This window comes from Mus caroli, unplaced genomic scaffold, assembly GCF_978045245.1.
Source record: "Mus caroli unplaced genomic scaffold, Mus_caroli_1 scaffold_5, whole genome shotgun sequence".
In the NCBI taxonomy this organism is placed as follows: domain Eukaryota; kingdom Metazoa; phylum Chordata; class Mammalia; order Rodentia; family Muridae; genus Mus; species Mus caroli.
Window position 1 is genome coordinate 95,368,709 of NW_028227260.1, and position 142,769 is coordinate 95,511,477.

General features: G+C 44.7%; 5 protein-coding genes, 1 long non-coding RNA gene and 3 pseudogenes across 8 annotated transcripts; 4 read left to right on the plus strand and 5 right to left on the minus strand.

Annotated features, from left to right (window-relative positions):
* Window positions 1-10,464: 10,464 nt before the first annotated feature.
* Window positions 10,465-21,391, minus strand: LOC110286236 (nucleoside diphosphate kinase B pseudogene; annotated as a pseudogene).
* Window positions 21,392-23,744: 2,353 nt separating this feature from the next.
* Window positions 23,745-30,099, minus strand: LOC110286235 (putative PWWP domain-containing DNA repair factor 4). The gene is made up of 4 exons (XM_085837697.1): window positions 30,032-30,099; window positions 29,650-29,738; window positions 28,207-28,372; window positions 23,745-26,262 (listed from the first exon to the last, which is right to left on the minus strand). The coding sequence occupies exon 4, from the start codon at window positions 26,076-26,078 to the stop codon at window positions 23,901-23,903; it is 2,178 nt and encodes a 725-aa protein (XP_085693823.1). The 5' UTR covers window positions 26,079-26,262; window positions 28,207-28,372; window positions 29,650-29,738; window positions 30,032-30,099; the 3' UTR covers window positions 23,745-23,900.
* Window positions 30,100-37,043: 6,944 nt separating this feature from the next.
* Window positions 37,044-44,232, plus strand: LOC147004699 (X-linked lymphocyte-regulated protein 5C-like; annotated as a pseudogene).
* Window positions 44,233-57,187: 12,955 nt separating this feature from the next.
* Window positions 57,188-65,216, plus strand: LOC147004700 (X-linked lymphocyte-regulated protein 3A-like). Of its 2 annotated transcripts, none has more exons than XM_085837698.1 (8): window positions 57,188-57,293; window positions 58,033-58,102; window positions 59,049-59,083; window positions 60,471-60,588; window positions 61,414-61,513; window positions 62,881-62,979; window positions 64,940-65,035; window positions 65,150-65,216. In XM_085837698.1, the coding sequence occupies exons 1-8, from the start codon at window positions 57,188-57,190 to the stop codon at window positions 65,204-65,206; spliced, it is 681 nt and encodes a 226-aa protein (XP_085693824.1). In that variant the 3' UTR covers window positions 65,207-65,216. The 2 variants fall into 2 exon arrangements, with proteins under 2 accessions (XP_085693824.1, XP_085693825.1); XM_085837699.1 differs by having other exon boundaries at window positions 57,188-57,278.
* Window positions 65,217-71,127: 5,911 nt separating this feature from the next.
* On the minus strand, window positions 71,128-71,510 carry LOC147004701 (histone H2A-Bbd type 2/3-like; annotated as a pseudogene).
* A 13,556-nt stretch (window positions 71,511-85,066) lies between these two features.
* On the plus strand, window positions 85,067-93,113 carry LOC147004702 (X-linked lymphocyte-regulated protein 3A-like). Of its 2 annotated transcripts, none has more exons than XM_085837700.1 (8): window positions 85,067-85,172; window positions 85,916-85,985; window positions 86,912-86,946; window positions 88,370-88,487; window positions 89,313-89,412; window positions 90,779-90,877; window positions 92,837-92,932; window positions 93,047-93,113. In XM_085837700.1, the coding sequence occupies exons 1-8, from the start codon at window positions 85,067-85,069 to the stop codon at window positions 93,101-93,103; spliced, it is 681 nt and encodes a 226-aa protein (XP_085693826.1). In that variant the 3' UTR covers window positions 93,104-93,113. The 2 variants fall into 2 exon arrangements, with proteins under 2 accessions (XP_085693826.1, XP_085693827.1); XM_085837701.1 differs by having other exon boundaries at window positions 85,067-85,157.
* Window positions 93,114-114,698: 21,585 nt separating this feature from the next.
* Window positions 114,699-117,328, plus strand: LOC147004703 (uncharacterized). The gene is made up of 3 exons (XR_015047099.1): window positions 114,699-114,821; window positions 115,510-115,578; window positions 117,222-117,328. It is a non-coding gene; the product is annotated as an uncharacterized LOC147004703 (long non-coding RNA).
* A 9,125-nt stretch (window positions 117,329-126,453) lies between these two features.
* LOC147004704 (40-kDa huntingtin-associated protein) lies at window positions 126,454-128,165 on the minus strand. Its single transcript, XM_085838157.1, has one exon. The coding sequence runs from the start codon at window positions 127,926-127,928 to the stop codon at window positions 126,783-126,785; it is 1,146 nt and encodes a 381-aa protein (XP_085694283.1). The 5' UTR covers window positions 127,929-128,165; the 3' UTR covers window positions 126,454-126,782.
* A 5,996-nt stretch (window positions 128,166-134,161) lies between these two features.
* On the minus strand, window positions 134,162-141,339 carry LOC110288710 (X-linked lymphocyte-regulated protein 3A-like). The gene is made up of 7 exons (XM_085837703.1): window positions 141,243-141,339; window positions 140,487-140,555; window positions 138,676-138,793; window positions 137,731-137,830; window positions 136,444-136,542; window positions 134,538-134,633; window positions 134,162-134,383 (listed from the first exon to the last, which is right to left on the minus strand). The coding sequence occupies exons 1-7, from the start codon at window positions 141,337-141,339 to the stop codon at window positions 134,315-134,317; spliced, it is 648 nt and encodes a 215-aa protein (XP_085693829.1). The 3' UTR covers window positions 134,162-134,314.
* Between the last annotated feature and the right edge of the window lie 1,430 nt (window positions 141,340-142,769).

Here is a 142,769-nt window from a genome sequence, read left to right on the forward strand (position 1 = left end):
GTTAATTACAACAGCAATGAGTTTTCTGCTATGTAAAATAATATATTGAAAAGTTCCAGGGATTAGAACACAGACACCTTTGAAGGTATGCTGTAAGTATCATCCTACTGACCACAAAGTGCTTCCTGCAGTGGAAACCAGAATGGTAAGTAAGCCTTTAGGTGGTAGTATTAATTATTTCTTTTAGGTAAGGGCCATGGTTTTCAAAAATCAGCATTTTGCCTTACACTTGTAATGTTTCTTGAAAAGTGTGATCTTGTATCAAACTAGATTCTCCTATTTCTTTTTTCCCATGATTTTTCTTTTGTTTGTCTGTTTATTTTTCCCCTTGACTTTTATTAGCATATTTATTGTGGAAAGCAATAGCCTCCATTATAACATTTTCACATATGTATATAATATTCTTTGATTGCAACCCCCGACTCCCATTTTCTTCTCCTGTTCCCACCTCCACAGACTTGACTCTGTTGTAAAATAATTTCCAAAACTTATACACCTTGACAATGGAGCAAAACCTCTAAAGGATGGGCAGGAATGAGCCCCAATGTATCTTTGTTCAGCCCCTTCAGTTCCTTTGCTGCACTCACGGCCTCACACCTACGCCTACTCAACACCTGCTGCAGATTCAGCCTCTCCAGTTGCTACCGCAAACACTAAGCTTTAAGGTTGATTACCACCATTCTGATTTAAGGTAGGTGTTTTCACTTGAGTCATCCCTCCCTTTGATACTCAGAGATAGTAAGTCTCCATCTTACTTTTTGAGACAAGATCTTAGATTGCACCCAAAGTTTACCAATTAGCTAGATTGGCTATGTAGCATTTCCCCTGGACATTTCTACTTCTGCTTCTCAGTACTGGGATTACAGGATCACACCACAGTGCTCAGCTTTGAAAATGCTGGAGATCTGCAGTCAGGTCTACATGCTTGTTAAGTAAGCCCTCATTAGTTATCAAAATATATACGGTACATTGTTGCTATCTATAGTCACCTTCCTGTGCAGTAGCACACCAAAATTCTTGCTAACCATAGCCACTGATCAGCCTTACCCACACTTCCTTCTTATATTTTTTTCAGTTCTTCCATTCACTGTAGAACTACCCAGAATACTGTCTTCAAACTGACTCCCTCTCTCCATTTTTCCTTAACATATATTTTTTGTAATATAACTTATACAACCCAAAATTATACAACTTAATAACATCAAAAAATAACATAATCCAGGCAGTTTTAGGCATATTTGCTATGCTAAGATTGGCTGTGAACTCCTAATCCTCCTGCCTCTGCCTCCCAAGTATAGCCATTACAGGTATGTACAACAAGCCCATAGCCAATATCAAATTAAATGGAGAGAAAAATTAAAGCAATTCAAGTGATAATTGTTATAATGCCTTTATTGTGTTTATGTATGCACCTTGTATCCCTGATCTCTCCAAGACTTTTAACATGAAGGGGTGTTGGATTTTGTCAAAGGCTCTTTCAGAATCCAATCAGATGATCATGTGATTTTTTTCTTTCAGTTTGTTTATATGGTGTATTATATTGATGAATTTTCATACATTGAACCACCCCACACCCCTGTATCCCTGGCATGAAGCCTACTCAATCATGGTGGATGACATATTTAATGTGCACTCGAATTCAGTTTGTGAGTGTTTTATTAAATGTTTTTGTATCAATATTCATGAGAGAGATTGGTCTGAAATTTTCATTCTTTGTTGAGTCTTTGTATGGTATAGGTATCAGGGTGACTGTGGCCTCATAGAATGAGTTTGGCTGTGTTCCTTCTGTCTCTGTTTTGTGGAATAGTTTGAGAAGTTTTGGAATTAGCTCTTCTTTGAAAGTCTGGTAGAATTCTATGCTAAAACCATCTGGCCCTGGGACTTTATTGTTGTTGGGAGACTTTTAATGACTGCTTCTATTTCCTTAGGGGTTATGGGACTATTTACATGGTTTCCATGAACTTGATTTAACTTTGGCTATTGGTGTCTTTCTAGAAAATACAAAACATCCAGGAATGGGACACTATGAGAAGGCCAAACCTAGGAATAGAAGAAGAAGATTCCTATCTCAAAGGCCCAGAAAATACCTTCAAGAAAATCATAGAAGAAAATTTCCCTAACCTAAATAAAGAGATGCCTATAAATATAGAAGCTTACAAAACACAAAATGGAGTGGACAAAAAAGAGAAAATCCTCCCCCACATAATAATCAAAACACTAAATTTATAGGACAAAGGAAAATATTAAAAGCTGCAGGGGGTTGGGGGGGGGAAAGGCCAAGTAACATATAAAGGCAGACCTATCAGAATTACCCAACTTCTCAATAGTTACTGCAAAGCCAGAAGGGCCTGGGCAGATGTCTTGCAGATTCTAAGACATCACAGATGTCAGCTTAGAAGATATTATACCATGCAAAATGTTCAATCACCATAGATGGAAAAAAAAAACCAAGCTATTCCATGACAAAACCACATTTAAACAATAACTTTTCACTAATCCACCTCTACAGAGGATACTAGAAGGAAAACTCTGACAGGGGAAGGGTAACTCCACCCAAGAAAACACAAGAAATAGATAATTCCATACCAGCAAAATCAAAAGAAGTAACACACACACACACACACACACACACAGTACCACCACCATCAAAATAACAGGAACAAATAATCATTGATCAGTAATATCAACATCAGTGGTTTCAATTCTCCAATATAAGACACAGGCTAACAGAGTAGATGCATAACTAGGATCCATCATTCTGCTTCATTCAAGAAATACACCTCAGCAACAAAGATAGCCATTACCTCAGATTAAAGGACTGGAAAAAAGGTTTTCCAACCAAATGGAAGCAAGAAGCAAGCCGGAGTAGCCATTCTAATAGCCAATAAAATAGACTTTCAACTAAAAGTTATCAAATGACATGGGAAAGGACATTTCATTCTCATCAAAGGGAAAATCCACCAAGGGGACGTCTCAATTCTGAACATGTATGCCCCAAATGCAAGGGCACCCACATTCATAAAAGAAACTTTACTAAAGCTTAAATCACACATCACACCCCACACATTAATAGTGGGAAACTTCTACACCACACTCTCACCAATGAACAAGTCATTGAGACAGAAGCTAAACATAGAAATAATGAAACTAACGGAGGTTATTAATCAAATGGACTTAACAGATAATCTGTAGAACATTTCCCACATTTCACCCAAACACAAAAGAATATACCTTCTCAACACCTCATGCACGGAACCTTCTCCAAAACTTACCTTATAGTTGGTAACAAAGCAAGCCTCAACAGATACAAGAAGATTGAAATAGTCCCATGAATCTTATCAAATTACATGGATTAAAGCTGGACTTCAACAACAACAGAAACAGTAGAAAACCTACATACTCATGGAAACTGAACAACTCTCTAATCAATGATCACTGGGTCACGGAAGAAATAAAGAAAGAAATTAAAAACTTTCTAGAATTCATCATACCCAAACTTATGGAACACAATGAAAGCAGTACTAAGAGGATAATTTATAGCACTAAGTGCCTTAATAAAGAAACTGGAGAGATCCTACACTAGCAACTAAACAGCACACCTGAAAGCTCTAGAACAAAAAGAAGCAAGCACCCCAAAGAAGAGTAGAAGGCAGAAAATAATCAAAACCAAGGCTGAAATCAATTAGAAACAAAGAGAACAATACAAAAAATCAACGAAACTAAGAGTTGTTATTTGAGAAAATCAACAAGGTAGGCAAACCCATAGTCAACCTAACTAAAAGGCAGAGAGACAGTACCCAAATAAACAAAATCAGAGATGAAAATGGAGATATAACAACAGACACCGAGGAAATCCAAAGAATCATTAGGTCTTATTTCAAAAGCCTGTACTCTACAAAATTGGAAAACCTAAATGAAATGGATGATTTTCTAGATAAATACCAATTATACACATTATTATATTTCATTAACTGAGTTGTAGTTCTTTAGCTGAGATAGCTATCTCCTAAGACCTCTGAACTAGCCATTGTTGGGAGCTGGAGAAATGGTTCAATAGTCAAAATCATTTACTACTTTTGTAGAGGACTGTTACATTGTAGAGGACCGTTACATTGTGGCTCACTGTAACTCTAGTTCTATGAGATCCAATTCTGCTTTTCTGAACTTCACAGGCACCAGGCACACATTTGATAAACATAGATACATGCAGATAAAACATTCATATGACATGCATAAAATATACAAAACTAAAAAAAAAACAGTTATCTTTGGGTTTTGCTTATCTTTTGTTTCTTTTTACTTTTTTCTTGTTTGTTTCTACTTTTTTTTTGATGTTTTTTTTTTCCTCCTGATCTGAAACCATCTTCCCCAGGGAACCCTTGCTGAGTTTTCCTTCAAAACCTTTTTTTTTTTTTTAATGTGGGGAATATAATTTCTAGAACAATCTGGGTGTTTCAGAAGTTCTTTGCTGCTGCATTCATTACTTCTTTTAGAGTTCTATCATGTCCAGTTCTAGAAATCACACACACACTGGAAAGATTAAGCTGTCTCATAGCCCTTAGAGTATAACTTACATAAAACTTACAACAATAATAAATAATAATAACAAAGGTAATCTTCCACCACAGTAATGAAAAGATGATATAAATAGTGTTTGCACATCTGGCCTTTTCTTGCTTTTTATTCATTGTGGGATGTGTTGTATAGAGCTACCCTGAGGAACATACTGTAAACTTCCTCATTAGCCTTGGATTTGTTCATTCAAGGAAACATAGTTTCCCAGTCTCCTTCCAGTCATTCTGTTCACTTGAAGCTTATTCTTGTACAGGTTCCCAAGAAAGGTGTCATGGCAACACCATTCTGCAAGTCATTGCATGTCCATGAGGCTTTGCTGCATTCACACTCTGCAAGTCATTGCATGTCCATGAGGCTTTGTTGCATTCACATTCTGCAAGTCATTGCATGTCCATGAGGCTTTGTTGCATTCACACTCTGAAGGAGAGCTTGGTTGGATTTGAAATCATTTGCTATGACTCCCCGACCACCTTTTAAAATTTCATTCTGTCCAAGAGCATTGCTTTTGGACACTTTAAGGGGAATTTAATTTTCTTTTTATTATACCCTTAACCTCTTTGACTACATAGCCAGACTTGTTTTCCTTTAAAGTTCAATAATTTCACTAAAATACAATTTGGTTTTGCTTGTTCTGAACTAGTTTTCTTAGGTAACTTTTGTTTCTTTTCTGTTTGTGGTTTTGAAAGCACAGGAAATGTTCATTGAATTAAGCATTTTCATGTTTGTCCTTTTCATTTGCTTTATTTATTTATTTTTTTATCTTGGCGATAGGTACTATTTACAGCATAGTTTTATATTTGTCCTCTCTCTCAAGTCCTCTTCCTCTCTTTGCCATTTCATTTTAAATGTTGACCTGGTTTCTTCATCTATTTCAGCTTTAAAAATGTGTATAAGAGTTTGCCTGTATGTATGCCCAGTGCATATGGAGTCCAGAAGAGCAGGTTGGGTTCCTCAGAACTGGAGTTACAGATAGCTGTGAGCTGCCCTGTAGGTGCTGGGACTCAAACTAGGGTCTTTGGCAGAGCAACATGTACTTTTAACCACCAAGCCATCTCTCCAAACCTCTGCTTCTCTTGAGGCATTATAAGTTGTGTTTAGGCATTTCATTAGGGTTTTATTGCTGTGAACAGACACCATGACAAAGGTAATTCGTTTTTTAAACATTTTTTTATTTATGTAAGTACACTGTAGCTGTCTCCAGACACACCAGAAGAGAGTATCAGATCCTATTACCGATGGTTGTGAGCCACCATGTGGTTGTTGGGAATTGAACTCAGGACCTCTGGAAGAGCAGTCAGTGCTCTTGTCCACTGAGCCATCTCTCCAGGCCGACAAAGGCAATTCTTAAAAGGATAACATTTAATTGGGGCTGGCTTACAGGTTCAGAGGTTTAGTCCATTATCATCAAGGCAGGAAGCATGGTAGCATCCAGCCAGACATGGTGCTGGAGGAGCTGAGAGTTCTACATCTTAATCTGCAGTCAGCAAAGAGGAAACTGTCACATTGAGCATAGTTAGTGCATATATGAGACTTCAAAGCACCCACAGTGACACACTTTCTCCAACAAGGCCACACCTACTCCAACCAGACCACACCTTATAAGAGCACCACCCGCCATGGGACAAGCATTCAAACACATGAGTCTATCAGGGTCAAACTTATTCAAACCACCATAGTAACTTATAGGTCTTTTAAATTTAGTCTTATTTACTGAAAAAATTAAAAACCTTAAATTTTCACCTATAATTACTTTCTAAATCAATTGCCCCATTCCTGTGATTTTATAATTCTGATTTGTGTTGTTCCTTCATGTCTTGGATTATCCTCCCTTGGTACTGATAATTGAACCTAAAGCCTTGCACATGCTAAGCAAGTACTGTACCACTGGGTTGCATATCTAGTCATTTCTCTTTTTTTAATTGTATATTTAATTTATTTACATTTCAAATGTTATCTCCTTTCCTGGTCTCCCTTCTGCAAACCCCCCATCCTATCACCCCTTACCCTGTTTCTATGAGGGTGCTCCCCCACCCACCCACTCCCACATCCCCACCCTAGCATTCCTCTACACTGGGCCATTAAGCCTTCACAAAACCAAGGGCCTCCCTTCCCATTGATGCCAGATAAGCCCCCTCAGCTCCTTCAGTCCTTCCCCTAACTCCTCCAACGGGGGTCCCTGTGCTCAGTCCAATGGTTGGCTACGAACATCTGCCTCTGTATCAGGCTCCTGTCAGCAAGCACTTCTTGGCATCCACAATAGTGTCTGGGTTTGGTGTTTGTATGTGGGAGGATCCCAAGGTGGGACAGTCTCTAGATGGCCTTTCCTTCAGTCTTTGTTTCACTTTTTGTCTCTGTATTTCCTTTAGACAGGAGCAATTCTGGGTTAAAATTTTGGAGAAGAGTGGGTGGCCCCATCCTTCAACTGGGGAGGGGGCATGCCTAACCTCTGGATATGGTCTCAAAAGGTACTCCCTTACCTTTGTGGGAGTATTTCAGCTAATGTCATCCCCATGAGGTTCTGGAATGCTCTTGCTTTCCTGGCATCTGGGACTTTCTGGTTTCTACCCCCAGTTTCCCATCCCCCATTGCTCCACACCTTTGTTTAATTTCCTGGCCCTCTGCACATCTCCCCCTGTCTCCTCCCATACCTGATTCTTCCTCTCTTTTCCCCCTGCCCCTCCTCTCTTCTTCCTAAGTCCCTCCCACCCTCTACTTCCCTTGATTATATTGTTCCCCCTTCTAAGTAGGACTGAAGCATCCACTCTTTGGTCTTCCTTCCTCTTGAGCTTCATGTGGTCCATGAGTTGTAGCATGGATATTCCATGCTCTTTGCTTAATACCCACTTATCAGTGTGTACATACCATGTGTGTTCTTTTATAACTGATTTGCCTCACTCAGGATGATATTTTCTAGATCTATCCATTTGTCTGCAAATTTCATAAATTCATTCTTTTTAATACCTGAGTAGTACTCCATTGTGTAAATGTACCACATATTCTGAATCCATTCCTCTGTTGAGGGACATCTGAGTTCTTTCCAGCTTCTGACTATTATAAATAAGGCTACTTTGAACATAGTGGAGCATGTGTCCTTATTACATGTTGAAGCATCTTCTGGGTGTATGACCAGGAGTAGTATACCTGAGAGGGTCCTCAGGTAGTACTATCTCCAATTTTCTGAGGAACCACCAAACTGATTTCCAGAGTGGTTGTACAAGCTTGCAATCCCACCAGCATTAGAGGAGTGTTCCTCTTTCTCCACATCCTCACCAGCATCTTCTGTCACCTGAGTTTTTGATCTTAGCCATTCTGACATGTGAGGTGGAATCTCAAAGTCTTTTTGATTTTCATTTCCCTGATGACTAAGGATGTTAAACATTTTTAAGGTGATTAGAATGGCTAATCCAGCTTGTTCCTTGGGACCATTTGCTTGGAAAATTGTTACTCTTAGGTTGTGTCTGTCTTTGTCACTGAGGCGTGTTTCCGGTATGCAGCAAAATGCTAGGTACTATTTACATATTAGTCTATGTCTTTTTTGTCCAGGAGAATTGAGTACATTGATGTTAAAAGACATTAAGAAGTAGTGATTGTTGCTCCCTGGTGTTTTTTTTTTTGTTGTTGTTGTTGTTAGAGGTGAAATTATGTTTGTGTGACTATCTTCTTTTGAATTTGTTGAAAGATTACTTTCTTGCTTTTTCTAGGGTGTAGTTTCCCTCCTTGGGTTGGAGATTTCCATCTATTTGCTTGGTAGGGCTGGATTTGTGGAAAGAATTTGTGTAAATTTGGTTTTGTCATAGAATATTTTGGTTCTCCATCTATGGTAATTGAGAATTTTGCTGGATGTAGTAGCTTGGCTGGCTTTTGTGTTCTCTTGGGGTCTGTATGACATCTGCCCAGGATCTTTTAGCTTTCATAGTATCTGGTGAGAAGTCTGGTATAATTGTGATAGGTCTGCATTTATATGTTACTTGATCTTTTTCCCTTACTGCTTTTAATATCCTTATATCCTTTTTGTTTTGTGCATTTGGTGTTTTGACTATTATGTGATGGGAGGAATTTTTTTCTGGTCTAGTCTATTTGGAGTTCTGTAGGCTTCTTATATGTTTACAGGTATCTCTTTCATTAGGTTAGGGAAGTTTTCTTCTTTAATTTTGTTGAAGATATTTACTGGCCCTTTATTTTGGGAATCTTCACTCTCTTCTATACCTATTATGTTTAGGTTTGATCTTCTCATTGTGTCCTGGATTTCCTGGATGTTTTGGGTTAGGAGCTTTTTGCATTTTGTATTTTCTTTGACGGTTGTGCCAATGTTTTCTTATGGTATCTTCTGCACCTGAGATTCTCTCTTCTATCTCTTGTATTTTGTTGGTGATGCTTGAATCTATGACTCCTGATCTCTTTCCTAGGTTTTCTAACTCCAGGGTTGTCTCCCTTTGTGATTTCTTTGTTTCTATTTCCATTTTTAGATCCTGGATGGTTTGTTCAATTCCTTCACCTGTTTGTTGTGTTTTCCTGTAATTCTTTAAGGGATTTTTATGATTCCTCTTTAAGGACTTCTAGCTGTTTACTTGTGTTCTCTTGTGTTTCTTTCTTTTTAAAATTTTTTTATTAGATATTTTCATTATATACATTTCAAATGCTATCCAGAAAGTTCCCTATACCCTCCCTCCGCCCTGCTCCCCTACCCACCCACTCCCACTTCTTGGCCCTGGCATTCCCCTGTACTGGGGCATATAGAGTTTGCAATACCAAGGGGCCTCTCTTCCCAGTGATGGCCAACTGGGCCATCTTCTGCTACATATGCAGCTAGAGATACGAGCTCTGGGGGGTACTGGTTAGTTCATATTTTTGTTCCACTTATAGGGTTGCAGACCCCTTCAGCTCCTTGGGTGCTTTCTCTAGCTTCTCCATTGGGGACCCTGTGTCTCTTGTATTTCTTTAAGGGAGTTATTTATGTCCTTCTTAAAGTCCTCTATCATCATCATGAGATGTGATTTTTAAATTAGAGTCTGGCTTTTCTGGTGCTTTGGGGTATCCAGGGCTTACTGTGGTGGGAGAACTGGTTTCTGATGATGCCAAATAGTCTTGGTTTCTCTTCCTTAGGTTCTTGCCCTTGCCTCTCACCATCTGGTTATCTCTGGTGTTAGCAGGTCTTGCTGTCTCTGACTATGGCCTGTGTGTCAGTATTCCTGGGAGACTAGTTCTCTCTGGGAGGAATTTGGGTATGGAGAGTTGTGGCACAGGGTCAGCTCTGCAGAGCAGATGGAAACCTGAAGGATCCTGTCCCTGGTAATTCCTTGGTTCCTGTGTCCTGAGGGCTCTAGGCAAGTCCCCCAGAGCAGAAGTGGTGGTCTTATCTGTGCTCACAGGTATCTAGCCATTTCTTACTGATACATATTGTATTTTGAGCAAATTCTCCCCTTTCTTACCCTACCTATTCACTTAGTTTTCCTAGACAATTTTGCTTCTACTTTGTCTAAAAATTCTCTCTCTCTCTCTCTCTCTGTATGTGTGTGTATGTGTATTTATTCTTTGCCTTTTTTTTCTTCTCCCAAAGAACATAGACTAGCCAGGTTGTTGGATCTCAGTAGCTTATTTTCTTCAAAGCTAAGAATAACATACATCATTTGGTTGGTTGTATATCTTTTCTGTCTACTTTCAGGCAAGTCTGCCTTACTGCTCCTTCCTATGTTTCTACCCTTCTCTGTTCTATATACATTTTCTTCCTCAATCTTTTCCTAGTCCACTATTCACAATGTATTACTTAAGGTTTGTTTTCATTGTGGTTGTTTTTTCATTTGGCTCAACACAAAGTAACCAAAAAATGACACATCTGCTTAGTGGAGTATACCCATGAATAATGCTGGAAAGGACCTTGTTTATCCACATCTACTCATAGTTCCAGTCATGGGCACAAGACTTGTATTCAATTGGTTCTTCAGGCTTAAACCATACAGTGATTTTTTTTCTCATCATTTTTTTTTCTGAATTGTTGACAAATTGGATGTAGAAATCCCCTTTAATGGTGCCTGTTTTAGAATCAGCAGGATTGGTCTTACTCAACATCAGTTGGCCAGGCTTTATCACACTGAGCTCCTCCCATGGCCTCCACAAACCCTAAATTCTTAGCCTGGGAAAGAAAGGATTGTTTTTCAGGTCATTGTAGTGCTGCTGTTTCAGGTGCTGGTCAGAAGCCCAAAGGCGCTTCATGGCCATTATGAGGAATCCCTTCTGTTTGAAACCTTTGATGATCTTGTCCACTAGCCTGTGTTGTATGCTTTCTGACTTGATGGCAATGAAGGTGTGCTTGAGGTTAGCAATGGTCTGAAAGCTAGTGTGTTGGCCTGTGGTAGCTTTGAGGAGAGACTGGAGCCATCAGTGAACCAGAGAGGTAAGTGGAGAAAGGGTGGGAGGCATGGGCACAGTGATTATTTTTATTAGGCTATGACTATAATTTTAATTTTTGAGAAATAGTTTCATTTTTGCCTCAGCAAGCTTTGAATGTGTGATCCTCCTGACTGAGCCTCCAGAGTATTTGAGATTACATATGTTCGATGAGCACACACGACTTGGATTATTTTTTCAATGACTTTACCCTAGTTTAAAATGAGGGAGTCTAGGAAGGTGTTTTTCTGATTTTATTCCTTTCCCCTGTTAGTGCTTTGGATAAGATTTGTCTTTGATTATCTTCTGTTAGTTCATTTTCATATGACGTGAAACTTGTTTTCCTATTTTTAGGGAAGAATCGTACAGCACAGGCTGATTATCTCTGCTCACATATGTGGAGCGCCCTCTTCTGTTGACTTTGTGAATCCTCCAATGCTGGTATCTTGTTTTGAGTTCTTTGTGTACTTTTTTTTAAGAGTAACCATATTTATTTCAAATTTTGTACCAATATGCATAGATTTTTACCAATGAGAAACTCAAATCTGTAACAATATATAAATTCTCTATCAATGCAAGAAATTATAACTTCAAATTTGCAAAAAATACAAAGATTCCTACTAATGTAATTTTATTGCTACTTTGTGTACTTTTTATCATCTCCTTTGTGGGGGATGTTCTTGCTTCTTGGTCACTATGTTCATCTCTTTGCATCTTTATGCTATCCCTTGCACATATCCTCAGTGAAATCTCCCTCAGTCCTCCTGAAAGAAACATTTGAGAATCCATTGAGCTAAGTTCTTCTCACCCCTTTTAGACCTACTGAGTGTTGACAGGCCCCCAGGTTATCAGGAGTGTGGGTTGTTCTTAGCTGCTGCTTCTGTGTGTATGAGTCTCTGCAGTCTCCAGGGATATCTTCTATTCCTTATGATTCCTGGGTTCTTTCCCTTGCTTGTTCCCAGGCTTGCCACTGAAGATTAGTACACAGAAATCAGATTTTCTAATCTAATTTCATCAGAAAACAGAATCATGGTGTCTACAGATTGATTTTTTAGGCTTCCAAATTTGCTTTGTTTTTGTCCCTGAATCAGTCCTTCTGCCTCGAGTCATCCCTGAGAAAGGACAGACATAACTTCCCCTTCAAAGTCAGGCCCTGATTCTTTGTGATGTGGACTTAGTTTGGGGGTCATCAATTGACTGGAAACTGCTGGCTGTCAGAATATCTGCTGTACTTCCTGGCTTATCTTCTGTACTATTTGTTTTATTGGGTCTTTTTTTTTTAAATATTTTTATTACATATTTTCCTCAATTACGTTTCCAATGCTATCCCAAAAGTCCCCCATAGCGCCCCCCCACTTCCCTATCCACCCATTCCCATTCTTTTGGCCCTGGCATTCCCCTATATTGGGGCATATAAAGTTTGCAAGTCCAATGGGCCTCTCTTTCCATTGATGGCTGACTAGGCCATCTTTCGATACATATGCAGCTAGAGACAAGAGCTCCGGGGTTCTAGTTAGTACATCATGTTGTTCCAACAATAGGGTTGCAGATCCCTTTAGCTCCTTGGGTACTTACTCTAGCTTCTCCATTGGGAGCCCTGTGATACATCCAATAGCTGACTGTGAACATCCACTCCTGTGTTTGCTAGGCCCCAGCATCGTCTCACAAGAGACAGCTATATTTTTATTGGGTCTTTTTGTCTTTTTTTTTTTTTTTTTTTTTTTTTTTTGGTCTCAGTACTAGTTAAGTAAAGGATACCAGGCTGCCTTACTCAGGCCACATCCTCACCCTTCTCCAACCTACAGGCCACCAACCTTCTCTAATCTACACTAAGATGGACTTAACTTCCAAGTGAAGCTCAGGATTCAATTTTAAAAATACACAAGTCTTAATGTATGTAAAAAATATCCAAGTTCCAGTGCACTGTCTCCTTTTTGTTTCACACTTCTGCCCTCTTCTTACTTGGACTCCTCTGGAGAAAGCTGATGAGGCTGGGAGCTATTAGTTCACTCCCTTTACCTCCCCAAACTACAGCGTTGTTTTTTTCTGTACTCTGGTAAATTATTTACATACAGTATCTTTTTTATTTTTAACTTACATTACCCTTTGAGTTTATTTCAAGTATGTGAAATATATAGGCAGTTCTTCCTGATTCATAGATAAAGAAGTAGAGATAAAAAGAGGCAAACGGGCTGGCGAAATGGTTCAGCAGGTAAGAGCACTGACTGCTCTTCCGAAGGTCCTGAGTTCAAATCCCAGCAACCACATGGTGCCTCACAACTATCCGTAATGAGATCTGACACCCTCTTCTGGTGTGTCTGAAGACAGCTACAGTGTACTAAATTATAATAATAAATAAATATTTTTTTAAAAAAGAGGCAAATAGTAGATTAAACTATTCAGTTAGATACATTTCTAATGGAATACAGTCCTCCAAATTTGTTAAATACCTGTTCGCATTTATAAAGTTAAAGAAGCTTTCTTGATGAGTTTGTTGTTGATGGCAACCAAGTCCAATTTCAAGTAATGGTATCTAAAGCCAGGAGATTGATATGATTTAGCAGAGCAATTCTCAAACTTGAAGTTTCATCAGAATGAAAAGAAAAGGGGTTCCGGGACTCCGCCAAAAAGTAGTCTGTACAGGTGAGAGTGAGCACACAGAAGTGGACAGCTTCTGGGACAGCGCCCTTTTCGGGCTCCAGACATCCGACCACCTTCCAGTCCACTGCAGCACCAGGGTTCCTGGCCCGGGGAGTCTCCGGACACCCGCAAGGATGCACACAGGATCCCCCACGGGATCCTAAGACCTCAGTGAGTGGAACACAGCGTCTGGTCCAATCCAATCACGGAGGACCTGAGACTGCATTAACTAGGGAAGCAGATAACTCGGCCTGATTAGGGGCACAAGTCCCTTCTGGTCCACTCCAGCACTGGGGTTCCTTGCACACAGAGTTTCTGGACACCCCCAAGTTCCTCACAGGACCCTCCACGGGATCTTAAGACCTCTGGTGAGTGGAACACAACTTCTGCCAGGAGGCAGGTTCGAACACCAGATATCTGGGCACCTTCCCTGCAAGAGGAGAGCTTGCCTGCAGAGAGTACTCTGACCACTGAAATTAAGGATAGAGCTAGTCTCCCAGGTCTGCTGATAGAGGCTAACATAATCACCTGAGGAACAAGCTCTAACCAGAGACAACAATAACAACTAGCTCCAGAGATTACCAGATGGTGAAAGGCAAACGTAAGAATCCTACTAACAGAAATCAAGACCACTCACCATCATCAGAACTCAGCACTCCCACCCCATCTAGTCCTGGGCACACCAACACAACCGAAAAGCTAGACCTGGATTTAAAAGCATATCTCATGATGATGGTAGAGGACATCAAGAAGGACTTTAATAACTCACTTAAAGAAATACAGGAGAACACTGCTAAAGAGTTACAAGTCCTTAAAGAAAAACAGGAAAACACAACCAAACAGATAGAAGTCCTTAAAGAAAAACAGGAAAACACATCCAAACAGGTGACGGAAATGAACAAAACTATACTAGACCTAAAAGGGGAAGTAGACACAATAAAGAAAACCCAAAATGAGGGAACGCTGGAGATAAAAACCCTAGGAAAGAAATCTGGAACCATAGATGCGAACATCAGCAACAGAATACAAGAGATGGAAGAGAGAATTTCAGGTGCAGAAGATTCCATAGAGAACATCTGCACAACAATCAAAGAAAATACAAAACGCAAAAGGATCCTAACTCAAAACATCCAGGAAATACAGGACACAATGAGAAGACCAAACCTACAGATAATAGGAGTTGATGAGAATGAAGATTTTCAACTTAAAGGGCCAGCAAATATCTTCAACAAAATTATAGAAGAAAACTTCCCAAACCTAAAGAAAGAGATGCCCATGAACATACAAGAAGCCTACAAAACTCCAAATAGACTGGACCAGAAAAGAAATTCCTCCCCACACATAATAATCAGAACAACAAATGCACTAAATAAAGATAGAACATTAAAAGCAGTAAGGGAGAAATGTCAAGTTACATATAAAGGCAGGCCTATCAGAATTACACCAGACTTTTCACCAGAGACTATGAAAGCCAGAAGATCCCGGGCAGATGTTATACAGACACTAAGAGAACACAAATGCCAGCCCAGGCTACTATACCCGGCCAAACTCTCAATTACCATAGATGGAGAAACCAAAGTATTCCACGACAAAACCAAATTCACACATTATCTTTTCACGAATTCAGCCCTTCAAAGGATAACAACAACAACAACTACAACAACAAAAAAAACCCAATACAAGGACAGAAACCATGCCCTAGAAAAAGCAAGAAAGTAATCCCTCAACAAACCAAAAAGAAGACAGCCACAAGAACAGAATGCCAACTCTAACAACAAAAATAAAAGGAAGCAACAATTACTTTTCCTTAATATCTCTTAATATCAATGGACTCAATTCCCCAATAAAAAGACATAGACTAACAGACTGGCTACACAAACATGACCCAACATTCTGCTGCTTACAGGAAACCCATCTCAGGGAAAAAGACAGACACTACTTCAGAGTGAAAAGCTGGAAAACAATTTTCCAAGCAAATGGTCTGAAGAAACAAGCTGGAGTAGCCATTCTAATATCGAATAAAATCGACTTCCAACCCAAAGTTATCAAAAAAGACAAGGAGGGACACTTCATACTCATCAAAGGTAAAATCCTCCAAGAGGAACTCTCAATTCTGAATATCTATGCTCCAAATGCAAGGGCAGCCACATTCATTAAAGACACTTTAGTAAAGCTCAAAGCACACATTGCACCTCACACAATAATAGTGGGAGACTTCAACACACCACTTTCATCAATGGACAGATCGTGGAAACAGAAACTAAACAGGGAGGGACACAGTGAAACTAACAGAAGTTATGAAACAAATGGACTTAGCAGATATCTACAGAACATTTTATCCTAAAACAAAAGGATATACCTTCTTCTCAGCACCTCACGGGACCTTCTCCAAAATTGACCATATAATTGGTCACAAAACAGGTCTCAACAGACACAAAAATATTGAAATTGTCCCATGCATCCTATCAGACCACCATGGACTAAGGCTGATCTACAATAGCAACTTAAAAATGGAAAGCCAACATTCACGTGGAAACTGAACAACACTCTTCTCAATGATACCTTGGTCAAGGAAGGAATAAAGAAAGAAATTAAAGACTTTTTAGAGTTTAATGAAAATGAAGCCACAACATACCCAAACCTATGGGACACAATGAAAGAATTTCTAAGAGGGAAACTCATAGCTCTGAGTGCCTCCAAAAAGAAACTGGAGAGAGCACACACTAGCAGCTTGACAACACATCTAAATGCTCTAGAAAAAAAAAAAGGACGAAAATTCATCCAAGAGGAGTAGATTGCAGGAAATAATCAAACTCAGGGGTGAAATCAACCAAGTGGAAACAAGAAGAACTATTCAAAGAATTAACCAAAAACGGAGTTGGTTCTTCGAGAAGATCAACAAGATAGATAAACCCTTAGCTAGACTCACTAGAGGGCACAGGGACAACATCCTAATTAACAAAATCAGAAATGAAAAGGGAGACATAACAACAGATCCTGAAGAAATCCAAAAAACCATCAGATCCTTCTACAAAAGGCTATACTCAACAAAACTGGAAAACCTGGACGAAATGGACAAATTTCTAGACAGATACCAGGTACCAAAGTTAAATCAGGATCAAGTTAACGGTCTAAACAGTCCCATATCCCCTAAAGAAATAGAAGCAGTCATTAATAGTCTCCCAACCAAAAAAGCCCAGGACCAGATGGGTTTAGTGCAGAGTTCTACCAGACCTTCAAAGAAGATCTAATTCCAGTTCTGCACAAACTATTCCATAAAATAGAAGTAGAGGGAACTCTACCCAACTCATTCTATGAAGCCACAATTACTCTGATACCTAAACCACAGAAAGATCCAACAAAGATAGAGAACTTCAGACCAATTTCCCTTATGAATATAGATGCAAAAATACTCAATAAAATTCTCACTAACAGAATCCAAGAACACACTAAAGCAATCATCCATCCTGACCAAGTAGGTTTTATTCCAGGGATGCAGGGATGGTTTAATATACAGAAATCCATCAATGTAATCCATTATATAAACAAACTCAAAGACAAAAACCACACGATCATCTAGTTAGATGTGGAAAAAGCATTCGACAAGATCCAACACCCATTCATGATAAAAGTCTTGGAAAGATCAGGAATTCAAGGCCCATACCTAAACATGATAAAAGCAATCTACAGCAAACCAGTAGCCAACATCAAAGTAAATGGTGAGAAGCTTGAAGCAATCCCATTAAAATCAGGGACTAGACAAGGCTGCCCACTCTCTCCCTACCTATTCAACATAGTACTTGAAGTCCTAGCCAGAGCAATTTGACAACAAAAGGAGATCAAGGGGATACAAATTGGAAAAGATGAAGTCAAAATATCACTTTTTGCAGATGATATGATAGTATATATAAGTGATCCTAAAAATTCCACCTCAGAACTCCTAAACATGATAAACAGCTTTGGTGAAGTAGCTGGATATAAAATTAACTCAAACAAGTCAATGGCCTTTCTCTACACAAAGAATAAACAGGGTGAGAAAGAAATTAGGGAAACAACACCCTTCTCAATAGTCACAAATAATATAAAATATCTTGGCGTGACTCTAACTAAGAAAGTGAAAGATCTGTATGATAAAAACTTCAAGTCTCTGAAGAAAGAAATTAAAGAAGATCTCAGAAGATGGAAAGATCTCCCATGCTCATGGATTGGCAGGATCAACATTGTAAAGATGGCTATCTTGCCAAAAGCAATCTACAGGTTCAAAGCAATCCCCATCAAAATTCCAACTCAATTCTTCAACGAATTAGAAAGAGCAATCTCCAAATTCATCTGGAATAACAAAAAACCCAGGATAGCACAAACTCTTCTCAAGGATAAAAGTACCTCTGGTGGAATCACCATGCCTGACCTAAAGCTTTACAACAGAGCAATTGTGATAAAAAAAAAACAAACAAACAAAAAAAAACTGCATGGTACTGGTATAGTGACAGACAAGTAGACCAATGGAATAGAATTGAAGACCCAGAAATGAACCCACACACCTATGGTCACTTGATCTTCGACAAGGGAGCTAAAACCATCCAGTGGAAGAAAGACAGCATTTTCAACAAATGGTGCTGGCACAACTGGTGGTTATCATGTAGAAGAATGCGAATTGATCCATTCCTATCTCCTTGTACTAAGGTCAAATCTAAGTGGATCAAGGAACTTCACATAAAACCAGAGACACTGAAACTTATAGAGGAGAAAGTGGGGAAAAGCCTCGAAGATATGGGCACAGGGGAAAAATTCCTGAATAGAACAGCAATGGCTTGTGCTGTAAGATCAAGGATTGACAAATGGGATCTCATGAAACTGCAAAGCTTCTGCAAGGCAAAAGACACCGTCAATAACACAAAAAGGCCACCAACAGATTGGGAAAGTATCTTTACCTATCCTAAATCAGATAGGGGACTAATATCCAATATATATAAAGAACTCAAGAAGGTGGACTCCAGAAAATCAAATAACCCCATTAAAAAATGGGGCTCAGAGCTAAACAAAGAATTCTCACCTGAGGAATACCGAATGGCTGAGAAACACCTGAAAAAATGTTCAACATCCTTAATCATCAGGGAAATGCAAATCAAAACAACCCTGAGATTCCATCTCACACCAGTCAGAATGGCTAAGATCAAAATTTCAGGTGACAGCAGATGCTGGCGAGGATGTGGAGAAAGAGGAATACTCCTCCATTGTTGGTGGCATTGCAAGCTTATACAACCACTCTGGAAATCAGTCTGGCGGTTCCTCAGAAAATTGGACATAGTACTACCAAAGGATCCCGCAATACCTCTCCTGGACATATATCCAGAAGATGTCCCAGCCGGTAAGAAGGACACATGCTCCACTATGTTCATAGCAGCCTTATTTATAATACCCAATAGCTGGAAAGAACCCAGATGCCCCTCAATAGAGGAATGGATACAAAAAATGTGGTACATTTACACAATGGAGTACTACTCAGCTATTAAAAAGAATGAATTTATGAAATTCCTAGGCAAATGGATGGACCTGGAGGGCATCATCCTGAGTGAGGTAACCCAATCACAAAAGAACTCACATGATATGTACTCACTAATAAGTGGATATTAGCCCAGAAACTTAGTATACCCAAGATATAAGAGAAAATTTGTAAAACACATGTAAATGAAGAAGAACTAAGACCAAAGTGTGGACACTTTGCCCCTTCTTAGAATTGGAAACAACTACCCATGGAAGGAGTTACAGAGACAAAGTTTGGAGGTGAGACAAAAGGATGGACTGCCATATCCAGGGATCCATCCCATAATTAGCCTCCAAACGATGACACCATTGCATACACTAGCAAGATTTTGCTGAAAGGACCCAGATATAGCTGTCTCTTGTGAGACTATGTCAGGGCCTAGCAAACACAGAAGTGGATGCTCACAGTCAGCTATTGGATGGATCACAGGGCCCCCAATGGAGGAGCTAGAGAAGGTACCCAAGGAGCTAAAGGGAACTGCAACCCCATAGGTGGAACATTATTATGAACTAACCAGTACCCCAGAGCTCTTGACTCTAGCTGCATATGTATCAAAAGATGGCCTAGTCGGCCATCACTAGAAAGAGAGGCCCATCGGACATGCAAACTTTATATGCCCCAGTACAGGGGAACGCCAGGCCCAAAAAATGGGAATGGGTGGGTAGGGAAGTAGGGGGGAGGGTATGGGGGACTTTTGGGATAGCATTGGAAATGTCATTGAGGAAAATACGTAATAAAAAAATATTAAAAAAAAAAGAAAAGGATTGTGAAAATATGGTCTTCTGGGTTCCTCTCTTTAGAGATCCTTTTCAGCAGGTCAAGATCTTTCTCACAATGTTCCTGGGAAATGTTGATACTGCAGGTTCCACCCTCCTGGGTCTGAATGTAGCTGGGAACAGAAGGCACATTAAGTTCAGATTTCAATGTTAGGAGCATGAAAAGGAGCAGTTAGAAGTAGATAGGAAAACAAGAGCAGGGTGATAGAGTATTACAATCACTGGTTGAGATTAGAAGAAAAAACGTGTGGAAAGTTTGCAGACAGGACACCATGAAGGGGTAAAGTGGACCAGAAGAAGGGGAGTCAGACTGATGGTCAGTTTCAAGGAATGAAGGACTTGAGATGAGCAGCAACTTGTCTAAAAGAGAACTAGTCACATGATTTTGTTGGAATCTGGCCACACATGATGCAAGGAGTGAACCCAGTTGTTTCAGGACAGAGAACAAAGGGTTTGTGGGAGTTTTGATGGGGCTGAGAATGTATTAGAAAATCAAGTGTGTGCAGAAAGGAGAGAAGGGATGGTCAGAGAGTGTGGTCCTTCGAATAGGAATGTCCCCCATAGATTCATGTGTTTGAATGGTGGGCCCATGGGGTGAGGCAGCATCTGGAGGTGTGGTCTTGCTGGAGTAGGTGTGGCCTTGTGGAAAAAAGTGTGTCACTGTGGGGGGTGGGGTGGGCTTTGAGGTCTCCTATGCTCAAGCTCTGCCCAATATGGGATCTAGCTTCCTCCTTGCTGCAAGCAGATCAAGAAGTAGAACTCAGTGTCAGCAGCATGTCTGCCTGCCTGTTGCCATGTTTCTTGCCAATGCACTAACCTCTGAAACTGTAAGCCAGCCCCAGTGAAATGTTTCCCTTTATAAGATTGCTGTGGTCATAGTGTCTCTTCACAACCAAATTAAGACAGGGCATAAGATCATGTTACCCATGATTTACCATTTTTGGCTGCCATATCTGAGTGTCCCAAGCATCATCCACGGGCCCAGCTCACATAGGTGACAGACTGTTCTAGACTTATGTCAGTTCTCAGACATGGCTGGTGGTCAGTGCTGTGCTGGCCAATGTTGGGTTTCTCATACCCTGACTCACATGTGGGACACCCATTTAACACTGAATGACAATTAAGATGTCCAGCTTCTACTGAAAATGGAGATAAAGAGGGAGGTGGAGATCAGATCTGTTTAGCTAAGGTAAAACAGAGCAAGGTCCATAATACCAGTTGTTGCTAATAAGAAGTGAAAAGTTAGCTATGAGAGTGGATGACAGAGGTTGAAGTTCTGGAAAATCATTGAGGAGTTGAGAAAAAGAAGGAGTGGAGGGTTCAGGTCCATTCTGGATTGCATAGGGTTTGAGGACTCCAGAGTCTCAAGAAGCCAAGACTGAAGTAGTGGTGGAAAAGACAAAGGACAGGAGATAACAGGCTAAGAAGCAGATTAGTGCGGCCCTCAGGAAACTTACCTGTTCTTGTCCATGCCAGGCACTCAGAATATGAAAAATGGCAACAAGTTCACTTGCAAAATGTGAAGGATAAATTGTCTTCTAAATCTTGAAGAGGATGCTGTACATAGGGAAAATGGTGCTGTTGGGGCACATAGGCCCATGCATGGCAGATGGTAAGAAGGGAGGGTTTTGTGGTCAGAACATATGCACAATGGGGCAGTTAGAGTCATAGGAGATGCTGAATATTCAGTTGAGAATATGTCTGACATGTAGCCTCTTGACTATTGCACAAGATGGTGCTTGGGTATATAGAACACAATTACTTTAGGTGTGGCCTTCTCTTGCAAAAGCCATTAACAGACTGGAATTATTAATTCCTAACCTAGGCAGACTCGAAAGCAGAAAGAAAGGTGTTGTCAGTGCTTTATATATTTTTAAAAGAAGGCTTGAGTTATACTGCGTTGGTAGCTTTTACTGAGAGACAGCTCACAGCACAGAGGGAAATTTAGTTCAATTTAAAATTCTTCTATACATTGTTAATATTTAGGGTGTGTACATGGTTATCTTTAACTGGTTGTACACAATGCTACTAATGCATGTCAGGGCTGCTTCTCATCAGCACAAATGTACTAAATGCGACAGTGAGATGACATCAGGTTCCTTCCACATTTATTTTCCACAAAGTGTTTTAGACAAGGTCTCTCACTAAACCAGGCACTTGCTGGTTAGGAAGACCCTTGTTCTTGTTTCTATAGATTGACTACTAAGAGTACAATCATCTTCACCATGCTTGGCTATGTACACATGTAAGAACCCAATGTGTGCATAAAGGAAAGCCGATAATTAGCATCAGAACCGAACATTAACCATTCCCCCAATTCAACAGGAGGGGGAGAAGTATTGTAAATTCGGACACTCAGGCTGGAGAACACATAGATGTTTCACAGGCATTCAGCAGAGGACAACTGGAGAGTGGACTCACGTACTTATAAAGATGTACTTCAGAATTCATAGAAGAAAGAACTTAGTGCCCTATCAACAAAATATGACAAACATAAAGATCAAAAGAGGAGAAAACAGGACCTTCTGGGAGGCATGTCAGTGCTGCTTCTCATCAGTACACCCCAGGTGTAGTGACTCCAAAGAAAGGCAGGCCTTTTCCCTTTCCTGCAAACACCAGAAGTCTCTGATCTCAGAAATGTGAAAAAAGCTGAGATACCAATGCCTGGTGCAGGACTGTAGACAGTCACCGCACAAGGTCAACAAATCTCTCTCTCTCTCTCTCTCTCTCTCTCTCTCTCTCTCTCTCTCTCTCTCTCTCTCTCTCTCTCTCTCTCTCTCCCTCTCAGAGTATGAAGTCTCTGGCATGTGGAGGATGGCTGAGAATGTAAAGTGCTTCTTGCATGGGGTGAAAACCTGAGCTCATTACCCAGTACTCACACAAAAGGGGGAAAAAGGTATGCAGACAGGCATGTAAATCTCAGCACTGGGGTAACAAAGACAGGAGGATCAAAAGAGCTGCCTGGCAAGCCATAATTCTAGAAAAATCAGCGAGCAACAGGTTCAGTCAGAAATCCTGTCTCAAAAACTAGAGAGAATAACTGAAGAAGATACCAGATCTTGACCTATGACTCCCGCACACTTGTGCTCGCACACAATTGTACCTAAATAAGGAGAGATATACAGAGAGACAGGGAGAGAGAAAAACAGACACACACATACACAGATACACAAACAGTTGGGGGAGTGATAGACAGAGAGACAGATACACACACACAGGAGAGAGAGAGACAGAGAGACAGACACACAGACAGACATACACACACACGAGAGAGAGAGAGAGAGAGAGAGAGAGAGAGAGAGAGAGAGAGAGAGAGAGAGAGAGAGAGATTGAAAAGCACAATAGACTGTTTTCTTGAGTTTTTGTTGCCTCTTGTTCTTTGCATTGTTGTTGTTCCAGGGTCACAATATTTCCAACCCCTTCTGTGGCTTCAAAGCACAGCCTCAAAACACACATCTGTTTCTCTCCCTCGGCATGAGTGAGTGAAGGAGGAAGTAATGGAGAAAAGAGTGGAGCCCAGCCCCATCCACAGCAGCACCCTAGAGAGAAAGAAGATCGGAGAGGGGGACAGTGCCAGAGACCCAGTGTCATCAGGAACCTGGTGTGCTGTCTAGGTGCATGGGGTCCGTGCAGAGAGGCAGCAGCCTGTGCTTTAGCTCGCCAACACTCCACACAGGGCTAATGACTTTCCAGAGAGGCACCCCCACGGGACTTGTGCATGTTGGGGCACAGGCAAAAGAGAGCCAAAAGGCCAGGCCTGGACTGAAGCTTACAGGATCAGTAGAGCAGACTTAGACATCTACACTGTCAAGCACGAACGTGAACATTTATTTCGAGGGCGTAAAGAAACACTTAGTGAGGAGCTTTGACAGCAGCCATTGTGTGCCCCCACGGTCTCCCAGATGTTCCAGTTTGGAGGCGCTTCCTGTCTCCTGTCTTGGGAGCCTCAGGGGTGACAGCTGAAAGGAGGTCGATCCCTTCTACGGAGTGGGCACAGGAGGGTCCCTGGCAGCCCGAATCCTGGCTGCTGACCTCTTCCTGGCCGCCTTTAAGATGGTCTTGTCGAATAGCTCTTTCTCACGGTAGTGCACGGGTGGGCCTCGCAGGTACTTCTCTTCTGCCTCCTTGTAGCTGAGCTCATCCAGGGCAGCGATGGAGCAGATGATGGCTTCTGGAAAAAGAACTTCCATGGTAAACCGCACTTTGTCTCCTCTTGCCAGCGAGAGCAGGGCCTCGTCTGCTTCCTTGGCCACTTCTTGCAAATGTCTGGCCACCAGATGCAGCTGGTCCTCGTCCTCCAGGTAGGTCTCAATGCAGAAGACTTCCCTCTTTGATTTCCAAAGATCGTCCAGCCACCTGGACCGTTTTCTGCCCTTCACAATGTCCAGCAGGTGCTGGTCGGCCCCCTTTTTCTTCACGATGAAGTCCACGAGCTTCTGGTTGGCTCTGTCCCAAGCGGCCCTCATGCGGTCAGGCAGGAGTTTCTTGTAGGGCCCCTTCCCACCCAGAGCGGTCTCCTCCTCCCAGTCTTCCAAGTCTGCATAGCTCACCTTGGGGAAATCGATGTGCAGGTCGCCCTCCTGGACGGCTCTCCTTAGCGGGTAACTGGCTTGGGTGGTGTAATAGTCCATGAAGGAGCCCAGGAAGGAGCCACAGGCGAGGCCCTCTCTGTAGTGGTTGATCACTGAGAAGCACCAGTTGATGCCCTGGGTGTACAGTCTGCTGGCTCTCCTCACAAGTGATACTTTCTCCCCACAGTCCAGGTGCTTCAACTTGCGGAGAGGGACTCGGATACCCCTGCGCTCAAACTGCATGTTGCCCTCGATCAACAGCACCCTCGCCATCTTGTCGTTTTTGCTGACACTCTTGACCACCGCTGGCCAGAAAGGAAGGTCCTGAAATTTGAACCAGACCAGCGTTCCTCGCTCGATGGTGCTGGGCTCCTGGGCAGAAGCCACGTTGGTGGCTTTGGCATCTTTTTGAACTCGGGCCCCTCTCCTCTTGAACCTGGTGTTGGTCACCTTTGAGAGTACTTGGGATTCCCATTTTGGGAGCCCGCACAGTGAACACAGCACATGGGTCATCTTTTTTCGACTAGCTATGCGGAGTGACCTGCGTAGCCTTAGGACTGGAGGCGTGCTGGCTGCAGATGCCCCCTTTGAGTCTGGCTTCCGGGTCCCCGGGCCAGGATGGGTCTTGTTCTCTGAGAGGGCGGTCTTCCTTTGGGCTCCAGTTGCCCGGATCTCTAGGCCAGCACCCCGAACTCGTTGTTTGAGAGCTTTGGGTGATCTAGAGATGTGCCTCGGTGGTCCAGAGGCAGCCTGCTGCTCATTTTTAGCCCGGGAACCCTCCCTGGAGGCTGGGGCGCTCAAAGACCTGAGCTTGGATGTGCCTGGCTTTCTCTTCCCTGGATTACCGCCAGCTTTTCCCAAGGGTGTCTTCGAGTAACTTGGCCACAATCTGGTGCCTCTTAACACATCCCCTTGGGTTTCAGAGCGCAAGAGGCCTATAGTAGTGTGGGCCTGGGCTTCCCCCACTAGCACTGCAGGCACATTCTGCGAGCCCATCATCGCAGGACACGGATCAGGGCGGAACCGCTTGCCAGGTCTCCTCTGGGAGAGCCCTTGGCCTTTCTGGTTGCGCCCTTGGAGGCACAGGTGCAGGTGCAGGTGCAGGCGCATGCGCAGGTGCAGGTGCAGGCGCTGCCACAGGCTCAGGGGCAGACGCTGCCACAGGCTCAGACGCAGGCGCTTGCCTAGGCTGGAGCTGCTGGAGCTGGCCTGCTCTTTTGGAACCTTTGGAGCCAAGGTGCTGCTTTTTCGGCCACCTGCTCTTCCTCCTTGAAACAAGCTGCTTCCCTCACCCAGAACATCCAGGGCCACCTTGAGGGCTCTCCTGGATGCCCTGGTCTGCCCTGGCGAGCCCCTGCCCCGTGACTCCTTTCCTGCCAAGGAGGCGATGCTTATGATTTCAGACTTGCCTAGGGGCCTCACCTTGGAGCTCCTCACTGTCATCTTTTCACCCACAGGCAATATTTGGACCTCCAGGAAGGGCGCCCCTCTCCTCTTACTATTGGCTGAGGTCCTGGGTCTGGACAACACCCTTGCAGGCCACAGCTGGCCCTTCCAGCCACAGAGTACATACTCTGCAGAGTCCATGGCGACTGGACTCTGGGGTTGTGCTGATCAGGACAGGGTGACTCCTTTGGTTGTTCTGGGCACTGGTGTGACTGCCAGCCGGTCCTCTCTGGCTCTGCTCTCCTGCCTGTGGCACTGCTCTCCCTCCAGAATCTGGTAGAGAAGTTTGAACAACTGAAGTCGCTCAGGGTGGTGTGCGCTTATCCTGTAAGGTGGGAGAGGGAAGCAGAGCTGCATTAGGAAGGAGATCGCCTTTAGTGGACAAGGAAGCAGCACCTCAGTGAGGCAAGGCATGAGAAATCAAGGGAGCTCACAGAGTCTGTTCTACAGAAGGGAGGATGTGGGAGAAGGTATGGAAGGTTCCAGAGCATCTGTGGGAGACAGTCACAACAATTTTGTTCCTCGACCTGAGGCTGGGGTGGCCAACATCCTCCCAGAAAGGTGGGCGTCTTTACAAGGCTTGTGTGTTTTCTTGCCCACCCAGTCAGTGTCTTGGGGCTCACTGGGATTCCCTTCGGGTGGGGGAACCAGCCTCACTGTTTTCTTTTCTAGGGAGGTAGCCCTGTGCTGCCGACACCAGGAGCCCTTGGACAGCTAGTGAACTTGCCTTCCAGGTCAGTGTGTTAGCAGGTTAAAGAGCAATGGGGCTGAGGAAATGTTCATGGTGATTTGCAAGTAAGGGTGGCTGCTGTCATAGCTGCTGGCCTCCTCCTGTCCCAGTCCCCAACCCCCACCCCCACCCCTGTGGCGCCAATCTTTTGGTTCAGAGCTCTTGTTCCCAACTCCAGCCTGGACCTCACTGTGGGATCAAGTGTTCGCAGGGCACACCTGGGGAGAGCCCCAAAGAGAAAGCACTTCATTGTGGAGAAATGCTTACTAATTGGCAGACTCAGCAGTATCAGGTGGAGCTCAACAGAATAAGCCAGTGCCTCTGTTGGAATTGTGCACCCGCATGCTGCAACCTCAAGTCTGCAGGAGACCCTGCACATTCCTATCTGCCTGTGATGGGCACTGTTCTAACAAGAGACTCCAGACCACAGAACTCTCTTGCACACGAGCTCTGTGGCCTAATCTTAATCCACACGGTCTTAAACACATAGGAAATTTATGGCCTGGATGGTACCTTGCCCATCCCTAAGTCCAGTGGTGTCCACACTCATCTGTAGCATAGCTCTTCTGTTCATGTTCCCCCATACTCTGCCACTCAACAGAGTTCCTCCTCCCCAGCCATCTCAGTGGAATCTCATTACGTTCTTCTCCTTGGCCCATCTCTCTCTCTCTCTCTCTCTCTCTCTCTCTCTCTCTGTGTGTGTGTGTGTGTGTGTGTGTATTTGTGTGAGTGTGTGTGTGTGATGTGTCTGTTTGGTTTGTGTTTTTGTGTGTGTCTGTTTGGTGTGTTGTGTTTTGTGTGTTGTGTTTTATGTGTTTGTGTATGTGTGATGTGTGTGTTTTGTGTGTGTGTGTGTTGTGTCTGGTTTGTATGGGGGTGTGAAGGGCAGGTTGGCTACTGTGTTACTGACTGCCTCTGCCTTGAACCAGTCAGTTTCCTATCAGCAGTGTGTATGTCACTCATGCCTGTGTGAAACAAATTCCTCATCTGTTTGATCCTCAAAAGAGGCCCACTGTGCTTGCTGATAGATACGGACTACAACACAGAGGAAGGATCAGGATGGGCTCACATGCCACCGCTGCTCACCGCTGCTCACTGCTGTTTATGCCAGGCAGCAAGCGATCCAGGGCCCCAGCAAGCACAGTGAGGCAGAGCACTGGTGGACTCTGGCCTCCTGAAACAGCTTCCTAAGGACGCTGCTCTTCTTGTGAACTCCTGTTACCCCATGTCCCTTCCATGAGCATGGGCCAACGGAGCTCATCACGGGACTCCAGACCTTATCTGTAGGAATTTCCAACCATACAGAAATATGGGGGCGGGGAGGACAGATGATATTCTCGTGATCCCCTCGGTCCTTCCCTTCCCTCCCTCTGTATCCACAAACACCTGCTGGTACACTCTAGCTCCCAATTCACTCCACAAACGTGCAGTGTCCCTTCTGTTGTATTCCCACCCATGTCTTACTGACTTCAAATCCGAGTTCATGATGCCTAAAGTGGCCTCCTACATAAAGCAGTCTAGGAATGTCTCAGGGCACACCTTCTGGATGATGCAATAGCACATGTGTACTGTGGAGGTATGGAGTTCAACTTAGGGATCACAGACGACAGTGGCGCTTCATCCTAGGAGGCTCTGTCATCTCCTGGGGTTGTTTTCCTCTGATCCAGCCCCCTTGGAGTCCTGGGCCTCGTCACACGGATATCTCCTGAGGACACAGAGGAAAACATGAACGCTTCAGTTACTTTTAGGCTGCCTTCTGCTGGACTTTCCTTGTGCATGCTTTCCAGCGAGGCTAAATGAACCCCCATCAAGTCCAACCATGCCTCTCCACCATCCAGGCACCATGCCTCGAGCATATGAGTGTCCACCCACCCCTCACAGGGTACCCTTGGAAACCACGGATGACCGAGGCACACCTATAGAGTACATGACGCCTTCTACCCTTCTCAGGCTTGCACATGCTTCTGCTTCCCTCAAGTGGGGCATTCTCAGCCCCACATACTTCTAATTTCAGTTAGGAAGCATACCTGGGAATACCAAGTATGTGTTCAAGCCCACAAACCAGGGCATCCGTGCAGCATCTGTAACTCAGTCATAAAGACATGTGTCTGCACTCATATCAGGCCACGCTCTCCCCAGCGTGTATTCCATCTGTGCATGCCTACTGCTCCTGGGTACATAAAAGTCCTTATGCTTCCTACATCCTGGTTAGATGTTAGCAGTATCACCACCTGCCTCCACCGTTTCCAGGTGCCGCCTCCGGTGCACTACTTTCAAAAGGTTCTCCGAAATTTCTGTGAGAGTTGCCTTTCTGGTGGAAAGGGCACACTATCTTCCCCAGGGGCACACAGAGAAGTTTGGGGGGGGAGTGGAATCCTGAAATCTCTGTCTCAACCCACACTTTGGCCCTGGGACCAAAGGCCTTCTATCAAGAACTTGCACACATTCCCTCTGTGCGGTGTCTTTCCACATTTTCTCCAGATGGGAACAATGGCTTCCCTCCCTGCAGTAAGACAGACAGGCGGGGGGACAGTCTGATGAGAGGGTGCAAGAAGAGTACAAGGCCTATTGCTCTCACACAGGGGGCGGGGGTGGGCAGAGATACACAGGGTGATCCAGATGTGCTGGTGGGTCAGAGAGCAGCCCCTGCCACAAACCGTGTAAAACCCAGCTGATGCTCCACCCAACTGTGTGAGGTGAGCAAGATAAAGACTCAGTCAGACACAGACGCAAACTAATTACCTGCCGAGGGAACAGACTCTGCCCCTTTCTTGGGGGTTCATGCCACACTGATCTTTATCTCCTTCTGTCTAACTGAGAGTAGTGGTCAGTTTAGAGACAGCTGTCTTTGGGAGGCATTTTTTACTTCCTGTGTCAGGCAGGCCTCCGGGCCAAGAGAGTGTCCTCACCACTGGGCTTCAACCATTCTCCAAGGGAACTGCAGGTTTCCCCCACCCACACTCAACCCCCAGCCCCGTTTACCTCCTCCTCAAATGCCTCCCAGCTTCTCTCTCAGACAACAGGAGCAGCAACTATCCAGGGTAAGGTGCTGTCACACAAACAGGGTCATCCTGTCAAGAAGAGTACATGTGACAATCATTGTCAAACAGAGAGGAGGTGTCCATTTACAATAGCAAACTATGCTCTCAGGGCCTGAAAAGATAAAGCTAGCAGCAAAGAAGTGTCACCTGAGGACAAAGAGACAGGGCTGAGTGAGCAGCCAGTCCTTGGGGCTTCTCTTCAAACAGTCATAGTGAGAGAACCTCCCCTGTCCGGGGTGGGGGTGGGGTAGAGCAAACACACTCCCAAGGCACACTCGCAGACTCAGCTCTCACACACATACAGGTTGGCTGCTGGCACCTACCTACATGCCTTGCGCGTCTGTCTAGTTAGTCATTCCACCTCTCCAGCCTGTGAGTGTCCTTCACAAATGTATCTGTAACCAGGAAAGAATGGCTTGTCCCTGTTGTCATGGCAACCACAGTGTCATCAGAAAACATTCTCTCCCAGTAGCCAGTTCTCTGAGGAAATCAGGAAGTACTAATCCACCCACCCAGGAGGCTGACTGTTCACTTACATCCCTGTCACCTGGTTCTCCCACCACCCCCTGCAGCTGCACACATGAGAGTAAGTAAGGGTGCACACAGTACAAAAGATGATACTGCCATTCCAGGGTGCCAGGCCTTTGACTTGACCACAGAGGGTCTGAGACAAGGCAAGAAAAGCGATCACAGGTTCCATCCTGCCTTCTAAAATAATAAGACCAGGGCCCACGTCTGAGAAGGCCTCCTTTTCTCCTGCCAGAATTCTAAAGGCATGCACATTGTTTGTTTCTCCTGATGCAAATAAGCTTTCCAGGTCACTTGGGGCAGAAAACATGGAGGACCATGGACCTGCACAGGATAGAAAGCAGTACAGGAGGAGTGCACGTGGCAGCAGCAACAAACCAACCAAACAAACAAAACAACCCTACCCTGCATCTCAATGAGGAAGGGGAGAAAGCCAGCCTCAAATGGCAGGAGGCTTTGGAAACCTCAAAGCACTCTGCAACCCACCCCCCAGTGACACATTTTCTCTAGCAGTGCCACACCTCCCAAACAAACCCAAAATGGCACCATCTACTAGGAAGCAAGAATTCAAATGCCCCAGGCTGCAGAAGATATTTCATTCAAACCACTACCACCACCACCCATGTGCATACACACACATACACAGAGAGAGGGGGGAGGGAGGGGAGGGGAGGGGAGGGGAGGGGGGAGGGGGAGAGAGAGAGGGAGTGGACAGAGAGGGAGAGGGAGTGGGAGAGACAGAGAGGGAGAGACAGAGAGGGAGAGGGAAAGATGGAGAGGGAGAGGGAGAGGGGGAGAGGGAGTGGGAGTGGGAGAGGGAGAGGGAGAGGAGAGGGAGAGCTAGAGGGAGGGGGACAGGGGGGAGGGGTGGAGAGGGGGAGGGAGGAGAGGGGGGAGAGGAGGGAGAGAGGGAGGGAGAGGGAGAGGGGAGAGGGAGAGAGAAGGAGAGGGAGAGGGAGGGGGAGGAGAGGGTAATACATGCATACCCCCACCCTCATCCACAGGCATAGAGGAAACTGTTCCACTAAGCTGTCCCAAGGCATGCCTGCCACTCTAGGCAGCCATGCCCTCATCCAGTGAGATGTTTTCTCACCAGATTAGATGACACCTGTTTGGACACACAGTTCTTCGGGGTTCTTCTACTCTGCTCATGGCTCATACATGGATCCTTACACAAAGTGACTTTTGTTGAAGCGATTTCACTGAAAATGCTTCTCATGTCCATAAAGAGACAATGCATTTCCTTCTGAGGGCTTGGATAATATCCTGCTGTGTGGATGTAGAGTGCTTGGCCCATGTCTTCCTCGTGCTGGGTTAAATCGGGACTTTCCCACTGTGATTTCTTCTGTCTTGAGCTTTGCCATGCCAATATTCACTTGGATGCCTCTATATGGGGAAGCGGCACTTACCTAGAGGTGGCGTGACCCTGTGATGGGCTGATGCAGCATTTCCCATTTTGTTGAACACAAAGGTCCTCCCCACAGTAGATAAAACATTGAAAATTCTCACAGCAACAGGGCCTTCACAGTTATTCTTAATTCCCTTCCTAAATAGTCAAGTGGCGGCTGGCTGGATTTAACTGCTGTCCTTGTATGTTGCCTGCATCCCCTAAGGCCTGACTTCATGGAACGTGCATTCTGAGCCCCCACACACAGATGTGCATGCACAGATGATGTGGCGGTGAAGTGTGGTCGACATAGATCCACGGCCCTTGGAGGAAGACAGAAGGACCATGAAGTGTCAGAGCCGGAGCTGAATAATACTGTGATAGCCAGGAGTCTCACTTGTACTGTAGATAACACAAAGCTCTGGAAGGCGATCAGAAAGGGGGTCCGTGAGTACTGCAGTCCTAAAGAGGCTGGTCAGGAGTCTGTACCGTGGGCATGGGACGAGGGGCCTCCTGTTCCTGCCCCTTGTGTACTTTTGCAGTCGTCACTGGCCAACCGGGTCCTCCGGAGAAGCAGCCACAAGTGACACTTAGACAGGAGGGGCTTACTGTGGCCCAGTGTGCAGGCACAGCCACAGACACCCGTCCAGCATGCACATCATCTTCAAGTCTCAAGTTACAGTCGTGTGATTGTTTGGTGGGAGTCAGTTCATCCAGTCTCACGCATGACGTGGAGCTTTCAGTTGTGCATACACAAACTGGGAAGTCGCCTAGGAAAGGCCGGAAGTACCTTTCTGCCTCTCTGGAGAGGCTAGCATCCCTTACTTTCTGCGTGTGAGGACTAACCCTGGAAAAGGAGGGTGTTGTGTGATTGTTGCAAAGGATGTCTGTATAGGTGAGCAACTAGTTATTAGGGCCAATGAGGTGACGCCAGGGGCCTCAAGCCCACACTGGAGTGGACAAAGCCCAGAGGGCCACCCTTGGAAAGCTTTGTCAAGGTGCTAGGGACTCTAAGGAGTGTGTGCATGTAGGAGAGCATGTCTGCCCCTGCAGGGACAAGGAACCTTCCACATGACCCTTTCGGTACCCTTTGTGTACTCTCGCGATTCTGCACAGGTCCACGCTTCCTGCTGTCTTGCAGGAACACTTCATGGTCCTACTGTCCCGGTCCTCACCCAAGGGCTGCGGACCCATATTGACCATGCTTCATCATCACATCATGTGATGCGCACACATGAAGCTTGGGGGCTCAGAACACAAGTTCCATGAAGTCAGACTTTAAGGGTGACTGGAAACAGGGAGCGGAGGTGTTCCTGACACATTAGGCTCTTCCTAGGTGAGTTCCGGTTTATGCATGCACAACTGAAAGCTCCAAGTCAGTCATGCGAGATTACAGGGCATGCCAGCTATGGCAGAGGTGCACATTGGCCAGGTTCACGCAGGGCAGACATGGTTTTCCACAGGGAAAGAGGAAGTGAGGAGTACTTGGAACCACCCTGGAGGAGAAAGAGGGTCTTAGAGATTGTGGTGAGCTACATGTGTCCCTGTAGGTGAAGTGATAACATATGGAGAGCCAGGAGAGTGCTGACTGAGGTCAAGTTCCAGAGCCTGAATTCCACAGTGGAGTGGAGGAGTGGAGGACGTGGGGAAGGGTGGTGTGGGAAAGCTTTGATACAAGGAAGCAGGTACTGAGAAGGGTGGGCAGGACAGCCCGTGTGCTTGCAGAAGGACTAGGGATCTGCCACATGGCCCTGTCTGAAGTCCTTGGGCACAGGAGACATTTATCCAGGTCCACACTACCACAGTTGGGCCTACTCAGGTAGATATATGGGTGTTTCAGGTCCTCCCAGGACTCAAGGACACCTTTTCCTGTCCATGCACACATGCGCGGTTGCCGGTGGGCCTGTTATGGTCTGATTCCCCCATGCCCAGAATGGCTGTAGCCCTTTTGCCCCATGCCTGCCAGCTATTTCATATTGTGGCTTTAACATGCCTGTCAGTCATTGACACGGAGAAGCGACTCGGCTCAGAGCAAGGACAGGCTGGCCACATAGCCAGATTTGTTCTGGATGTTCTGGATGAGATCCACTAACCTTAAGAAATTCCACAAAGCTTTATGTAGGCCCCATCAAATCAAAGGTCAATATGAACTGTTATGTGAAAAATCTTGAGTCAGAGCTGACCACCAGGCGGCACTTCCTGCACCTGCATATGAACTCATTGTGGGTTTTGTGTGCTTTCTTTTCCTTTATGAGCTGACAGAAAAACATATCCGTTGTCATAGTTCAGACAATCCTGAGTTATGTCCCTGGTCTGACCAGCACTGTGGTGTGCTTTCTGTAAACTATTCTTACTGAACTGAGGTCAGTGGTTCACGTGGTTTGTGTGCCGCTTCTTGAACTCCAACATGCCTAACCAAGGACAAGGACTGGACAGGAGGACGCATCTGCCCATGCTTGTCTGCAGAGGGTGAATACTCTCTGAAAATGAGGGCCAACCAGCTGTGACCACCCTCCAGGGGAAGCAGGGCTCTGGACAACCGTGGCGAGGTGTGTGTCTTCTAGGTGAGTGAGCAGATATTAGGACCCAGGATAGCCTCCGCGAGGTAATGTCTGGTGCCCGAATTCCACAGCGAGGGGCCCAGGCCCCCGGAGGACGGTCTAACAATGTCCTCTGAGGGTCACAGTGACTGAGTGAACCCGGCAGCAGGGCTGCACGGGGAAAGACTTGGGACCTTCTGCATGGGTCTCTCTGGGGTCTTTGGGTACTGCACAAGTTCTCTGGGTCCGCGTGTCTACAGTTGGGCTATTTGAAAACAGTGTGGGTTCTTCGGGTCCCTTGAAAACCTTAAGACAGCGGATTTTTTTGTGGACATACGTGTAACTCCAAGTCACACATGCATGATTGCTGGGCGCGCCTCTTTTTGGAACCAAGTAGGCGAGTCTCAAGCATGTGCACACATTTTCCATCCTGGCACAGCACTTCTGGAAGTGACTTTGCACTGGCTGTGGCCTCCCTCGAGGGTAAGAGGGGTTCAGTGGGACTGTGGTGGTGGGGGGTGCAATTCCCTAGGTGGGCGACAAGGCATCTCGAGACTTAAGGTAAAGCCCTTCCGGAAGCATCATCCCCCTCCCCGGCATGGCTTGGCCCGGCCCACCCTCGAGATTAAGAGGGGTTCTGTGGGACTGGGGGGCGGTGTGCAATTCCCTGGCTGAGGAACAAAGTATCGCGAGACCCAAGGTAAAACCCTTCCGGAAGTGATGTCCAATGACCGTGCCCACCCGCGAGGGTGAGTGGGCTTTGTGGGAACTTCGGAGGTTTAGTTCCCTAGCTGAGCGGCCAGATATCGCCAGGAGAGCCCAAGGGTAGGAGGGTAGGATGGTTAGGACGGGTGGAGGGGAGGAGGGGAGGAGGGTGGGGTGGATTGTAGGAGGTGTAATTACATATCTGAGTGACAAGGTATCACAGCAGTGAAGGGAAACCCCTTCCGGAATTGACTTGGAATGTGTCAGCCTTCTCTCGAGGGTCAAAGGGGTGTGGGGGGCGGAGAGGGATGGAAGAGGGGTATGTCCTTAGCAGAGCGACAAGGTATCTATCATAGCCTCCCATGGGAGGTAACCCTTCCTTACGTGATGGCAGAGCACTGCGAGCAGTCTCCAGGGAAATGGATTGGCAGCAGGGGGATGGGGGATTGTAGGAGATTTAATTCCCCAGCTGAGTGAGGAGATATCTCAAGACCCAAGGTAGCCCCTCCCAGAAGTAACATGCAATGTCCTCACCCACTCTGGAGGGTAAAGGGTTTGGTTTGGGGGATTTTAGGAGGTGTACTTCCCTAGGGTGTCGGGATATCGGGGACCCTCAGCAGTCACTTCTGCAAGTGACTTCTCCCTGGCTGGTATCAAGGTTGACACAGACTGCCTTGGGGAGGTTCTTCCCAGCTGAGACACAAGGTATCGAGAGACCTCTGATAGAATCCTTCCAGGAAGGATGTCTCCTTAGCTTTTACTACTCTCGAGGGGAAGAGGGTCTTCCCGGGAACTGCTTTGAGGCTATTTCCCATCCTTAGTGCCTCTGCATCCCGAGACACATGGTGATACACTTCTGAAAGTGGCATCTCACCAGCTGTGAGGACCCTCGAGTGCAAGAGGAGGTGGGAGAGGGGTGGGAGTTGCTGTGAGGCTGAGGCCAGTGAGACGGGGTCCCCCAAATCCCAGTCATCCAGTCACCACTGAGAACATCTTAGAGTCTGGAAAGCAGGAACTGCACAAGCCAGTGATGAGCCCAGGGCCAGGGCCAGGGGGAGGGTGAACTCTGCATCAGCTTGGGGGTGAGTATCCTTGTCCAAAGGTCAGAGGGTCCTTGTGCAGGAGACTTAGAAGGCAAGGACTCTATATGACGAAGGCTTCCCCCTCCCACAGCCCTTCCTGATGAGAAAATCTCTGCTTGTCCACACTGTTTATTAACTGTTCATTGTGGAAGATGGGTGCATGCGACTCACTCAGGGTGGACCAGAGATTAAATACATCTCGCAGGAAGGAATGTCCATGAAGGGAAGCTTATTGGCTAAACCCTCTGGGGCCTGTCCATTTGGATACCTCGTTAGCATGGAGCCCTGGGTGTTTTGGGCTATGTGACTAGTGCTCACGATATCCACATGGGACGTTGTGGTCACGGGTTCCAGTACAGGAACCCGGTGGACGCCTCCCACTCTCCTACATGAGAATTTACAGGGGCTTCTGTATCTGCTCAGCCTTCCCAGTTTTTGTCTGGTGACACAGCTCCACATGTCCCACAGGGCTCTACTGACTGACAGACAAAACTAAGGATGAGGGTCTGGTGGGGGTGGGGGAGGGAGGGGAGAGATAAATGTAAAAGTCAGGGGGATTTGGGTGTGACCTGACCACACAGGTGGCACAGACCACCAGGCTATTAACAAAATCCACTCCCAGCCTTCTGGGTGGAAGAGAGACATGCATATACATCCCTTCTGTTGAAGAGACAAGCCTGCCTGTATGCTTTACACCCCTGGTTTCTATATTCCTTGTCTGTGAGCACAGAGACTTCATGCCCTCCACAGGCTGTGTGTCATCTTAGGTGAGTGCATCGGGGAATCCCTGCATTTGCCTCTGGTGTATTCTTTTGGGTCCTGGAGGCTTGGGTCCCTGAGTTTCTTCAGAAGCATCTAGACTGAGAGTGGTTAGGAATTTCACCTGACTGCGCAGCAGGGCTCAACCATTGCTTGCCAGGGCACGGCTCCAGTGATTTCAGTGGCCACTGGTGGATTGGTGTTTGTGACTAGACACCAACATTGGATCTAGGGGTCTAGTCCAGCTTGTCCTAACCTGGTGACAAGAAACCAGGAGAAAGAGCTGAGACCAAGGGCTACTGGGTTGTGGAGAGCTCTGCGTTCAGCCAGAAAAATGGGACAGGATGTGATTGGACCTGGCAGGATATTGATGTCACACTCCCACCTCCTCTTTGCTCCAGCACACGTGGCCACATCCTGTGGAGTCCTGGTCCCTGTTTTCATTTAGGGTCATGAAATTCAGTGTCTTTACTTTCAGGAGTCCTGTCTGACCCAGGAAGGTTCCAGCCATGTCAGACAAGGAACAGAAGGCCATGAAGAAAATTGGCAAGCACCAGAGAGTCGATAAGACCCTCCCATCAGATGACTCCAAGAACTCAGATGCAGTCAACCCTGGTAACAACTGATATGGGGCTTATGGGGCTGGGCCCAACCGTGGGGATGCTCTACTACTTGGCACACAGAACATGGGGCCTGATACTCATCAGGCCATTCCATGGTATTGCAGCTGGGTGGGCATGGAGGACAGGATGGGGTGGTGGGGAAATCAGACTCTGGCCTCTGATTCTCAAGCATGCTCTAGGTTTCCATCCCACGTGACATTCTCAGCCCCTGGCAGAGACAGATACAAAGCTCACAGAGACCAACATGCCTCTGAAGAAGCCCAGGGGTCACAGGGAATTTTCTTGTAAGGCTTGAACAGGTCCATGTACCTGCTGTCCCTAGACTAGGGCCAAGCCCAGTTTCACCTGTGGAGGGGGAGGGGTGTGAGTTCCTGGAAGACTGCTTCTAAACCTTTGTGTTGGATCTGGGCTCAACCAACTCTCGAGTGGAGCTGTTTCCCATGCAGGATGATGAGAGCAACATGCTTCATTTGCAAAGGTTTTTCCTTCCCCCTCCATGCAGCAGACAAACCAGCAGTTGGTACCAGTGGGATGGGCAGCCATTCTTCAGGATCAGACATGCAAGAGGCCAGGTGATGTCTTCAAGGGTTAGCCTTCCCCATGTGAAGTAGTTTCAGTGTGGTTGTATGCAGATATAGAAATCAAAAAGTTCCCTCTCCCAGGAAGTGGATCTAAGTGGCGGGCGTGGGCGGGTGGGGGGCGGGTGGTGGCGGGATCTGCTATTCAGTGGAATAGGCCAGCATCAGAGAGACTACTGCTGCCTGTTGTCTCTCCTCTGAGGATCCTGGATTACACGTAGGTCCATAAAATGATACAACCTGAACTCAGAGGGGAGAGTGTCAAGAGGTAGGCGATACCCAGTTGAGGGGAAGGTTTGCAGGGGTTGAGGGGAGGTGGTTCGAGGCATACTCTGGGGGTGGCACACGGTCACCTGGCAGAAAAGTTGAGGAGACACTATCTGGGTGATGTAGGAGGAATAGCTGCAGGAGGGATTTGAGGAAGGAGGAGAGTGAGTGTGGCTGGAGTGCAGGACACTTGGGTGAATACGCCTTTATGAAACCCTGTGCTGCACTGTGAAAGGATCCCGGTGAACGTTTAATATAAAATCCCCTACTTCTGTGCAGCTGCCTGCAGTTGGGCAGGGAACACCTGGGTTGCGATTTCCCTTGAGTTGCTCAAACCCAGCCTGGGGCGGGTTTCCTGGGGATACTGTAGGCTTTCAGTCACTTGTGCTCCAGGAAGTAACCCTTAGCTGTGAGCCCATATGTATCTATCTGCAAAGGACGCTTTGGCTCAGTACGAAAACAAGGACAAAGGAATAAAATTATTGACCCAGAGAGGAAAACCTGACTTTACCCCGCATGAGCTCTAGCCTGTGCAAAACGGCACGCCTCTCTCCTTTCCCTTCAAAGCAAACTTAGGATGCTTGTCCTCAATTAAGAATTCTGTGGTGTTTTTCCCACAGGGAGCCTGTTCAGAAGAAGATGCAGGATTTCAAAGGTAGGTTTGAGCAGACCTTGTTAGTCCCAGAACTTTCTATCCAACCCCTCGATTTCCGTACACTGAGAATGTGGTCACTGAGAGACAGCACAGCTCTGGAACAGTTCTGTGGCTCAGAGGATATTTCCGAAGAGTAAGTTGTCCTTTGGCCTTCGGGGGTTACCTTTATCTTAACTTTTAAGATGCTGATGTGAGCAGGGGAAAGGTTGTAGCTGTCGCCCAGGCTGTGGGGAGAAATTTCTGCTTCCTGCTCCCTGCATCGCTGGAGAGTGTCACTAGAGATGATGGGCGAGCAGATAAATCTCTGCTCTTTAACTCACTGCAGGAGTGGTATGTCAGATTTCAACAGCTGGCTTTCAAGTTCTGAAGCCAGTCATTTTTTTCTGGCTTTCCAAAGTTGCTCTCCTCCAGGAACCCCTGCGAAAGGAAAGCTGGTAAAATAGCCTTTAGTCTGTAGACATTTAGGAACCTGTCAGGGAACTCTGAAGGCAGCACTGGGAAGAAAAGTGAGATAGATTGTATTGTGCACATTGTGCATGCCACACTAGCTTGTTTTCTGTAGTCCACGGTAACAGCGTCAGTTTGCAACATGCCCCTCCAACCGAGGCAGGTTTTATTCACTTGTATAGGTGGACCCAGACAGCATTACTAGAGAGCCATCATCAATTCTTAGCCAGAGTGTAGAGTCAGCTCATACAAGCAAGGAAGTCTGACAGCATTGCTCTTTCTGGTGGCAGAGGAACTGCTTGGGTTTTGATATGTCCAGAAAATTGTTTGTCAGTGGCATTCTTTAGTCAAGCAGGATGCCCTCTGCCTGTATTCCTAGCACTTAGGGAGTAGAGACAGAATCAGGAACTTGAGATTGGCCTCAGTTACATAGCAAGTTTGAGACCAGCTTAGGCTACAAGAGAACCTGTCTTTAAAAAAATAAAAAATAAAAAAGACAACGGATGCAGATGCATAGTTATTCATGCTGTCCTGTAGGTGGTGTGTCTGGGATGAACCAAACTGTTCTTCTTCCACTGTATATTTGACTTAAAGTGATGCCTTTCCCTTCTCACACAGGTGATGATGGTACCGGATTTCTTATGGAAAAGAGGAAGCAGTTTGAAAAGGATGTAAATGCCTCTTTCCAACGCCTGAATGAAAAACCTCCAGCGTATTTTGGAAGTTCAGCAGAAGTCAAGGTAACATTCTGAGCACCCGTAGACAGCCTTTACTCTTCTTCCTGAGTCACCCTGTCTGCCATCTTGGTCATGCACAGAACTGAATAGCTGATGGGATCTCTGGAGCACTGCCTTTTTCTTTATGACCTGGTCCTATTCCTAGCCAATGGGACCCCCCCCCCTTTATGGAACTCAGATGGGTCAGCGGCAAGACTGTCAAGACAGCCATTTCTCCCCTCTTAGATAACAGAAGGCCAGTCCTCTACGGTCTACAAAACTGTCCCTATTACGAGATATCACCAGAGTTCACTGTTGTAAGTCCCACGCGTGGAAAGTGTTCTCTGCACACTTTCTGTCTGTAAAACACTGTAGGGTATGTTGCCTTCAGGACATGGACTCAGGCTCTCATAATTTATAGGTTACTCCATAAGGGGAAGGGAAGATGAGTCTAATTTTAAGCCAGAAGTGTGATCTTGGGAGAGGTCTGCACAAATGCATCCTCAGTGTTGGAGAGGGAAGACATGTGAAACGATGCCTCTGGTAGCAGCTTAAGACAAAGTTCTCCTGGAATGAGAGTCACATTTCTGACTCTCATAAATCAGTGTAATTCATGCCCCATTTCTCTTTTGCTCCTAGCTCCTGTTTCAAAATTATGAGTGCTTGTCATTGGCTTACCCTCACCCAGTGTGACCATGCTATGTAATCGGTACTGTGTTTTACAGGCAACAGCTTAAGTCTCTGTACTGTGAAAGTTTTGGGTCCGTTTACCAGAATTGGCTGCATGAGATGGACAGCACAAGGGACCGAGAAGAGTACTTCAGTGTGAGTGGCAGTCTCAGCTAGCAACAGATCCTCTGCTGTGTCAGTTTCCCTAGTGGCAGGGCTTCCTACAGCAGGTCTGGAGGGAAGGGACAGGACATGAGCTCTGGGAGACCAGGAGGGTGGTTGATGTGGAGGGGAGAGTCTGGCCATTCTCCGTGACTTGGTTTATTTTTGTTTCCCTTCTGTGGGAAGATGACAAGGCTAATGATGGGTTAGGAGCCTGCATGGTACAGGCGTGAGGGGATGAGCAGGTACTGTCTGTAGAGTGCAGGAGGAGATATGGGATTGTATCCTGAGAGAGGACCCTTCAGGATCTAAACAGTGCTGATGCCAAAGAGTAGGAGGGACCCAAGTAGCCTTATGAAGACACAGTGATCAGGGATGTTGAGTGAGAGCAGTTCATTGGGCTGTGGAGGGGCAGGTGGAGACTTAGCTGCCAGTGTGGTTGGCGTTCAGACCGGCCCTGTCCCAGAGGAGAAGAGGGAAAGGTTCCCATGCAGTGATGGACCTGCGATGGTGACTGAGACACCTTTAGCCTGGAGATGAGAATGGTCTTTGGGGGGCAGGTAACTGGACTCAGTGCTGTCTCTGGGGGCTCTTTCTTCCTGGTGGAGGACAGAGATTTCCCCTGGGGATTCTGACTGAGGGAGATGGAGACAGATTCCAGTCTGGCGGTGAGGAGCGTGTTCTCCAAGACCCACTGATTGGGATGCAGCCATAGTCCTAAGGCTTGCTCATTTTGAAAACTCAGGAAAATCATTAACTTGTCTGCCTCAGTTTCCTAGAAGTAAAGTCAGACTGGTGGAGAAACCCTGCCTTCTAGACCTGTATATTGAATGGTTTCAGCTCTTGAAATCTTTGTTGCTGGGGAATGCTCGACAGCAGGAGCTGATAATATGGTTGCTATTCGTCTGCTCTGTCCTTATTTGGTTGATACTGTAGTTCATGGGGTGTCACAATGTAGGGAGTCACTGACTGATGAGGGAGGTTCAGGTGAAAAACTCCTTTGGACAGATGTGTTGTTCCCTTGGAAGATAATCTACCTGCCCATTGAGTTTGATGAGAAGATTAATCCTTTAAAAACCTGGGCCACAAGAGACCTCAATTTTTTACTTTATTTTGTTGAGGTGGAAGTCTACAGATTAGATGGATCTTAGATTAATTTCAAAATGAGTAGTTCTTTCATGGGAATTTTGCCCAGATGGGACAGAATGTCTCCCTCTGTGACAGGTCAGACGTTGTCATGTTGTTTTTGGTATTGAAGGTCATGTCTTCAACCCTGATCATGAATGATAAAACCCACAAAACAGCACAGGAAGCAACTGCTGTAAGCAGCTGGGTTGGATGTTCAGTTTTGCTGACATTTTATCGTTGATTTCCTCTATTTCAGTTTATAACCCAGCAGCAAATGAAGATTTTACAGGCGGCTATAGAGGACCATGCAACCAAGCTTGAAAATGCTAAAGATATGTGTGACACATTTCTGAAGGTCTAGTAGATTGAACTTGAGAACAGAGCACATCTTTATGTCACACTATGTGTCTCTAAAAGCAGGAGAAGGAATAAATGGCCCTTTCTCAGTTTGTGGGAAAAGTAATTTCACATTCTCATGGGAATATTTTCCCCCACATGTAGGAAAAAAACTAGGTTTTGTTTAGCCTGGGAAAGTGATGATTTTTAGTGGGAGAGTGTTGTAGCATGGGAGCTGCTGACTGGGAATTTGCTCTCTTGGTCTCCCTCTGCTGCTTCTCTCAAGCTTCTGCACTTCCCTAGACCTCGGCGCTGAGGAGTTGTTGTCCTAAAACAGGGCCTTTCCCTCTTCCATATTTCCCAGTGGCCTTCCTTCTTAATTCTCCCTCTTTGCTCTGTCCACTGCAAACACCCCTCCTCTAAAACTCCCCTGGCTGCTTCTGTCTTGTCTTCCCCCCTCGCCATGCACCAGCTTCCCCTGAAGCGACTCCTGTTGCCCTGTCCATGCTGTGCCTCTGCTCTTGGCCCAGATATAGATCTCCGTGCCTTGTCTTCCCTATGGAAGTCCTATGTTTTCACCACTGGAAGTTGCCATGGGTGTCCTCTTCAGTCACATAGCCAGCAGGCTCCCCTACCACACCCGTTTTCAGCCAGCATACATGTCGTATGCTCTTAAACTCCTCTGGGCCCTGACAATAGAGCAGAGAATGGACGGGCATTTTGTGGTGTATGGACAGGTGACACAGTCCGTTCTCCTGTGTATCCACCACTGCAGTATTCCTTGAGAGATGTGATCAGAGGCCATGTGATAAGAATCCTCACTTCAGCTCATCTTAGCTTAAAAGGGCATGTGATTGCATGCTGTGTCTTCTCTGTGAACATTGCATTCCATGGACACAGTAAATGAATGGCTCCTTTCCCTGGGAAACCTTGGGGGTCTCCAGCACAAGCCTGTGCCTCTTTTTCCCATGCCTGGTCTATATGGCCTTTACCTGCTCATCCGTCCATATTCTGAGATAAGTGCCTTAGGTGGTGTTCTCTTCTCATAATGATAGTGAGCTCACGTGTGGAACTGCATCTTTTTGTGGAGAGTTCATATAGATGCACAAGAAGTAGTCACTGTTACCTACTTTGATTCCTAACAAGGATCCTTTGGGATATGCAAAGTCCGTACTTTTAAATTAAATGAGGTGAGGTGTCAAGTTGGGGCTTGGGGCTTCCTGCTCAAGTACCTTCGTTTGTTGTGGTTTGTTTCAGAAAGCCAACGACTTGAGTAAACATCGCAAAACCTTTATTGGTGGTCAGCAAACTAATGTGGAGAAGGAAATCTCCAAGGTGCAGGACAGAGTGATCATGGAAACTGTAAGTTGTGTGTCTGTTACACTGTGTACCCTGGGCTGCCTGCCTTCCTACTAGCAGAGATGTAATGAAGATCCTCTAAATCTCCCTGCCCCCCCTTTTTTTTTTTCAAACAGCAAGAACAAGATGTATCCATTGTTGAAACATTCCTTCAGTCCCTGATCCATGAAAACTCTGAAGAAACCATCTGAAGCTCACACATAGGATACACAGGGAAGGGAGCGTTAGCCATGCTAAGAAGATGCTGGTAGTAGTCAGTGCAGCTCCTTTCTCTTTACTTTGTTTGTTACAATTGAGACTGAGACACTGTTAACCATTGAGTGAACTCCCAGCGGCTCTGTGAGTAGCGAGGACAGTTAAGTGTGGATCATCCAGGCCCATGACAGCAAGGGAGATACGTTCTGCCCAGTCGTGGCAATTACATTTTGGAAGCAAATGTCATTTTTCTTTGTGGCTGGTTCTCTGTCACTTTTCCAAAGTGAACGTTACCTTACTTATTTTAGGAAGAAATGAATAAAGATGGGACCCATTTTTCTGTGCATACTTTCAGTTATTCATGAGGTCATAGAGACCGTTCCATTGCAGTGGGAAAATCAAGCCAACATGCCACCGAGACTTGCTGAACACACTCATGTTTGTGTGCTCAGAAGTGTTAAAAAAAACTCTTCTTCACACTATTCCCACAGCAGAGCCAGATCCTAGTGTGTTGGGCCTGTGCTAGTTGTGGGGCTGTGGCATTTCCCAAAGACACGCAGACTCATTTTCAAAGCTGTCTTCCAGTCTGGTTGAAAGATACCTGCCCTTACCTATGGATGAAAGCATTTTCTCAGCGTGTATCTGTGTAAGAGTTTGTGGCTCCAGGGTTTTGGATGGGTGTTTACAGGAGGGTTTTCTAGGGTTCTCCTTGAAGTGTCTACTATTCATCAAGTCCGTCTGCCTGTATGTGTGTTGTCTAACTCCTTAGTCCTTCATTCTCTTATCCTTGTCCTATGCTGTATTTATTAAAATGAATGCTTTAGAATCTGTGTTCCGCACATTTGAGGTTTTGGGGGTTTTGTTTTCATGTGTGTACTTTTGAGTCTCTGTGAGCATATTCCCATGTGTGTGTCAGTACCCATGAAGGCCAGAAGAGGGCCTGAGTTCCCCTGGGCCTTGAGTTACAAGTGGTCTTGAGCTACCCAAAGTGGGTGATGCTACCTAATCTTTTGTCTTCTGGAAGATCAGCAAGTGAGTTCATTTCTCAGAATGACAACATTATATGAGTTTGAATGGGAAATGTTTGGGGAACTCAAGAACCTTTCACTAGCCTAAGAGCCAACCCTTCTTTCATAATGCCTTGTGACTCGTGAGCCCCCCCCCCCCATGATAGCTGTTGTCTTATAGGTCACTACAGAGAGTGTTGGAATGTAAGGAACTTTCAGCAAGAGGGAGGTGGGGGTGGCAGGGTGATAGATGAGACTTGGTGCCCTTGATGGTGGTGCCTGGACTCGGGAGATGAAACTGGTGATGGCACCCTTTGAGAGTGGCCATGACCCACCGGGGATCGAAGGAGCCTTTGACAATTCTTGGCATTGCCCAAGACCACTGGAAAACACAGACATTTACATTCCTATTCAAACCAGTAGCAAAATTACAGTTATTAAGTAGCAATGGAAATAACTTTATGGATGCTGGGGTCACCACAACCTAAGGAACGGTATTTGGAAGGTGGAGAACTGCTGCTTTAAACTCTCAGAGCCAAGCCTCAGAAGGCCTGCACAAGGCCTAATTCATGGAGCCTGCTGGTCCCTGCTTCATGCATGTAAGCACGTGCTAGACAGCCTCCCTTGTGAGCACCTGATGGAGTCCCCTCACACATTCATCTGGTCTGCCTCGTGTGTCCACACCTGGTAGGCCTCTCTCAGGGATGGCTCACACATGAGCCTCTGTCATAGGTGCCTGCGCTAGCAGCCACTCACATGGCCATGTGCTAGGCCCATGACAAGGATAGCCCCACCTGCTAGAGCATCCTCAGATATACCCTGTTCCAGTCAGTCAGAGAGATAGACTCTTGGGGTAGAGAGAGACTGGTTGCATATCTTCCCTTTCTGAGGAGGAAGGTTCTGTGTAAGGCAGTGGAGTGAGAATGGCAAGGTGGGAAACGGGATATCGGGTACCCTGTGCTGAGGTTTCAGAGATGGGTCCAAGTGGCCAAGATGGATCCAAACTTTTCAGGGGTGACAGTGGGGCCAGAAGTAAGCAGGGCCCACACTGGCCTCCTAGGTGATATCGAAGAGCTTCACTTTCACCTGGACCTGGAGCTTGCACCATGTTTACTGTGGGTCCTACTTGCTCATTTACACCTGACAGGCCCCCATGCTGGAGCCACCTAAGGGTTAGCTAAGGGTTATGCTAGGACCATGTCAGGACTGCAGGCCTGCCACCGGGCCCACCTCACTGGTAAGCTCCCCAGGAGTGCTCATTCAGCTCTTTCCAGGCAATCAGAAATGTACACCCAGGGAGGTAGAGTATAACTAGGTGTGGATGCTCACCCCAAGGGAGAGAAGAAGGCTCAAAGGGGAATATGGCTATGTAGGATCGCCCAGAAGGGTGACTGGATGTAGGTTGCTCTGTGCATCTGAGGCTTGTTGGGGCCAATAAAATGGGACTGTAGAAGAGGCCAGGGACCGAGACTGAGGATAGCATATGATAAGTGTCCAGAGGCAGGTTGTCCTGCTGTTCACCTCAACTCGCATGCCAGGTGTGGGGGCTGGGGCCAGTCAAATTCTCCTGATTCCAGGGTTAACTACCCAGCTGAGGAATTGTGAAAGCCTACCAAGTACCTGCCCAGGCCTCGGGAGACTGAGACATAGGCCTCAGAAAGATGGCTCAATCACATAGCAGTTATATAATAACTGTTATTATATAATAACACACAGGGTGTGGCTGGAGAGATCTACCTAATGCAAGAACGAATGCAAGCTCATTGCCACACAGGCACCTTGCAGGTCCAGGTGGGCCAGAACCACACACAGTCACAGAAACAAACAGGGGCCCGCTGTTTGTAATAGAATAATCCTGGTATCTCATAAAGGAACAAAGGAGCGAACTGAATGTACCTTAGCAGGCAATTTCTTTCTGTAAAATAAATAAAATAAAATAGTGATGCCAAGGACTCAAGGTAGGCAGTGACGTGGGAGATGAGGCTTGTGAGGTGTGGGGAGACGGTAAGGAATGATATGGTCTAGGTGGCTCCTTCTCTTCCTTCACAGGAGGTTCTTGGCTGCTCATTATTAGCTGAGGCTCAACCTTGCAGTCTTTTCTTAAGTGAGAATGTGAAACATTTAGAAATGGAGAAACAGGGGTGAATGCAGAATTAGAGATGACTGGGTATGCAAGCGTTTCACGAATCCCAGAAAGCTTACCTACAAGAATGCTTATGTAACCAAAGGAAAAACAAAAGGAACTCTGTGGAAAGGAGGGAAGAGGAAAATAGCAGACACAGCAGCCCTAAATTAAATCTGTTTGTTGAGGAGAAATGACTGAAGCTCTCACCCCAAGTATGCAGGCCTGGTGGACCAGACGGGCTTGCACTTGTGCCTTCCTGGCCCATCAGACACCTACACAAATGACCAGTATGTTGCTGTCCTGGATGCTTCTGCCCTCGGGGTGTTCAGGTGTTGTGCACTGGGCAGAACTGGAAGGAATGAAGCCTACAGGGCTGGGCCGGTTGGCTTCAGCAGAAAAGAACTGGTCGGTCAGCAGCTGTGAGTGCCAGATGGACACACAAACAGCATTCTCTGAGAAGGTTTTCAGTGAAGCAGTTCTCCTTTACTGGGGGCTAACAAGGATTATATAAACCTTGGGGAGTGGGTAGGGGTCTGGGGTTTGAGTGCACAACCTTGTCTGAGGTGCTGGGAATGCTTCATTTGCATGAAGAGTAATTCCAGGTCCATGCTGGACATGGACTTAGAGGGAGAGAGGAAGTTAAGAGCTGTAGCTTGGCCTGCTGGCTGTGTGACTACCTCAAGGGTGGGGGAGGTAGGGGGTCACACAGTCGCATCGCCTGGGACATGCAGGCCCAGAGCAAGGAGGAAGGCCGTCCTGCTCCACCTTGTCTCAGGACCAGGTTTTCGGGGTTTGGACATGTCTCCACCTCACCCTGGCTATGGACTGGTCTCCCCCAGTCGAAAGGCTCTCTGGCCCCACACCTCCCCACTTTGTTTTATAGAGGAGAGACTAGCATCATTCACATCAGCCTCTATGCTGGGAACGGCTTGGTACTGAACCAGAAACTGATTGGCAGTGATATTCTTTTTCAATGCTACTTATCTGCCCTTTTAGAAATTGGATGAGGCAGGGTGCCTGGAGGAATAGGGAGCCCTTAACCAGTTATGGGCCAAGGAGGGGAGATACCAATGCACCAGAGGGTTTTAGTACCCCGAGGTAGGGATGTTAGTCGCAGACCTTGCCCTGGAGCCCCGGAGATCTCACTGGAGATCTGTGAGCATTTGTATGTTTTATTCCACCAGCCCAGGTTCATTGGCATAGAAACATCATTCCTCCCCCAGCCAAATGCAAGTCCCTCAGCAGTCAGTGATGTGCAGAGTTTTCTGATTTTGTAGAGTAACCCCCTCCAGGGAGGTGTTCTGTCGCTGGAGGGACTCAGAGCTGTCTGCAGGGGAAGCCACGGCCCAGTGAAGCTTGTTGTCCTGGAAGCTGTTGGCCAGGTGTTGTGTTTGGTCCATTTGCTCTGAAACACACAAACTTTAAAGGTAACATTGTAAGTACATTTCTGCATTAGCACACGTATGGAATGTACAGCATGCACATTTCTGCTAATGATGATTCTCTGCTATATGTTTGAAGAAGTAAAGGTATCAAAATCCAGAGTCCACTGGACCACACAAGCAGACTGTACTATAAATCTCTATCTGTGCCATATTTGAAAGGATGGCACATATAAAAAGTCAGGAGGACAGGTAGCCAAAGGGATTTGTTGGCTATGTTGGGGCACTCATGTCTCAGCAGGTCTCTCAAGCTGTTCCCATGTAGAAGTAACAGTATTTACATCACCTGTTGGGTTTTGTTTGCATGTCTGGATATCTTCCTGTCTGTAGCCAAGATTTTCAGGAGGTCCCTCCTGGTAAAATCTAATTTTTACTAGCTTTGAAGAGAGCTGCTGCCTTTGACTTCCCATGGGGACAAGAGAAAAAATTAAACCCTCTTCCCTAAAGCAACAAGTTTCTTGACTTGATTCTGAGGTTAACACATCCTTAAAGTATGTTAGCTGAGTTAATTCTTCAGTCCTTTCTAAAAACCCAGTGATTTTTAGCAGCTGTGTTACCTGTCTCACTTAAGAACATAAAAATTCAATAAAGCATCAACTGACCCTCCTGCTTAGAGTGGCTGAGAAAGGAAACACCATGCCAACCTGTGTGACCTGTTTATAGAATCCTGGAGAGGCCTAGTTTAAGAGGCAACATTTTGTGGGAGTGGTGGTGGGTTTTTTTTGTAATCCTTTAAAATTGAGTGCACAAAACTCAGACACTTTAGAAACTAAGTCCCTGGAATTAACATCACGTCCATGAAGGAAATATGTTAGTCTAGAGATTGCTAGCTACTAGGACATGTCATAGGCAGTGTTAGGTATTAGACATTTTTCATACGAGAGAGGACAAGATGCCAATATACAATATTTTTGGAATAGTCAGTAATGTCTGTGTAAAATAAACTGTCTCAAATACACGGCCTTTTCAACTCTTTTCCTTTTTTCATCAATTGAAGATTAAATAATAAAAACCAAATTAAAAAGGGCAAAACATATCTCCCTGAAGTGGAAACTTCTAGGTTCCTTAGACAGTTATGTCCAAAGATGTTTTGCTGGGGCACACAGGTGAAATGACGTCTTGCTAAAAGCATAGGGTCCTGTGTCTGCTCCACCACCAAGCTCAGCCACCTGGGGAGGCAGGATGCACATGGGAGTTTTGACTGTGCTTACCCCACACTGTCCGGGGTTGACAGAGTGCAGTCTGAGGCAAAGGACAGACAGAGCTGGTGCGGGTGCCCCTCAGGCCTGCAAGGAGGCTGGGGCCATCTGGTTCTCAGGCTCTGGGATACCCAGGCACTGGTAGATGCAGTGGAAGAGCTGAGGATGGAGTGACAACCCCCTCTCCTCTCCCCTCCCCACCTTGGGCTGGATCTAGAGAATAAAGAGGGAAGAGCTCAGGCTGGCAGCTGGCAGCTGGCTGGATCCCTCCAGGAGAGTCTTTGGCTCATTGGCAGGCAGCTGGCTTGGCTTGGGATTGGTGGCCAGCTGCTGTGGCTGGGAATGCAGAGAGGCATTCTACTGGAGATTAGACAGCAGCTCTTGAAGCAAAGGCCTTCTCCATGGCTCAGCATGGCAGATTCTGATGAAAAGAGACAGACAGTCTGTGGTTTTAAGGCATTAATTGTCATGGAGGAAAGTGGATGAGGAAGACTGTACCACACTTCTCAGGGCAAGCCTGAGGTTAAATATCTTTTGCAGGGAGGAATGTCTGGAAGGAGAGGTTATTGGCTAAGCCTCCAGGCCTTTAGGTACCTCATGAACATGGAGATCTGTCTTGAAGCTATGGAGGGGCTCAGGGTGTTGCCCTTATGACAGAAAGCCTTGTGCCAGGAGCCTGGTTCCCCGGGAGCCGGATGAAAATGCCTCCCATCCCTTTTAGGGTCACTGGGGTTTCTAGCCTTGGCTCAGACAGGCACCAGGCTGCCATTCGTGGTCCTACAGTCACAGGGAAGAATGTTTTCCTGAAGCAGACACAGGTGAAATGATGTTTTCATATGGCAAACACGTGAAAGGACCCGGGATGAAGGAGGATAAATATGACCGTACAGATGGCAGGAGACGAGCACTGAGCATTGCTTTGGTTTTCTCCACCAGGCTATTCTCCACTAATAACAAGCATGTGACCATTCGCCTTACATAGAGTTGTTGATCCCCACTCATGGTGACGCCAGAGAGGAATCTCGCCCAGCAACTGCTTGTGAGCTTCCTGCAGCAGCTTCCAGTTTCTGCAGCCTTGCCTCAGTGTGGTTGGTTCTCCTGCCCGGTGTCTGCCTGCCAACAGTACTGGACTGTAGCTGCTGGTTCTGGCCTGGTGTCTGCTTACAGAAAGGACTGGTCTGCAGCTGCTGGGTCATTTGATTGTTTGCTATAAGACTGAACTGCTGCCAAAGTAGATGCAGCTTGCCCCCAAAGAAGTATTGCTAAACAGGTCCACTTTCCCCATATCCTAATGACTTTTCTCTTCCCCTACTGCTGATGGAGGAGAGCTTAGACCCTTATGAAAAGTAGGATGCAAAAAACATATGCCTAAACCCCCCTATTAATTTTTGTACCGATTTCATATTGAAATGACACATTAGATATATTGATTGGTGAATCAAATAGAAATGTATGAGTGGTGGTGCACGCATTTAATCCTAGCACTTGAGAGGAAGAAGCAGGAGGATTTCTGAGTTTGAGGCTAGCCTGGTCTACAGAGTGCGTTGTTCCAGGACAGCCAGGGCTAAACAGAGAAACCCTGTCTCAAAAAACAAAACAAAACAAAGCAAAACAGAAGAAGAAGAAGAAGAAGAAGAAGAAGAAGAAGAAGAAGAAGAAGAAGAAGAAGAAGAAGAAGAAATGTACAAAAATGTTAGCTTTGAATGTGTTTACTGGAAAATATACCATGATACATAGTTTACATTTTCCTTCTTTTAAATGGCCCCTTTTCAGAACAGATACCTTTAACTAGGTTGATTGTTTCCAGAAGCAAACCTATTAATAATAGCATGCTTACAGAGAGATTCCCAAGAGCAATATGGAGTGGAATAGAATCTTGGCACCCTTTATCAATCATAATTCTGTGCTTTTGTGAATTCAGAAATTATACATTGCACTTGGAAAGGGGGACATGTACCAGCTAGTTGGTTAATTTTCCATGGGCCTTAGTAAGTTTAGTTCCCATTGGCAAAATGTCAGTTTCATAATAACCAAGGTGTACTGATCAGATTAATGTGAGTGCTTGCTACTCAGTCCTTTCTTAAAGACAGACCTAAATCCTAGCTGCTGATGTATAGAATTTCTACAGGTAGATAATCTGTATGCCATTAGACCCAGTGAGATGTGGATCCAAGATGATTTTCTGAAGCTTAAAAGAATTTTTTTAAGTTATTGAAACCCACAGCTTAGAGAAGGCAATAGATTCAAACCTTTGTTTCATAGTAGCAGCTTGGGAAACAGTTTGGGGTTAACAGCAGGAACATTCTTTAGTTTGACTGCAAACCATGAAAGAAGGGCTTTTCTCTTCTCTAACCAGAAGACTGGGTGTATATAAATTTAGAATAAAGAGAAGCATCATGGGTCTATATTTAAAAGGCAACCATGGGAGCCTGTGACTAAGATATTATCAGAAATCCACTGATGTAAAGTCTCTGAACTTTATATAGTATGTTGTAGCAAATAATTCTGGATTTCTATCATTGTCAGGTAAAGTATTGAGACTTGTTGCTTTCTTTGTCGACAGGGATGTGTAATAATACTTTTAAGCCATTGATTTTTAACATTTCTAATCGTATAAACGTTTTTTTAAAATTTAAAGGTGTTTAAAATCTCCTAAATGTGATATGGTAACATTAAAATTAAGTACTCTTGTAAGAGTAAAGACAGAGAGCATAACCATAATATTTGAAGGGAAGAAAATCAAAATGCAATTGATTTCTGGAGGCAAGTGACCCATCTGTGTCCCCTGTAAAGTCTATTCCTCCAAAGACAATTCTCTTTTAGGCTCAGGTGATAACTTTCTTGGTGTTTTTGAGTGTGAATCCCCTAGTGAGGTTTGACCTAAATTACTTGGCTTTCCAATGGTTAATCTGATTGTGGGCCACAACGAGTTGGTCAGTATGTGTCATAAGGAGACCATTGACAGTTGTTTGTTTCTGCTATTAGGGACAAACCAAAAAATCATTTAAACACATCCATACAAAGGAACAAGAAACCTCTAAGTTTTTGGCCAGCTGCATTGTTCTAAGCTATGTCATCTCGAGCTGCATCTTCATCAGCAAAACTCTGCCCATTATTCTTGTAATTCAGGTTTTGCAGTTATGTGGCCCTTAGGTGGAAAGCTGCTAAGCACCAAGTAGGCACACTCTGAGCAGCTCTGCCCCAGAGCTTTAACTTGATGACCTACTGCCACCCATGCCTGGCCTGGGGGATTGGCCCACCCTGTGGTTTCCAGCCACTCACTTCAGCTGTCAAATTTGGTGCCCCAGCCATAGGCCAAGTCACATTTTTTGCGGGGTGGGGAGACTCAGGGCACGTCCCTGTTGGGCCCAGGACTGTGTGTGCACTTGAGCTTTCTTGAGAGGACCTGACTCCTCCCTTGTCCATGCCTTTTGGCAGTGTTCTGGCATTGCCTGGTTGGCAGAAGGGGACTTAGCAGCCCCTGGTGGAGGAGGGGGCCACATACCACTTCACCCTCACACCCTGGAAAGTAGACCAAGAGAAGATGGGTGACACATGTAGGGTGGTGGAAGTGTGCCACCAGGGCCCTGAGTAGAGTCTTGTGAGCCAGAGAGCAGGGAGACTCTGTCTCAAGCCTGTAGCCTGTGGAGGTGGGAAGTGTGTTCCTCTGCAACAACCTGCTGGCTGAGCTGTCATTGTGTGTGGGGCGGGGGGGGGGGGGGGAAGAATAACTTTAAAAATGACAATCTGATTTTGGGGCTATCCAGCCCCGGTGGCGTTGACATTAGTTGGAAATTTGTGGATTCCTGACTCCTTGGCTGAGTCATGAATTAGGGGGGTTGGCAGAGTTAGCCATAAGATTAATTCGCGTTTTCTCCACTTTGGACTGGGAGAGAAGTAGCCAAGAGGTTAAAAGGCATTTCTTGTGAATTTTTTTCCTGGAGTCCTAGAGAGTATAGGACTGCTGGGGGCAGGAAGTGGTATAAAAGAAGCATGGGGAGCCATGACCTGGCATGGAGGTTTGCCTAGCCTTGGAGTGGTACAGAGAATGCTGTTGTGCCACTGGGGACTGGGGTGAGGAATCAGATGGGGCTGAAGGCCCACTTGGCTCCTTGGTGAGTTGCATTATAGGGGATTTAAAGAGGGCCCATATTTTTCCAATATGAGGTTTTTTTTTCCCATTCCCCCCTCTGTGATGAGATATTTCCCATGATAGAAAAGTAAAGAGAATGCAGGTCCTTTGAAGAGCATTCCTACATCCTCAAGGCTGTCACAGGATCCTGCCATGGACCAGAGGGCAGCATGGGTGCAGGTTTTAAGCTCAGCCAGCCTTCATAGGTGGTATTAACTGGTTTCTATGTTAACCGGTTTTTATGTTTTAAGGAGAAATAGATAGCAGGTTTCAGCCAATGCGGGGGTGGGCCGTCAGGGTTGAGGCAGAGGTTTAGGGACGTTTGTGGAATTTTCTCTACAGCTTCACCTGTGTGCTGGTTTGTATGAGATGTGTCCCATTGACTCGGACATTTGAATACTGTATCCCCTGTTGTGTAGATGTTAGAAGGTCCTGGCTGTAGAAAACCAGAAGTCTCCCAATACTGTCTTGTTCTCGTCGCCCCAACTTGTAGGGGTCAGTCACATCCTCGGAAAGGATGCACCTCTTTGGAAAGGCTGGGACTAAGTAGCTGTGACTGCTCTCTGAAGGGAAGGATGCAGTCAGTGGCTCAGTGGTGTGGTGGGTTTGGTTCGCCCAGGTGAAGTACTGGGTGAAAGGGCGTCCTCAGCTAAGCTGAGTTAAGAAGAGTAATGCTGGGACCACAGTCTTTGGGGGAGGATGGTGTGGATCACAAGGAGACTTGCCTACGAGGGCCTGTGATGTAGTGCGCCTGAGTCTGGCTTTAGCCTCAGACTGGACTAGGAGCCCCTGGAGGGTCAGAGCAGAAGTTCCAGAGATAGAAAGCCTGGGATGTCTGAGCCGGACACTGCGGTCAAGGTACGGGCTCATAGGATCCAACATCTGCCCGTTTTGTACTGTTTAGGGCCAGACTGAACACCCGAGGCCCCTGAGATACAGCCCAGGCATCCCGCAATGGGAGCACCAACCGGAGAGAAAAGGACACAGGACCCTTCAGGCATGCACCCTAGTGTACTCTTGGTACTGGTAGGTTTTCCTATCCCTGGAGCATTGGCTGAGCTCTGTTTGTACAAGGTTGCGGGAGCTTCTCATCTTTGCGCATGTCTATTCTTTCGCCTCACAGGACCCAATGGACCTCTCTCTGACACACATTTAGGCTTCTTTCTGTTGCAGCCAATCAGAGATACATACATAAGGAGATGGGCTGCTGCTGTGGCCCAATGAAATGAAGCCACGGGCCATCCCTCACCAGGAAAGCAAGTGTGAGTGGCTGAGGCATGCTGGGCCCCTTGATTATGCACAGGGTGCTGGTACCCACTGCGCATGTGCAAGCTGGTACACCAGCCAATCAGAGAACATTATATCTGCCAAGGCCCAACCAAGCGGGATGAACCTCTGACTGGAAGGAGGCTGCATTGCAGACACGACGGGACGAGGTGGGTGACAAGTTTTGCTGGGGACGTCCCATGGTGGGACTCCAGTGGTCGTTTAGAGGCACCCTTGTTGTCCTCGTCGTCGTTGTAGTGGAACAGTGGGGTCACAGAACATGAGGGTCCCGGGAAGCCTGTGAGGTGACTTCGGGAGCTTTCTTTTACTCTAAGAGGCGCCAGCACCAAGAATGAGAAACGGGAGAGGAGGGCAGCAGGACCACAGAGTGGTGGATGGGGCAGTTGGTGGGCTGGGAGGGGAGGTAGGCACCTTTACACATCTCTCCCAGTTTGGGGTCGTTTTTCATTGTTCTTTGGTTTTGTGGTGGTGGTGGGTTTTTTTTGTTTGTTTGTTTGTTTGTTTGTTTTTTGTTTTTTGTTTTTGGTTGGTGTTGCTGGGTTTTGTTGTTGTTGCTTGCTTGTTTGTTTTGGTTGTTTTTTTGGTTGGTTGGTTGGTTGGTTGGTTGGTTCCTTACTGCACACCTGGATCCTCCTGCGAAGCTTCCATAAGCAGTATCTGAGCAGGATAGTTAGTCTGAAGCAGAAGGGGGAAACCCTGGGCACTTTGCACAAACACATGGGCAACGACAGAGCCCAAGCTGGGAAAGGGTAACTGATTGACAGGCCTCACACCTTTGGGAGTACTTGTAGGCAGCCTCAGGCATGCCTGCACAGCAGTGTTTCCACTAATCAGAGACCCATTCCAGAATGTGGGACCTCTATCTGAGGAGCTGGGGAAGGAGCCTCTCAGAGGAATGTATTGAAGTGTGGTCACCTGGGTGAGTGACAGGGAATTAGCAGAGTCAGTCTTGAGCCTCTGATGGTGAGAAAGCAGAGTCAGCCTGGGGACTTGGGCCTTTGGGGGAGCAAAGTGGGGTCTTGAGGCAGAAGGGACCAGGTTAACTGTGAGGAGATGTTTGGAAGGCTTTACACCTGGTAGTAAAATAGACCAGCGAGACCAGTGGATGAAAAGGGTTCCAGGAGGGTTGCAGGTTTGAAGAGAGTTGGCTGGGACAGTGACGTGGAGAAAAGGAAGTAGTGACTCTCCCCCTGTGCTCCGTGGGTCCTCAGTGGACACATCTGGGTCCTGCTTCTTTGCAGCCATGGGCCTTGCCTCCCTCAACACAAATGCCTGTGCTTTTGTATATTTTTCTCAATGTGTCAAGATTTTGTCAAGATCTAGAGTATTGGTGGGCCATAGGAGGTCCTCCTAAAATCTGTGTTGAATATTGAAGGGGATGGGCCAGGACTGGTCCCCTTCACCAAAGGGCAGCATCTCCATCCAAATCCCACAAGTACTATGCTAGTTGAAACCACTTAACCCTGGGTATAAGTACCTTCCCAGCCAATCAGAGAGATGTGCACTGGGAGGTGGTTCCTACAGAGGTATGACCAACCATCCTCTGAAAAGAAGGAGGCTCCAGGGGTAGAAGAGTACCCTGGCTATTGGGGAACTCTGTTTAGGGGCTCTCCAGTTGATACAGGGTTCAGAAAGGAGCCTTAGCTCATGTGGTAGGGCAGTGGGATCACAAAGAATCAGGTCAAATCCAAACCGGTGGGACCATCCTAGGACCTTCACATTCCAAAGGAGGCCTGGCAAGGCCACAGAGGGCGAGGCTAGGGAGCAGGATTGGGAGGGCTAAATGGGACAGCAAGTGGGCTGTGAGACATGGCCTCACTGACTGATGAGTAGGACCTTAGTGAGTTGGAATTCTCACCAGACATCAGCATTATGTCCTTGTATTATACGGGGTGGGGGTATAGGGTTTTGAGAGCGGCAGAGGGTACTGACCTTGAAAGGTAGTGGGTCTGGGAGCTCCAAGTCCAGAGAGAGAAATGGGGCAGGTCAGGACATTGGTGGCGTGCTCTTGTCCTCATTTTGCACCAGCACAAGTGCCAGGACACACAGCCACACCCATGGTGTCCTGTTCCCTGTTCCCATTTCCCTCTTCCAATTCTTCCCAGTATCTCTACTTCCAGGACTCCTATCTAACGCAAGAAGATTCTAGCTATGTCAAGCAGGGAAAGGAAGGCCACTGACACTGCTGGCAGGCACCCAAGGATGGATCCAAATCTCTCCTCAGATGACAGCCAGAACCCGGGTACAGTCGCTGCAGGTAAAAAACAGAAGAGGACAACAACAAAACCAAAACAGCATCATGAAAAACCCACACACAAACAAACCAGAGGGGCTGCCAGAAGGCTGTGTCCAACCCCAGCAGACATCCTAAAATCCCTTGGCAGGTGGCACACTGAGTGGATGTGGTGGTGCATGGACATTTCCTACTTGGACTAGTGGGGGGAGGTTCAGATGCTATTAACTGTTGCTCAAGCTTGCTTGTGGCTTCAACTTTCACCACCTGAAATTCCCACCACACAAGAATCCTGCAAGGCTCATAAGACAGTACTTTGCAGGCAATATGCAGTGTGCCTCTCTGGGAACACATGGGTCACATGTGGAAGGACATGTGCAGATGCCTGTAACATCTGGTCCAAGAATCACTCAAGCCTAATGAATTTTGTGTGTGACTGTGCGTGTGTCTGTACTTCTGTGTGATATTCTTTCTCTCTCTGTCTCTCTCTGTCTCTCTCTCTCTCTCTCTGTCTGTCTCCCTCCCTCTCTGTCTGTGCATGCTTTTTGTGCCCACCCTCACTCACTCTGTGCCTGCACGTGCTTGTGTGTGCTTGCATGCATGGATGGATAAGAATGGGAATGCATGACTTACTTTAAAAGTGTAAGTTACTGTAGGTGGCTATTGGCTCTAGAAACCCCACAGTGAATCAGTTTTCAATGGGAGATGATGGGAGCAGCTCACTTTGTCTCAAAACATTTTTCCTCTTTGTCTTTAAATACAGCTAACAGAGAAGTCCTTGATGCTGGTAGGGAGGACATTATTTCCTCAGGAACAGAGAGGCAACAGGCCAGGTGATCACCTTTCTCTCTCTCTCTCTCTCTCTCTCTCTCTCTCTCTCTCTCTCTCTCTCTCTCTCTCTCTCTCTCTCCTTCCTTCCTTCCTTCCTTATTTCTCTCTTTCCTTCCTTCCTTCCTTCCTTCCTTCCTTCCTTCCTTCCTTCCTTCCTTCTCTCTCTCTCTCTCTCTCTCTCTCTCTCTCTCTCTCTCTCTCTCTCTCCCTCCCTCCCTCCCTCCCTCCCTCCCTCCCTCCCTTCCTTTCTTTCTTTGTTCCCACTCATATAATATATTTAGAAACGTCAGGCTGGAAAAATGGCTCAGTGAAATGGTGCTGTATGTACAAACCGGAGAATCTGAGATCATATCCTCAGCCGCAACAGAAAAGGCCACACGGTGGCCACTTAATACCTTCCAAGCCCAGCACTGAGGGCTGAGGTGTGGCAGAGAACTTCTTTCTGCATGCCAACCTACCAAAAATAAACTGAGATATAAACAAACAAACAAACAAACTAATGCAGTCGTGGGTAAGGTGTGTGAATCACAGGGTAGTCCTGGATGCATTGAGTTTAAAGGCCCCAACACATTCGTCCTGCAGTCCATCAGATGTTCAGTGTGTTACAAAATGAAAATCTCATGCTACCAGCTAACTACAAGTTCTGTCACAGAACTTGTCTTTCAGGAATAAGGTGGAAATTGGTAGAGGAGGAGCCCCTCCACACATACACACATACACACATACACACATACACACATACACACATATACATTACTACCTCTGATGGCTTCACACTTATACACATGCATTTCTGTTTCATACAGAGAAATCTAGAAGAATCAGTGTCTGCTCTTGAACTGTGAACTGTATAGAGGCTGTGTGGGGCACACTCTACTTCCCTGCTCATGCAACAAAGTTGGCCTTCTGTATACATTGAATTAAAGAGTTAATGTGATTTCTTTGCAGGAAGGAAAAACAGGATTTGTTCCAAGAATTCGAAGGTATGTTCTAGGAGACAATTCGAAGTTAAGAAATTTATTTGAGCCAAAGAAATGCAAGGCAAGGGAGTTGTCACTTGGCAGAGAAGAGAAGTGGGCTTACTGCCCTGTTCTCAAACACACAGTGTCAAAATAGTATTTATTAGCTCACCAAGTCTCTACTTGACCTTAATTGTCCATGTGAAGATCATGGCACCTGCAGTGTGACTATTCATGCCTACTCACTGAGAGAGATTTAAAAATTGGATGAAAGTATCCGTCTCCCAGTTTTTGATTCACACAAGTGATGCATCTGTTTTTGATACCACATTTTACTTCTCTCATTTGTATTCTAGTCCTGTTTTTCTATATTTGGTTGGGGGGGCGCAGTGCTTGAAGAGGGTCAATCCTGGTTAAATAGCTGCCCACAATTTACAGTGCAAAAAGATAGCACATGAAGTGGAAAGCTGAAGTCAGTGCTGTTAGCCTGTGGCCCTAGTATGATCAGTCGAGTCCTGCTTTAAATTGCTGTCAGAGGTTAGTCACATGAACTGTTAAACAAAACTTACCAATCCAAGAACAAGCTGGGAGGTCTGCCGGCTTTTCTGATGGAGAGTTACATCTAGAAACTATTCAGAACCTCAGGATAGGGCTGTAGTCGGGTGGAGGGCATTGCCTCATATTGTTCAGGCCTCTGGGTTCCATCTCCAATACCACAGATTTTTCCATGAGTCAAGTTTCCCTTTAATTTATTCAGGATGTAGCCGGGCGTGGTGGCACAAGCCTTTAATCACAGCACTCAGGAGGCAGAGGCAGGTGGATTTCTGAGTTCGAGGCCAGCTTGGTCTACAGAGTGAGTTCCAGGACAGCCAGAGCTACACAGAGAAACCGTGTCTCGAAAATCCAAATATATATATATATATATATTCAGGATTCTACCTTATCAAATTTGTCAAATAGCCTCTAGGGCTACAATGGTTACTGTATTTTTCCTCTCACTGTCCAGTGATCTCTGAGCCTTTGGAGATTGTTGTAAATGGACATTTGTGTTTTGCATCAAGCAGCCCAACAGTTCCTCCTAGCATGTTCTAGAACTGAAACACGCTTAGTACATTGATTACATTCATACTTTATAAATGACATCTAGTAAAGAAATTACACAGTGACTTGATAAGCTTTTTGTAAGTCTTGTTAAGTCCCCTCTGTTATGTTTTGTATGTAATATCTAGACACTGAAGTCCAACTGTCCAATTTCATGGTCAGGTCAGAGCCACTGAAATTCTAGACTAAAAGAAAGGAGGCAAATAACCTTTGCATCTTCAGATCGTCTCCACCTATTGATAACAAGTGTCTTTCCAGTACCCTGGAGGGACCTTCACAGTAATGCCTCCAAGATTATGTCCCCTTACAGAGCCAACTAACAAAGTTCTTCAGGAAAACAGAGAAAGATTCTCAAGGATCATGAACTCATCTTTCTGTGCCATGGAGGTCAAAATTAAGGATGTTCTGAAAACCCAGTGTGAAGAGAGGTAGGGTTGTTGCTTCTTGTCACTTTGATCCCAGAGCTGTTGACAGTTGTTTTGTGAGCACAATGAAGGGGGAATAGCCAGTGTCCCCACTGGCTAGAAACTTTGTTGGCAAGTGAACTTGCCTTGGTTTTTCTGTAGAACAGACTTTGTTTTGTCTTATACCCTCCCGTTGTAACTGAAGTCAGTCAACTGTGTTTCCCAAGGATGAATTAAGATGTTTTGACACCTTTTTGACACAGGGCAGTTGAATCAGTGTAACAGTAAGTGATGTGTGTGCGTTGGGTGAAAGTGTTGGGTGCATTGAGCTTGAAATCCTCAAATCATTCATCCTGGAGTCCTCCATCTCTTCAGTGTGAAATGAGATGAAAATCTCTAGTCTCCAATGTTGTACAGGTTTCCGGAGCCCTGTTCACCATACAGGTATCCTGAAATCCTCATGGGTACAGTGACGAAGAGTGGGTAGGCGCATACAGAAGTCTCTGATTGTCCTGGGTGTGCATGTTCATTGGACCTATCTTCATAATGAGAAAATAAAGCAGGGGTTGGGCTCGTCAGAGAGACTAATGCTTGTGGAATGCTAGTAAAACACACCTGAGTTTTCTAGCACTAAGAGCTGTGAAGTGACTCCTGTCTCGGCCAAGGAAGAACAGATGCTATTAATGTGGTGGGAACTAATCCACCTCATTTTCCATTTTCCTGTCAGGATATTTTAGATGTCCTTTTCCAGTATTGCATTTAGTGAAGTTAAGTCAGTCGTGCTGTGTTTGAATGTGCTTTCTTCATGTCGAGAAGGAATATCACAGTGTTCACTGTTGTCTTTTACAGGCAGAAACTTTGTCAGGACTATTCTCTTCACTTTACAAATTTGAGTAGGAAGTTAACTTCGAATGCATTAAAACTCAAGACACAGGCTGAAAAACTCTCTGTGAGTATCAGGCTTAGCTTGAAAGGAGTCCATTTCGTCAGCCTCAGAGGTAGCAACAGAGGCTTCCTGCAGCAGGTCTGGAGGGAAGGGACAGGACATGAGCTCTGGGAGACCAGGAGGGTGGTTGATGTGGAGGGGAGAGACTGGCCATCCTCTGTGACTTGGTTTATTTTTGTTTCCCTTCTGTGGGAAGATGACAAGGCTAATGATGGGTTAGGAGCCTGCATGGTACAGGCGTGGGGGGATGAGCAGGTACTGTCTGCAGAGTGCAGGAGGAAGTACAGGATTGTATCCTGAGAGGGGACACTTCAGGATCTAAACAGTGCTGATGCCAAAGAGTAGGAGGGTTACACGTAGCCTTTTGACACAGTGATCAGGGATGTGGAGTGAGAGCAGTTCATGGGGCTGTGGAGGGGCAGGTGGAGACTTAGCTGCCAGTGTGGTTGGAGTTCAGACCGGCCCTGTCCCAGAGGAGAAGAGGGAAAGGTTCCCATGCAGTGATGGACCTGCGATGGTGACTGAGTCACCTTTAGCCTGGAGATGAGAATGGACTTTGGGGGGCAGGTAACTGGACTCAGTGCTGTCTCTGGGGGGGGGGGTCCTTTCTTCGTGGTGGAGGATGGAGCTGCTCCCTGGGGATTCTGACTTCCAAAGGTGGGGAAGCAGAAGGGGGACTACTGAGGGTATGGAGATGCTGTCCAGCCCAGCTCAGGTCAGGAGCATGGACTCTGGAGTCAAAAACCTAGTGTATGGCAGTCACTGTCCAGGTTCTTGCTAGTTATGCTAACTCAGAAAAATAATTTACATCTGTGCCTTAGTTTCCTGGGAGTGGAAGGAGGGAAGAAGTCTATACGTATCTGAAAGAATTTTTTCAAAGATTTGTTTTAGATGTGTATCCTTATATTGGTACAGGTGAGTGTCTGAAGTCAGTCTTAAAGAATATAACCCTGTTAGTATGGCACTGTGTGCTCTACTCTTACTGGAAAGGCCAAAGTGGAGCGCGTCCCTTTGTGGAGGAGTGACAAATGATGGGGATAACTCAAGGTAGGTTCTAAAAATACAGAGAGTCCAGCACATTTGAAGGCCTCTAGTAGGTAGGTTTTCAAATCTGCAGGAACTAATAGCAGTGTTTTGAGTCCTGTTAAATAGGAACCCTTCACATTAAATGAGTGACCTTCACATGATGAAGGTCATTATTTTACTATTAGGATACTTCTGTAAATGTGGTCACTGTTTTAATTGAAAAGACTGTAAATGTTTTCACTCCATCTGTTTTGCATAAATACAATACAAAATTTCCTTTTATAGGCTTCCTGTACCCCCCTCCCCTGGCTTATTCTTACATCTTACACTGCCTTTGTTTGTAGAATATGTTTATGGAGCAACAGAAGTTTATTCATGAATCTCTCGCTCTTCAGAAGAACAGAATGGAGGAATTTAAATCACTGTGTGAAGACTACTTGGAGGTGTGTTGAACAACCTCTCCAGGGGACACTGAATATCCTGGCATTCTCTCTTGCTTTGGATAACAGCTTATGAAAGTTACCTGCAAACCCCGTCCTCCATTTCCTCATGCTCCATGTAACCCTCAGTACAGAGTCAGTTTCTAATTTTCCCATTCACTCATGGTTGGGAGAATCATTCAAAGCTGGACGTGCTGCCGTGGTAATCTCATCTGGAGCTGCTCATATTGTACAGGGCACTAATGCTCTTCAGCTCATCCCGTCTTGGGTCACAGTGCATTTTTTCATTGGGTATGTATGTGCACACATGCACACATGCGTACTTGTCTGTGCATGGGTGTGTAGATGTTGGAAGACAACTCTTACAGACACACTTCATCATATCTTTTTTTCTTACCTCTAGCTTTTGGTTTGTTTGGTTTTGATTTTGACACAGGGTCTCACTGTGTAGCTCTGGCTGTCCTGAACTTACTATGTAGACCACTCTGGACTCAAACTCACAAGAGATTTGCCTGCCTGCCTCTGCTTCCTGAGTGCTGCGATGAAAGGTGTGCACCACTGTGCGGGACTCCCATGATACCCATTTGAAACAGGATGACTCACTGGACCTGGAACTATGGCTAGGCTGGCTGGCTGCTCAGCAGGTCCTTTGCTGCCACAGGTCAATGTGTCATCATGCCTGACTTTTACTATGTATGCTGAAGAGCTAACGTTGCCTTTCTATGCTGATGGAGCAAGCTCCTCCATTACTGCTGCATTCTTACCCCCCAAGAATTACTTTTACACACTGCAGCTGTCTTCCCAGACCCTCTCGTTCCATTTTTAAGCAGACTAGTGACAACAATATTTGCACTCACTTTACTTGCTCAGTCCATTTACATTTCCTATCATTGTAGGACTGAAACATGGCTTCATATGGCCAATCGAATCATAAGACAGCTCCCAGGTATAGCACTCAGTACGTAAGTAAGTGGAAGTCAGAGAGATTGTGAATTGAGGGTTATCCTACATAATAGTCTCTGTAAGTACTTGCTAGGCACGTTGATTGTCCTATGCTGTCTTCAGGTTTGTAGCTCTCTACAAGACAATTAAATACTGGACGCTCTACTTTTGTTTCAGACTCAATGTGAACTGGCTTTTTCAAGTTGCACTTAAAATTTTGTTCATCCAGAGTAATTCAGATGACCCAAAACAACCTTGTTGACAGAATTTATCCTTGCTTTCTTAATGTCTGTCTCCTACAAAAAAACCCCCACCCAAACACATACACATACACACACACACTGGGCGGGGATTAGGGGCCAGTGTGTGTTCCTGCTGAAATATCATTCTTTAAGTTCTCAGTGGCCCAGAAACTTGCTCACCCATTCCAATGTTAAGATCTCTGTGTTGTTCCAGTTTCTGTGGTCACTGAACAAGATTATGGAAGAGATCCTGCAAAGTTTTATAATGCCAGACTATAGATGTAGTGTGTGCTGTTTCACTCAGTGCTAAAGGGAATGTGGGGGTGGAAACCTTGACTTTTAAGTTCCTGGTGCACAGTGGTCATAGTACGGGACAAGCTATTCCATCTTGCTAAGAAGTGGGCGAGTAGCAAAGAATGGGCTCATGCTTCATGCTCTGTTTTCACTTGGCTTCATTGGCTTTCATTTGTGCTGTGCGTGGAGAGGTATCCCAGACTCTCAGACATGGTAGGCAAGGACCGTTCCCCTGGGCCACCCCTATAGCTAATCCCTCACGGTTTGACCATTCAGCAGTGGGTTGAGAAGTGGAAACGTAGGTGTCACTTTGGTGGATATTTTGATCTTCATGTTGTATAGGGTTGGTGCTCGCTGCTTTTGGAGTAATTTTTGGAGTAATTAAACCACATCTTTTACGGCATTTGCTTCCTTTGAAATGTTGATGTTCCCATTTGAAAGACAAGATGACCAGGGCTGATTTCCTCACATGTTCTTTGCTTCAGAACCTGGAGTTACTGAGGGATTCTCGGGGAAATTCCATTGCTGAAGAGCTGAGACGTCTCATAGCCACCTTGGAAATCAAACTTCTGATGCTGCATGTAAGTACCTAGCCTTTCCCATAGAAAATGGGGATAAGGCCAACCCTGAGTGCTATTTATTATTTCGTATTATTTATTATTATACACCCATTTAATATTTTCATTATTTAACAGAACCAGCAAAAGACTGCTGCTACTCCACAGTCTCTCCTGGATGTGTTATTCTCATAATACTTTGGAGCACAAAAGCCGATATGAGGGGAGCAGTATAATACTCTGGGTGAAGCTGCTAGTGCTGATGTTTGCAGCTTCGGTGCCTGGATCTTCTCCTGTCTTCCTCCTGTTCCTGCAGATGCCCCCTTCTGTTAAAACCCAAATAAACCCTGGGATTTGTGTGAAAGCAGTGCAAAAATGTCTGTAGGAAACTACAGCCCTCGGGTAGAAATGGCAGGCTTTCCTTGGTAGCATCGTAATTACTGGTTAGCACACATTGGTGTTGATACAGTAGATTATCATACCTGAACATCGTCTCCCTAAATTAGAAGGCACACAGGGACTATTGTTGTAGTGCCCAGATAAATAATTAAAGATGATACAGGCATCCTTTTACATTCTGCTCTGAAATGTGTTCAGTGATGGAGCCTATGAAGCTGACCTTCAGCCTCCAAAGGCAGTGTGCTCTTAATAGTTATAGTAGAATTCATCAAACCTCCCCAGTAAGAAAGATGTGAGTAATGTGGCTTGAATCGGTGGAAATGTCATTTGCAGACAACATTTACAAGGTCTTTCAATTAAATGTGTCTGTCACACTAAGAGGTGATTCTGAACATGAATACAGCTTAATTCGCCATGGTTTATTAATTCCCTCACTTGTATGCCTAGGAGTAACTGAGAATGTTTTGTTTGTGAAATTTATCGCACATGTAGTATGGGATCATCAGGGATATTATATATGAGGTCTCCTGTATAGTTAAAGCTCACGTCCTGTGATTTCCTGTATGTATACCCTGGGAAATCCTTACTTGGGAACGTTTGATTTAATAAACATGAAATAGTTTCAGACTTGTTGGGATGAGTCATTTAATTGCATTTTCTTTCTGACATCCCTGACATTTCACCCCTTCTCAGACACAAATGGCCCCATGCCATGTGGAGGTGTGCTGTCACCTGTGTTCCTGCATGGGGCCAGTGTAGTCCAGGCCACTTGTCTCATTGTGTCCCGTTGTGTAGAAGCATTGAAAACAGACTGTGTTCAGCCTCCCCCATTTTCTCCAAGTGGAATTGCATTCCTCCAGACTAAATGAGGCCTTCCCTGCTGGGATCATTTTACTGTCTAAAGTTTGCATTATCTAGAAACACTTCCCCATTTTGCAAACTTCCTGTGACCCTGTGGGCCTTTAGTATTATTTTTTTTAATAATAATTAATAAGAATGATATAATGTTGTATTATTACCAGCTTTCAATGTCTCCTACTTGAAATATTCTGCCTATCTTTACCATATATGGATACTCTGCCTAGTGTTTCTCCAGTGTTGAATTCTATTTTATTTCTGTGTGTGTGTGTGTGTGTGTGTTTGTACACATGGATCTTTGCATGTAGGGGCCAGAGATACATCTGATATCTGGTTTATTTTATGAAACAGTCTCTCTCTCTCTCTCTCCCTCCCCCCTCCCACTCACTTTGTCTTTGTCTCTGTCTGTCTGTCTGTCTGTCTGTCTCTCTCCTTCTCTCTCTCTCCTTCTCTCTCTCTCTCTCTCTCTCTCTCTCTCTCTATATATATATATATATATATATATATATATATATATATATACACATATATACATCTCCCTCTCTCTCTCGGTCTCCCCCTCCCTCCCTCCCTCCGTCCCTCCCTCCCTCCCCCCTCCCCCCTCTCTCTGTGAACATTGTGCTCATCAACCGGGGTAGGGTGTTAGATCATTGGGTTCTAGGGATCCACCTGGCTCTGCCTCCTAGTGCTGCTGGTACAAACACTCTCTGCTGTGGTAAGATTTTTCTTTAAAGTTTTATTTTGGTTATTTTATTTATGTGGATCTGCATGTGTCTGTCTGTGTGTTTGTATGTGCCCATACATTCAGATGCCCACAGAGGGTGTCAGACCCTTAGAGGTAGAGTTCCTGTGGGCCACTTGATGGGTACAGCGATTTGAACTCAGGTCTTCTGCAAGAGCCCCAAGTGCTCTTAACTACTGACCTGTGTCTAAAGCCCCTGTGCTGAGGGTTTTAAAAGGTTTCTGGGGCTCTGTACTCAGAGTCTCATGGCTGTTCAGCAAGCTTTTCACTGCTGAGCCATGTCTTCCCTGGTACATATTTGTTTCTTAGGAGTATGAGCTCAAATATTTTTGTAGTTGTTGTTGTTGGTCTCTATCCACCCTGATGATGCATAGGAACATACCCTGTGACCCTTACTATTACATTGTGCAGCATCTAAATGTGTAGATAGATGAGTGTATGCCTCCCTGGGTGCACCACGACTCCTATCACAGTGTCCCACTCTGCTGGCAGCACCAAGGTACTTCACCCACAGGTCTCCAGGGAAACCAGGACTAAATTAAGCAAGCAGGGTATTGGTTTCGATGGAAAAGATGTAAAAATCTGTCCTTGGGTCCAAATAGCTGGAAACTGGAAGTGGTAAAAAAGCCTGGTCATCTGAGTTATGTGTTGGGCCTCCACATCTTCCACAACCAGGACTGGAAATACCTAGTATTCTAAATGACCCTTTTGCTATCTGTGCAACCAGGGGCTCCCCGCCCCTAGCTCCCACAACCAGGACTGGAGATACCTAATTGTCTAAATGAACGTTATACTACCTGCAGAGGCACAGGCTCACCCATGCTGCCACAACCAGGACTGTATATAAATAATAGCATAAATGACCTCTAAGCTATCTGTGTGGCTCAGACCATGAGGGATCCTTCCTGAAGCCCTAAAGCTAGCACAGATAGCCTAGCCTCAGAACCCATCTTCTTGGAAGAAATGACATGTGCCCTGGGTGGCATTTTGGTGTAATTATGCTTCCTTGTGGCCTGGAGATTGTGGTGCACCAGGAAACCCTTTACCTACTTGTACCGGGTTGAATTTGCCAGCCACAAAGAGCCTGGCCTCTGGTCCCCTGAAGTTTGATCCCAGGTGACAAAGTCCATCTCAAAAAGGTGAGTTTTTATTCTCACCTCTTTGCTGAGCATTTCCCTGCTTGCGGTAACATCTACAGAGACCACACACACAGACACACTGTGCTGTACAAACCAGTCATGCTGCATATTCAGAGGTGAAGTCACTGGCAGTAGGTGACAGGCATTGATTTGGTGAGTTTTACAGCTCACAAATAACAGAAAAATAATTACTAGGTCAGGGTAATGCCAGGTAAGCCAGGGTGCTGGGCTGGTTGGGCACTCAGCTGAAAGTCATCCCCGTGTAGTGACAGCACATCTGTCATAGTGCACAGTATGGACCACGAGACGCAGGCCTACAACACTTGCCCTTGCAGGGGATACAGACCAGATATGTGTTCTTTCCCTCCTCCACAGAAGTAGGTTTTCAGTGAAATTGTCCCAGAGTGTTGATGTTTGCACACAGCCTGATATCTGTGTCAGGGGGGAACTATTACTTCTCACTGAGCTCTCGTCTGCACCTGTTGGACCTGCCCACCAGCCGTGGCTCGGCCCTATTAGTGTAGAAATGTAAGTGAAGCTTCCTGGAAACATGAACGAGCTGGAGTCAGCATAAAGTAGTGGACTCTGGTGTGTGTGCGGATCAGACCTTTTGCTGTACTCACACTGCAAATGACCTGAGATGGAAACTCTGACCAGGGTATCAACGTGCTTTTAGGTTAGGTTGTTAGAAGGCTCTGCCTACGCCCACTTGTTTATTTTTATTGTACCTGATTTTTAGTGTGAGTGGTTTGTCTGCATATATGCCTGTGTCGCATGCTCATGGCTGTTGGCTCTCAAATCCTCAAGAGTGTGCCAGATCCCCCTGTAACTGGACTCATCTATGGCTGTAAACTGCTATGTATATACTAGGAATCTAACCTGGGTTCTCTGCCATGGGACCCAGATTTTGTAACAATTTGGAGGACAGGGGGTTGAGGGTAGAAAGAGTATAAGATCCAGAGATAGTGGATGACTAGAAGGAAACTCTGTCCTAAACATAAGAGGCATGTTGCACCAGTAAACTCACAACAATTGTGACAGCATGAACTACACCCATTAATCTCAAGCCAGACCAAATCACAGCCTGGAGGGGCCTGGTGGGCATGAAGATCCATGCCTAAGTAAGGAGATATTGCTAAGTGACTGCTGTTGGGAGAAGGAGAGTTAGCTTTCTTCATGTGTTGGCCCACGATAGGTCTGATATGCTCTAGTGAGTGGCTGGCCACAAACCTGATTGTATATAGTCGGCACTACTGTGTCTGGATGGGTTAAAAACAGGACACAAAGTTGGCTGGGTTTGAAGGTTGGGTTGGATTTGAGAGGTGATGGGAGGAAGACAAAAACTTCAAAATACACTATAATGTATGAAATACTGGGTGAATTAATAGTGTTTCTGGGAAACAGGGGACTGAAGTGATGTCTCAGATTAAGACATTAAGAGATTAAGAGCACGTGATGAACTTTTAGAGGAGCCAGCTTCACTCCCCAGCACCACCCACAGCTGCTGGCTCATAATCACTTGTATTTCCAGTCCCAGGGTATCAGTGCCCTCTTTTGACAGCCATGGGCACTGCATGCAAATGGTATTCCTATTGATAAACAGGCACATGCACATACACATCAGTAACAATACATTTAGATACTACAATTATCCTCAGAAACTTTTCTTGGCAGTGTAATAGTGTCATTATCAAAATCATGTTTGTAGGATCATGAAAAGCTGACCTCACAGCTACGCCTGATATCACAGTCATACCATCTTCCTGCTAAGTCGTCACAGAGGTACCTAGACATACATTCCTGTTTACTGTAACCTTATTCACAATAGACAAAATAGGGAATCAGCTTACATGATTATCAACAGATCAATGAATGAATGAAGACACTGTGGCTTATTTACACAACTTATTTTTATTCAACAATAAAGAAGAATGAAAGTAATAACATTGAGTGACACTATAGACAATCATCTTAAGTAAGCCAACTAACAAATATCATATATATGGATTCTAGATTGTATGTCATTTATACACTGCACATGCACAAATGTGTGAGAGACAGACAGACAGACAGACAGACAGACAGACAGAAGTGGGCCTATTTAGATGGACAATGGAGGTACCTATGAACACAGACCCACATGTTGCTTTGCTGTCCATGTCTGCCTGTCGAACCTGACTGGCTCTGTTTTGTCATCTCCTATGAGAAGAACTTTCTGAACCACCTAGCTATGCTGGCCAAGACCAGTTCAGAGACAAGAGGGCATCTCTCCTGTGTACCCTCTCACCGAGGTCCTCCAAGCCATTCAGTGTACCTCTCCCAAACCAGCCTGTCTTCCTTGCCTACAACCCAACACTACTGTGTTCCTGCAAGTAGGCCAGCCTCCCCTCTGTCCCTGCTCCCACCTGATGCCCAAAGGAAAAACTAGGGGACAGAGCATGTGAGCCACCCGTACCCCAGCACCTACCCCACTTCCCCTCCATGTTCCTCTATCTACATCCACTAACCTTTGGACCCACCTTCAACTCTCACCTCATTCCCAAGGAAAAAGCTAGAATAAACCAACCTCTGGACCACCCGAACCTCAGCACCTAACACCCTTCTCCCCTACGTGTTCCTTCAACTAGGCCCACCTCAGCCTCAGACCCCACTAACACCCCCATCCCCTTCCCATGACCACAGGGAAAAGCCAGAGAAGCAATCCTCAAACTAAAGCTTTAATAAGAACACAAGTGGGAGAAGCAAGGGGCGATGCTGGCCAGCCAGGCAGGGCCCATCTGTGGGCAAGATTGGGTGGGAAGGACTCATTGATAGTGTGCAATGCATAGATGGGGTTGGCAGATCGGCCAGTCAGCAAGCCAGAGCTGGGCAGTGGTGTTGGAGGCAGCAGCAGTGGCTGTGGAGGCAGCAGGAGCAGGAGCAGCAGCAGCAGCAGCAGCAGCAGCAGCAGCAGCAGGAGCAGCAGCAGCAGCTAGTAGTTAGTAGCTAGAGATGAGGATGATGATGACTAAGAAGACCACTCTGAGCTGGGCCACCTGGGAGATGGTGATGAACTGGAACAGTTCGCTGAACAGCACACTGTTGTAGACAGCCATGTCCAGCAGCTCCGGGGTGATGAGCCTCTGGGAGCCTTTTCTTCAGGTCTCCTTGCCTGCCAGCCCCAGCAGGCTGTGGGTCAGGAACTCTAGGACTGGGGTCAGGAAGATGGGCAATGTTTTGCTCAGCCGCGGGGCCTGGTCGCTCTCCCATAGATGATGCTCCACCAGACTCACCAGTTCGGCCAGGTTCTGGAGGTGCAAGAATGGTGAGAGGACAAAGATGACGACCACCCTCGAGGCCTGCTCCTTCTGCTCCTGGGCATGCTGGACTCCACCTGACTGCCTTGGCTGGCCTGCTGGACCTGGACACTGATCCGAACGCCCAACATGTCCCACACTGTGTCTGGCTGTGCATCCTAGAGACTTCTCATTGGTTGCAGCCCACTGTTTTGTATTGTTTTGTTTTTGGGGGGGTTTATTTTGGGTTTTTTTTTTTGTTTTTTGGTTTTTGGTTTTGGATTTGGTTTTGGATTCGGTTTTGTTTTTTGAGACAGGGTTTCTCTGTGTAGCTCTGGCTATCCTGGAACTCACTCTGTAGAGCAGGCTGGCCTCGAACTCAGAAATCTGTCTGCCTCTGCCTCCCAATTACAGGGATTAAAGGCATGGGCCACCCCTGCCCAGCTGCTGCACACGTTTGTGCTCCAATTCCCATGGATGAAGCACTGCCCGAGTGTGAGCATGCATGTGTGTGTGTGTGTGTGTGTGTGTGTGTGTGTGTATGTGTGTGTATCCAGGCATTCGCATGTGTGAGCACAAGGATGCTCACCTGTGAGAGCCTGGGCTCCTGGACAGCCCTCACTAGGGACCCTGTGTTCCCCTTGCTATCTTAGACTGCTGAAGGAACCTTCCTCTGGGAAGTGAGCAAGTCAGTGGTGCTATGGAGAATGTCACAATTTAGGCTTGTCGGGTGCTTTCAGAGCCCCTACTCATTAAGCACATGTTCCTTGTCCCTACCCCCAGTACCCTAGGCACCACAGAAAACTCTCATTTTTCTCATTTGGGTGGGAATCTATACTGTGTTGGAAGTACACACACACACACACACACACACACACATACTACACTATCTTGAGTTTCAGAAGAGAATTTCAAACCTTGGCACATAGTTAAGATTGTGAAATATTAAGATGAGGACTTGATAGATTGAATGAGAATGACCACCAGAGGACCCTGTATTTCAGTACTTGGTTCTCAGTTGCTACAACTGTTGGGGAAGGATTAGGAGATATGGGCTTTGGAAGAGGATATGTCACTAGGGGTTTGGACATGAAGTTTGAAAAGGTTGTGTGATTCCCACTTCTCTCTCTCTCTCTCTATCATGTGTGTGTGTATGTGTGTGTGTGTGTTAGAGAGAGAGAGAGAGAGAGAGAGAGAGAGAGAGAGAGAGAGAGAGATAATTTTCCTCCCTCCCTCCCTTTCTTCCCTTTTGCTCTCTCCCTTTTATTGTCTCCCTTTTTACCTTCTCTTGTGATTTTGAATCAAGATGTGCCTTCATTCCACTATCATGGATTCTACTCTCAGAAACCAGAAGCCAAATTAAATTCTTTTTTTTTTTTAAGATTCATTCTAATTTTATTTTTTTTTATTTTTTTAATATTTTTATTACATAGTTTCCTCAATTACATTTCCAATACTACCCCAAAAGTCCCCCATAGCGCCCCCCACTTCCCTACCCACCCATTCCCATTCTTTTGGCCCTGGCATTCCCCTATATTGGGGCATATAAAGTTTGCAAGTCCAATGGGCCTCTCTTTCCATTGATGGCCGACTAGGCATTCTTTCGATATATATGCAGCTAGAGACAAGAGCTCCAGGGTTCTGGTTAGTACATCATGTTGTTCCAACAATAGGGTTGCAGATCCCTTTAGCTCCTTGGGTACTTTCTCTAGCTTCTCCATTGGGAGACCTGTGATACATCCAATAGCTGACTGTAAACATCCACTCCTGTGTTTGCTAGGCCCCGGCATTGTCTCACAAGAGACAGCTATATTTGGGTCCTTTCAGCAAAATCTTGCTAGTGTATGCAATGGTGTCAGCGTTTAGAAGCTGCTTATGGGATGGATCCCTGGATACAGCAGTCTCTAAATGGTCCATCCTTTCATCACAGCTACGAACTTTGTCTCTGTAACTCCTTCCCTGGGTGTTTTGTTCCCAATTCTAAGAAGGTGCACAGTGGTCCACACTTTGGTCTTCATTCTTCTTGAGTTTCATGCGTTTATCAAATTGTATCTTATATCTTGGGTATCCTAAGTTTTGGGCTAATATCCACTTATCAATGAATACATATTGTGTGAGTTCTTTTGTGATTGTGTTACTTCACTCAAGATGATGCCCTCCAGGTCCATCCATTTGGCTAGGAATTTCATTAATTCATTCTTTTTAATAGCTGAGTAGTACTCCATTGTGTAAATGTACCATAATTTCTGTATCCATTCCTCTGTTGAGGGACATCTGGGTTCTTTCCAGCTTCTGGCTATTATAAATAGGGCTGCTATGAACATAGTGGAGCAGGTGTCCTTTTTACCTGTTGGGACATCTTCTGGATATATGCCCAGGAGAGGTATTGCTGGATCCTCCGGTAGTACTATGTCCAATTTTCTGAGGAACCGCCAGACTGATTTCCAGAGTGGTTGTACAAGCTTGCAATCCCACCAACAATGGAGGAGTGTTCCTCTTTCTCCACATCCTCGCCAGCATCTGCTGTCACCTGAATTTTTGATCTTAGCCATTCTGACTGGTGTGAGGTGGAATCTCAGGGTTGTTTTGATTTGCATTTCCCTGATGATTAAGGATGTTGAACATTTTTTCAGGTGCTTCTCTGCCATTCGGTATTCCTCAGGTGAGAATTCTTTGTTCAGTTCTGAGCCCCATTTTTTAATGGGGTTATTTGACTTTCTGGAGTCCACCTTCTTGAGTTCTTTATATATATTGGATATTAGTCCCTTATCTGATTTAGGATAGGTGAAGATCCTTTCCCAATCTGTTGGTGGTTTTTTTGTCTTATTGATGGTGTCTTTAGCCTTGCAGAAGCTTTGTAGTTTCATGAGGTCCCACTTGTCAATTCTCGATCTTACAGCACAAGCCATTACTGTTCTATTCAGGAATTTTTCCCCTGTGCCCATATCTTCAAGGCTTTTCCCCACTTTCTCCTCTATAAGTTTCAGTGTCTCTGGTTTTATGTGAAGTTCCTTGATCCACTTAGACTTGACCTCAGTACAAGGAGATAGGAATGGATCGATTCGCATTCTTCTACATGTTAACAACCAGTTGTGCCAGCACCATTTGTTGAAAATGCTGTCTTTCTTCCACTGGATGTTTTTAGCTCCCTTGTCGAAGATCAAGTGACCATAGGTGTGTGGGTTCATTTCTGGGTCTTCAATTCTATTCCATTGGTCTATTTGTCTGTCACTATACCAGTACCATGCAGTTTTTATCACAATTGCTCTGTAGTAGAGCTTTAGGTCCGGCATGGTGATTCCACCAGAGGTTCTTTTATCCTTGAGAAGAGTTTTTGCTATCCTAGGTTTTTTGTTATTCCAGATGAATTTGCAGATTGCACTTTCTAATTCGTTGAAGAATTGATTTGGAATTTTGATGGGGATTGCATTGAATCTGTAGATTGCTTTTGGCAAGATAGCCATTTTTACAATGTTGATCCTGCCAATCCATGAGCATGGGAGATCTTTCCATCTTCTGAGATCTTCTATAATCTCTTTCTTCAGAGACTTGAAGTTTTTATTATACAGATCTTTCACTTCCTTAGTTAGAGTCACGCCAAGATATTTTATATTATTTGTGACTATTGAGAAGGGTGTTGTTTCCCTAATTTCTTTCTCAGCCTGTTTATTCTTTGTGTAGAGAAAGGCCATTGATTTGTTTGAGTTAATTTTATATCCAGCTACTTCACCGAAGCTGTTTATCAGGCTTAGGAGTTCTCTGGTGGAATTTTTAGGGTCACTTATATATACTATCATATCATCTGCAAAAAGTGATATTTTGACTTCATCTTTTCCAATTTGTATCCCTTTGATCTCCTTTTGTTGTCGAATTGCTCTGGCTAGGACTTCAAGTACAATGTTGAATAGGTATGGAGAAAGTGGACAGCCTTGTCTAGTCCCTGATTTTAGAGGGATTGCTTCAAGCTTCTCACCATTTACTTTGATGTTGGCTACTGGTTTGCTGTAGATTGCTTTTATCATGTTTAGGTATGGGCCTTGAATTCCTGATCTTTCCAAGACTTTTATCATGAATGGGTGTTGGATCTTGTCAAATGCTTTTTCCGCATCTAAGGAGATGACCATGTGGTTTTTGTCTTTGAGTTTGTTTATATACTGGATTACGTTGATGGATTTCCGTATATTGAACCATCCCTGCATCCCTGGGATGAAACCTACTTGGTCAGGATGGATGATTGTTTTGATGTGTTCTTGGATTCGGTTAGCAAGAACTTTATTGAGGATTTTTGCATCAATATTCATAAGGGATATTGGTCTGAAGTTTTCTATCTTTGTTGGGTCTTTTTGTGGTTTAGGTATCAGAGTAATTGTGGCTTCATAGAATGAGTTGGGTAGAGTACCTTCTGTTTCTATTTTGTGGAATAGTTTGTGAAGAACTGGGATTAGATCTTCTTTGAAGGTCTGATAGAACTCTGCACTAAACCCATCTGGTCCTGGGCTTTTTTTAGTTGGGAGACTATTAATGACTGCTTCTATTTCTTTGGGGGATATAGGGCTGTTTAGATCATTAACCTGATCTTGATTCAACTTTGGTACCTGGTATCTGTCTAGGAACTTCTCCATTTCATCCAGGTTCTCCAGTTTTGTTGAGTATAGCCTTTGGTAGAAGGATCTGATGGTGTTTTGGATGTCTTCAGGATCTGTTGTTATGTCTCCTTTTTCATTTCTGATTTTGTTAATTAGGATGCTTTCCCTGTGCCCTCTAGTGAGTCTGGCTAAGGGTTTATCTATCTTGTTGATTTTCTCAAAGAACCAGCTCCTTGATTGGTTGATTCTTTGAATAGTTTTTCTTGTTTCCACTTGGTTGATTTCACCCCTGAGTTTGATTATTTCCTGCAATCTACTCCTCTTGGGTGAATTTGCTTCCTTTTGTTCTAGTGCTTTTAGGTGTGTTGTCAAGCTGCTAATGTGTGCTCTCTCTAGTTTCCTTTTGGAGGCACTCAGAGCTATGAGTTTTCCTCTTAGAAATGCTTTCATTGCGTCCCATAAGTTTGGGTATGTTGTGGCTTCATTTTCATTGAACTCTAAAAAGTCCTTAATTTCTTTCTTTATTCCTTCCTTGACCAAGGTATCATTGAGAAGAGTGTTGTTCAGTTTCCACGTGAAGGTTGGCTTTCTATTATTTATTTTGTTATTGAAGATCAGCCTTAGTCCATGGTGATCTGATAGGATACATGGGACAATTTCAATATTTTTATATCTGTTGAGGCCTGCTTTGTGACCAATTATGTGGTCAATTTTGGAGAAGGTACCATGAGGTGCTGAGAAGAAGGTATATCCTTTTGTTTTAGGATAGAATGTTCTGTAGATATCTGCCAGATCCATTTGATTCATAATTTCTCTTAGTTTCACTGTGTCCCTGTTTAGTTTCTGTTTCCATGATCTGTCCATTGGTGAAAGTGGTGTGTTGAAGTCTCCCACTATTATTGTATGAGGTGCAATGTGTGCTTTGAGCTTTACTAAAGTTTCTTTAATGAATGTGGCTGCCTTTGTATTTGGAGCATAGATATTCAGGATTGATAGTTCCTCTTGGAGGATTTTACCTTTGATGAGTATGAAGTGTCCCTCCCTGTCTTTTTTAATGACTTTGGGTTGGAAGTCAATCTTATCAGATATTAGAATGGCTACTCCAGCTTGTTTCTTCATGCCATTTGCTTGGAAGATTGTTTTCCAGCCTTTCATTCTGAGGTAGTGTCTATCCTTTTCTCTGAGATGAGTTTCCTGTAAGCAGCAAAATGTTGGGTCTTGTTTGTGTAGCCAGTTTGTTAGTCTATGTCTTTTTATTGGGGAGTTGAGTCCATTGATATTAAGAGATATTAAGGAAAAGTAATTGTTGTTTCCTGTTATTTTTGTTGTTAAAGTTGGCATTCTGTTCTTGTGGCTGTCTTCTTTTAGGTTTGTTGAGGGATTACCTTCTTGTAGTTTCTAGGGCGTGGTTCCTGTCCTTGTATTGGTTTTTTTCTGTTATTATCCGTTGAAGGGCTGGATACGTGGAGAGATAATGTGTGAATTTGGTTTTGTCGTGGAATACTTTGGTTTCTCCATCTATGTTAATTGAGAGTTTGGCTGGGTATAGTAGCCTGGGCTGGAATTTGTGTTCTTTTAGTGTCTGTATAACATCCGTCCAGGATCTTCTGGCTTTCATAGTCTCTGGTGAAAAATCTGGTGTAATTCTGATAGGCTTGCCTTTATATGTTACTTGGCCTTTTTCTCTTACTGCTTTTAGTATTCTATCTTTATTTAGAGCATTTGTTGTTCTGATTATTATGTGTCGGGAGGTATTTCTTTTCTGGTCCAGTCTATTTGGAGTTCTGTAGGCTTCTTGTATGTTCATGGGCATCTCTTTCTTTAGATTTGGGAAGTTTTCTTCTATAATTTTGTTGAAGATGTTTGCTGGTCCTTTGAGTTGAAAATCTTCATTCTCATCCACTCCTATTATCCGTAGGTTTGGTCTTCTCATTGTGTCCTGTATTTCTTGGATGTTTTGAGTTAGGATCTTTTTGCATTTTACATTTTCCTTGATTGTTGTGCCGATGTTCTCTATGGAATCTTCTGCACCTGAGATTCTCTCTTCCATCTCTTGTATTCTGTTGCTGATGCTCGTATCTATGGTTCCAGATTTCTTTCCTAGGGTTTCTATCTCCAGTGTTGCCTCATTTTGGGTTTTCTTTGTTGTGTCTACTTCCCTTTTTAGGTCTAGTATGGTTTTGTTCATTTCCATCATCTGTTTGGATGTGTTTTCCTGTTTTTCTGTAAGGACTTCTACCTGTTTGATTATGTTATCCTGTTTTTCTTTAAGGATTTGTAACTCTTTAGCAGTGTTCTCCTGCAATTCTTTAAGGGATTTTTGTGCTTCCTCTTTATTGTCTTCTGCCTGTTTAGCAGTGTTCTCCTGCATTTCTTTAAGTGTGTTATTAAAGTCCTTCTTGAAGTCCTCTATCATCATCAGGAGATATGCTTTTAAATCCGTGTCTAGCTTTTCCGGTGTGTTGGGGTGCCCTGGACTGGGCGAAGTGGGGGTGCTGGGTTCTGATGATGGTGAGTGGTCTTGGTTTCTGTTAGTAAGATTATTACGTTTACCTTTCGCCATCTGGTAATCTCTGGGGTTAGTTGTTATCGTTGTCACTGTTTAAAGATTGGAGCAGAAGCTGTGTTCCACTCACCAGCAGTCTCTAAATCCTGCGGCGGGGGTCGTGGGTAGCTGACGGTACCCCGGTGCTGGTCCAGCCGGAAGAGGCCTGTGGTCCTACTCAGGCCGTTTTTCTGCTTCCCTAACTAATGCAGTCTCTGGTCCCGCGTGCAATTGGATTGGAGCAGAAGCTGTGTTCCACTCTCCAGAAGTCTTAAGATCCTGTGGTGGGTGTTGTGGGTAGCTGGTGAGTGTCAGCCGACCCTGCGCCCCAGCTGCCCTGGTGCTTTTCTGACCGGAAGAGGGTTGTGGCCCTATGTAGGCCGGATTTATCTCTCCCCAACCAGAGCAGTCTCAGGTTCCGTGTGATTGGACTGGAGCAGAAGCTGTGTTCCACTCACCAGCAGTCCCAAAATCCTGCGGCGGGGGTCATGGGTAGCTGGCGGGTGTCAGGCAACCCTGCGCTCCCGCTACCCCGGCGCTGATCCGGCCGGAAGAGGCCTGTGGCCCTACTCAGGCCGGTTTCTGCTTCCCTAACTAATGCAGTCTCAGGTCCCGTGCAATTGGATTGGAGCAGAAGCTGTGCTCCACTCACCAGAAGTGTTAAGATCCTGTGGCGGGTATTGTGGGTAGCTGGCGAGTGTCAGCAGACCCTGCGCCCCAGCTGCCCTGGTGCTTTTCTGACCGGAAGAGGGTTGTGGCCCTATGTAGGCCGGATTTATCTCTCCCCAACCAGAGCAGTCTCAGGTTCCGTGTGATTGGACTGGAGCAGAAGCTGTGTTCCACTCACCAGCAGTCCCAAAATCCTGCAGCGGGGGTCATGGGTAGCTGGCGGGTGTCAGGCAACCCTGCGCTCCCGCTACCCCGGCGCTGATCCGGCCGGAAGAGGCCTGTGGCCCTACTCAGGCCGGTTTCTGCTTCCCTAACTAATGCAGTCTCAGGTCCCGCGCAATTGGATTGGAGCAGAACCAGTCCTTTCTTAAAGACAGACCTAAATCCTAGCTGCTGATGTATAGAATTTCTACAGGTAGATAATCTGTATGCCATTAGACCCAGTGAGATGTGGATCCAAGATGATTTTCTGAAGCTTCAAAGAATTTTTTTAAGTTATTGAAACCCACAGCTTAGAGAAGGCAATAGATCCAAACCTTTGTTTCATAGTAGCAGCTTGGGAAACAGTTTGGGGTTAACAGCAGGAACATTCTTTAGTTTGACTGCAAACCATGAAAAAGGGCTTTTCTCTTCTCTAACCAGAAGACTGGGTGTATATAAATTTAGAATAAAGAGAAGCATCATGGGTCTATATTTAAAAGGCAACCACGGGAGCCTGTGAATAAGATATTATCAGAAATCCACTGATGTAAAGTCTCTGAACTTTATATAGTATGTTGTAGCAAATAATTCTGGATTTCTATCATTGTCAGGTAAAGTATTGTTGTTGCTTTCTTTGTCGACAGGGATGTGTAATAATACTTTTAAGCCATTGATTTTTAACATTTCTAATGGTATAAACATTTTTTTAAATTTAAAGGTGTTTAAAATCTCCTAAATGTGATATGGTAACATTAAAATTAAGTACTCTTGTAAGAGTAAAGACAGAGAGCATAACCATAATATTTGAAGGGAAGAAAATCAAAATGCAGTTGATTTCTCGAGGCAAGACACCCATCTGTGTCCCCTGTAAAGTCTATTCCTCCAAAGACAATTCTCTTTTAGGCTCAGGTGATAACTTTCTTGGTGTTTTTGAGTGTGAATCCCCTAGTGAGGTTTGACCTAAATTACTTGGCTTTCCAATGGTTAATCTGATTGTGGGCCACAATGAGTTGTTCAGTATGTGTCATAAGGAGACCATTGACAGTTGTTTGTTTCTGCTATTAGGGACAAACCAAAAAGCCATTTAAACACTTCCATACAAAGGAACAAATAACCTCTAAGTTTTTGGCCAGCTGCATTGTTCTAAGCTATGTCATCTCGAGCTGCATCTTCATCAGCAAAACTCTGCCCATTATTCTTGTAATTCAGGTTTTGCAGTTATGTGGCCCTTAGGTGGAAAGCTGCTAAGCACCAAGTAGGCACACTCTGAGCAGCTCTGCCCCAGAGCTTTAACTTGATGACCTACTGCCACCCATGCCTGGCCTGGGGGATTGGCCCACCCTGTGGTTTCCAGCCACTCACTTCAGCTGTCAAATTTGGTGCCCCAGCCATAGGCCAAGTCACATTTTTTGCGGGGTGGGGAGACTCAGGGCACGTCCCTGTTGGGCCCAGGACTGTGTGTGCACTTGAGCTTTCTTGAGAGGACCTGTCTCCTCCCTTGTCCATGCCTTTTGGCAGTGTTCTGGCATTGCCTGGTTGGCAGAAGGGGACTTAGCAGCCCCTGGTGGAGGAGGGGGACACATACCACTTCACCCTCACTCCCTGGAAAGTAGACCAAGAGAAGATGGGTGACACATGTAGGGTGGTGGAAGTGTGCCACCAGGGCCCTGAGCAGAGTCTTGTGAGCCAGAGAGCAGGGAGACTCTGTCTCAAGCCTGTAGCCTGTGGAGGTGGGAAGTGTGTTCCTCTGCAACAACCTGCTGGCTGAGCTGTCATTGTGTGTGGGGCGGGGGGGGGGGGAGAATAACTTTAAAAATGGCAATCTGATTTTGGGGCTATCCAGCCCCGGTGGGGTGGACATTAGTTGGAAATTTGTGGATTCCTGACTCCTTGGCTGAGTCATGAATTAGGGGGGTTGGCAGAGTTAGCCATAAGATTAATTCGTGTTTTCTCCACTTTGGACTGGGAGAGAAGTAGCCAAGAGGTTAAAAGGCATTTCTTGTGAATTTTTTTCCTGGGGTCCTGGAGCGTATAGGACTGCTGGGGGCAGGAAGTGGTATAAAAGAGGCATGAGGAGCCATGACCTGGCATGGAGGTTTGCCTAGCCTTGGAGTGGTACAGAGAATGCTGTTGTGCCACTGGGGACTGGGGTGAGGAATCAGATGGGGCTGAAGGCCCACTTGGCTCCTTGGTGAGTTGCATTATAGGGGATTTAAAGAGGGCCCATATTTTTCCAATATGAGGTTTTTGGTTTTTTTGTTCCCATTCCCACCTCTGTGATGAGATATTTCCCATGATAGAAAAGTAAAGAGAATGCAGGTCCTTTGAAGAGCATTCCTACATCCTCAAGGCTGTCACAGGATCCTGCCATGGACCAGAGGGCAGCATGGGTGCAGGTTTTAAGCTCAGCCAGCCTTCATAGGTGGTATTAACTGGTTTCTATGTTAACCGGTTTTTATGTTTTAAGGAGAAATAGATAGCAGGTTTCAGCCAATGCGGGGGTGGGCTGTCAGGGTTGAGGCAGAGGTTTAGGGACGTTTGTGGAATTTTCTCTACAGCTTCACCTGTGTGCTGGTTTGTATGAGATGTGTCCCATTGACTCGGACATTTGAATACTGTATCCCCTGTTGTGTAGATGTTAGAAGGTCCTGGCTGTAGAAAACCAGAAGTCTCCCAATACTGTCTTGTTCTCGTCGCCCCAACTTGTAGGGGTCAGTCACGTCCTCGGAAAGGATGCACCTCTTTGGAAAGGCTGGGACTAAGTAGCTGTGACTGCTCTCTGAAGGGAAGGATGCAGTCAGTGGCTCAGTGGTGTGGTGGGTTTGGTTCGCCCAGGTGAAGTACTGGGTGAAAGGGCGTCCTCAGCTAAGCTGAGTTAAGAAGAGTAATGCTGGGACCACAGTCTTTGGGGGAGGATGGTGTGGATCACAAGGAGACTTGCCTACGAGGGCCTGTGATGTAGTGCGCCTGAGTCTGGCTTTAGCCTCAGACTGGACTAGGAGCCCCTGGAGGGTCAGAGCAGAAGTTCCAGAGATAGAAAGCCTGGGATGTCTGAGCCGGACACTGCGGTCAAGGTACGGGCTCATAGGATCCAACATCTGCCCGTTTTGTACTGTTTAGGGCCAGACTGAACACCCGAGGCCCCTGAGATACAGCCCAGGCATCCCGCAATGGGAGCACCAACCGGAGAGAAAAGGACACAGGACCCTTCAGGCATGCACCCTAGTGTACTCTTGGGACTGGTAGGTTTTCCTATCCCTGGAGCATTGGCTGAGCTCTATTTGTACAAGGTTGCGGGAGCTTCTCATCTTTGCGCATGTCTATTCTTTCGCCTCACAGGACCCAATGGACCTCTCTCTGACACACATTTAGGCTTCTTTCTGTTGCAGCCAATCAGAGATACATACATAAGGAGATGGGCTGCTGCTGTGGCCCAATGAAATGAAGCCACGGGCCATCCCTCACCAGGAAAGCAAGTGTGAGTGGCTGAGGCATGCTGGGTCCCTTAATTATGCACAGGGTGATGGTACCCACTGCGCATGTGCAAGCTGGTACACCAGCCAATCAGAGAACATTATATCTGCCAAGGCCCAACCAAGCGGGATGAACCTCTGACTGGAAGGAGGCTGCATTGAGGACACGAGGGGACTAGGTGGGTGACAAGTTTTGCTGGGGACGTCCCATGGTGGGACTCCGGAGGTGGTTTAGAGGCACCCTTGTTGTCCTCGTCGTCGTTGTAGTGGAACAGTGGGGTCACAGAACATGAGGGTCCCGGGAAGCCTGTGAGGTGACTTCGGGAGCTTTCTTTTACTCTAAGAGGCGCCAGTGCCAAGAATGAGAAACGGGAGAGGAGGGCAGCAGAACCACAGAGTGGTGGATGGGGCAGTTGGTGGGCTGCGAGGGGAGGTAGGCACCTTTACACATCTCTCCCAGTTTGGGGTCGTTTTTCATTGTTCTTTGGTTTTGTGGTGGTGGTGGTTTTTTTGTTTGTTTGTTTGTTTGTTTGTTTTTTGTTTTTGGTTGGTGTTGCTGGGTTTTGTTGTTGTTGTTTGCTTGTTTGTTTTGGTTGTTTTTTTGGTTGGTTGGTTGGTTGGTTGGTTCCTGACTGCACACCTGGATCCTCCCGCGACGCTTCCATAAGCAGTATCTAAGCAGGATAGTTAGTCTGAAGCAGAAGGGGGAAACCCTGGGCACTTTGCACAAACACATGGGCAACGACAGAGCCCAAGCTGGGAAAGGGTAACTGATTGGCAGGCCTTACACCTTTGGGAGTACTTGTAGGCAGCCTCAGGCATGCCTGCACAGCAGTGTTTCCACTAATCAGAGACCCATTCCAGAATGTGGGACCTCTATCTGAGGAGCTGGGGAAGGAGCCTCTCAGAGGAATGTATTGAAGTGTGGTCACCTGGGTGAGTGACAGGGAATTAGCAGAGTCAGTCTTGAGCCTCTGATGGTGAGAAAGCAGAGTCAGCCTGGGGACTTGGGCCTTTGGGGGAGCAAAGTGGGGTCTTGAGGCAGAAGGGACCAGGTTAACTGTGAGGAGATGTTTGGAAGGCTTTACACCTGGTAGTAAAATAGACCAGCGAGACCAGTGGATGAAAAGGGTTCCAGGAGGGTTGCAGGTTTGAAGAGAGTTGGCTGGGACAGTGACGTGGAGAAAAGGAAGTAGTGACTCTCCCCCTGTGCTCCGTGGGTCCTCAGTGGACACATCTGGGTCCTGCTTCTTTGCAGCCATGGGCCTTGCCTCCCTCAACACAAATGCCTGTGCTTTTGTATATTTTTCTCAATGTGTCAAGATTTTGTCAAGATCTAGAGTATTGGTGGGCCATAGGAGGTCCTCCTAAAATCTGTGTTGAATATTGAAGGGGATGGGCCAGGACTGGTCCCCTTCACCAAAGGGCAGCATCTCCATCCAAATCCCACAAGTACTATGCTAGTTGAAACCACTTAACCCTGGGTATAAGTACCTTCCCAGCCAATCAGAGAGATGTGCACTGGGAGGTGGTTCCTACAGAGGTATGACCAACCATCCTCTGAAAAGAAGGAGGCTCCAGGGGTAGAAGAGTACCCTGGCTATTGGGGAACTCTGTTTAGGGGCTCTCCAGTTGATACAGGGTTCAGAAAGGAGCCTTAGCTCATGTGGTAGGGCAGTGGGATCACAAAGAGTCAGGTCAAATCCAAACCGGTGGGACCATCCTAGGACCTTCACATTCCAAAGGAGGCCTGGCAAGGCCACAGAGGGCGAGGCTAGGGAGCAGGATTGGGAGGGCTAAATGGGACAGCAAGTGGGCTGTGAGACATGGCCTCACTGACTGATGAGTAGGACCTTAGTGAGTTGGAATTCTCACCAGACATCAGCATTATGTCCTTGTATTATACGGGGTGGGGGTATAGGGTTTTGAGAGCGGCAGAGGGTACTGATCTTGAAAGGTAGTGGGTCTGGGAGCTCCAAGTCCAGAGAGAGAAATGGGGCAGGTCAGGACATTGGTGGCGTGCTCTTGTCCTCATTTTGCACCAGCACAAGTGCCAGGACACCCAGCCACACCCATGGTGTCCTGTTCCCTGTTCCCATTTCCCTCTTCCAATTCTTCCCGGTATCTCTACTTCCAGGACTCCTATCTAACGCAAGAAGATTCTAGCTATGTCAAGCAGGGAAAGGAAGGCCACTGACACTGCTGGCAGGCACCCAAGGATGGATCCAAATCTCTCCTCAGATGACAGCCAGAACCCGGGTACAGTCGCTGCAGGTAAAAAACAGAAGAGGACAACAACAAAACCAAAACAGCATCATGAAAAACCCCCACACAAACAAACCAGAGGGGCTGCCAGGAGGCTGTGTCCACCCCCAGCAGACATCCTAAAATCCCTTGGCAGGTGGCACACTGAGTGGATGTGGTGGTGCATGGACATTTCCTACTTGGACTAGTGGGGGGAGGTTCAGATGCTATTAACTGTTGTTCAAGCTTGCTTGTGGCTTCAACTTTCACCACCTGAAATTCCCACCACACAAGAATCCTGCAAGGCTCATAAGACAGTACTTTGCAGGCAATATGCAGTGTGCCTCTCTGGGAGCACATGGGTCACATGTGGAAGGACATGTGCAGATGCCTGTAACATCTGGTCCAAGAATCACTCAAGCCTAATGAATTTTGTGTGTGACTGTGCGTGTGTCTGTACTTCTGTGTGATATTCTTTCTCTCTCTGTCTCTCTCTGTCTCTCTCTCTCTCTCTCTCTCTGTCTGTCTCCCTCCCTCTCTGTCTGTGCATGCTTTTTGTGCCCACCCTCACTCACTCTGTGCCTGCACGTGCTTGTGTGTGCTTGCATGCATGGATGGATAAGAATGGGAATGCATGACTTACTTTAAAAGTGTAAGTTACTGTAGGTGGCTATTGGCTCTAGAAACCCCACAGTGAATCAGTTTTCAATGGGAGATGATGGGAGCCGCTCACTTTGTCTCAAAACATTTTTCCTCTTTGTCTTTAAATACAGCTAACAGAGAAGTCCTTGATGCTGATAGGGAGGACATTATTTCCTCAGGAACAGAGAGGCAACAGGCCAGGTGATCACCTTTCTCTCTCTCTCTCTCTCTCTCTCTCTCTCTCTCTCTCTCTCTCTCTCTCTCTCTCTCTCTCTCTCCTTCCTTCCTTCCTTCCTTATTTCTCTCTTTCCTTCCTTCCTTCCTTCCTTCCTTCCTTCCTTCCTTCCTTCCTTCCTTCCTTCTCTCTCTCTCTCTCTCTCTCTCTCTCTCTCTCTCTCTCTCTCTCTCTCCCTCCCTCCCTCCCTCCCTCCCTCCCTCCCTCCCTTCCTTTCTTTCTTTGTTCCCACTCATATAATATATTTAGAAACGTCAGGCTGGAAAAATGGCTCAGTGAAATGGTGCTGTATGTACAAACCGGAGAATCTGAGATCATATCCTCAGCCGCAACAGAAAAGGCCACACGGTGGCCACTTAATACCTTCGAAGCCCAGCACTGAGGGCTGAGGTGTGGCAGAGAACTTCTTTCTGCATGCCAACCTACCAAAAATAAACTGAGATATAAACAAACAAACAAACAAACAAATGCAGTCGTGGGTAAGGTGTGTGAATCACAGGGTAGTCCTGGATGCATTGAGTTTAAAGGCCCCAACACATTCGTCCTGCAGTCCATCAGATGTTCAGTGTGTTACAAAATGAAAATCTCATGCTACCAGCTAACTACAAGTTCTGTCACAGAACTTGTCTTTCAGGAATAAGGTGGAAATTGGTAGAGGAGGAGCCCCTCCACACATACACACATACACACATATACATTACTACCTCTGATGGCTGCACACTTATACACATGAATTTCTGTTGCATACAGAGAAATCTAGAAGAATCAGTGTCTGCTCTTGAACTGTGAACTGTATAGAGGCTGTGTGGGGCACACTCTACTTCCCTGCTCATGCAACAAAGTTGGCCTTCTGTATACATTGAATTAAAGAGTTAATGTGATTTCTTTGCAGGAAGGAAAAACAGGATTTGTTCCAAGAATTCGAAGGTATGTTCTAGGAGACAATTCGAATTTGAGAAATTTATTTGAGCCAAAGAAATGCAAGGCAAGGGAGTTGTCACTTGGCAGAGAAGAGAAGTGGGCTTACTGCCCTGTTCTCAAACACACAGTGTCAAAATAGTATTTATTAGCTCACCAAGTCTCTACTTGACCTTAATTGTCCATGTGAAGATCATGGCACCTGCAGTGTGACTATTCATGCCTACTCACTGAGAGAGATTTAAAAATTGGATGAAAGTATCCATCTCCCAGTTTTTGATTCACACAAGTGATGCATCTGTTGTTGATACCACATTTTACTTCTCTCATTTGTATTCTAGTCCTATTTTTCTATATTTGGTTGGGGGGGGGCGCAGTGCTTGAAGAGGGTCAATCCTGGTTAAATAGCTGCCCACAATTTACAGTGCAAAAAGATAGCACATGAAGTGGAAAGCTGAAGTCAGTGCTGTTAGCCTGTGGCCCTAGTATGATCAGTCGAGTCCTGCTTTAAATTGCTGTCAGAGGTTAGTCACATGAACTGTTAAACAAAACTTACCAATCCAAGAACAAGCTGGGAGGTCTGCCGGCTTTTCTGATGGAGAGTTACATCTAGAAACTATTCAGAACCTCAGGATAGGGCTGTAGTCGGGTGGAGGGCATTGCCTCATATTGTTCAGGCCTCTGGGTTCCATCTCCAATACCACAGATTTTTCCATGAGTCAAGTTTCCCTTTAATTTATTCAGGATGTAGCCGGGCGTGGTGGCACAAGCCTTTAATCACAGCACTCAGGAGGCAGAGGCAGGTGGATTTCTGAGTTCGAGGCCAGCTTGGTCTACAGAGTGAGTTCCAGGACAGCCAGAGCTACACAGAGAAACCGTGTCTCGAAAATCCAAATATATATATATATATATATATATATATATATATATATATATATATATATATATTCAGGATTCTACCTTATCAAATTTGTCAAATAGCCTCTAGGGCTACAATGGTTACTGTATTTTTCCTCTCACTGTCCAGTGATCTCTGAGCCTTTGGAGATTGTTGTAAATGGACATTTGTGTTTTGCATCAAGCAGCCCAACAGTTCCTCCTAGCATGTTCTAGAACTGAAACATGCTTAGTACATTGATTACATTCATACTTTATAAATGACATCTAGTAAAGAAATTACACAGTGACTTGATAAGCTTTTTGTAAGTCTTGTTAAGTCCCCTCTGTTATGTTTTGTATGTAATATCTAGACACTGAAGTCCAACTGTCCAATTTCATGGTCAGGTCAGAGCCACTGAAATTCTAGACTAAAAGAAAGGAGGCAAATAACCTTTGCATCTTCAGATCGTCTCCACCTATTGATAACAAGTGTCTTTCCAGTACCCTGGAGGGACCTTCACAGTAATGCCTCCAAGATTATGTCCCCTTACAGAGCCAACTAACAAAGTTCTTCAGGAAAACAGAGAAAGATTCTCAAGGATCATGAACTCATCTTTCTGTGCCATGGAGGTCAAAATTAAGGATGTTCTGAAAACCCAGTGTGAAGAGAGGTAGGGTTGTTGCTTCTTGTCACTTTGATCCCAGAGCTGTTGACAGTTGTTTTGTGAGCACAATGAAGGGGGAATAGCCAGTGTCCCCACTGGCTAGAAACTTTGTTGGCAAGTGAACTTGCCTTGGTTTTTCTGTAGAACAGACTTTGTTTTGTCTTATACCCTCCCGTTGTAACTGAAGTCAGTCAACTGTGTTTCCCAAGGATGAATTAAGATGTTTTGACACCTTTTTGACACAGGGCAGTTGAATCAGTGTAACAGTAAGTGATGTGTGTGCGTTGGGTGAAAGTGTTGGGTGCATTGAGCTTGAAATCCTCAAATCATTCATCCTGGAGTCCTCCATCTCTTCAGTGTGAAATGAGATGAAAATCTCTAGTCTCCAATGTTGTACAGGTTTCCGGAGCCCTGTTCACCATACAGGTATCCTGAAATCCTCATGGGTACAGTGACGAAGAGTGGGTAGGCGCATACAGAAGTCTCTGATTGTCCTGGGTGTGCATGTTCATTGGACCTATCTTCATAATGAGAAAATAAAGCAGGGGTTGGGCTCGTCAGAGAGACTAATGCTTGTGGAATGCTAGTAAAACACACCTGAGTTTTCTAGCACTAAGAGCTGTGAAGTGACTCCTGTCTCGGCCAAGGAAGAACAGATGCTATTAATGTGGTGGGAACTAATCCACCTCATTTTCCATTTTCCTGTCAGGATATTTTAGATGTCCTTTTCCAGTATTGCATTTAGTGAAGTTAAGTCAGTCGTGCTGTGTTTGAATGTGCTTTCTTCATGTCGAGAAGGAATATCACAGTGTTCACTGTTGTCTTTTACAGGCAGAAACTTTGTCAGGACTATTCTCTTCACTTTACAAATTTGAGTAGGAAGTTAACTTCGAATGCATTAAAACTCAAGACACAGGCTGAAAAACTCTCTGTGAGTATCAGGCTTAGCTTGAAAGGAGTCCATTTCGTCAGCCTCAGAGGTAGCAACAGAGGCTTCCTGCAGCAGGTCTGGAGGGAAGGGACAGGACATGAGCTCTGGGAGACCAGGAGGGTGGTTGATGTGGAGGGGAGAGACTGGCCATCCTCCGTGACTTGGTTTATTTTTGTTTCCCTTCTGTGGGAAGATGACAAGGCTAATGATGGGTTAGGAGCCTGCATGGTACAGGCGTGAGGGGATGAGCAGGTACTGTCTGCAGAGTGCAGGAGGAAGTACAGGATTGTATCCTGAGAGGGGACACTTCAGGATCTAAACAGTGCTGATGCCAAAGAGTAGGAGGGCTACACGTAGCCTTCTGACACAGTGATCAGGGATGTGGAGTGAGAGCAGTTCATGGGGCTGTGGAGGGGCAGGTGGAGACTTAGCTGCCAGTGTGGTTGGAGTTCAGACCGGCCCTGTCCCAGAGGAGAAGAGGGAAAGGTTCCCATGCAGTGATGGACCTGCGATGGTGACTGAGTCACCTTTAGCCTGGAGATGAGAATGGACTTTGGGGGGCAGGTAACTGGACTCAGTGCTGTCTCTGGGGGGGGGTCCTTTCTTCCTGGTGGAGGATGGAGCTGCTCCCTGGGGATTCTGACTTCCAAAGGTGGGGAAGCAGAAGGGGGACTACTGAGGGGTATGGAGATGCTGTCCAGCCCAGCTCAGGTCAGGAGCATGGACTCTGGAGTCAAAAACCTAGTGGATCGCAGTCACCGTCCAGGTTCTTGCTAGTTATGCTAACTCAGAAAAATAATTTACATCTGTGCCTTAGTTTCCTGGGAGTGGAAGGAGGGAAGAAGTCCATAGGTATCTGAAAGAATTTTTTCAAAGATTTGTTTTAGATGTGTATCCTTATATTGGTACAGGTGAGTGTCTGAAGTCAGTCTTAAAGAATATAACCCTGTTAGTATGGCACTGTGTGCTCTACTCTTACTGGAAAGGCCAAAGTGGAGCGCGTCCCTTTGTGGAGGAGTGACAAATGATGGGGATAACTCAAGGTAGGTTCTAAAAATACAGAGAGTCCAGCACATTTGAAGGCCTCTAGTAGGTAGGTTTTCAAATCTGCAGGAACTAATAGCAGTGTTTTGAGTCCTGTTAAATAGGAACCCTTCACATTAAATGAGTGACCTTCACATGATGAAGGTCATTATTTTACTATTAGGATACTTCTGTAAATGTGGTCACTGTTTTAATTGAAAAGACTGTAAATGTTTTCACTCCATCTGTTTTGCATAAATACAATACAAAATTTCCTTTTATAGGCTTCCTGTACCCCCCTCCCCTGGCTTATTCTTACATCTTACACTGCCTTTGTTTGTAGAATATGTTTATGGAGCAACAGAAGTTTATTCATGAATCTCTCGCTCTTCAGAAGAACAGAATGGAGGAATTTAAATCACTGTGTGAAGACTACTTGGAGGTGTGTTGAACAACCTCTCCAGGGGACACTGAATATCCTGGCATTCTCTCTTGCTTTGGATAACAGCTTATGAAAGTTACCTGCAAACCCCGTCCTCCATTTCCTCATGCTCCATGTAACCCTCAGTACAGAGTCAGTTTCTAATTTTCCCATTCACTCATGGTTGGGAGAATCATTCAAAGCTGGACGTGCTGCCGTGGTAATCTCATCTGGAGCTGCTCATATTGTACAGGGCACTAATGCTCTTCAGCTCATCCCGTCTTGGGTCACAGTGCATTTTTTCATTGGGTATGTATGTGCACACATGCACACATGCGTACTTGTCTGTGCATGGGTGTGTAGATGTTGGAAGACAACTCTTACAGACACACTTCATCATATCTTTTTTTCTTACCTCTAGCTTTTGGTTTGTTTGGTTTTGATTTTGACACAGGGTCTCACTGTGTAGCTCTGGCTGTCCTGAACTTACTATGTAGACCACTCTGGACTCAAACTCACAAGAGATTTGCCTGCCTGCCTCTGCTTCCTGAGTGCTGCGATGAAAGGTGTGCACCACTGTGCGGGACTCCCATGATACCCATTTGAAACAGGATGACTCACTGGACCTGGAACTATGGCTAGGCTGGCTGGCTGCTCAGCAGGTCCTTTGCTGCCACAGGTCAATGTGTCATCATGCCTGACTTTTACTATGTATGCTGAAGAGCTAACGTTGGCTTTTTATGCTTATGGAGCAAGCTCCTCCATTACTGCTGCATTCTTACCCCCCAAGAATTACTTTTACACACTGCAGCTGTCTTCCCAGACCCTCTCGTTCCATTTTTAAGCAGACTAGTGACAACAATATTTGCACTCACTTTACTTGCTCAGTCCATTTACATTTCCTATCATTGTAGGACTGAAACATGGCTTCATATGGCCAATCGAATCATAAGACAGCTCCCAGGTATAGCACTCAGTACGTAAGTAAGTGGAAGTCAGAGAGATTGTGAATTGAGGGTTATCCTACATAATAGTCTCTGTAAGTACTTGCTAGGCACGTTGATTGTCCTATGCTGTCTTCAGGTTTGTAGCTCTCTACAAGACAATTAAATACTGGACGCTCTACTTTTGTTTCAGACTCAATGTGAACTGGCTTTTTCAAGTTGCACTTAAAATTTTGTTCATCCAGAGTAATTCAGATGACCCAAAACAACCTTGTTGACAGAATTTATCCTTGCTTTCTTAATGCCTGTCTCCTACAAAAAAAACCCCACCCAAACACATACACATACACACACACACTGGGCGGGGATTAGGGGCCAGTGTGTGTTCCTGCTGAAATATCATTCTTTAAGTTCTCAGTGGCCCAGAAACTTGCTCACCCATTCCAATGTTAAGATCTCTGTGTTGTTCCAGTTTCTGTGGTCACTGAACAAGATTATGGAAGAGATCCTGCAAAGTTTTATAATGCCAGACTGTAGATGTAGTGTGTGCTGTTTCACTCAGTGCTAAAGGGAATGTGGGGGTGGAAACCTTGAGTTTTAAGTTCCTGGTGCACAGTGGTCATAGTACGGACAAGCTATTCCATCTTGCTAAGAAGTGGGCGAGTAGCAAAGAATGGGCTCATGCTTCATGCTCTGTTTTCACTTGGCTTCATTGGCTTTCATTTGTGCTGTGCGTGGAGAGGTATCCCAGACTCTCAGACATGGTAGACAAGGACCGTTCCCCTGGGCCACCCCTATAGCTAATCCCTCACGGTTTGACCATTCAGCAGTGGGTTGAGAAGTGGAAACGTAGGTGTCACTTTGGTGGATATTTTGATCTTCATGTTGTATAGGGTTGGTGCTCGCTGCTTTTGGAGTAATTTTTGGAGTAATTAAACCACATCTTTTACCACATTTGCTTCCTTTGAAATGTTGATGTTCCCATTTGAAAGACAAGATGACCAGGGCTGATTTCCTCACATGTTCTTTGCTTCAGAACCTGGAGTTACTGAGGGATTCTCGGGGAAATTCCATTGCTGAAGAGCTGAGACGTCTCATAGCCACCTTGGAAATCAAACTTCTGATGCTGCATGTAAGTACCTAGCCTTTCCCATAGAAAATGGGGATAAGGCCAACCCTGAGTGCTATTTATTATTTACTATTATTTATTATTATACACCCATTTAATATTTTCATTACTTAACAGAACCAGCAAAAGACTGCTGCTACTCCACAGTCTCTCCTGGATGTGTTATTCTCATAATACTTTGGAGCACAAAAGCCGATATGAGGGGAGCAGTATAATACTCTGGGTGAAGCTGCTAGTGCTGATGTTTGCAGCTTCGGTGCCTGGATCTTCTCCTGTCTTCCTCCTGTTCCTGCAGATGCCCCCTTCTGTTAAAACCCAAATAAACCCTGGGATTTGTGTGAAAGCAGTGCAAAAATGTCTGTAGGAAACTACAGCCCTCGGGTAGAAATGGCAGGCTTTCCTTGGTAGCATCGTAATTACTGGTTAGCACACATTGGTGTTGATACAGTAGATTATCATACCTGAACATCGTCTCCCTAAATTAGAAGGCACACAAGGGACTATTGTTGTCGTGCCCAGATAAATAATTAAAGATGATACAGGCATCCTTTTACATTCTGCTCTGAAATGTGTTCAGTGATGGAGCCTATGAAGCTGACCTTCAGCCTCCAAAGGCAGTGTGCCCTTAATAGTTAAACTAGTAGAATTCATCAAACCTCCCCAGTAAGAAAGATGTGAGTAATGTGGCTTGAATCGGTGGAAATGTCATTTGCAGACAACATTTACAAGGTCTTTCAATTAAATGTGTCTGTCACACTAAGAGGTGATTCTGAACATGAATACAGCTTAATTCGCCATGGTTTATTAATTCCCTCACTTGTATGCCTAGGAGTAACTGAGAATGTTTTGTTTGTGAAATTTATCGCACATGTAGTATGGGATCATCAGGGATATTATATATGAGGTCTCCTGTATAGTTAAAGCTCACGTCCTGTGAATTCCTGTATGTATACCCTGGGAAATCCTTACTTGGGAACGTTTGATTTAATAAACATGAAATAGTTTCAGACTTTGTTGGGATGAGTCATTTAATTGCATTTTCTTTCTTACATCCCTGACGTTTCACCCCTTCTCAGACACAAATGGCCCCATGCCATGTGGAGGTGTGCTGTCACCTGTGTTCCTGCATGGGGCCAGTGTAGTCCAGGCCACTTGTCTCATTGTGTCCCGTTGTGTAGAAGCATTGAAAACAGACTGTGTTCAGCCTCCCCCATTTTCTCCAAGTGGAATTGCATTCCTCCAGACTAAATGAGGCCTTCCCTGCTGGGATCATTTTACTGTCTAAAGTTTGCATTATCTAGAAACACTTCCCCATTTTGCAAACTTCCTGTGACCCTGTGGGCCTTTAGTATTATTTTTTTAATAATAATTAATAATAATAATATAATGTTGTATTATTACCAGCTTTCAATGTCTCCTACTTGAAATATTCTGCCTATCTTTACCATATATGGATACTCTGCCTAGTGTTTCTCCAGTGTTGAATTCTATTTTATTTCTCTGTGTGTGTGTGTGTTTGTGTGTTTGCACACATGGATCTTTGCATGTAGGGGCCAGAGATACATCTGATATCTGGTTTATTTTATGAAACAGTCTCTCTCTCTCTCTCCCTCCCCCCTCCCACTCACTTTGTCTTTGTCTCTGTCTGTCTGTCTGTCTGTCTCTCTCCTTCTCTCTCTCTCTCCTTCTCTCTCTCTCTCTCTCTCTCTCTCTCTATATATATATATATATATATATATATATACACATATATACATCTCCCTCTCTTGGTCTCCCCCTCCCTCCCTCCCCCCTCCCCCTTCTCTCTGTGAACATTGTGCTCATCAACTGGGCTAGGGTGTTAGATCGTTGGGTTCTAGGGATCCACCTGGCTCTGCCTCCTAGTGCTACTGGTACAAACACTCTCTGCTGTGGTAAGATTTTTCTTTAAAGTTTTATTTTGGTTATTTTATTTATGTGGATCTGCATGTGTCTGTCTGTGTGTTTGTATGTGCCCATACATTCAGATGCCCACAGAGGGTGTCAGACCCTTAGAGGTAGAGTTCCTGTGGGCCACTTGATGGGTACAGCGATTTGAACTCAGGTCTTCTGCAAGAGCCCCAAGTGCTCTTAACTACTGACCTGTGTCTAAAGCCCCTGTGCTGAGGGTTTTAAAAGGTTTCTGGGGCTCTGTACTTAGAGTCTCATGGCTGTTCAGCAAGCTTTTCACTGCTGAGCCATGTCTTCCCTGGTACATATTTGTTTCTTAGGAGTATGAGCTCAGATATTTTTGTAGTTGTTGTTGTTGTTCTCCATCCACCCTGATGATGCATAGGAACATACCCTGTGACCCAACTATTACATTGTGGAACATCTAAATGTTTAGATAGATGAGTGTCTGCCTCCCTGGGTGCACCACGACTCCTAGCACAGTGTCCCACTCTGCTGGCAGCACCAAGGTACTTCACCCACAGGTCTCCAGGGAAACCAGGTCTATTAAGCAAGCAGGGTTATGGTTTCAATGGAAAAGATGTAAAAACCTGTCCGTGAGTCCAAAAAGCTGGAAACTGGAAGTGTTAAAAAATCCTGGTCATCTGAGTTATGTGTTGGGCCTCCACATCTTCCACAACCAGGTCTGGAAGTACCTAGTATTCTAAATGACCCTTTTGCTATCTGTGCAACCAGGGGCTCCCCGCCCCTAGCTCCCACAACCAGGACTGGAGATACCTAATTGTCTAAATGAACGTTATACTACCTGCAGAGGCACAGGCTCACCCATGCTGCCACAACCAGGACTGTATATAAATAATAGCATAAATGACCTCTAAGCTATCTGTGTGGCTCAGACCATGAGGGATCCTTCCTGAAGCCCTAAAGCTAGCACAGATAGCCTAGCCTCAGAACCCATCTTCTTGGAAGAAATGACATGTGCCCTGGGTGGCATTTTGGTGTAATTATGCTTCCTTGTGGCCTGGAGATTGTGGTGCACCAGGAAACCCTTTTCCTACTTATACCGGGTTGAATTTGCCAGCCACAAAGAGCCTGGCCTCTGGTCCCCTGAAGTTTGATCACAGCTAACAAAGTCCATCTCAAAAAGGTGAGTTTTTATTCTCACCTCTTTGCTGAGCATTTCCCTGCTTGCGGTAACATCTACAGAGACCACACACACAGACACACACTCTGCTGTACAAACCAGTCATGCTGCATATTCAGAGGTGAAGTCACTGAAAGTAGGTGACAGGTGTTGATTTGGTGAGTTTTACAGCTCACAAATAACAGAAAAATAATTACTAGGTCAGGGTAATGCCAGGTAATGCCAGGGTGCTGGGCTGGTTGGGCACTCAGCTGAAAGTCATCCCCATGTAGTGACAGCACATCTGTCATAGTGCACAGTATGGACCACGAGACGCAGGCCTACAACACTTGCCCTTGCAGGGGATACAGACCAGATATGTGTTCTTTCCCTCCTCCACAGAAGTAGGTTTTCAGTGAAATTGTCCCAGAGTGTTGATGTTTGCACACAGCCTGATATCTGTGTCAGGGGGGAACTATTACTTCTCACTGAGCTCTCGTCTGCACCTGTTGGACCTGCCCACCAGATGTGGCTCGGCCCTATTAGTGTAGAAATGTAAGTGAAGCTTCCTGGAAACATGAACGAGCTGGAGTCTGCATAAAGTAGTGGACTCTGGTGTGTGTGCGGATCAGACCTTTTGCTGTACTCACACTGCAAATGACCTGAGATGGAAACTCTGACCAGGGTATCAACGTGCTTTTAGGTTAGGTTGTTAGAACACTCTGCCTAGGCCCACTTGTTTATTTTTATTGTACCTGATTTTTAGTGTGAGTGGTTTGACTGCATATATGCCTGTATCGCATGCTCATGGCTGTTGGCTCTCAAATCCTCAAGAGTGTGCCAGATCCCCCTGTAACTGGACTCATCTATGGCTGTAAACTGCTATGTATATACTAGGAATCTAACCTGGGTTCTCTGCCATGGAACCCAGATTTTGTAACAATTTGGAGGACAGGGGGCCGAGGGTAGAAAGAGTATAAGATCCAGAGATAGTGGATGACTAGAAGGAAACTCTGTCCTAAACATAAGAGGCATGTTGCACCAGTAAACTCACAACAATTGTGACAGCATGAACTACACCCATTAATCTCAAGCCAGACCAAATCACAGCCTGGAGGGGCCTGGTGGGCATGAAGATCCATGCCTAAGTAAGGAGATATTGCTAAGTGACTGCTGTTGGGAGAAGGAGAGTTAGCTTTCTTCATGTGTTGGCCCACGATAGGTCTGATATGCTCTAGTGAGTGGCTGGCCACAAACCTGATTGTATATAGTCAGCACTACTGTGTCTGGATGGGTTAAAAACAGGACACAAAGTTGGCTGGGTTTGAAGGTTGGGTTGGATTTGAGAGGTGATGGGAGGAAGACAAAATCTTCAAAATAAACTATAATGTATGAAATACTGGGTGAATTAATAGTGTTTCTGGGAAACAGGGGACTGAAGTGATGTCTCAGATTAAGACATTAAGAGATTAAGAGCACGTGATGACCTTTTAGAGGAGCCAGCTTCACTCCCCAGCACCACCCACAGCAGCTGGCTCATAATCACTTGTATTTCCAGTCCCAGGGGATCAGTGCCCTCTTTTGACATCCATGGGCACTGCAGGCAAATGATATTAATATTGATAAACAGGCACATGCACATACACATCAGTAACAATACATTTAGATACTACAATTATCCTCAGAAACTTTTCTTGGCAGTGTAATAGTGTCATTATCAAAATCATGTTTGTAGGATCATGAAAAGCTGACCTCACCGCTATGCCTGTTATCACAGTCATACCATCTTCCTGCTAAGTCGTCACACTTCAGAGATACCTACACATACATTCCTGGTTATTGTAACCTTATTCACAATAGACAAAATAGGGAATCAGCTTACATGATTATCAACAGATTAATGAATGAATGAAGACACTGTGGCATAATTACACAACTTATTTTTATTCAACAATAAAGAAGAATGAAAGTAATAACATTGAGTGACACTATAGACAATCATCTTAAGTAAAGTAAGCCAACTAACAAATGTCATATATATGGATTCTAGATTGTATGTCATTTATACACTGCACATGCACAAATGTGTGAGAGACAGACAGACAGACAGACAGACAGACAGACTGACAGAAGTGGGCCTATTTAGATGGACAATGGAGGTACCTATGAACACAGACCCACATGTTGCTGTGCTGTCCATGTCTGGCTGTCGAACCTGACTGGCTCTGTTTTGTCATCTCCTATGAGAAGAACTTTCTGAACCACCTAGCTAGGCTGGCCAAGACCAGTTCAGAGACAAGAGGGCATCTCTCCTGTGTACCCTCTCACCGAGGTCCTCCAAGCCATTCAGTGTACCTCTCCCAAACCAGCCTGTCTTCCACGCCTACAACCCAACACTACTGTGTTCCTGCAAGTAGGCCAGAGGCCTCCCCTCTGTCCCTGCTCCCACCTGATGCCCAAAGGAAAAACTAGGGGACACAGCATGTGAGCCACCCGTACCCCAGCACCTACCTCACTTCCCCTCCATGTTCCTCTATCTACACCCACTAACCTTTGAACCCACCTTCTACTCTCACCTCATTCCCAAGGAAAACGGTAGAAGAAACCAACCTCTGGACCACCCGAACCTCAGCACCTAACACCCTTCTCCCCTACGTGTTCCTTCAACTAGGCCCACCTCAGCCTCAGACCCCACTAACACCCCCATCCCCTTCCCATGACCACAGGGAAAAGCCAGAGAAGCAATCCTCAAACTAAAGCTTTAATAAGAACACAAGTGGGAGAAGCAAGGGGCGATGCTGGCCAGCCAGGCAGGGCCTATCTGTGGGCGAGATTGGGTGGGAAGGACTCATTGATGGTGTGCAATGCATAGATGGGGTTGGCAGATCGGCCAGTCAGCAAGCCAGAGCTGGGCAGTGGTGTTGGAGGCAGCAGCAGTGGCTGTGGAGGCAGCAGGAGCAGGAGCAGCAGCAGCAGCAGCAGGAGCAGCAGCAGCAGCAGCAGCAGCAGTGGCTGCAGAGGCAGCAGCAGGAGCAGCAGCAGCAGCTAGTAGTTAGTAGCTAGAGATGATGATGATGACGGCTAAGAAGACCACTCTGAGCTGGGCCACCTGGGAGATGGTGATGAACTGGAACAGTTCGCTGAACAGCACACTGTTGTAGACAGCCATGTCCAGCAGCTCCGGGGTGATGAGCCTCTGGGCGCCTTTTCTTCAGGTCTCCTTGCCTGCCAGCTCCAGCAGGCTGTGGGTCAGGAACTCTAGGACTGGGGTCAGGAAGATGGGCAATGTTTTGCTCAGCCGCGGGGCCTGGTCGCTCTCCCATAGATGATGCTCCACCAGACTCACCAGTTCGGCCAGGTTCTGGAGGTGCAAGAATGGTGAGAGGACAAAGATGACGACCACCCTCGAGGCCTGCTCCTTCTGCTCCTGGGCATGCTGGACTCCACCTGACTGCCTTGGCTGGCCTGCTGGGCCTTGACACTGATCCGAACGCCCAACATGTCCCACACTGTGTCTGGCTGTGCATCCTAGAGACCTCTCATTGGTTGCAGCCCACTGTTTTGTATTGTTTTGGGTTTTTTTGGTTTATTTTGGGTTTTTTTTTTTTTTTTTTGGTTTTTGGTTTTTGGTTTTGGTTTTGGTTTTTTGAGACAGGGTTTCTCTGTGTAGCTCTGGCTATCCTGGTACTCACTCTGTAGAGCAGGCTGGCCTCGAACTCAGAAATCTGTCTGCCTCTGCCTCCCAATTACAGGGATTAAAGGCATGTGCCACCCCCAACCAGCTGATGCCCACTTTTGTGCTCCAATTCCCACGGATGATGCACTGCCTGCATGTGTGTGTGTATGTGTGTGTGTGTGTGTGTGTGTGTGTATGTGTGTGTATCCAGGCATTCGCGTGTGTGAGCACAAGGATGCTTACCTGTGAGAGCCTGGGCTCCTGGACAGCCCTCAGTAGGGACCCTGTGTTCCCCTTGCTGTCTTAGACTGCTGAAGGAACCTTCCTCTGGGAAGTGAGCAAGTCAGTGGTGCTATGGAGAATGTCACAATTTAGGCTTGTAGGGTGCTTTCAGAGCCCCTACTCATTAAGCACATGTTCCTTGTCCCTACCCCCAGTACCCTAGGCACCACAGAAAACTCTCATTTTTCTCATTTGGGTGGGAATCTATACTGTGTTGGAAGTACACACACACACACATACTACACTATCTTGAGTTTCAGAAGAGAATTTCAAACCTTGGCACATAGTTAAGATTGTGAAATATTAAGATGAGGACTTGATAGATTGAATGAGAATGACCACCAGAGGACCCTGTATTTCAGTACTTGCTTCCCAGTTGCTACAACTGTTGGGGAAGGGTTAGGAGATATGGGCTTTGGAAGAGGATATGTCACTAGGGGTTTGGACATGAAGTTTGAAAAGGTTGTGTGATTTCCACTTCTCTCTCTCTCTCTCTCTCTCTCTCTCTCTCTCTCTCTCTCTCTCTCTCTGCCTAGTCATTGTAAATCATGATATGAGCTCTGTACTGGCTATTTGTGTGTCAACTTGACACAGCTGGAGTTATCACAGAGAAAGGAGCTTCAGTTGAGGAAATGCCTCCATGAGATCCAACTGTAAGGCATTTTCTCAATTAGTGATCAAGGGGGAAAGGCCCCTTGTGGGTGGGACCATCCCTGGGCTGGTATTCTTGGGTTCTATAAGAGAGTAGGCTGAGCAAGCCAGGGGAGGCAAGCCAGTAAAAAACATCCCTCCATGGCCTCTGCATCAGCTCCTGCTTTCTGACTTGCTTGAGTTCCAGTCCTGACTTCCTTTGGTGATGAACAGCAGTATGGAAGTGTAAGCCGAATAAACCCTTTCCTCCCCAACTTGCTTCTTGGTCATGATGTTTGTGCAGGAATAGAAACCCTGACTAAAACAAGCTCTTAGATTGTTTTTCATTCCACCATCATGAAATATATCCCTCTAAAAATGTTAAATCTAATAATCATGTTGTGTCATAAGTGGCTTTTGTTGTGATGTTTCATCACAGCAATGAAAAGGTAACTAAGACATAAGTTGGTACCCAGGCGTAGGCTATTGCTATAACAGGCATAGCCATGCTGGTTTTCTGTGTTGTTTTTGTTTTAATGTGGAAGGCTTTGGATTTTGGATTTGGAAAGCAGTTGAAGTCTGTGAGCAGAGGATAATGGGCCCTCCTCATAGGAGGCTGGGAAACTGTAGTGCTAAGATTTATGCAGACTATGGATACCCTCCTCAAGAGGTTTCAGAGGGGAACAATATTTGAAACGTGGCTAGAGGCCATTTTTCTAATATTTGTCAAAAAAAGATGCATTTTGTCCTTTTCCTAAGAATGTTCCGGAGGCGAAATTTAAATGTAATAGGTTAATTACTTTGGTATAGAGGGCTTCAAGTCACACAGCGATTAGTAATTATGCATAAGCATGTGTGCAATGAAAAATAGCAAGCATGAGAAAAAAGAAAGATGAAGTTTACATTTAGAGGAGAAAAACAGGAATAGGTAATGATATGTTGGAGTCATATATGTCATGTATGCTGATGCTGAAAGAGATGAAAATATTAATAGAGAGGACTAATCCAAAGTAGAATCACCTGAGGCATGTGGGCTTAGATTTTTTTCAAAACCTATATTTTTATTAAATTGTTTTATTTATTTGCATCCCAAATATTGCCCCCTTCCCGGCCCCCCATGCAGAGTTCTTCCCCTCCCCCCATCCTCACTCCCCTTTACCTCTGAGAGTGTGCTCCCCCAGGTATCCTTCCAACTTAGAGCATCGAAATTCTCCAGGATTAGGTGCATCCTCTCCCACTAAGGCCAGACAAGGCAGTCTGTGCTACATATGTGCTGAGGGCCCTGGGTAAGCCCACGTATGCTCTTTGGTTGGTGGCTTAGTCTCTGGGATCTTTGAGGGGTCGGGAATAATTGACACTATTGTTCTTCCTATGGGGTTGCCATCCCCATCAGCCCCTTCAGTCCTTCCCTAACTCTTCCATAGGGGTCCCTGACCTCAGTCCAATGGTTGGATGTAAGTATCTGCATCTGGCTCAGTCAGCTGCTGTTAGAGCCTCTCAGAGGACAGCCATGCTAGGCTCCTGTCTGCAAGTACAACATGGCATCAGTAATAGTGTCAGGGTTTGGTGTCTGTGCAAGAGATAGATCCCAAGCTAGGCAAGTCACTAGATGGCCGTTCTTCAGTCTCTGGTCCATTTTTGTCCCTGCATTTCTTTTAGACAGGAACAATTCTGAATCAAAAAATTTGAAGATGGATGGGTGCCCCCATGCCGCAATTGAGGGCCCTGTCTATCTACTGGAAGTGGTCTCTTCAGATTAGATCTCCCCATTGTTGGGCATTTCAGAGCCTCCCACATCCTAGGTCTCTGGAACTTTCTAGAAGTTCCCCCATGCCAACCCTCCACCCCCTGCAGCTGCATATTTTCATTCATTCTCCTGACCCTCTGGGTTTCTATTTTCTTTCCCCATACCTGACCTTGTTCCTCTCTTCCATTCTGAATCCCATCTGTCACCTAGGTCCCTCCCTCCCTCTGCCCCCCATGATTTTGTTCCCCCTTCTAAGTCTGATTGAAGTATCCACACTTGGGCCTTCCTTCTTGTTAAACTTCATAGGGTCTGTGGGTTTTTATCATAAGACAAAACAGCAACTACAAATTGGGAAATGATCTTCAGTGAACCTACATCTGATAGATAGCTATTATTCAAAATATACAAAGAACTCAAGAAGTTAGCCTTCACAAAAACAAATAACTCAAAACCTGGGATATAGAGCTAAACCGAGAGTTCTCAACAGAGGAATCTTGAATGGCTGAGAAGCACCAAAGAAATGTTTAAAGTCCTTTGTCATCAAGGAAATGCAAATCAAAATGACCCAGACAGAATGGATGAGAACAAACACTCTCTCAGGTGACAGAAGATACTGGTGAAGATGTGGAGAAAGAGGTACACTCCTCCATTACTGGTAGGATTGCAAACAGTTGCAACCACTCTGGCAGAATCTGGCAGTTCCTAAGAAAATTGGAAATAGTTCTACCTGAAGGCCCAGCTATACTGCTCCTGGCCATATATATCCAAAAGTGGTTCCACCATTAACAAGGACACATGTTCCACTATGTTCATAGCAGCCTTATTCATAATCACCTGAAGCTGGAAACAACCCAGATGTTCCTCAACTGAAGAATGGATAAAATAAATGTGATTCATTTAAACATGGACTACTATTGAGCTATTAAAAAGGAGGACATCATGAATTTTTCAGGCAAATGGATGGAACTAGAAAATATCATACTGAGCCAGGTAGCCCAGACTCAAAAACACATGCATGGTATTCATTCACTTATGAGTGGATATTAGCCAAAAAGTACAAAACATACTTTTAATAAGGGTTCTAAAGTACCTTTCTGATAGCCCTCCAACCACCAGAGTTAGTGGAAAAGAAAGGTTATTATGATGGTGGGGCGGGGGGAGGTGGAAGGGAGAAGTGGACCTGTTTAGAAAGAGTTCTTTGGAGCAAATACCCTCTGTGTTGTCAAGAAATCAGCAGTTCAGTTCAAAGGTCAGCAGCAGCAGCCGATTCCACTTGCAGACACTTCATGGATATACCAATAGTCAAGCTCAGTAGTGTCAGGATAGCAAGCACAAATCAGCAGTGGTGGCACTACCTAGCCAAGACAGCCAGGCCTCCTCGGGTGAATCAGTACCAGTCAGCAGGAGCAACCAGAACTGGCAAGGACACCAGGAGAACTTCTCTGCTGTGCCTCACTCAAGGAAGCAAAGATCTGGGAAGATGACGAATACAGACCAACAAAGCATTGCAAAACTAGCTATGCAAGCCTGCTGTCACTGTCTGTTGAGTCCTATTTTATACTCCCTCCAAATATCACATGTCCTCCCATGGGTCTTGCCTCAGCAAAAACCACCATGTGAGTCTGTCTAAGCTACCTCCACGTGAGTCTGTATCAGTTGACATCTCCAGAAACTTCTACTTCACTCTGCCAATTGGCCTGAGTCCACAGAAGTGGCAGGAAGCCGCCAGAACACCACCAGAAGTTTGTTTGGTGTATTTCTCTAAATGAAGTCATGACAAATTATGACCATAAAAGAATGGCAAGGCATACCCATACCATCCAGCATTCTCTACCATCTGTTAGATTTATATTTATATTCCTTCTAAATATCATGCATCTGTTCACATGTCTGCTTTAGCAAACCATCCTTTCACCTCTGTGCCCCAGCCAAACATCATTTGATAGAACTGACTTTCCAAAGAAACCAGAAGTTTCCACTTTACAGGGATGCTGTGATGGTTTGAATAAAAATGGCCCCCATAGGGTCATAGAGAGTAGCACTATTAGTCAGTGTGGCCTTGTTGGAGGAAGTGTGTCACAGGGAGGTTGGTGCTTTGACATCACAGAAGCTCAAGACAGGCTTAGTGTGGTATTCACTTCTGCCTCCTACTGATCAGGATGTAGAACGCTCAGCTCTTTTTCTACCATCATGCCAGCCTGCAGGCTGCCATACTTCCTGCCATGATGATAATTGACTAAGACTCTGAACTCTAAGCCAGCCCCAATTAAATGTTTTCCTTTATAAGTGTTGCCTTGGTCATGGTGTCTCTTCACAGCAGTAAATCCCTAAGATAGTGCCCTCAGGGAAGACAGCACCCAGATAGCTAAGCTTCCAACTTGTAAAAATAAGAGGCATAAGGGACAGTCTACTCATAAAAAGCAACAACAAATCAAAGCTTGTTGATTGAAATGTGTGATGGGTCACCCAAAGTTGGTAGCCAAGGCTGGCAGTGTCATTCACATAGTTCTGGCATTAAGAGTTTTGAAAGATGGACAAATAATGTGGTTGTGTAAACTCCTCCCGCCCAGTTAAAAAGAGCTGCCATGACCAGGTATATGGCAAGGGAGTACCTTCATGGAGGCCCCAAAAGGCCATTGTGTGAAGTTCCTACAGTGAAGTATGGATAATGTTAGAGACCCCAAGATGATAGAGATGCCAAAGGTGTAAGGCATCTGCCAAGAAGAGTTACAGTGAGTGGAATCAGCCAGAGACAGAGAGAAAGAGAGAGAGAGAGAGAGAGAGAGACAGAGAGAGAGAGAGAGACAGAGAGAGAGAGACAGAGAGAGAGAGCAGTTGGTTGATGGTAGCAAAGCAGAGCCACCTAAATTCTCAGACATCAGACATGGAGCTATAGAATTTGGAGTTTTATATCCTGAGTTTCAGTATTGCCTTCAGTCCAAAATTTCCTCACTATGCTCCCATTCCACTATTTTGAAATACTACTGTATATTATTTGCAATTGGATGTTGCAAGTATGGAATCTTATTTTTGATTTTACAGGGAGTTACAAATGAGAGATTGCCTTGTGTCTCAGGAAAGATTTGAATTTGGACCTTTAAACATTGTTGAGCCTGTGAAAAACTGTGGGGACTTTTGAAGTTGGACTGAATGCATTTTTTTTTCCATTTTGATATGGCCACAAGCCAATGGGGCCCAGGAATAAAATGTTATCACTTGCGCGAGAATGGGCCCCATAGGCTTGTTTTAATATTGACTCTCCAGCGGGCTGGAATATCTGGGTAGGATTAAGATGTCTGGGCTTGGAGGAGGTGTGAAACTAGGAGTGGGTTTTGAATTTTCAAAATACTTTTTTTGATTCTCAGTTCTCTGTCTCTCTCTCTCTGTCTCTCTCTCTGTCTCTGTCTCTGTCTCTCTCTCTCTCTCTCTCATGTGTGTGTGTATGTGTGTGTGTGTGTTAGAGATAGAGAGAGAGAGAGAGAGAGATGTTTCCTCCCTCCCTCCCTTTCTTCCCTTTTGCTCTCTCCCTTTTATTGTCTCCCTTTTTACCTTCTCTTGTGATTTTGAATCAAGATGTGCCTTCATTCCACTACCATGAATTCTACTCTCAGAAACCAGAAGCCAAATTAAATTCTTTTTGTTTTAAGTTGCCTTGGTCATGGTATTCTATCAGAGTACTAGGAAAACAATTAAGACAGAGTTCTGGAGTTGGACTAAATGCATTTTGCATTGATAAGGTCATGAAGCCTATGGGGCCCAGGGAGTAGAATATGGTGGTTTGATTGAAAAGTGTCCCACACATACTTGGTTCTCAGTTAGTAGCACTATTTAGGTATGTTTAGGAGGTCTAATCTAACTTAAGGAACTATGTTGCTGAGAGTGTCAGCTTGAGATAGAAAAGTTTGTACCACTTCCAGTTCTTTCTTCTTGTCCATTGCCTGCCTGGAGTGTGAAATAGAGCTGGGATGAATAGGGTCCACCAGGGTTTGGTCCAGCTAGGAATGCTAGGACTGTTACAGCTCTTAGAAGAGAAGCAAGGAGGTTTGGAGAGCTGCACAGAGCAGAGAGCTGAGGTCCCAGGTCAGTGTGAGCCAGACCGGGAAGGTGGTCCAAGATTCAGGGATGAATGCTTCAAGACAGAGGACTCCTCCCCAAGTGTTATTGCTCAGTAAAAGCAGTCACTCCTAGACAAATCCTCAGTAAAATAACCTGTGTGGTTTATTCCATGTGGACAGGGACTAGGTAAACATCAAGGAATAGGATGGAATTTGCAGGTAGGTGTACCCTATTGGCTGAGTTTGAGGCATTAGTGGTGCTCTATTTGAATGGAGAAGGGCTCCAACTGTTTCCTTAAGTGACTGACTGTCTGTGGTCCTCTCAGTGGGGTGTCATGATTACTCATTCCAGAGCTGGTACAGAAATAGATAGGGAGTGGCTTGACTCCTTCAGATCTCAATTCTTTGACATTCCTGAGATCTGAGCTCACTCAACCTTGCCAGTTCTTCTTCTGTCTGGTGGCTGGTCCACTTGCTCTTCTCTCTCTCTCTCTCTCTCTCTCTCTCTCTCTCTCTCTCTCTCTCTCTCTCTCTCTCTCTCTCTCTCTCTCTCCCTCTCCTTTGTAATTATGAGTGAGGTGTGAATGTTCAGCTTCTTGCTCCTGATGTCATGCATGCCACAGGCTGCCTTGCTGCCCCTAACATTATGTATTCTAACCCACTGGAACTAAAAATTTAAACAAACTCCTTCTTCTACTACTTGCCTTGGTCATGTTGCTTTATCAGAGCAACAGAAGATTAACAAATTCAATGACATCCCCATCAAAATCCTCAAAATACCCTTTCAAGAACTAGAAGAAAGTAATAATTCTAAAATTCATATGGATGTACAAATACATTGAGTAGTCAAAGCAAAAGGGTTCTAAGCAAAAATTAATGATTTAAAGTACCATAACACCAGATCTTAAGTTACATGAAAATGTCATAGTTACCAAAACAACATGGTACTGGCTCCCATACAGATACACAAACCAATGTAAGGGAATACAATATCTAGAAATAAACTCATACAGATAGACACACCGGATTTGTGGCAATGGTGTCGTGGTTTGAATGAGAATGTTCTCTGTCCTAATCGCTGCTGTAGTACTGTGAAGAGACACATGATGGGAAGCAGGCAAGCAGGGTGCTGTTGCAGTAGCTGAGAGCTTCAAATCCCTTTCTGCGGGCAGCATGGTGGAGTGCCCACACCTCCTAATATTCCCCAAAGATTTTCACTATCCATTCCAATGTTGATCCTAGACACAGTGAAAAACTATTTCATTCGCATGTTTACCCTAGATATAATGATTCTACTAGAGTTCCATTATGACACCTGAATATACATCTAAAGGACGCTAAGTCCTACCATCACAGAAATACTTGCACATAAATCTTTATTGCTACATAAATGACATTAGCCACAAGCTGGAACCAGCATAGATATCAACCAATAGTTTGATGGATAAAAATGTGTTAGAACACAGTGGGATTTTAGTTATCCAGAAGGAAAAATAAACCAACATTTCCAGAAAACTTGATAGAACTGGAAGTCACTCGTTGCACAAATAAACCAGATTCAAAAGCCCCATTTCCTATATGTAGAACTTATTTGCATTTGCATATATGTGTTTCTGTGCCTGTTTGTGTGCATACATGTACATGTGTGTAGGTCATTAAACCAGAAAGGGTGCATTTGAGGTAAACGGAAAGTGTTAGGGGAAAGTAAGAGGTAATGGAATACACGGGAAAGACAATAAAAAAACTACTAGGGAAAAGGAAGGGAACAGCTTGAAGGAGATCAGGGTTTGATGACGAGCAGCAAGGAAGGAGAGATGAATAAGAACAAAGAATTTTGAAAATGCTTCAGTGAAACTAATTACTTAATATACTTAATATAGTACATCGTAGTCAATGTTCTGTTGTAAAGAGACAGACACAAGACCATAGCAACTCTGATAAGATAAAACATTTAATGGGGGGAGGTGTGGCTTATAGGTTGAAAGGTTTAGTCCATTATCAGCATGGTGGGAAGCATGGCAGCATGCAGGCAGACACGGAGATGGGGAGGTAAGCTGAGAGTTTTGCATCTGGATCTGCAGGCATCAGAAGTGATTGCTACACAAGGCCCGTGACCCTCAAAGCACACCCCAAGTGACGCACTTTCTGTTCAAAGTAAACCTGAATGATTCTGGTTTGCTTTATGTAACCACAAAGCCACATCTACTGCACCAAGGCCACACCTCCTTATCCTTTCAAATAGTGCCACTACCTAATGACCAAATATTCAAATCTATGAGCATATATGGAGGCCATTCTCATTCAAACCACTAGAGTATCTTGTTTTCTTTTTCAAGAAGCCATCACACTATACCCATACCTTCAGAATTTAATCTCTGTATTTCTTGAAATGCACAAAGACAAACACAGTGATAGCACGTGGGGAAAAAAATCTAGAAGTTGACTAAGTGATACCAGTGACTCTAGGGTATTATAAGTTACATACTATTTCATATTATCAGAGATTTTTGAAAAACAGGAGGACCTTTAAAAAATAAACTAAACATGGGATGGGGACTTGGGCAAAGTGATTGCTTCACAAACATGAAGATGAACCCAGATACCCAAAACTCATGCAAAGCTGAGTATGGTTGCATGCACCTGCAATCATATCCCTCCTGTTGTAAGATGTAAGATGGAGAAAAGAGCTTCCCCAGGAGCTCATGGGCCATCTATTCTAACACACGCAGAAGTGAACAAGGAAAAGATGCTCTTAAATAAGATGGAAGGCAAAGTTGTGTTCCTACCACATGTGGTCCACCATTCACATATGTTCTCCCACATGGCGCACACACAGCATATACACAGAGACATGCATACATATATATATCAAACACCCAAAATTATCTCCGCAAACTAAATGTACTAATGATGTGGAAGTGATGAGGTTGGAAAACTGAATTTCCACATGGGAAGGAAAAAACAGAAATTGGGTCTCTACAAGACATCAGGTACACAGTCCGGTGTAGATTAGCAAAGATTTGAAAAAAAAAAAAACAAGAGCTGAAAACATTCATTACAAAACATACATTCATGGGTTTATTACACACTGAGAGAGACACAACTTCATTTTGTAAATATTGTTTAATTTTAAGCATTTTCCAAGTATTCTGTTGATATGAAGGATCCACACATACTCAGAACCAGATTATAAATCTTATCGTTTTGGAGAGAGAGAGAGAGAGAGAGAGAGAGAGAGAGAGGATAAAATATGGAGTATGTGAGAGAGGATAAAATATGGAGAATGTAAAATAACAAATCAAAATGTGCTGTTAAAAATATTGGGAGTGGGTAATTAGAAGCTATTTTTAGGGGTGCTGACTTTTAAGCAATCTGTAGACTGTCATTTTGTCCTAATAACAGTGTCCTTTGAGTTACAGAAGCTTTTCAGAGTTAGTATGGGAAAGTATCATCTCTGTTAGATAATTGTGTAAGATATGTATCCTTTCAATAACCCTGAGAATCAAATCCTATTTTCTTAATGTTGCAGAAAAAGGAACAGACTTGTAAGAGCTTTGCATATGCAATCATACAGACTAGAATGTAGGCAAACTTGAACTGGGACTCAAATATAAAAGACCCCTTCAAACACAATGATGTTGAAATACATACTCTTAGTGGCTTTGGCTTCCTCTAATTCTATATTCCTTTAACTTAAATTGATCAATATGACCTGAAAAGAGCTAATAATTGTGGCCAGAAAAAATCTCTTCTTATAGACTAATGAATTAATTGCTAACTATGAGGGAATGTATTAAATAATATGAATCAGAAATGGATCAAGTAGATGTAGTTAATTATTATTTTCATTTGGACATGCCTTTACATGGTGAAGAATATTAATTTTTCCACTTCAGAAATGCTGGTGATTAAGTAGCATAGTATAGTCAGAGCTACTTTGGTACCTAGGGAAAAATATATATAATATATAAAGAGAAAACAAAAAATATTATTAAGAATAGAAAACAAGCAAACAGAAGAAAAAGAGCCCAAGAGAGGCACAAGTCAGAGACCTACATGTTCACACATTCAGGAATCCTATAAATACACTAATCTGGAAGCCATAATACACACAGAGAAGACCTGGGGCAGCCCCTTTTGGCTCCTGTGCATGCTGCCTCCATCTTTGCAAGTTCATATGAGCTTTGATCACGCTGATTTGGAGGGCCTTCTTATTTTGGCGTCCTTCATCCTGAGCCTCTGGCTTTTAAAGTTTTTCTGCCCCCTCTTCCACAAAATTCCCTAAGCCCTGGGGGGAGGGATTTGATCGAGACATTCCATTTAGGACTGAGAATTCCAGGGGCTCTCAATCTCTGCATATTGTCTGGCTAGGGACGAGAGGGGGTGTTGTTGGGGGGTGGGGTGGGGTGGGGGGGTTGGTTCTCTTTATTTGTCCCCATCTGCTGCAGGAGGAAGCTTCTCTGATGATGGCTGAGCAAGGCACTAATCTATGAGTAAGGCCTTTTTTGATATGTTTTTGGTTTGTGTGTGTGTGTGTGTTTGTTTTATTTTTTGTGTGTTTATTTTTAGAACAGTAGCATTGAGTTTTACCCTAGATCTCTTGGCTATCTAGTCTCAAGTCTTTGGTCACCCAAGCAGTGTCAGGTATGGGTTCCATCTTGTGGAGTGGGCTTAAGTCAAATCATATATTAGTTGGTTAGTCCCACAGGCTTTGTGCCACGATTGCCCTAGTGTATCTTGTAGGCAGGACCCACTGTAGATCAAAGGGTTTGTGGCTGGGTTGATGTTTATATTTCTTTTAGTAGTGTGCACGGTTGGCGTTTACATTTCTTCTTTGGTAATGTGCAAGTACCTTTCTGTACTGAAGACACTAGAACATAGGAGTGGTGAAGACTCCAGCTAGGCACCAACTCGGCTTGTCCATGTTCAGTGAGTTGTGTAGGTATTGCCTTCAGCAGAGGAGTCTTGCCATCAGTTTGTGGAAAGCAACTTATATAGTCTTGTCAGCATCTTGGGTTTTTCTTAGGGATTTCCGTGGGACCCCTTTATCCAACAATTCACTTAGATGTAACATAATCTTTGGACTGGAAGCTTCGTTTGGTGACAAGAGATGTTCTGTTGGGGCTCTGTCTCCCTCATTATTTCATTTAGATCTCCTTCATAGATGTATCTATTTTAGGAAGCTTCAACTCTATTAGTTCTCCATACTACCCCTCAAATGGCCCTTAATTAGAGTTCTCTCTTCCCACATCCCCTCCTACATGCCCTCTCCTACTCCTCCCCACTTGATTTCTAATTCCAGCCCCTGCATCTATGTATAACTATTAATTTTATTTTTCTTTCCTATTGAGATCTCATCCGTACTCCCCAAGTCCCTTACTCTATATGTAAACTCTATGGTTCTATGAATTGTGGCTTGGTTGTCATTAATTTAGCAGCTGATATCCACATGTAACTAAGTATGTATCATATTTGTCTTTCTGGGTCTGGGATTCCTCCCACACGATGGCTATTTTTTTCCTAGATTCATAAATTTACTTGTGAATTTCATGATTTCATTATTTCAAGACTGAGTAATAATCAATTGTATAAATGTATCATATTTTATTTATCCATTCTTATACTGAGAAAAATCACTAGGCTCTTTCCAAGTTTTCACTATTATATAGAGAGCAGCAATAAACATGGATGGGCAATTATCTCTGTGGTAGAATGGAGCATCCTGTGGGTATATGCCAAGAAGTGGTATAGTTGGATCTTGAGGTAGATTTATTCCCAATTCTCTGAGAAACCCTCATTTTGGTTTCCAAGGTTGTTGAACAAGTTTGCATTCCCACCATCAATGGAGGAGTGTTCCCTGTGTTCCACAGTCTCACCAGCATGAGCTGTCACTTATGCTTTTGGTCTTAGCCATTCTGATGAGTATAAAATGGAATCCCGGGGTTGTTTTGACCTGCATTTCCCTGATGGTTAAGGATATTGAACATTTAAGCATTTCTTAGCCATTTTAGTTTCCTCTAGTGAGAATTCTGTGATTAGATCTGTACCATTGGGTTGTCTGTTTTCTTGATATCTACTTTTTTTGTTCTTTATAGATTTTGAAAATTAGCCATTGGGTGGGCACATAACTTCTCAAATTGAAGACAAGTCAATTCATCCACATTGACCTTTTAATATAAAGGAAGAACAAGTGGGTAACAACCATAACAGAAGTTATGAACTTAATAATATTAGAGGTTACAGAAAGGATGCAATCTGATATACTGACTCAGGCAAGTCTTTTCAAACCTTCCCACAAGTAACCAGTGTTAGCATTCTGTGCAAGCTCTGCCCCCAGTTACCTGGCAACATCCAGGTGTGCTCTGCCCCACAGTTATCTGGCAACAGCCAGGTAGGCCTGACCCATTATAAAAGGGACTGCTTGCCTTCTTTTTGCTCTCTTGCTACTCTCTTTCTCTTGCTCTTCCCTTCCTGCTCCCCCGTCCCCATTTCCTTACCTGCTCTCTCTCCATGTGCTCATGGCCGGCCTCCACTCCACTTCTCTCCTCCTCCTCCTCCTCCTCCTCCTCCTCCTCCTCCTCCTCCTCCTCCTTCCTCTCTCTCTCTCTCTCTCTCTCTCTCTCTCTCTCTCTCCCCCTTTCCCTCCCTTCCCCATGTTCCAAATAAACTGCATTCTATACTATACCATCGTGTGACTGGTCCCTCCAGGGGTAAGGGATGCCTCAGCATGGGCCCACTGAAGCACCCCTTTCCCCCATACCTTGCCACACCTCCATAGAACATATCCCCCCTCTCTTTGTCTTTTTATAAACACATCAACCAGTGCTTTGTCTTTCTTCCTTTTACAAAGTATTTATTTTATGTAAACCTGAGCAAATGTGTATGCACCACATGTATGCAGGAGCCTGAAGAGGCTGGAAGGGGCGTCAATCTCCTGCAACTGGAGTTACAGATGTTTGTGAGCTGCTATGTGGGTTCTGGGAACTGAATTCGCAACCTATATAAGAACTACAAGTGCTCTTAACTACTGGGTCATCTCTCCAGCTCAGGAAAGGGACTTTTAAGATAGGAGGACTAAGCGGTAAAGCTATTCCTCTGGGAGGAAGTGTGGTTTAAAGGAGGATGCAGGAAGGAGACAGGTACTGTCCCATTTATCAATAGGGAAGGAAGCATGGGCCTTGGGCTAGTCTTGTTGTATTCCTTGTCCTTGGATCATTTGCCAAACTGAGAGTCTGTAAAGACTTGTTACAGAAAATATGGTGGGCAATAGGCATGTAAGACTACAGCAATAGCGCCTAAAACCTCAACTGGGGGCTGGGGTTGAGCAGGCGAAGTCAAGTCAGCCTCAAGTGCATGCGCACTGTCCCAGCCAATCAGAGAGGCATATGCGCCGGAAGGCGGGGCCTAACCGAGTAGGGGCTTTTTACTGTGAGGAAAAAGGTTCTGAGGCGATTGTGGCAAGGCAGTGTCAGAGGAAGGTGACCCGGAAGGGAAGTACTAACCCTAGCGAAGGAACGAACGAAGGAACGAAGGAACGAAGGAACAAAGCTGTGGTAAAGGACCCCGTGTTAATCAAAGTGAGGAGGCTAAGGGTTGATTCATGGCCTTGGTAAAGGTTCTAAAGGAACCCCCGGGGTAATCCAAGTGAGGCTGGAGTGGATTCAAGGCTGTTGAGGGAGGAGGTTGGGGATTGGGAGGAGGTGAGAACCAGGCTAACCTGTGAAGTTCTGTTCTGGACTCTCACTTCAACCGAGGACTGGACGGGACCCGAGGGTGGTTGGGAAAGGGACGCGAGGGCCAAAGGTCCCGGGAGGACTGAGCAGGACAGTGTGGAGGGTGGTAGGTGAAGTGTGTACCTACAATTCGTGACCCTTTGCCTGTCACTAGCTTTCCTGGATCACTGGGTGCCCTGAGGTGCACCTGGAATCCACTTGGTGAGTAAGTACAGCTCTCAACACGAAGTGCCAACTACAGGTAAGAACAGTTCATTTTCATGCCAAATATCTGGAGAGAGGGGGTGGGGCCCTGGCCTGTGTCACCTGAGCAGAGGCGACTTGGGTTTAGGGGTGGGGGAGTAGAGTAAGCCCCTATTTTACCCTTGGCACAGGAAGGATGGAATTGAGGGGCTGGGAATGGAGGCACTTTTGGGGTGGGGGGCGCGGTGTTTCTTTGTTTTTATTTTTTGATCCCTTCTAGTTCATTCCTCCAGCACAAGTAGAAAGGGACACTCAGGCCCAACCCTGTGGAAACCTGATGCCTCTTCCTGTGGCTTTCATTAGCTTCCTTGTATCTTTAATGTGTCTTTGCACATACAATGTTCAGGATTCCTGTCTAACCCAGGGAGACTATAGTCATGGCTTCCAAAACCAAGGGCAGACCTCCCAAGCAACCAAAGGTGACTCCTGCTCTGCCATCTGACGATTCACAGCAGCTTCAAGAAAATAACCCAGGTAAAACACCACAGGGTGAGGGTGGGGGTGAGGGAGTAGGCCCCAAGAGTGGAGATCAGTTCCCTAATATGCAAGAAGCTCCTAGCACTGTATAAGACCAGATGTGGAGGTCTAAGCCTCTAATCCTCAGGAGGTAGAATCAAGAAGATCAGAAGCCCAGGGTCATTTTCACCTACCCAGCATTTTCAAGACCAACCTAGACTATGTGAGACCTTGTCACAAAACACAGAAAGTCGGGATGCTTACAAGATCCTTTCTGCCCTGTCCCCAAAGTATAGTCTGATGCATTTAGGTGGAGCACAGGTAATTTCTTGGGAATCACATGACATTTCAAACATGAAAACTGTTTTCAGAATGTGTGTGTGGGACTTATGGTTCCCAAGTGGTGTTCTTACCCTTAGTGGAGCTGCAAGGATCATAGAGCCTCTCCTGGCCCGTGCCAACATGTCTCATAGTAAGGGCATGGTTTATAATGATTAGAAACTGGAGGTCTTTGCCATAATTGTCCCCAGTGTCTCATTGTTTCTCACCTACACAAACATGATTCAGTTTATATGTGTTCTAAAAACTTTGATGTATATATACATCTAGCACAAACCCCTAGTGCACATAATTTCTTCATGTACGATGATCAAAATGGCAGACATAACTTGAAAGTTATTTGGTTTTTTTTTTCTCTTCAATGCAGGAAACAATCTGGCCCTTGAAACTTGTGGGGAAAGCAGTTCTTCCCATGAAACAGGTGGACCAAAGCCAGGTGATGTGAAGGGAATTTTCATTGTTGCTAATGTACTTCAGAAAAGCACACTTCTGCTCCTGTAACACATATTCTGTGTAAATTCTGAGACAGAGGACACTCCTTTCCACAAGAAACATGGTGTTTTATCTATATTGAGTTCAAAGCCAGTAGGAATGCTTTCAGGCTAAAAATACAGAAAATGATGGCAAAAAAAAAAAAAATCCTGGTGTATCTGTAGGAGCCATTAGTAGTTTTAGAAAGTTTTTAAAAACTAAAGTGCTTCGATGCCAGGAAGTATTATTCATCAGTAGGTAATAGGAGTGAGTTTCAAAACTCGTTCTTCTATAAGCCCTGTTACAGTGCTCTTTACTAATTCACTTGAGAGATTTTGATTGTGCATGCAAGGTGAGCAGTATTGTGCTTAAAAATGGCGGCAGTTGCTTTGCTTTGCTTTGCTTTGCTTTTGCTTTGCTTTGCTATGCTATGCTATGCTATGCTATGCTTAGATTTTGAGACAGCGTCTCACCATGTAGCCCAGGCTAACTCAGTATCAGACCAGGCTGGCCTGTTGATTCACAGGGATCCATCTGCCTCTGCCCTGTAAGTGCTGGGTGAAAGTCATGTATCATCATGGCCAAAAGTGGTGGAGGTTTGTTTGTTTGTTTTGTTTTGTTTATTTATATACTGTGAAATCTTAGAAAACTGGATGAAATTATCTATATTCCAGATTTTGTCACAAGTAAGTGACAAAATCTGTTTGTTTGTTTGTATTTTTTAAATGTCAGTTATTGTATGGTCTTATCTCATTTCTTTGTTGTGTGGCGGGGTAGTGAGGATCAAGGACTCTGAAACAGCTCACTACGGTTTGCTTACATTGTATAAACAGCACACACAGTGCAGAGTCAAATGTTAATATGTGAGCACTGTATAATCAGAATGAGTCTGGCTCTGACCTGCTATGTCAGATGATCTGTGTTAAAGGTCAAACTCGGAAAAGTCAGAACTAATTTAGAGTTCTTGATATGATAGACCTCAATTTAGAAATTGTCCAGGATTTATAACAGGGTTTTAGCTAAGTAGGAAAGCACTTGCCTACTGGGCTCAAGGTTCTGGTTTCTGTCCTCAGGTTGGCAATGGAGTTAGCCATGAGTCAGTTCGTTTTGTTCCTTAAACAGTTCAACCATCTAGATTTCTGTTATATTTTTCTAAAATCCTCAATGACTACGTTAAATACAGTATTTCTTTTCACCATGCAATAATCTGTGAACATTTGAAGACTATGTAAATGGAATGCTCTCACATTTTTCATAAATCAGCCCAACAGTTCTGCTTAATGTGTCCTTGGACTGGAGGATACTTTGTGCATTGATTAAAGCTACACTTTAAAGGATTTCTTGTAGAGAAGTTAAACAATACTTCTGAAAATATATTTGTACATTTTGGAAAATCTCTCTAACCGTGTTATACCTTTAAAGTACAAGTATCAGTTTTTCAAATTACAGTGGTAGCTGCTATAAATATCCACTAACAAGAAGGAGTGGAATACCCTTGGTTTTTAAAAGGGTGGCTATATGTTGGTCCAAAGATGTTTTCTAACAGGAGTGCAGTAGTATTTACCTTATTAACTGAACAATAAATATGTATAAGGATTTTCAATACAGGGCCCAGTAAGAAACCTCTAAATGAAAGGAAGAGAAAGTATGGGGTGAGCGTAAATAAAACTGTCGAAAACATTAAGTGGAATGTTGACCACTTCTTGAAAGTCCAGCATGAGCGAAGGTAAGACTCTGGGCTTTCCTATCTTATACATTTCTTAGTACTTGGGAATAAACCAGTTTCTAAGAAGGAGCTGTTATTTTCTGTTTGTTGGAGCCTCTGGTCAAACCTTCATAGGGTTTGGGTTTTGTATAGAAACTAACTCCTTTTAGCTTATACTGCCACATTATACCCAAAGTAAGCTGTATTGCTTAGCTGTCAGTCAAGATGACCTTTTTTTGTCTTGTCAATTTAATATATTTGAATTTATTCACCATAAAGAATTTGTGTGCCACCCTTGAACGTGATGCTTGGTTTAACATTGAGTCATTGAGTGTATCAAAACACATTCCATATAGCAGATACTCAATCATATGGAAAAAAGAGATGAATCTTATAGCAGAATAATCTAGACATTTATGGAACAGAGTTGACCCTTTAGTAAACTACAAATATGCAAATGTATGCCCTGCCTTTAAGGGAGGAACAGTGGGTAAACCTCTGCAGAATTCTCTAATGGTCATGGGTATGCGTTCTCACAGAACCAATTCTTCAGCAGGAGAAAATAAAAGAGAAGCTGTGCTTCTCAGGAAGATGAATACTTGTGGAATGTTACTCAGATACTAATTATACTTGTCCCTAAGTGTTATAAACCTAAGGTATTTGAAGTGACTTCTTTCTAATCCAACAGGAAACAGAAACTGTTGGTGTAAAACCACATAATCCACCTCATTTTCCATTTCCCTGTCAGAATATTTTAGATGCCCTTTCCCAGTCTTCCCTCTGTAGCTTTAGTGAGGGCAAGTCAGTCCTGCTGTGTTTGAATGTGCTTTCTTCAGGTCGAGTAGGAATATCACAGTGTTCACTGTTGTCTTTTACAGGCAGAAACTTTATCAGGACTATTCTCATCAGTTTTTGACTTTGGTTATGATGTGGAATGTAGCTGTAAACCAAATCAAGACACAGGCTGAAAAACTCTCTGTGAGTATCAGGCTTAGCTTGAAAGGAGTCCATTTCGTCAGCCTCAGAGGTAGCAACAGGGGCTTCCTGCAGCAGGTCTGGAGGGAAGGGACAGGACATGAGCTCTGGGAGACCAGGAGGGTGGTTGATGTGGAGGGGAGAGACTGGCCATCCTCCGTGACTTGGTTTATTTTTGTTTCCCTTCTGTGGGAAGATGACAAGGCTAATGATGGGTTAGGAGCCTGCATGGTACAGGCGTGGAGGGATGAGCAGGTACTGTCTGCAGTGTGCAGGAGGAAGTACAGGATTGTATCCTGAGAGGGGACCCTTCAGGATGGACACAGTGCTGATGCCAAGAGTAGGAGGGCCCCACGTAGCCTTCTGACACAGTGATCAGGGATGTGGAGTGAGAGCAGTTCATGGGGCTGTGGAGGGGCAGGTGGAGACTTAGCTGCCAGTGTGGTTGGAGTTCAGACCTGCCCTGTCCCAGAGGAGAAGAGGGAAAGGTTCCCATGCAGTGATGGACCTGCAATGGTGACTGAGTCACCTTTAGCCTGGAGATGAGAATGGGCTTTGGGGGACAGGTAACTGGACTCAGTGCTGTCTCTGGGGGCCCTTTATCCTGGTGGAGGATGGAGCTGCCCTCTGGGCATTCTGACTTCCAAAGGTGGGGAAGCAGAAGGGGGACTACTGAGGGTATGGAGATGCTGTCCAGCCCAGCTCAGGTCAGGAGCATGGACTCTGGAATCCCACCAAGTGGATAGCAGTCACCATCCAGTTTTTTGCTAGTTATGCTACCTCAGAAAAACAATTTACATCTGTGCCTTAGTTTCTTGGGAGTGGAAGGAGGGAAGAAGTCCATATGTATCTGAAAGAATTTTTTCAAAGATTTGTTTTAGATGTGTATCCTTATATTGGTACAGGGGAGTGTCTGAAGTCAGTCTTAAAGAATATAACCCTGTTAGTGTGGCACTGTGTGCTCTACTCTTACTGGAAAGGCCAAAATGGCCCTGCCCCTGCTTCTATGAGAGTGCTCACCCACTCACCCACTCCTGCCTCACTGCCCTAGCATTCCCCTCATATTAAGCGAATGAAATGTCAAGATGTCAAAAGTACTTGCTTCAAACTATCTTGTCTACATTAAACACTGAATTATTTTTGCTGAGCTGTCACTTTAATGAAGTGTTACGTATTGCTTTATGTTTGCAGAATATCCTTGATGAGCAACAGACACTTTTTGAACAGTTTCAAAGTATTCATATGCAGAAAATAGAAGAATTTAAGGAGTTATGTGATCGACACTTGAAGGTGTGTTGGTCATCTTCTTGAGAGGGGAAATAAAAGTACTGGCTCTCTTCCCTTCCATACTGGGGTTCATTTATAGTGTGTTTATACCTTTAAACTTCTTCTTTCGTTTTTTTAGTGTTACCATGTCAGGTAAACCTAACTACTAAATGAGCGTCTCCTTTAAGGAGTCATTCATGGTTGTGGGTTCCTTTCAAAGCGGGAGTTGGTACATTGGTAACATTGTCTAAAATTATACTTACTGTTTTGGGGGAAGTTCTGATTTTTATAGCATGGCTTTCTCCCATCATCAGATTTCTTTTGGAGAGTGACAAATCAATGTAGGAAGTCTATAGGCCCTTTGTTTCTTGACTCCTTGTGCTTTCTGCATTATTGAACTGTAATTATATTTTTCCCCGTGGACAATTAGAATGATAAGACAAAGCCCATCAGCATGATGAAGCAAAGCTGTAAGTGAAGATAACAGTATATTGAGAATTATCTACTGTTTTCAATGCATCCAATCCAATTCTTCTCAGCCTCATTGAACTTGGCCAAGTACATTTGTATAGTTATTCTGGAATTCATTAACTGTTGATCGCTCAAATTCACTTTCTGAGTAGTTGTTTAATGCCTTGTGTTCCTGTTAAATTTCCTTCATCCAGGCTAATTGATATAGGTCCAAACAGCCACGTCGAAAGAATTGATTCCATGTTCTGTAATTCTTGGTGTACACTGGGATACATGTATGCAGCACAGCCAATTTGATGTGCCTCTGAGTCGTGGGTATCAGGCTGTAGTCCTTGTGGGGGGAAGCTTTTCAGAATCACACTGCAGGTTTGAGGTAGCTGTTAGTCTAATCCTCAGTCAGGGCTGCACTTTCCTGAGTACTCTCCATTCTCTGTGTGTGATAATACTACATACTTCTCAGACATCTCCTCCCGCCCCTGTCTTCCTCCAACTCTCTGTTCCTCCCTCCTCTTCCTTTCTCTTCCTTCTCCTCTGTCATCATCTTTAACTTCTTCATATTTTCTTCCTTTTCCCTTTCCTCCCCACACCCACTCCAATGTGTATGCATTTCCTATTCTGCCTATAAGATTTTGTTATTATATCCAGATTGCACATTATAGCATCACCATACAGTCATGCTACTCCTGTCTCTTCTTTTGTTTTCCTACTGAAATATTAGTCTTTCTACTGAGCCATAGGCATTAAGCTTCATTTCACTTGCATAGCTCAGCAAGTTGGTCATCAATTCTAATGCTAAATTTTGTGCTGGTTCTGGTTCTGCATTCACTTAAAGTTACTGAAATATGAAAGAAATAATTAAATAGTTTTATAATTTTTCTATACCACATGTCACAAGAGTTTGTTTATAGAAAGTATCTCTCTCTGTGGCCCTGGCTAGCCTGGAACTCACTATGCAATGGCTTTACTTGAACTTGCAGTGATCCTCCTGCCACTATTTTGGAGTGATGGAATTACAGGTACATTTCACCACGGCGCTCTGCTTAGTGCAACAGGTTTGATGTAGTGTGTCCTAATCCATTCATTGTTGAACTTTACGTCATGGTCATAAACATTTCTCATCATGATCACACAAATTTCTGTATCTCCCATTTGTCCCAATATCGTACTCAGCAATGCAGTCCCATATTTTTGTGATGGACATTCTGATTTTCATATAGTATACAGTGTACTTTTACTTTAGATGAATTACTGTCCATTCCATTTATTGTAATACATACTGATTTTGAACCGTAACTGTTCACAATTGTGAACCAAGATGAGCAGCGGTGGCTTCTAATTAAACATGGCTTTTGGTTTTAGAATCTACAGGCTATTAAGAGTTGTCGCCGAAAAGCTATTATAGAGGAAGCCAGAAAACACATGGACTACTTGGAAAGGAAAGTTACTGAAGAAACTGTAAGTAGAATATTTTTTAAATGGAGTATTAGGATTAATTTGAGCATTAAATTTCTTTCCTAAAATATATGTCGTATATATACACACAGATATTAATTAGATGTTTTGTATATATATACACACAAATATTAATTAGATGTTTAATAACACCAAGGTTCATGTAAACAAGCAGGAAGAAAAGGATGGTGTTCAATCTTCACTTCTATCCCTGCTAATCTCGTAACACCTTGAAGAAAGAAGCTCAACCGCCATGAAATGACTTCATGATATTTTCTAAATCTATGGTGACATGACACTGCTATTGTGATTATCACTTCCTTGTTCACATCTCTGAGGTGTCAGAAAAACTTTACTGAGAATGTTTTGTTTGTGAAATTTATCGCGCATGTATTATGGGATCATCAGGGATATTATATATGAGGTCTCCTGTATAGTTAAAGCTCTCATCCTATGATTTCCTGTATGTATAACCTGGGAAATCCTTACTTGGGAACGTTTGATTTAATAAACATGAAATAGTTTCAGACTTGTTGGGATGAGTCATTTAATTGCATTCTCTTTCTGACATCCCTGACGTTTCACCCCTTCTCAGACACAAATGGCCCCATGCCATGTGGAGGTGTGCTGTCACCTGTGTTCCTGCATGGGGCCAGTGTAGTCCAGGCCACTTGTCTCATTGTGTCCCGTTGTGTAGAAGCATTGAAAACAGACTGTGTTCAGCCTCCCCCATTTTCTCCAAGTGGAATTGCATTCCTCTAGACTGAATGAGGCCTTCCCTGCTGGGATCATTTTACTGTCTAAAGTTTGCATTATCTAGAAGAACCTCCCCCTTTGTGCAAACTTCCTGTGACCCTGTGGGCCTTTAGTATTATTTCTGTAATAATAATTAATAATCATAATATAATGTTGTATTATTACCAGCTTTCAATGTCTCCTAGTTGAAATATTCTGCCTATCTGTACCATATATGGATACTGTCCATAGTGTTCCTCCAGTGTCGAATTCTATTTTATTTCTCTGTCTCTCTGTATCTCTCTGTCTCTGTCTCTGTGTATCTCTCTCTCTCTATCTATCTGTGTGTGTGTGTGTGTGTAAATATTCCTTTTTGTGTGTGGTACTTATGTATATGCCTTCATGTGTATAGGCACAACTGTGTGTGTGTGTGTGTTTGTGTGTGTGTGTGTGATTGCACATAGGTACCTTTGCATGTAGGGTCCAGAGATACTTCTGATATCTGGTTTATTTTATGAAACAGTCTCTCTCTCTCTCTCCCTCCCCCCGTCTTTCTCTCACTTACTTGGTGTTTGTCTCTGTCTGTCTGTCTGTCTGTCTCTGTATCCCTCTCCTTCTTCCTCTCCCTCTTCCTCTCCCCCCGTCTCTCTCTCACTCTGTATTGTCTGTCTTTCTCTCTCTCTCTCTCTCTCTCTCTCTCTCTCTCTCTCTCTATATATATATATATATATATATATATATATATATATATATATATATCTGTATCCCTCTCCTTCTCTCTCTCTCTCTCTCTGAATGTGGTGCTCATCAACTGGGCTATGGTGTTAGATCATTGGGTTCTAGGGATCCACCTGGCTCTGCCTCCTAGTGCTGCTGGTACAAACACTCTGCTGTGGTAAGATTTTTCTTTAAAGTTTTATTTTGGTTATTTTATGTATGTGGATCTGCATGTGTCTGTCTGTGTGTCTGTATGTGCCCATGCACTCAGATGCCCACAGAGGGTGTCATACCCTTAGAGGTAGAGTTCCTGTGGGCCACTTGATGGGTACAGCGTTTTGAACTCAGGTCTTCTGCAAGAGCCCCAAGTGCTCTTAACTACTGACCTGTGTCTAACGCCCCTGTGCTGAGGGTTTTAAAAGGTTTCTGGGGCTCTGTACTCAGAGTCTCATGGCTGTTCAGCAAGCTTTTCACTGCTGAGCCATGTCTTCCCTGGTACATATTTGTTTCTTAGGAGTATGAGCTCAGATATTTTTGTAGTTGTTGTTGTTGTTCTCTATCCACCCTGATGATGCATAGGAACATACCCTGTGACCCTTACTATTACATTGTGCAGCATCTAAATGTGTAGATAGATGTGTGTCTGCCTCCCTGGGCGCACCACGACTCCTATCACAGTGTCCCACTCTGCTGGCAGCACCAAGGTACTTCACCCACAGGTCTCCAGGGAAACCAGGACTAAATTAAGCAAGCAGGGTATTGGTTTCAATGAAAAAGATGTAAAACCTGTCCTTGGGTCCAAAAAGCTGGAAACTGGAAGTGTTAAAAAAAGCCTGGTCATCTGAGTTATGTGTTGGGCCTCCACATCTTCCACAACCAGGTCTGGAAGTACCTAGTATTCTAAATGACCCTTTTGCTATCTGTGCAACCAGGGGCTCGCCGCCCCTAGCTCCCACAACCAGGACTGGACATACCTAATTGTCTAAATGAACGTTATACTACCTGCAGAGGCACAGGCTCACCCATGCTGCCACAACCAGGACTGTATATAAATAATAGCATAAATGACCTTTAAGCTATCTGTGTGGCTCAGACCATGAGGGATTCTTCCTGAAGCCCTAAAGCTAGCACAGATAGCCTAGCCTCAGAACCCATCTTCCTGGAAGAAATGACATGTGCCCTGGGTGGCATTTTGTTGTAATTATGCTTCCTTGTGGCCTGGAGATTGTGGTGCACCAGGAAACCGTTTTCCTACTTAAACTGTGTTGAATGTGCTGGCAACAAAGTGCCTGGCTTTTGGTCCCCTGAAGTTTGATCCCAGCTGACAAAGTCGATCTCAAAAAGGTGAGTTTTTATTCTCACCTCTTTGCTGAGCATTTCCCTGCTTGTGGTGACACCTACAGAGACTCCCCCCCACACAACACACACACACACACTCTGTTGTACAAACCAGTCATGCTGCATATCCAGAGGTGAAGTCATAGGCAGTAGGTGAAGGTCATGTGATTTGGTGAGTTTTACAGCTCACAAATGACAGAAAAAGAATTAATTGGTCATGAAGGTTGAGTTGCCAGGGTGCTGGGCTGGGTGGTCACTCAGCTGAAAATCATCCCCGTGTAGTGACAGCACATCTGTCATAGTGCACAGCATGGACCACAAGATGCAGGCCGACAGCACCTGCCCTTTTAGAGAATCAAAGTCTCGGACTTCTTGCCTTGAGAAGGGGCAATCACTATCCTCTCAGTTGTGTTTAGGCAGGATCTTTCACTGAACTGGAAGCTCCACATTTTAGTTATGGTGGTTGCCCACACAGTTCTCTTTATTCACTTGTCTTCTTTCTCCAGTGTTGAGGTTACAGCTATGCACATCTATTCCCTGTTTTGTTTTTTGTTTTTTGTTTTTTTTTTAATGCACTGAGAATCCTCACCCATGTCCTCATGCTTGCACATCAAGATTTCTTTCTCAGAGTCATTCTCCCTTGCTCATATTTGGTACTTTCCCCCCATCCTTAACTTGGTGACACTTGGTATCAGTGGTACTGAGAATCCATTCCCAAGTGAAATAAGCGTTTGGATCCAAGAAGAATCTTTATCCTCAATAGCATATTCATAAACTCTCTTCAAGGTTATCTTTGGAATTAAGGCTTTAGCTTAATGGCAAAGCATTTGTTTAGCAAGTACTATACCTTGGGTTTGGCCCTCAGCATTGGAAAAAATCTATCTCTAGGAATTACCTAAGAACCACTGACTGCATTGTTCCCACTCTCGTTTCAAGCAGATACCAGAAAGGGCACTGTATGGTTAGTTTGAGGTGTGACCTTTAGGATACATTATTCTGAAAGTGTAGCCTATGGGAAAGTTGGTCTGCCTAGGTCTTTTGAATTTGCCAGGCTTTTGCCATCATCATCTCGTAACACTTTCAGATACTGACAGCAAGAAAGTCGCCAGCCGACCTTGAACTTGAAGGATATGCCAAAATAAACCTGTTCTTTACAGCTAGCACCACCTTTGTGTGTTTTGTTATTAGCAATAAGAATCAGAGTAAGGCATTAAATTTATGGAATTCATTGGTTTTGTACATATACCACATAGGCCAATTACCAGCTGGCCTCATAGAATGGTGTTCTAACTTGGGGTTAGTGGGAAAACATTTAGGAAAGTTGGAATGCTACCCTTGCAGATGTGCTGGGTGCCTTAAACCAAGATTCAATATATGACACCATATTTCTGAAAGCAAAGATGCATTGATCCAGGAACTACAAAGAAAAGTAGAACTGGCTTTGTATCACTTAATACTCAGTCAGAAACATTTGTTTGCTATTTGCCCCAGCAACACTGGGTTACATAGTTTAGTACCTCTAGTTTTCAAGGCCAGAATATTTAAGGGAATACAGTTACAGTTTTATGCAATTAGATTTCTCAGAACATGGTCCTGAAAGGCAGAATAGAGCTTAGGTATTGGCTGTGAAGTCAGATCTCGATTGTACAGGGGTAATTGTGTTGTGGCACACAGTGAGAGCAATCAAAACCCTGGTTTGGAAACAGAGGACCAATTCTAAAAACTTTGACTCATCTCTTGCCAAAAACTTCTGGATAACAGAAATTTGCTGCAACCCAATAAAGGCAGGATCACCAAAAGATCACAGATGCTACTCAGGAGAAAGGTTTAGGTCATTCCATCAGGAAGAAGCTAGGCTAGCAGAGTGTGCAGAAGATAAAATAAATCTGGAATGTATGACAGAACATGTCAGTTCTGCTTATTAGCATAGTCCTCATGTTCAGATACACAGAGACTACAACAGTTACATTTTATGTCATCTGGTGCTTTTCCCACTCCCCAGATTGCTGTGCTAGTTTATATAGAAACGAAGCAATAATGTATTAAAAGAGAGATTATGCCCAAATTGTCAAATCCTCACCATTTTCAAGACACAAATATTTCTAATCTTTTCTAAATACTTCTTGGTGATGCCACACCCCACCAGGAACAAAAGAGAAGGAAATCAATACGCCAAAGGAATATCTGTCCTCCTGAGTTTATTGGCACTATAACTACAACAGCCAGGAAAATGAATCAACATCTAGCAACTGACCAATGCATAAAGAAAGATTACTCAGTTGAGTCTCCTTCATCCTTAAGGATAAAGTTTTCTCATTCGAGGCAATAATGGATGGAATTGGAGGGTACTAATTTAAGTAACTTGCTAGGCACACAAAGCCAAATTAACATGGCAGCAATAGAAATGAAAAGAAAAACAGAACAAAAACAGACAAAAAAACCCAGAAGCTAGATCACATGTTTCATCACCTGTCCCCAAAGATAAAACAAGTTGGTAAGAAGGTGACTTATCAGACACCCTGTCCAGAGGGAGAGATGGTTTCCTGCAGAACGAGGTGGAGGAGGTGGTTCTGCTCAGCGGTTAGCAGTGGCCACATCTCCACCTGCAGCTTCTTGATGCCTTCAGTGTCCTTTTCTTGGGCAGCCATGACCAGAGACTGCAATAACAAAAACAGCTCCTCAGGAAGCTGGCCGCTGGTATCCTGGCCGTGGCCATCGAAAGCCTCCCAGGAGTACTTCTCCAGGGTCTGGGCATGCTCGGGCAGCAGCTTGGCAGGTGGTGGTTGCAGGAGCAGCAGCAGTAGTACACGGGACACCTCACACCTGACTAGGACGTCAGCAAAGGCACCGAGTGTGCCAGGTGAAGGCGCAACAGAGCCTGGGGCGTGGTCCGGGGGCTGCGGGAGGGGCAAGGTCGAGCCCAAGACAGGTCTCGGCTGGGGTCCCGACAGGGGTGGCTGGAGCCCAGAAGGCGGCTGCTGCAGCAGCTCGAGTTGCTGTACCGGGTGGCCCCCATGCTCCCGTGCCAGGCGTTGCATGCGTGTAAATAGCGCCAGGGCGCCTGTGTAGTCGCGCGCCAACAGCTGGCAGGAGGCAGCATCACCAAGCGCTTGCAGCGCGGCCAGTGGCATCAGGGGCAGGTGCAGCTGGGCAGCACGCTGAAAGTGACCGGCAGCAGCGGCCGGCTGGCCCACTGCGCGAAGGGCGGCAGCTAGTTCCAGGCACAGTGCAGCAGCGGCGGCAGGCTGGCCGAGCTCGAGGTGCAAGCGCACAGCGGCGCCGAGGGCGCTGGCAGCCGCCTGCAGAGGCTCCCCGTAGGCGGCGGGACAGCCCAAGCGTTGGCGCGCGTCGCACTCCTGCCGCAGGAAAAGTCGGGCCGCCTCTGTGAGGGCCAGCGCTTCCCCGGGTCCATGGAAGAGCGCCTGCTGGCAGCGCGCCACAGCCAGCTGGCACCAGGCAGCATAGGGCAGGCACTCCTGGGCGCGCAGCTCCCGGGCTAGCTGGGCGAACTGCTCCCCGGCCTCGGCCACGTTCGGCTTCCTCAAGAAGCGCTTCTTGAGCTTGTTGGACACCTGCCGATAGCGTGCCAAGAAGTCCCCAGCCTCTGAGCCTGGCCAGGCACCGCCGCCCAAGGAGGACGCAGAGCCCGCAGCCATGTTGACCGGCTAGCCGCGCCGCCTTACTTCCGGTTGAGGGAGGGCTGAGGGGGAACAGCTGTGACTAACGCTACGCTGCGCCTAGCCCACAATAGGATCACAATTCATCACCTCCGCTTCCGCCTCAGGCGCCCCAGCGCTCTGCTGTAGCCACGGTGCTGTGCAAAGTGCTGTTAAAGGAGGGATATGGAGGGCTATAAAAGCCAATCAAGGAAGAAGGGCTGGGTGCCTACCCAAACAGGCCCCGTATGGAATTAAATTCTGCGGGGGCGGGGCTTGAGTGACGCAAATGGAGGGGGCGGGCCCAGTGCCAGTCAAATATGCAAAGGATTTCTCTGCTGCCAGGATTAGCATTGCACCCCTCACTTCCTCAACAAACATGAGACCTGACTGAGCAAGCTAGTACAGGACCTGCCCTGGTGGGAGCCTTTGCTAGTTTACAGCTTATTTACAATCATACACATTGATATACATATCACCTGCAATCATATACACATTGATTTTGAAAGTTTTCATGAAGGATTTTTAGCAGGACATGCACTACCAAAGGCACTTTAAATTAGCTATTGTACATGCATGTGTTTCAATTTATAGCAAGTATTTTAAAACAAGAAGGGATTCCTTTTACTTTATTTTGAACTATCTCAATTAGTCCAAATGATTACCTACCAGAACTTGAAGAAAGAATTTAATAATTGAAAAGGGGGGAGTGTACATTATTAAATTTCTATATAAAGGGTTATATGCTTGCACCTAGAAGAGATCTACGTGCCTGAGAATAAGTTACCAAGATGTACAACAGTAGCTAATTTTCATTTCACAAATTCTCTTGTCTTCTCCTTAGATGTTCACGGTGTATCTGATACACTTGGGTCCTATCCTCCAAATTCTAAAAAAGCAATCCATTGCCGTTTAGTGATCCAAAAGTCAAATGAACTCAGCAAGTAAAGAATGTGTTAATTTTCTACTCTTATTGTGAACCAAAAAATGCAATTGTGCATAGCAGACCTATCATTTAAAAGCATCGATGGAGGCCTGAGAGAAAGCTTACTGCTTAAGAGCATTTGTTGCTCTTGCAGAGGACCTGAGTTCATTTCCCAGTAAAACACACAGACACATAAAGAAATAATTTTTTAAAAACCATCAATGTCTTGATCAATCTCTCTCTGTCTCTTTCTCTCTCTCTCCCTCCATCCCTCCTTCCTTCCCTCCCTCTGAAAAAAGCCAGTATACCAATTTCTCTTTTAAATGACAACCTATCCTATAGAACAGTGATATATCACATATGTACTTTTGGTTTCAAATGAGTGCATTTATGTATATTGCAAGCAACTGTAAAACAATAAACAACATAATGCAGCACACGAATAGAAGAGGCAGGCAGCAGAGTATTATCAAATCAGGCACTCACAACCTTCAGCCTGAGAGACTTAAGATAGCCTAATAGGTGAGGGAACAAAGGGAGCATCATTAAATTGGGCACTTAGACCATCCAGTGTAATGACTGGAAAGACCTACTGAGATGGGCTGGAGTTCCAGTCCTGGGCAGAACAACTTCTTCACAGACCACTTTCCAGTTTCTCATTTCCATCAAGCAGTTTTATACCATGGGGTCAACTATTTTAATAATACTAACCTTTGTTGGAAATGATCCCTCTTCTAGCTATCTTAAGGATGTGCTCTTTTAAACAGCCTTTGCTGTTTGTTGTTCTCCTCCCTCCCTGTCACAAAGGCAGGGGGTTAGCCTGTCTAAATAAAGGGTCTCAGATGACACTTGACATAAACATGCTTCAGTCTGAGATAAGAGGGCCTCTCTTGTTCTCAGTGCTAGATCTCAACAACCACAAGCATCCCATGACAATGTACCTATATAATTTGTATTACACATATTAGCAATATGAGAATAGGCTGGAGATTTGAGCCAAATGTTTGAAACACAAATATTTCCATCGTTCCAATCCACAATAGATTTTCTAAACATGCTTTCTTTGCGATGACAAATACCATAAGCGCATAGATATTTATCAATCACACTGTAAAACCTCATTATAAAAATCTTAAGGAATTTTCACTTACTTTTCAAAAAATTTAATCTTGTGGCAATTTTATAAATTCATCCACCAGCCCCCAATCCTGCCAACAAAGTTTTGCTGAACAATCTGAAATTATTGAAAATCATGCTAAAATACACTTGACAAATATAGAAAGAAAAATATGTAATAAAAAATTCAGGGAGAATGGAAGGCTTACCAAAGCTTTTATACCATTGTATACAAAACAGGTGATAGTTTGGGAACCAAGGGGATGGCTCCGTAATTAAGAGTGCTTACAAGACTGCAGGAGACATGAGTTCAGTTCTCAGCACCCACTTCATGTGCTCACAATAACCTGCAACTACAATTCCAGGCTAATGCAAGGCCATCCTCTGTCATCCACAGGAATCCACGCACATACTTACATACAGAGACAGTCAACAAAAAATGACTACTGAAATGAATCTAATAAACAGTGTGACCACAATTAAGTCCTTGTATTCCTCAGCACTACTAAAATTCTAATATCATTTCAGATACTGTCATTTAATAGAAAATTTTCTATAACCAGTATTGAAAACACATATATTCATTGGATGATTTGAAAATCACCAAGGAGAGACTTGAGTATCTTGCCAACACAGTATCATTAGCCACTCAGCATAATAAAAACACAGGTGAATTTGTACTTTCTGATGAAGTACATTCTATTGTGAACAGAAAGGTGGTGAAGGGGCTGGAGAGATGGCTCAGAGGTTAAGAGCACTGACTGCTCTTCCAGAGGTCCTGGGTTCAAATCCCACAACCACATGGTGGCTAACAACCATCTGTAATGAGATCTGATTCCTTTTGGTGTGTCTGAAGACAGCTACAGTATGCTTATATATAATAAAGAAATAAATCTTTAAAAAAAGGAAGGTGGGGGAAAACTATATCAAATTGCTAGTTATTGCATAACCAGTGGTTTCTGACCTTATGAAAACACACACACCAAACATTTCATACATAGGCAAAACTGATTTTATTTACCACTTTCCTATAATCCTCAGGGCTTCAAATGAAGTTGGTGCCCAGAAGGCTCAGGTCATCTGGTCAGGGTCTGGAAAAAAGACAACCATACAAGACCCAGACACTGAGTAGCCCCATCAAAGTGCACAAACTCAGCTGAGTCATCCCCCATGCCTTGGTGCATAGGAGAAAGGCAAGATTGCAGTGCAACAGAGCCAATATTATCCCCACTTTCTATGGGCCTGTGTTTCTCATTGCCCATCATCTCCCACATTCAGAATGCCCCTGATCTCTTCACTTCTGGTTTTGACATGTGACGGCAATCTTGATTTTAGGCATATGCACTGGAAATGATAGGGGTTAGAAGCCTTAAATACCTGTAGGGTTGTGGTATATTTTGGAGGAACCCAGAAACAATCCAATTGTGCTTCCAGAAAAAAATGCAGTGAACCCATGACCATGGTACATCTCATGTCACTTACAAGGGCAGAATTGATACTTCCTTCCTTCCGACTCCAGCACTTTCATGTTTCCCAGGAAGTGCCCTGGCAATTCAACCTTCATGACCTAGTAATTAATTTTCTGTCATTTGTGAGCTGTAAAACTCACCAAATTACATGCCCTTCACCTACTGCCTATGACTTCACCTCTGGAAATGCAGCATGACTGGTTTGTACAGCAGAGTATGTGTGTGTGTTGGTGGGGGGGAGAGTCTCTGTAGGTGTCACCACAAGCAGGGAAATGCTCAGCAAAGAGGTGAGAATAAAAACTCACCTTTTTGAGATGGACTTTGTCAGCTGGGATCAAACTTCAGGGGACCAGACGCCAGGCGCATGTTGCCAGCACATTGAACCCAGTATAAGTAGGAAAAGGGTTTCCTGGTGCACCACAATCTCCAGGCCACAAGGAAGCATAATTACAACAAAATGCCACCCAGGGCACATGTCATTTCTTCCAAGAAGATGGGTTCTGAGGCTAGGCTATCTGTGCTAGCTTTAGGGCTTCAGGAAGGATCCCTCACGGTCTGAGCCACACAGATAGCTTAGAGGTCATTTATGCTATTATTTATATACAGTCCTGGTTGTGGCAGCATGGGTGAGCCTGTGCCTCTGCAGGTAGTATAACGTTCATTTAGACAATTAGGTATGTCCAGTCCTGGTTGTGGGAGCTAGGGGCGGCGAGCCCCTGGTTGCACAGATAGCAAAAGGGTCATTTAGAATACTAGGTACTTCCAGACCTGGTTGTGGAAGATGTGGAGGCCCAACACATAACTCAGATGACCAGGCTTTTTTAAGACTTCCAGTTTCCAGCTTTTTGGACCCAAGGACAGGTTTTTACATCTTTTCTATTGAAACCATAACCCTGCTTGCTTAATAGACCTGGTTTCCCTGGAGACCTGTGGGTGAAGTACCTTGGTGCTGCCAGCAGAGTGGGACACTGTGATAGGAGTCGTGGAGAGCCCAGGGAGGCAGACACACATCTATCTACACATTTAGATGCTGCACAATGTAATAGTAAGGGTCACAGGGTATGTTCCTATGCATCATCAGGGTGGATAGAGAACAACAACAACTACAAAAATATCTGAGCTCATACTCCTAAGAAACAAATATGTACCAGGGAAGACATGGCTCAGCAGTGAAAAGCTTGCTGAACAGCCATGAGACTCTGAGTACAGAGCCCCAGAAACCTTTTAAAACCCTCAGCACAGGGGCTTTAGACACAGGTCAGTAGTTAAGAGCACTTGGGGCTCTTGCAGAAGACCTGAGTTCAAAACGCTGTACCCATCAAGTGGCCCACAGGAACTCTACCTCTAAGGGTATGACACCCTCTGTGGGCATCTGAATGCATGGGCACATACAGACACACAGACAGACACATGCAGATCCACATACATAAAATAACCAAAATAAAACTTTAAAGAAAAATCTTACCACAGCAGAGTGTTTGTACCAGCAGCACTAGGAGGCAGAGCCAGGTGGATCCCTAGAACCCAATGATCTAACACCATAGCCCAGTTGATGAGCACCACATTCAGAGAGAGAGAGAGAGAGAAGGAGAGGGATACAGATATATATATATATATATATATATATATATATATATATATATATAGAGAGAGAGAGAGAGAGAGAGATAGAGAGAGAGAGAGAGAGGGAGGGAGAGAGAAAGACAGACAATACAGAGTGAGAGAGAGAGGGGGGGGAGAGGAAGAGGGAGAGGAAGAAGGAGAGGGATACAGAGACAGACAGACAGACAGACAGACAGAGACAAACACCAAGTAAGTGAGAGAAAGAGGGGGGGAGGGAGAGAAAGAGAGAGACTGTTTCATAAAATAAACCAGATATCAGAAGTATCTCTGGACCCTACATGCAAAGGTACCTATGTGCAATCACACACACACAAACACACACACACACACAGTTGTGCCTATACACATGAAGGCATATACATAAGTACCACACACAAAAAGGAATATTTACACACACACACAGATATATATATAGAGAGAGATACACAGAGACAGAGACAGAGAGATACAGAGAGACAGAGAAATAAAATAGAATTTGACACTGGAGGAACACTATGGACAGTATCCATATATGGTACAGATAGGCAGAATATTTCAACTAGGAGACATTGAAAGCTGGTAATAATACAACATTATATTATGATTATTAATTATTATTACAGAAATAATACTAAAGGCCCACAGGGTCACAGGAAGTTTGCACAAAGGGGGAGGTTCTTCTAGATAATGCAAACTTTAGACAGTAAAATGATCCCAGCAGGGAAGGCCTCATTCAGTCTAGAGGAATGCAATTCCACTTGGAGAAAATGGGGGAGGCTGAACACAGTCTGTTTTCAATGCTTCTACACAACGGGACACAATGAGACAAGTGGCCTGGACTACACTGGCCCCATGCAGGAACACAGGTGACAGCACACCTCCACATGGCATTGGGCCATTTGTGTCTGAGAAGGGGTGAAACGTCAGGGATGTCAGAAAGAGAATGCAATTAAATGACTCATCCCAACAAGTCTGAAACTATTTCATGTTTATTAAATCAAACGTTCCCAAGTAAGGATTTCCCAGGTTATACATACAGGAAATCATAGGATGAGAGCTTTAACTATACAGAAGACCTCATATATAATATCCCTGATGATCCCATAATACATGCGCGATAAATTTCACAAACAAAACATTCTCAGTAAAGTTTTTCTGACACCTCAGAGATGTGAACAAGGAAGTGATAATCACAATAGCAGTGTCATGTCACCATAGATTTAGAAAATATCATGAAGTCATTTCATGGCGGTTGAGCTTCTTTCTTCAAGGTGTTACGAGATTAGCAGGGATAGAAGTGAAGATTGAACACCATCCTTTTCTTCCTGCTTGTTTACATGAACCTTGGTGTTATTAAACATCTAATTAATATTTGTGTGTATATATATACAAAACATCTAATTAATAACTGTGTGTATATATACGACATATATTTTAGGAAAGAAATTTAATGCTCAAATTAATCCTAATACTCCATTTAAAAAATATTCTACTTACAGTTTCTTCAGTAACTTTCCTTTCCAAGTAGTCCATGTGTTTTCTGGCTTCCTCTATAATAGCTTTTCGGCGACAACTCTTAATAGCCTGTAGATTCTAAATCCAAAAGCCATGTTTAATTAGAAGCCACCGCTGCTCATCTTGGTTCACAATTGTGAACAGTTACGGTTCAAAATCAGTATGTATTACAATAAATGGAATGGACAGTAATTCATCTAAAGTAAAAGTACACTGTATACTATATGAAAATCAGAATGTCCATCACAAAAATATGGGACTGCATTGCTGAGTACGATATTGGGACAAATGGGAGATACAGAAATTTGTGTGATCATGATGAGAAATGTTTATGACCATGACAGAAAGTTCAACAATGAATGGATTAGGACACACTACATCAAACCTGTTGCACTAAGCAGAGCGCCATGGTGAAATGTACCTGTAATTCCATCACTCCAAAATAGTGGCAGGAGGATCACTGCAAGTTCAAGTAAAGCCATTGCATAGTGAGTTCCAGGCTAGCCAGGGCCACAGAGAGAGATACTTTCTATAAACAAACTCTTGTGACATGTGGTATAGAAAAATTATAAAACTATTTGATTATTTCTTTCATATTTCAGTAACTTTAAGTGAATGCAGAACCAGAACCAGCACAAAATTTAGCATTAGAATTGATGACCAACTTGCTGAGCTATGCAAGTGAAATGAAGCTTAATGCCTATGGCTCAGTAGAAAGACTAATATTTCAGTAGGAAAACAAAAGAAGAGACAGGAGTAGCATGACTGTATGGTGATGCTATAATGTGCAATCTGGATATAATAACAAAATCTTATAGGCAGAATAGGAAATGCATACACATTGGAGTGGGTGTGGGGAGGAAAGGGAAAAGGAAGAAAATATGAAGAAGTTAAAGATGATGACAGAGGAGAAGGAAGAGAAAGGAAGAAGAGGGAGGAACAGAGAGGTGGAGGAAGACAGGGGCGGGAGGAGATGTCTGAGAAGTATGTAGTATTATCACATACAGAGAATGGAGAGTACTCAGGAAAGTGCAGCCCTGACTGAGGATTAGACTAACAGCTACCTCAAACCTGCAGTGTGATTCTGAAAAGCTTCCCCCCACAAGGACTACAGCCTGATACCCACGACTCAGAGGCACATCAAATTGGCTGTGCTGCATACATGTATCCCAGTGTACACCAAGAATTACAGAACATGGAATCAATTCTTCCGACGCGGCTATGTGGACATATATCAATTAGCCTGGATGAAGGAAATTTAACAGGAACACAAGGCATTAAACAACTGCTCAGAAAGTGAATTTGAGCGTTCAACAGTTAATGAATTCCAGAATAACTATACAAATGTACTTGGCCAAGTTCAATGAGGCTGAGAAGAATTGGATTGGATGCATTGAAAACAGTAGATAATTCTCAATATACTGTTATCTTCACTTACAGCTTTGCTTCATCATGCTGATGGGCTTTGTCTTATCATTCTAATTGTCCACGGGGAAAAATATAATTACAGTTCAATAATGCAGAAAGCACAAGGAGTCAAGAAACAAAGGGCCTATAGACTTCCTACATTGATTTGTCACTCTCCAAAAGAAATCTGATGATGGGAGAAAGCCATGCTATAAAAATCAGAACTTCCCCCAAAACAGTAAGTATAATTTTAGACAATGTTACCAATGTACCAACTCCTGCTTTGAAAGGAACCCACAACCATGAATGACTCCTTAAAGGAGACGCTCATTTAGTAGTTAGGTTTACCTGACATGGTAACACTAAAAAAAAAAAAGAAAGAAGAAGTTTAAAGGTATAAACACACTATAAATGAACCCCAGTATGGAAGGGAAGAGAGCCAGTACTTTTATTTCCCCTCTCAAGAAGATGACCAACACACCTTCAAGTGTCGATCACATAACTCCTTAAATTCTTCTATTTTCTGCATATGAATACTTTGAAACTGTTCAAAAAGTGTCTGTTGCTCATCAAGGATATTCTGCAAACATAAAGCAATACGTAACACTTCATTAAAGTGACAGCTCAGCAAAAATAATTCAGTGTTTAATGTAGACAAGATAGTTTGAAGCAAGTACTTTTGACATCTTGACATTTCATTCGCTTAATATGAGGGGAATGCTAGGGCAGTGAGGCAGGAGTGGGTGAGTGGGTGAGCACTTTCATAGAAGCAGGGGCAGGGCCATTTTGGCCTTTCCAGTAAGAGTAGAGCACACAGTGCCACACTAACAGGGTTATATTCTTTAAGACTGACTTCAGACACTCCCCTGTACCAATATAAGGATACACATCTAAAACAAATCTTTGAAAAAATACTTTCAGATACATATGGACTTCTTCCCTCCTTCCACTCCCAAGAAACTAAGGCACAGATGTAAATTGTTTTTCTGAGGTAGCATAACTAGCAAAAAACTGGACGGTGACTGCTATCCACTTGGTGGGATTCCAGAGTCCATGCTCCTGACCTGAGCTGGGCTGGACAGCATCTCCATACCCTCAGTAGTCCCCCTTCTGCTTCCCCACCTTTGGAAGTCAGAATGCCCAGAGGGCAGCTCCATCCTCCACCAGGATAAAGGGCCCCCAGAGACAGCACTGAGTCCAGTTACCTGTCCCCCAAAGCCCATTCTCATCTCCAGGCTAAAGGTGACTCAGTCACCATTGCAGGTCCATCACTGCATGGGAACCTTTCCCTCTTCTCCTCTGGGACAGGGCAGGTCTGAACTCCAACCACACTGGCAGCTAAGTCTCCACCTGCCCCTCCACAGCCCCATGAACTGCTCTCACTCCACATCCCTGATCACTGTGTCAGAAGGCTACGTGGGGCCCTCCTACTCTTGGCATCAGCACTGTGTCCATCCTGAAGGGTCCCCTACCAGGATACAATCCTGTACTTCCTCCTGCACACTGCAGACAGTACCTGCTCATCCCTCCACGCCTGTACCATGCAGGCTCCTAACCCATCATTAGCCTTGTCATCTTCCCACAGAAGGGAAACAAAAATAAACCAAGTCACGGAGGATGGCCAGTCTCTCCCCTCCACATCAACCACCCTCCTGGTCTCCCAGAGCTCATGTCCTGTCCCTTCCCTCCAGACCTGCTGCAGGAAGCCCCTGTTGCTACCTCTGAGGCTGACGAAATGGACTCCTTTCAAGCTAAGCCTGATACTCACAGAGAGTTTTTCAGCCTGTGTCTTGATTTGGTTTACAGCTACATTCCACATCATAACCAAAGTCAAAAACTGATGAGAATAGTCCTGATAAAGTTTCTGCCTGTAAAAGACAACAGTGAACACTGTGATATTCCTACTCGACCTGAAGAAAGCACATTCAAACACAGCAGGACTGACTTGCCCTCACTAAAGCTACAGAGGGAAGACTGGGAAAGGGCATCTAAAATATTCTGACAGGGAAATGGAAAATGAGGTGGATTATGTGGTTTTACACCAACAGTTTCTGTTTCCTGTTGGATTAGAAAGAAGTCACTTCAAATACCTTAGGTTTATAACACTTAGGGACAAGTATAATTAGTATCTGAGTAACATTCCACAAGTATTCATCTTCCTGAGAAGCACAGCTTCTCTTTTATTTTCTCCTGCTGAAGAATTGGTTCTGTGAGAACGCATACCCATGACCATTAGAGAATTCTGCAGAGGTTTACCCACTGTTCCTCCCTTAAAGGCAGGGCATACATTTGCATATTTGTAGTTTACTAAAGGGTCAACTCTGTTCCATAAATGTCTAGATTATTCTGCTATAAGATTCATCTCTTTTTTCCATATGATTGAGTATCTGCTATATGGAATGTGTTTTGATACACTCAATGACTCAATGTTAAACCAAGCATCACGTTCAAGGGTGGCACACAAATTCTTTATGGTGAATAAATTCAAATATATTAAATTGACAAGACAAAAAAAGGTCATCTTGACTGACAGCTAAGCAATACAGCTTACTTTGGGTATAATGTGGCAGTATAAGCTAAAAGGAGTTAGTTTCTATACAAAACCCAAACCCTATGAAGGTTTGACCAGAGGCTCCAACAAACAGAAAATATCAGCTCGTCCTTATTCCCAAGTACTAAGAAATGTATAAAATAGGAAAGCCCAGAGTCTTACCTTTGCTCATGCTGGACTTTCAAGAAGTGGTCAACATTCCACTTAATGTTTTCGACAGTTTTATTTACGCTCACCCCATACTTTCTCTTCCTTTCATTTAGAGGTTTCTTACTGGGCCCTGTATTGAAAATCCTTATACATATTTATTGTTCAGTTAATAAGGTAAATACTACTGCACTCCTGTTAGAAAACATCTTTGGACCAACATATAGCCACCCTTTTAAAAACCAAGGGTATTCCACTCCTTCTTGTTAGTGGATATTTATAGCAGCTACCACTGTAATTTGAAAAACTGATACTTGTACTTTAAATGTATAACACGGTTAGAGAGATTTTCCAAAATGTACAAATATATTTTCAGAAGTATTGTTTAACTTCTCTACAAGAAATCCTTTAAAGTGTAGCTTTAATCAATGCACAAAGTATCCTCCAGTCCAAGGACACATTAAGCAGAACTGTTGGGCTGATTTATGAAAAATGTGAGAGCATTCCATTTACATAGTCTTCAAATGTTCACAGATTATTGCATGGTGAAAAGAAATACTGTATTTAACGTAGTCATTGAGGTTTTTAGAAAAATATAACAGAAATCTAGATAGTTGAACTGTTTAAGGAACAAAACGAACTGACTCATGGATAACTCTATTGCCAACCTGAGGACGGAAACCAGAACCTCGAGCCCAGTAGGCAAGGGCTTTCCTACTTAGCTAAAACCCTGTTATAAATCCTGGACAATTTCTAAATTGAGGACTATCATATCAAGAACTCTAAATTAGTTCTGACTTTTCCGAGTTTGACCTTTAACACAGATCATCTGACATAGCAGGTCAGAGCCAGACTCATTCTGATTATACAGTGCTCACATATTAACATTTGACTCTGCACTGTGTGTGCTGTTTATACAATGTAAGCAAACCGTAGTGAGCTGTTTCAGAGTCCTTGATCCTCACTACCCCGCCACACAACAAAGAAATGAGATAAGACCATACAGTAACTGACATTTAAAAAATACAAACAAACAAACAGATTTTGTCACTTACTTATGACAAAATCTGGAATATAGATAATTTCATCCAGTTTTCTAAGATTTCACAGTATATAAATAAACAAAACAAAACAAACAAACAAACCTCCACCACTTTTGGACAAGATGATACATGACTTTCACCCAGCACTTACAGGGCAGAGGCAGATGGATCCTTGTGAATCAACAGGCCAGCCTGGTCTGATACTGAGTTAGCCTGGGCTACATGGTGAGACCCTGTATCAAAATCTAAGCATAGCATAGCGTAGCATAGCATAGCATAGCAAAGCAAAGCAAAGCAAAAGCAAAGCAAAGCAAAGCAAAGCAAAGCAAAGCAAAGCAAAGCAAAGCAAAGCAAAGCAAAGCAACTGCCGCCATTTGTAAGCACAATACTGCTCACCTTGCATGCACAATCAAAATCTCTCAAGTGAATTAATAAAGAGCACTGTAACAGGGCGTATAGAAGAAAAAGTTATGAAACTCACTCCTATTACCTACTGATGAATAATACTTCCTGGCATCGAAGCACTTTAGTTTTTAAAAACTTTCTAAAACTACTAATGGCTCCTACAGATACACCAGGATTTTTTTTTTTTTTGCCATCATTTTCTGTATTTTTAGCCTGAAAGCATTCCTACTGGCTTTGAACTCAATGTAGATAAAACACCATGTTTCTTGTGGAAAGGAGTGTCCTCTGTCTCAGAATTTACACAGAATATGTGTTACAGGAGCAGAAGTGTGCTTTTCTGAAGTACATTAGCAACAATGAAAATTCCCTTCACATCACCTGGCTTTGGTCCACCTGTTTCATGGGAAGAACTGCTTTCCCCACAAGTTTCAAGGGCCAGATTGTTTCCTGCATTGAAGAGAAAAAAAAACCAAATAACTTTCAAGTTATGTCTGCCATTTTGATCATCGTACATGAAGAAATTATGTGCACTAGGGGTTTGTGCTAGATGTATATATACATCAAAGTTTTTAGAACACATATAAACTGAATCATGTTTGTGTAGGTGAGAAACAATGAGACACTGTGGACAATTATGGCAAAGACCTCCAGTTTCTAATCATTATAAACCATGCCCTTACTATGAGACATGTTGGCACGGGCCAGGAGAGGCTCTATGATCCTTGCAGCTCCACTAAGGGTAAGAACACCACTTGGGAACCATAAGTCCCACACACACATTCTGAAAACAGTTTTCATGTTTGAAATGTCATGTGATTCCCAAGAAATTACCTGTGCTCCACCTAAATGCATCAGACTATACTTTGGGGACAGGGCAGAAAGGATCTTGTAAGCATCCCGACTTTTTGTGTTTTGTGACTAGGTCTCACATAGTCTGGTTTGGTCTTGAAACGGCAGGGTAGGTGAAAATGATCCTGGGCTTCTGATCTTCTTGATTCTACCTCCTGAGGATTAGAGGCTTAGACCTCCACATCTGGTCTTATACAGTGCTGGGAGCTTCTTGCATATTAGGGAACTGGTCTCCACTCTTGGGGCCTACTCCCTCACCCCCACCCTCACCCTGTGGTGTTTTACCTGGGTTATTTTCTTGAAGCTGCTGTGAATCGTCAGATGGCAGAGCAGGAGTCACCTTTGGTTGCTTGGGAGGTCTGCCCTTGGTTTTGGAAGCCATGACTCCCTGGGCTAGACAGGAATCCTGAACATTGTATGTGCAAAGACACATTAAAGATACAAGGAAGCTAATGAAAGCCACAGGAAGAGGCATCAGGTTTCCACAGGGTTGGGCCTGAGTGTCCCTTTCTACTTGTGCTGGAGGAATGAACTGGAAGGGATCGAAAAATAAAAACAAAGAAACAGCGCGCCCCCCACCCCAAAAGTGCCTCCATTCCCAGCCCCTCAGTTCCATCCTTCCCGTGCCAAGGGTAAAATGGGGGCTTACTCTACTCCCCCACCCCTAAACCCTAGTCGCCTCTGCTCAGGTGACACAGGCCAGGGCCCCACCCCCTCTCTCCAGATATTTGGCATGAAAATGAACTGTTCTTACCTGTAGTTGGCACTTCCTGTTGAGAGCTGTACTTACTCACCAAGTGGATTCCAGGTGCACCTCAGGGCACCCAGTGATCCAGGAAAGCTAGTGACAGGCAAAGGGTCACGAATTGTAGGTACACACTTCACCTACCACCCTCCACACTGTCCTGCTCAGTCCTCCCGGGACCTTTGGCCCTCGCGTCCCTTTCCCAACCACCCTCGGGTCCCGTCCAGTCCTCGGTTGAAGTGAGAGTCCAGAATAGAACTTCACAGGTTAGCCTGGTTCTCACCTCCTCCCAATCCCCAACCTCCTCCCTCAACAGTCTTGAATCCACTCCAGCCTCACTTGGATTACCCCGGGGGTTCCTTTAGAACCTTTACCAAGGCCATGAATCAACCCTTAGCCTCCTCACTTTGATTAACACGGGGTCCTTTACCACAGCTTTGTTCCTTCTTTCCTTCGTTCCTTCGTTCGTTCCTTCGCTAGGGTTAGTACTTCCCTTCTGGGTCACCTTCCTCTGACACTGCCTTGCCACAATTGCCTCAGAACCTTTTTCCTCACAGTAAAAAGCCCCTACTTGGTTAGGCCCCGCCTTCCGGCGCATATGCCTCTCTGATTGGCTGGGACAGTGCGCATGCACTTGAGGCTGACTTGACTTTGCCTGCTCAACCCCAGCCCCCAGTTGAGGTTTTAGGCGCTATTGCTGTAGTCTTACATGCCTATTGCCCACCATATTTTCTGTAACAAGTCTTTACAGACTCTCAGTTTGGCAAATGATCCAAGGACAAGGAATACAACAAGACTAGCCCAAGGCCATGCTTCCTTCCCTATTGATAAATGGGACAGTACCTGTCTCCTTCCTGCATCCTCCTTTAAACCACACTTCCTCCCAGAGGAATAGCTTTACCGCTTAGTCCTCCTATCTTAAAAGTCCCTTTCCTGAGCTGGAGAGATGACCCAGTAGTTAAGAGCACTTGTAGTTCTTATATAGGTTGCGAATTCAGTTCCCAGAACCCACATAGCAGCTCACAAACATCTGTAACTCCAGTTGCAGGAGATTGACGCCCCTTCCA

Excerpts from the sequence above, each read along its gene's own strand:
- LOC147004704 (XM_085838157.1), bottom strand. The coding sequence starts at position 127,928 with ATGGCTGCGGGCTCTGCGTCCTCCTTGGGCGGCGGTGCCTGGCCAGGC.
- LOC110286235 (XM_085837697.1), bottom strand. The coding sequence starts at position 26,078 with ATGGACTCTGCAGAGTATGTACTCTGTGGCTGGAAGGGCCAGCTGTGG.
- LOC147004700 (XM_085837698.1), top strand. The coding sequence starts at position 57,188 with ATGTCAAGCAGGGAAAGGAAGGCCACTGACACTGCTGGCAGGCACCCA. Across the intron at positions 58,103-59,048 it reads ACAGAGAGGCAACAGGCCAG|GAAGGAAAAACAGGATTTGT; the intron begins GTGATCACCTTT and ends ATTTCTTTGCAG. Across the intron at positions 60,589-61,413 it reads AAAACCCAGTGTGAAGAGAG|GCAGAAACTTTGTCAGGACT; the intron begins GTAGGGTTGTTG and ends TGTCTTTTACAG.
- LOC147004702 (XM_085837700.1), top strand. The coding sequence starts at position 85,067 with ATGTCAAGCAGGGAAAGGAAGGCCACTGACACTGCTGGCAGGCACCCA. Across the intron at positions 85,986-86,911 it reads ACAGAGAGGCAACAGGCCAG|GAAGGAAAAACAGGATTTGT; the intron begins GTGATCACCTTT and ends ATTTCTTTGCAG. Across the intron at positions 89,413-90,778 it reads CACAGGCTGAAAAACTCTCT|AATATGTTTATGGAGCAACA; the intron begins GTGAGTATCAGG and ends CTTTGTTTGTAG.
- LOC110288710 (XM_085837703.1), bottom strand. The coding sequence starts at position 141,339 with ATGGCTTCCAAAACCAAGGGCAGACCTCCCAAGCAACCAAAGGTGACT. Across the intron at positions 137,831-138,675 it reads AAAGTCCAGCATGAGCAAAG|GCAGAAACTTTATCAGGACT; the intron begins GTAAGACTCTGG and ends TGTCTTTTACAG. Across the intron at positions 136,543-137,730 it reads CACAGGCTGAAAAACTCTCT|AATATCCTTGATGAGCAACA; the intron begins GTGAGTATCAGG and ends TTATGTTTGCAG.